Source organism: Onychostoma macrolepis, chromosome 04 (assembly GCF_012432095.1).
Source record: "Onychostoma macrolepis isolate SWU-2019 chromosome 04, ASM1243209v1, whole genome shotgun sequence".
NCBI lineage: Eukaryota > Metazoa > Chordata > Actinopteri > Cypriniformes > Cyprinidae > Onychostoma > Onychostoma macrolepis.
The window spans coordinates 10,327,796-10,449,691 of record NC_081158.1 but is presented as its reverse complement, the minus strand read 5'-3'; the positions used below and the strand labels follow the sequence as shown (position 1 = coordinate 10,449,691).

Sequence of the window (121,896 nt, the reverse complement as noted above, 5' to 3'; positions counted from 1 at the left end):
TAAAAAAAAGTTTGTAAACATTTTGTATGAAAAAAAAAAACATAAAAGATCAAACAGTCATGCATTGCAGTCTTTTTTTTCCCGCCCAGACGTCACTTACCTCACACCCGCCTCGCCTTATTTGTTAAAGAAATTTACATAATTTCAAAACAGTTTTTCATTAATTAAATAAGTAAAAATGTCTGACAGTCATTTTAAAATAAGAAAACTCACAAACGAGGAAATTGAGGAGATTTTTTTTAATTCTGATGAGGATTTTGACAGTGAGGCAGACAGTGACAGCGATGAGGAGGTTCCCTCAAACCTTGAAGCTCTTGACAGGACTGAAGATGAAGAGACTTCCACAACACCCGCCCATGTTTTCGCTGAGGCAGACGGGGTAAACTCATCATCCTGGAAGGTAACAAACCATTTTAATCCTCCAGGCCCAGGGGATTTCGATGACCAACTGTGTGGAGTGCAAAATCCTCCAGAATCCCCCAGTGAGGTCAACTGTTTCAAAATGTTCCTCACAGAAGATGTTGTCGGAGAAATTGTTGAGGAAACAAACCGCTATGCCTCAGAAATACAAGAAGGAGAGATGAAAGGAAAAATGGTTAAATGGGCTCCTACAAGCATCCCTGAAATGTACACATTTCTGGCATCAGTTCTCCTAATGGGGATGGTCAAAAAAACGTCACTCCGTGATTATTGGAGCACAGACCCCATGTTCTTGACACCATTCTTCCGGTCTTTATTTTCGCAGGGCCGCTTTCTCATGCTCCTCCGCTGCCTTCACTTTACAAATAACACAACAGAAATTTTAAATGACCCTCTGAAAAAAATCTGAAATGTATTCAGTGCTCTCACCTCCTTCCGTCGCATCTTTGTGCCATACAGAGATCTCTGCGTGGATGAGCCCCTGATGAAGTGGAAAGGCAGGCTGGCATTTCGTCAGTTCATTCCATCTAAAAGACACCGATTTGGGGTTACATTTTTTGTTTTGTGTGATGTGCTCACTGGCTACGTGCAGGACATGATCATCTACTCCGGATCTACCACTGACATCCAACACTACCAAGGGCTTGGAATGTCTGGATCTGTTGTAATGACCTTACCTCAGAAAGGGTCATGTCCTTTATGTGGACAACTGGTACAGCAGTCCCACACTTTTCCAACACCTCCTGTCTCTTGGCACTGGAGCCTGTGGGACTGTGCGTGCAAACAGGAAAGCGATGCCATGTCCTTACCACAGTCCACCCAACTGGAATGGCAGCCACAAGGAAGCTCGATCACGTCACTGGGCATCCAAAGATGAAGCCAGTGTGTGTGCTAGAATACAACAAAAAAATGGGGGCTGTTGACAAAGCTGACATGATGACTGGTTTTCTTGAGTGCGCCAGAAAGTCCACTAAGTGGTACTGCTGGAGGAGTACAGCACATCCCGATGTCCATCCAAAGGGGGCCGTCCTGCTTTGGACACTCCTCTGCGCCTTACAGCCAGACATTTTCCATCTGAGGTACCTCAGACCACTTCCCAGGGCAGCCGGACCAGGCGACACTGCAAGGTCTGCCTCACGCAAGAGCAAGCAGAGGCGCCTCACCAAATACATGTGTGTGCAGTGCAACACTCCTTTGTGTGCTGCCCCATGTTTTGAGGAGTACCACACACTGAATCATTATTAAACCTGTAGAAAAAAAAAAAGAAAAGAAAAGTTTGTGAAGTTTTTTTTTAAAATTTTTAATCTTTGTACATATTTCCATTATTCATAGTAATTAACTTTGTACATTTTTGAAAATTTTGTAAATGTTAAACAAAATACATTGACTGTACTTTACAAACAACAAGAATTCTAGACTTAAAGAAATCTCTTAAAAGGAAATCTAGATTGAAAGAAATGTAATAAAACATCTGATTTCTTTTTAACAATGTCATAGGCCTGTGTTCAATGGTATGAATAATGCCAAACTTATACTTCACATATTTATACTACACTTTCTTAGTAACAAAGCAGAGAACAGCTACATTTACATTTCCCTAAATATCAACAACATTTGAGCAAGCTAATGGTGAGGTAGGCTTTATAATGCAGAATGAGAGAGCAACATAATTTGCAATGTGCTAAACAGCGTTGACAACAGAACAGCAGATATGTGAACATCCTATAGCATATTCATTGCATGCTTGTAAATAATGAAGTGCTTCAAAATCAAGAAAAAAACTCACCAATTGTAAGGCGGCTGTTGTGCAAAGTGGCACGTGCCAGAAAATTCAAAGCCGTGGGAAAAATAACTAAAACTCTTCAACCAACAGTTTATTATAGTTTGAAAAAGCTAACAAGTAATTTGAGAGGATTTTAACTTAAAATCAAGCAAAACGTGTCCTTGATTACTAACCTGCACGCAATCATCCATCCGGGGCGCCTATGTAACTGCGAGGTATCACGTGGCCAGGCTGATGCGTTGCCATGGAAATTAGAACGTGATTCAGGAATAATAACGGTCTTATTAAAGAACTCCCGCCAGAGGATTCGGAATTTACGTGCGAAAGGGTTAAATATTCAAATAAGCTATTTTTAATTTCCATCAAAGTGTTTCAGTCGTTTGGCTGCCAAACTAGCAGAGTCTCACCACTGTATTTGATCCGAAATACAAAAACAGCAATACTCTGAAATATTAAGTTAATTTATTAAGTAATTTATTTCTGTGATGGCAAAGCTGAATGTTCATCATCATTACTCCAGTCTTCAGTGTCACATGATCCTTCAGAAATCATTCTAATATGCTGATTTTTTCTTTCTGATTATCAATGTTAAAAACTTTTTTTTCAAGATACTCTTTCATTGATAGTTATTTTCAGCACTTAAGTGGACAACATGCATATTTAAGCGCTTTTTTAATTTATTTTTTCCTGCGTGCACATTTAATGGACTTAAACTTCGCGCTGTACAGGACCTTTATTTTGATATGATGACGTGACGTCATAAGTCTGCGCCGCGCTCCTGCGTTTGTTGTGATTCTGCTGAAGAAAGGTTTGTGTTTTCGGCAATAAGTTCATCACTGCTTAATGTAAGATTGCTTCATTTAACATTAATGAATGATATTTTGTGTGAGTAAAGCGCATCCACACATAAGTAACAGAGAAGGTGTATGTCATTTCGCTCAGTATATCGTGAGTCAGTTTATCTTTCACGAATTCAATCTCTGGCAACTAGTTAACTGGAGAAACGGAGCTTTATGAAACTCCGAGTCAACTGAATCAAATGATTCACAAAATGATTCAGTGATTCGAAGCTTTCGAATCGCCGCTCGCTGACAAAACAACGAGAACAACAAACACAAACAAGTGCAGGAGCGTTTCTTCTTCTTCTTCTTCTTCTTCTAGACTGAACACCGGTGTATTGCTGCCCTCCTCAGGTCACCTGGATACTCCACTTAACACTTAGATCCTTGTGTAAAGTCCAGTCATATGCAGAAAATTGATAACGACTTATAGTCCTTTATTCTTAGAATAGATTTTATTGAAGCATTCGTGACTCCACATTCATATAACTCTGAAAACATGCGACGTCTTGCTGCATGATGAATGACACACTTATTATATAAATTATTACATAATTAAATTATTATATTGACAGTTTTTTTCTTCTTCTGTGAATTAATAATTATTAATATTATAGCGTACTGCATAATGTTTCGTTGAGGAATGAATCATTCACATAGTTTCATTTGTAAATGAAAACACAACACGCTCATTTATCTTGACGCACTGTCAGGGCCGTAGCTGGGGTTTGTGGGGCAGGTTGTACCAGGGGGCCCTGTTTGAAATTGTTTAATTTGTATGTTCGTTCTATTTATTTGTTTGTAGGTGTCCAGGTACAGAAACCGAATAGTCAAATGTAAAATAGCACTGCATAGTCTTCACTGTAAAAATTAAATATACAGTCAAACCAAAATTTATTCAGACACCTTCAGCATTTCTCACATTATCACAGTTTATTTGCTATAGTTTAGAAAATGGTAATAAAATATGACGAGAACTCAGAGTTAAACTGTGTCAGGACAAATTAATCTTGATAATGTTAGATAACTTTGATAGAAAGGTGTGTAATGGATTGCAATCAACCAAAAATTCAGACAACTGTTAGTATGACAATATTTACACAACTATCCATACTTTGTTGACCAATTACCAAGCAATGCTTAATTTTGTTCAGTCTGTGGTGTAAAAAGTTTGCATTAGCAATTAAAGAAAAAACACTTCAGCAAAACATGGTCAGGTCAAAGTGTCTGATTTTAGTGATTTTACTGGTAGTCCACTGTATGAAGAATTTTTGTGTCACAGTTTACTTTATTTTGCTATACTCACTTACATAAATGACCTATAGTGTCCTGCACCTGCTAGTAAAAAAAATATCAAAAACTAGATCTGGTGTTTGAATAATATTTGGTTTGACTGTGAATTAATTATTGTTAAAACTACAAAGTAATTCAGTCAAGAGCAGTGAACCGACAGTTTTTTCGAGGATACTCTCCAAGACGGGTATTTTGACAAAATTTTGTATTTGTTGGTACAAGAGCAAGAAGAGGCAAATTCGGTGTTCAAGCGCTTTGATACACGTCTCTCTGTGTGCGCCTTGTGTGCACAGAACACCACGCTCTGGTGCTGAATTGGGCTCTTTCACATCTTTTTCTGTTTGCATGTTTAAACTGTGATTTGTATTTGTTTGTTCAGGTGCAGGAGGAGAGGTCGGTTCGGTCTTGCTGTCTGTGAGACGTGGCTCTCTGTGTGCGCACCGAACACGGCATGCAAGTACTCAGTTGAGCTTTTCTGCGTCTTTTGTTTGAATGCTTTAAACTCATTTTAATGTTTAAATTGGCAAGGCTTAAAAACACGTGCAAATGAAGCTTTCGTGACGACGCACAACTGTCCTGAGCGGCTTTTATAATCGTCACCACCTTTCGCCCCACTAGCGACGGCCCTGCGCACTGGCATAAATAGCCTACAATCATAAAGTATTGGCATAATTGATAGGCGTTTACAGTATTTGCAAAATGTATGGTAACAAATATTATACAGAACATTAATTAGGTAAAGCGATACACGAATTGAAAGGGGAAATAATAAAATATTATATTTATATGAAATAAATGTAAAAATATAGCCCTAACAAGTTAATATAACCTAATAATAATAATAATAATAATAATAATAATATACAAATATTAAATAAAATGTTTAATGTTAATAAAAATATTTTATCCATCCCTGATAATCCTGGGTTGCTATGGTCACGTAGGTTTGTTTACACATTAAACTCGTAGCCCTGAGAAAAATATGTCATTTCCTCAACATAGCATCTCGAGGCCACGAATTAATATCTTGTGGCCACGACAAAACTAAGTGAACCGAAGACGGCCCCTCCCGGGCACCGTACCTTACTATTTTTTTGTACTTTTTAGTTTTTTGGGCCACTGTGCCAAGATTGTATTCGCATGCAGTACAAATAGCCTATACGGCAGCATTGTAATGCCACACTGAAAAATTTATATTTTAAGAATAAAGTCAAAATTACAATAATAAAATCATGTTTTATTGCGTTAAGTTAATGTGAAAATTCCACCTCTGCCAAAAACCACCTGTCTGTGGCATCCAACTTGTCATTCTTAACATTTAACATGAAAACAGCAATAAAACGTAGGCTTATTGACTTTTTTTTAAAACTCTGATTGATTTCATAAGACATTTGTTCGAATTAAATTGTTCTGAATTGTTTTCAACATGCATTCAAATATTTATTCATGTTTATTTCGTGCAAATATTAAGAGGAAAATATCATTAATTCACAGGCCGCTTGAACCGAGACGAACATAGTTCTCTCACTACAAATTAAAGAGTGTAAAAATGTATTGTTTGTATTTTATCATAAAATTGATAGAAGGCAACAAGCACAAAGCTTATTGCGGTTATTGGGTGGTGTTACGGAGCCGATGAGACGAGAGGCGAGCAGATCCAAGTGCAAGCTTTTATTAATATACATAGTCAAATCACAGGCAGGGTCAAACAACGGCAAACAGGTATGGCAGAGACAAGACAAAGAGTAGTCCTAGGGCAAGTGTGGGTCTTCGATCGGTGAACAATATCCAATAGGGCAAGGCAGAGAGATAATCCAGGTACACGAGCAGTAGTCCAAGAGAGGTGCAAACAAAGTCAGAAAAGGAAGGCAAAAGGGTAAATCCAGGAAATACGGGCAAGAATCAAAACACTAGAAAACACACAAGGCAAGACTATGACAACAAACTGGGCTCCGTAGAGTAGCTATCACTTCAAATCAAATCAAATCAAATCTCTTTATTGTCACACATCATGTACACAAGTGTACCAATGGTGAAATTCTTAGGTGCAGACTCTGTGCCATGGCAGTACAAGCAACAAGATATACAAAATTTACAATATACATAGACAAGAATATACAACAATATACACACTTTACACAATATACACATTTGCACAGTATACAATAAACAATATACAGTTGTACACAATATACATTATACATACATATTTCTATAATATACATATAGTATATTATATGTACACATAGTAAGTACATGTGTTCTCAAGAGACTTAAAGATGTATGTATACCTTTTATATTTGACTTACAGTGATGTATACTGTTAGTGTTTTGACTATGAAGTGCAGTGCAGTAGTTAGTGCAGAAGAGAAGATGGAGCTGCATCTGTTCCAAGCTGTACAGTGCAAGACACCAGTCACACTGACTCTGACAGCACTGTAGCATGTGTAAATGGAATCCAGTGTGAGGGGTAGGGGTAGGTGGGTGAGTGTCGTTTACTATCTGGAGTTCAGCAGTCTGATGGCCTGCGGGAAGAAGCTGTCTCGCGTTCTGCTGGTTCGGGTCCTGATGCTGCGGTACCGTCTGCCTGATGGTAGCAGCGAGAAGAGTTCATGGCTCGGGTGGCAGGAGTCTCTGATGATCTTCCATGCTTTCCTCACACATCGTTGGGTGTAGATGTCCTGGAGGGAGGGAAGCTCACCTCTGACGATGTGCTGGGCCGTCTGAACTATTCTCTGCAGGGCTTTCCGGTTGAGAGCGGTGCAGTTCCCGTACCAGGTGGTGATGCAGCCAGTCAGGATGCTCTCACGGTGCAACTGTAGAACTGTCTGAGGATTTTTGAGCTCAGACCAAATTTCTTCAGTCGCCTGAAGAAGAAGAGACGCTGGTGGGCCTTCTTCACTACTGATTGTGTATGAGTAGTCCAGGTGAGGTCCTCGGTGATGTTTACGCCCAGGAACTTGAAGCTGCTGACCCGTTCCACTGGAGTCCGTCGATGGTGATGGGGGTGCTCACTGGTCTGCCTCCTGAAATCCACCACCAGCTCCTTGGTCTTACTGATGTTCAGAGAGAGGTTGTTGTTGTGGCACCAGTTAGCCAGGGTGTGCACCTCTTCTCTGTAGGCTGATTCATCGTCGTCTGTGATCAGACCTATCACCGTTGTGTCGTCCGCAAATTTGACGATGACGTTGGAGCTGTGCATGGCAACACAGTCATGCGTGTACAGGAGTACAGGAGAGGGCTGAGAACACAGCCCTGAGGGGCTCCAGTGTTGAGGGTCAGCGTGGAGGAGGTGTTGCTGCCTACTCTGACCACCTGCTGTCTGTCTGTCAGGAAGTCCAGGATCCAGCTGCACAGAGAATTGTTCAGACCTAAATCCCGGAGTTTCACTACAAGCTTAGAGGGCACTATGGTATTAAACGCTGAGCTGTAGTCAACAAACAACATTCTCACATATGTGCTCCTCTTGTCAAGATGGGAAAGGGCAGTGTGCAGGGTGAAGGCAATTGCATCATCAGTGGAGCGGTTATTGCGGTAGGCGAACTGCAGTGGGATGCTGGCAATACAGAGCTGATGTGATCTCTGATAAGCTTCTCAAAGCACTTACTGATGATGGGAGTCAGAGCAACAGGGCGCCAGTCATTCAAGCAAGAAGCTTTGGGTGTCTTTTGTATTGGCACAATGGTGGATGTTTTGAAACATTGTGGAACAACAGATAGAGAGAGGGAGAGGTTAAAAATGTCTGTAAAGACTCCAGCTAGTTGGTGAGCGCATGTTTTAAGGACACGGCCGGGAATGCTGTCTGGACCTGTGGCTTTGCGGATATTCACGCGCCGGAGCGATCGGGTAACATCCGTTACAGACACGGAGAGTGGATGAGCCTCAGCAGTCTCGGCCGCGGGAGCACTCTGTGTGTGGGAGGAGCCGCTGACTTCGAAGCGAGCGTAGAAGGCGTTGAGCTCGTCAGGAAGTGAGGTAGAGGTGTTTGTAGCAGGGTGTTTGCGATCCTTGTAGTCCGTGATGTTGTGGAGTCCTTGCCACATGTCTCTGTAGTTGGAAGTGGTGAACTGTGCTTAAATTTTTTCTTTGTATTGGCGTTTTGCGGTCTTGATGGTTTTGCGGAGGGCATAGCTGGCTTGTTTATAATCATCCGCATTACAAGGCAGAGCTTCGAGAGCCGCGCGAACCTCGCCGTTAATCCACAGTTTCTGATTCGGGTAGGTTCTGATTGTTTTGGTCGGTACAACATCTTCTATGCACTTCCTTATGAAGCACGTGACAGTGTCTGTGTAAACATCGATGTCATCATCGGATGCAGCCCGGATGACTTGGAGAGTGATAAACGCTATACAATACTTGGCAGTGAGGGAGAGAAAGTCCATGGCTTAAGTAAGGCGTGCAAATGGGAATCAGCTGTGTGTGATCAGTGCAATCAGCTGTGTGCATGTCGTCAGTGCAATGGATGATGGGAACTGTAGTCCGGAGGTGACATGCAACAGTTAGTATAGTGCAAGTCAATGTGGTGAGTGAGTGACCTCTGGTAGTGAGTGAATGAAAGTTCATAGACTGGATTCGTGACAGACCGAATCCAGGGGACAGACAGACTGTTCACTAATGTTGTCTTTGACAATGACAGGGTTAATGGGACAGATATGGGGTGCATTTATAGTTTCTGAGTTCATGGCAGACAGTTCAGGTGTAGATTCCTTGACAGAGACAGGCAAGACAGACATTTCACAATCAGCCACCATGGCTGGTTCAGAACGGTACAAATGTTCAAAAGAGGCCTCCGTGGCCGTGACATGAGCAAAGGAAGGTTCATTATTGGCCTCCGTGGCCAGTCCAATGCAAGGCAAGAGTTCACAGAAGGCCTCCATAGCTGTGACAGGGTAAGAAGAGGATTCACTGATGACCTCCATAGCCGTGACAGGGCAGGACAAGGAATCACAGACGGCTTCCATAGCCGTGACAGGGTAAGACGAGGATTCACAGACGGCCTCCATAGCCGTGACAGCAGATGCCGCCACCTCTGGAGGTTCTACAGTGGTAGTATCAGGAAACAGGTAGAGTTCATAAACAGGACAGGTACAGCGCTCATCTACGGTTCCTTCGACCGTGATATGGCGGGCTGGACATGAATTGCTGGGTGCCACCACCACCCAAGGAGCTGAAGCGAGCACCGCCACTTCGGGAGGTTCTGCAGCATGCGCCGCCACCTCTGGAGAAACTACAACGGGCACCATCGCTTCGGGAAGACAGCAGCGTGTGCCACTACCTCCAGAGGTTCTGCAGCCTCAGTCGCCACCTCTAGAGATATCATAGTGGACAATGCCGTCTCTGGGAGTTCTGTGGTGGTGTATGCAGCCCAAACACACCAAAAAGCAAGTCCCATCATGGGAAGCACTTCAGACAGGGGAATCAGTTCAGGAACAGGAGGGCTAGAGTGAGTAGGTTTGGGGACACCAGCTGTGCATCCCTCGCACTGGATACCAGACTGGGAAATCGAAGCACTGACCTTGAATGTCTGGGTGTGACGGACAGGGCGTGATAAGACTCTGTATAATCAGCTGTGACATGGTGTGACTCTGGATGATCAGCTGTGATCTGACGTAACTCTGGATGATCAGCTGTGACACTGTGACTCTGGATGATGAGCTGAGACGTAACGAGACTCTGGCTGATCCGGCGGAGACGTGAAGAGACTCTGGAAGACCGGCAGAGACGTGAAGAGACTCTGGAAGACCGGCAGAGACGTGAAGAGACTCTGGCAGATCAGCGGAGATGTGAAGAGACTTGTGACGATCAACGGTGACTTGACTGGACTCACGATGATCAACTATGACTTGACTGGATTCACGAAGATAAACTATAACTTGACTTAGCTCTTTAAGATCAACTGTGACTTGAATTGACTCATGACTGGCAGCAATGACATGACGGGTGTTGTTGTGGCCGCCATTCTGTGAGTGTGCTCTAGCGCGGCTGCTATCAAATTAGTGAGTGCGGTGTCGCGTTCCTCAGCGACACCCACAGTGAACGCTGAACCAACAGTCAATAAAGCATAGTCCATAAACTGCGCAAGTGATGAGCGTGGACCCTCGCGTCTAAGTTCAGACTGTAAAGGCTTATTTAACCCATCGCAGAAAATCTCAATCAAAATAATGTCCGGTAAATCAGAATAGTTGGCGATGGCTAAAAACTCTCTAATATGGTTCTCCAATGATCGTGGGCCTTGTTTAAGGGCAAACAATATTCTAACTGTGTCCATACCTGACAAATGTCCATTTGAAAAGCTGCTGGATCCTTGGTTGGCCGAGTATTCTGTTACGGAGCCGATGAGACTAGAGGCGAGCAGATCCAAGTGCAAGCTTTTATTAATAAACATAGTCAAATCACAGGCAGGGACAAACAACGGCAAACAGGTATGGCAGAGACAAGACAAAGAGTAGTCCTAGGGCAAGCGTGGGTCTTTGATCGGACGAACAATATCCAATAGGGCAAGGCAGAGAAATAATCCAGGTACACGAGCAGTAGTCCAAGAGAGGTGCAAACAGAGTCCGAAAGGGAAGGCAAAGGTTCAATCCAGGAAACACGGGGCAAGAATCAAAACACTAGAAAGCACACAAGGCAAGACTATGACAACAAACTGGGCTCCGTAGAGTAGCTATCACTTGGAGAGTGATAAATGCTATAAAATACTCTGCAGTGAGGGAGAGAAAGTCCATGGCTTAAGTAAGGCGTGCAAATGGGAATCAGCTGTGTGTGTGATCAGTGCAATCAGCTGTGTGTGTGTGTGTGTGTGTGTGTGTGTGTGTGTGTCGTCAGTGCAATGGATGATGGGAACTGTAGTCCGGAGGTGACGTGCAACAGTTAGTGTAGTGCAAGAGTCAATGTGGTGAATGAGTGACCTCTGGTAGTGAGTGAATGGAAGTTCATAGACCGGATTCGTGACAGGTGGCTTGCGCGCTACAAATAATGAATGGACTTGAAAATGTTAAATATTATTTCCAAGCATTTATACCATAAATAAATCAGCTTGTGAATAGTCACGTAACGTTATTTACTTCAGAAAAATCAACAATAAGTTAAGTTAACTGAGTTGGAGGCGGAGCCCATAACGATTGGGCGGCCCGTACAATTTTCTTTTGCATATGGGCCCGGGGCTGACTTGCTACGCCACTGAACATGTGTAATGACAACTTTTACAAACCAACTACAAATTAATATAAATATTTAGTGTCTGTATAATTTGTGTTCTTTTTATTAAGTTGCAATGCTAGTTTTGAGTGTGTTTGGCTAATCAGGCCGTTTTAAGTTTAACTGCACTGTGCTGACTACTGAACTAGGGAGCAGATTGAGATGCACCCAGAGATTTAGTTTGCATTTACTTTTCTTACTGTTCATTATTCTCATCCTAAACAGAACAATGTGTTCAGTCACACAGAAAAACTCCTGCTGATGCAACTGAGATCCACGTGACACACGATTATAAAGATGGCGTTTATTAAAGTGGAGAGTGAAGACATGAAGATTGAAGAATCATTCAGAGTTAAACATGAAGATACTGAGGAACAAACAAAGATGGTGTTTATTAAAGATGAGAGTGAAGACATGAAGATTGAAGAATCATTCAGAGTCAAACATGAAGATACTGAGGAACAAATAAAGATGGTGTTTATTAAAGAGGAGAGTGAAGACATGAAGATTGAAGAATCATTCAGAGTCGAACATGAAGATACTGAGACACAAACAGGTTGGTTTTCATTCTCAAAGCTGAACTCACTCATTTGATCCTTATTAAAATGTCCAGCTCTACAGAAATTAATGTTTTTATAGAATATCATATGAGTGTCATAATTAAAACGGTTTTATTTGTCATGGAGCCGGTCGTCTCATGTGAACAGATATGTTGAGATCACATGACCGGACAAATATTTATAAAAAAAAAAAAACCCTTAAAAAAGCATTTTTTATTAACACATGACACACATTAAATTAGGAAAAATAATACAGAAGTAGTGTAAAACAATTATTCTGTGTAACATTAAACCCGATATGTACTTCTGAAGGTAAAACAATAAAAAAAAAATGCAACACTAACAACTAAACATAAACACTTATTTCACATAAAACAAGCAAAGAAATGAGAGTGATCATCTTTACATCTGTTTACATCTCATCCTTCAAGGCTCCTGCTATGCTGGTTTCTTGTAAACACCATCTTGTTTCCAGGGAGATGGAAAAATACAATACTGGATATAAGATAAATACAATATAATAAAATTCAGAGGGTCCAGAAACACTCTGTTACAAACAAAACATTCTCATACTAACAGATTAACACACCTGAACCTAAAACTTAAATAATAGTAAATACTGAAGAAGTGATCTGTTGAAGACACCAGGCTATAATAAAACTTTTAAATCGTTAACACAGCATGGTAGAATTACTACATGATGTTTATCTTTGTTCTTCATTTTAAGGGCTTTGGTGAGCAAATAATGGTAACTTTATAACAAATCAAAGTTCAAATCAAAGCACAAATAGTGCACTAAAGTAAAAATCTGTTGTGACTTTAACATCTTTTAACAGCATCAGCAGTAATGAATGAATGTATCATCAGAAGTTGATCTGGGATGAGTGTTTCTTCTCCTGAACTCATGTACCTGCACACGTGTGGGATCGAATCCTAGATGAAGTCCTTCGTGGAAGACTGACATGATGCAGAGACAGCCTTGTTCATCAAAAGACAAAAATAATTATTTTTTTTGTGTAAATCATTCGTAAAGCCATCCTGCCATAAAGTTTGTTGATTTACGAAAGTTTATATATTTTTTTAAATGTTAGTGGGTACGCAAAAAAATTACACATGCTCACACCAACGTGTAATGTCACCAACATTTTCGTTTTCTTTTAGACAAGCTAAAGATACTGCATTTTGGTAAGACTATATTTAATATTATTTCACAAGTTCGTTCGCCCATATTAGTGTTGCGAAGTTTATATCATTTTACTTAAATCTTTGAATCTTATTCATTAAAATGAACAAATGTTTTTCAAGTCATTTAGTTAATTTCAGCAGAATATAATTAAAATGTTACGTTAATAGCCAAATTGCACAACACAGCTACACTGTAAAAAATGACCGTGATTTTAACGGTAAAAAAACTATGAAAATGCTACAGTAAAAACATGTTAAATGGTTAACGGTAAGTTCCTGTAAAATTTACAGGGAAAAACCGTAAACTGACGTTCCCAAAATTCCCTGCATTGCATTTCAAATTTTGTTTGAATTTGCTGTTTTTTCTTTGAAATAACTGTTTCTTCTTAGTATTTTCTTATCAGTTATGTTTATTAGGGTTGTATGTTACATCTAATGTTGTTAAATTAGTATTTATTGCATATTTCAGTTTAATGAGTCTCACCATGATGGTATTTAGTGTTTGTGTGAATGACACTGTGCACCTTCTATATATGTTATTATTTAAAATCTGCTTGTGATGGGCTTTGGTTCATCATGTGACTTTCTCATCACCACCTGCATTTGGTGGTTATCAGTATATTTCAAAGGTACAAAACAGATTTCAGTACTTTAATAGGTTGGTATATTAACATTATATCAGATAATGAAATAACGGTATTTAACTGTAAATTTAAGTTATTCCGGCAACCACAGCTGCCAGTTTTGTACCGTAATTTTTTTTTTTTACAGTGTACTTGCACTTGCAGTGAAGATTCACACCCTTATTTTTAAGATGGCCTGCCTTTTTATAAACAAAAAGCAGAGAAACTGCAATTTTGGTTAAAATGTAATGCTGTAAAGATGTATTTGCGCAGCAGAAGAATTAATTAGGAAGACATATAGATCAAGAATCGTTTTGGAATCGGATCATGAAGTGGCTAAAGATTCCCACCCCTATTCAGGACCACACCTATCAGTATGCCAAATTTGATCATTTTGGAAAGTGTAGTTCTTACATCTTCCATAAACTCCCAATGGGGAGGAACAAGAAGAAAAATAAAACCAATAGATACAAAAGGGATTAAAGCACAGTCTGTGCTTGGCCCCTGATAAACGCAAAATAATAATGATCAACATTAATATTCAGGGAATACAGTCACACTACATTTTATTTAATGGGGTAGTAAGGGGTCTGGATAATGGGAAGGGGGGCTTTCAGAATAACTAAATGTGTTCATGTCTGTTGCTTTGTGCCATTAAACTGGGGTTAAATTTGTATTTATTTATTTTTACCTTAGACCTGATTCTGCTGAAAGAGGAGAGTCAAGAACTGCATGATGTAAAGGAAGACAAACATCTGTATGAGAAACATCATGATTTCAAAACTGCGAACAATATTTTAGTTGCTCGGACTAAAAACGCTTCCTTGCAAAAAAGAGAGCAAACGACTAGATCTAGAAGTTATTTCACCTGCCAACAGTGTGGAAAGAGTTTCGCCAGAAAAGGAGGACTTAAAGTCCACATGAGAATTCACACTGGAGAGAAACCTTTCACCTGCCAACACTGTGGAAAAAGTTTTATTGAAAATGGAAACCTTACAAAACATATGAGCGTTCACACTGGAGAGAAGCCTTACACATGCCTCGAGTGTGGAAAGTGTTTTAAACATCAAGCAACCCTTAATGCCCACATGAGACTTCATACTGGAGAGAAGCCTTACACGTGCCCTCAGTGTGGAAAGTGTTTTAAACATCAAGGAACCCTTAATGGCCACATGAGAACTCACACTGGAGAGAAGCCATTCACATGTGATCAGTGTGGAAAAAGGTTCAGAAGTAAAGTAAACCTTGATTGCCACATGAGGATTCACTCAAGAGAAAACTGTTTTAAATGTCGTCAGTGCAAAAGGAGTTTCACAGACAAGAAACACCTTAAGAATCACGTAATAACTCACATCGGAGAAAAGCCTTTAATCTGCCATCACTGTGGAAAGAGCTGCACAAACAAAGGAAACCTTAAGGTTCACTTGAGAACTCACACTGGAGAGAAACCTTTCTCCTGCCAACAGTGTGGAAAGAGTTTCACAGCTAGAGGAAGCCTAAAGACTCACATGAGGATTCACACTGGAGAGAAACCATTCACATGTGATCAGTGTGAAATTAGTTTCACATATATCACAGAGCTGAAGCGTCATATGCAATCTCATTCTGGGAAGAAATTGCAGTGTTCCTCAGTGTGACGAGGTTTACAAAACTGAGCAATTTCAAATATCACCTGTGCATTAACTCTGGGTGGAGAAAATCTTTTGTCATCATTTAAAAAAAAAAAACACCTGACAAGTCATGCAGATGCGAGACCCTATTTTTGTTCTTTGAAAAGAGTTTTACAGTTTAGCTGGCTCAGCAATTTATAATGGCACCAGAAAATATGTAGCTGTGTGAAATTAATTTTGATTGAATAGAGGCATCACTCATATTTGGTTCAGATTAATACTCATTATATTACACAAAGTTCCATCTTGCTGTGAATGGCACAATGTAAATAAAAATTACAAATTAAAAGACAAACTGAATAAAACAGAACATTGCACTGCATTATTTGATTCATCTTTAGTGAGAGAATGCACAGGTAAACATGTTTTCAATCTGGATATGATCAGGGCTACTGTTGAGACATCTGGAATCTGGTTCAAGCTGTAGCTAAGCACCGTCTATCACTGACTAAATGAACAAATATAAGATTGCAAACATTTGATCTGATGTAAATATTTATATTTTTCACATTTTTATTGAACACAGTAAATAGTCATTTACAGTGCAGGGTGGAGAATGTAAGTGAACCCTTGAATTTAATGGGCTAGTTGCATATCTCCGCCATCTTGGATTTCTGGTCTAGCAAGTGTGTGCATAGATACTTCCGGTTCCACCAGCAGAGAACCGGAGAAATCCAAATATTACCATCTACACTGCTATTATTACTAAACTATAAATGTTAACTGAGCCAGTGCATTTGAAACTTACGCATGTTTGGGTCCGGTGAATGAAATAGACCTACACTAAACCCTACTGTTCACCAAATGAAAGTTGAACTCACGGTGTGTACACACAGCTACACAATGTCTTTTTTATGTAAATGTACAAATTACTTATTTCTTGAAAATGTTTGTAGGCCTACATTGATATATATATATATATATATATATATATATATATATATATATATATATATATATATATATATATATATATATATATATAATATTTGTTTTATCTGATAATTAATGCAAAAGAAATCGTAAAAATATGCATGACATATAGACAGATGATGTTTTACGCAACTTTCACAAAACAGATAAATATTAATAAAAACACACAGGGAAATGCAAACACCGATCGTTTAATTAATGCAAACCTACCATAATTACATCGTTAAATTGTAGCTACACTTACAGTTATAAATTATCAAATAAAGTTAATAAAACACACATGCAGAAATCTCTGAGTGTCTCGTTTAACAGTCGCAAACCTTATGATCTTATAAATAGCATTCAGAACAAAATCAGCTCTCCGAAAATGTACAGTATTGCAGATTTGAGTGGTTTGTGTTTGAATGAAGAGATCCCTGTGGACTGATAAACACTGACGATGAACCGCATAATCAACAGAAGAAAGAATGAAGCATTCTCTGCGTATCTTGATGAATTTCCACACAGAGGTATGCAATAATGTAGGGAGGATGTTTTCTCTTTGTCTTTGATATACCACTATCTGCTTTTTAATTTGAAAAACATTAATTATATACCTATCTAGCCAAGTTTCGTATGCAAGTTTCAAGACCGGAAGTACGCACACACTCGCGTCGCTGAAGCTCACCGGCGCCATCTTGCGCACCGAGCCCATTACATCCCTCCTGACAAATCTGTTTCAGTTTATTAATATTTAGTTTAATTCGTGATTAATTATTCAACATATCATGCAAGTAATTTTATTACAATTTTTTAATTAAACAAGCTATTAAAAGTGCAACTAACCATGAAATATTAAATCACTAACATCCTTACAAAATTCAACCACATTTCAAACCACATTTGAAATGACATTTTAAGTCCCTGAAGATTGAACTATAAAGAAAGCTTACATTCTGACACCTTGCTGGAGCATTTACAGCTTTAGTGTGTCGTCTGCTTCTGCCTGCTGGATTCCAGCACTGGACATCAGCACTGCCTCTGTGAAATCAAACCCTGTATTATGAAACATTAGTATAAAAAAGTACTGGTAGTACTGATTATTTTGGATTCACTGATATATTGTACTTCATTGTTTTGGAGTGGTCTCTTTTTCCGCTTTCCAAACACTGTAGGAGGCCACTGCCCACATACCCCCACCAGATGTTCCTCTAAGAGTTTGGACCTCCAACCAGACTTTAATGGTGTGTCTGCAAGATAGAATACATCTTCAAAACGGTTCCATTTAAGATTTTTTGTTAATTAACATAAATATGTTAATTCAGCGTTTCACGGACAGTTCACCAGTAACACACCACTCTCTTCCTAAATGTGTCTTCTTTTAGCTTTTCTTCATCGATGGTGTCACACACATTAAGGCTCATCTCCACTCGCTGACCCGTTCATCACCCAGGGCATGAGCAAACAGTTCATACAGGGCTGCTATTGAGCTCCTCTCCATACTATTTTTTGAGTGACTAGGCTCAGGAGGTGATCTGGGAGAATCAATATTGATTTGTCAAAATAAAAGTATGTAAAACTAAGACTTTCAAATTAAGTTCTGCATGTGTAACCTCTATGTAATCTGTTCATATTCACCATACCCCTCAGCCTTTTCTTAACTTTGTTTTCCACTGTTCATCTTCTGAACACAAATGAAGATATTTTTAATATCATCACAACTGTTTTTTTTTTTGTTTTTTTTGTCCATTTAATCCTCAGGTTTTATACCAGTCATTTTGACCAGGAGAGGATTTTCTGGACTGGCTCAGTATGATGGACTGATTGAGTGTCCGGAACAGCTGTGATAATGGCCCATCTGTCATCCAGTTTATGATGCTCTATAGCAGTGCTTCTCAAACTTTTTATACCAAGTACCACCTCAGAAAATATTTGGCTTTATAGTACCACCATTATGACCAACATTAAAATGCAGTAGCAATTTTATTCCTAATAAGATTATTTATTATTGTCAGCCTCTTAAAACACTGTAAATACACAGTTTGAACATTAACACTGCACTGTGCTTACTTCCAGGTAAATAAAAAACTTAATTATTAAATTAAAATATATTGTATCGAAAAGTGAAATAAAAACTGTACTGTACTTAAATGTTAAAGGGGTCTTCGGACGCCCATTTTACACAAGTTGATATGATTCTTTAGGGTTGTAATGAAAAGTCTATAACATACTTTGGTTAAAATTTCTCCTTCTTTACCCTGTCAAAATCAGCTCTGTTTTCAGCATGCTGATCTAGTCCATGTTGCTTTAAATGCTAGTGAGCTCTGCTGACTCCACCTCTCTTTTTCCGTGGAGTGACGAGCAGACTATAGATATGTGTAGAAGCCATCTCGCATTCACCATAATAATCAATGAATATTCAAAGATATACAAGCGTATAACTTGCTGTTGTAGACGGACACAGTCAATACGCCCAAAGATTCGCAGACCGTTCCAAAAATGGCGGATGGCTTACGTATCGTGGCCCATAGAAACAGTCGATAATCTAGATATATATACTGTATCTATGGAGCATACTAAACTTCAGCCGCGAAACTGGCTAACTAGCACATTATTAGGAAAGGTGATTTGCAACGATTCATAAAAACTGTTATACTCACTTCTTCTGTAGAAAAATCTGGATCACGAATGATTCGGGCGAACATAGACACAATTATGTAGATCGGGGATTGGTGCATTCACTTAAGTAACATTAATCCTCTGTGTCTTCAGTGGCTCAGATGTCGGGAGTAAATGACGACTGCTATATTCATTATTACATCCAACAACTAAACACTTCAATCGCTTAATTGGAGACATCTTGTCTTCCCCTGCATGGAGCAGACAGCTCTCAGCTCACTCAGGGCGGGTCTAAGGTAAGACGGCCTTGTCAATCAACTATCGTGGGAGGGGCCTGTACAGAACTACGTCATTCTGACGAATCTCTTATATTTACCTCAGAAACGCGCTGAGAGGAAAAAGAGTTGTATTTACCCCCAGAAGACGCGCTAAGAGGAAAAAGCTTTGTTTACCTCACAAACAGAATGCGAGCGCGGCACTTGGGTAAAGTTGATTTGATATTCGCACATTCACAACATTCCCGCGTTCAATAACTTTCTAATTATATGTGCAAAAAATGTTTCTTTTGCAAATTCTAATCAGCGACATCATTGTCAACCTACTACCTTTTTTTCACAATCGAACAAAATGGCCAAGTATTGTTTTAATGGCATATTTACTGTCCGCCGAATGTCCAATGTAGAGCGGTAAGCAAGATAGGGACCGTCTAAAAAGTTATATATTTTTTAATTGTGTGCAAAGAGACAATTACTTGTATCACAAATATCACTCACAGTATGCCTTCTAATGCTCCTTTAGCAATAAAAAAAAAAAAAAAAAAACTGCAATATAATTATGCCGTTTGAAGAGACGTTTAGGAAATGACAAATAATGAACTTGTACATGAAGTGTAATTTTGTAACAATACATACAACTGGGAAATCATGTGTAATCTCCTGAACATAGTTAATGTCTAATTTAAATTTATAATGCTTTTTATTTATTTCTTTGCCTCAAAATGAGCAAGAACTGTGTTGGTGTTAACGATGACATATATGATTTATTTCTATAGGTTTTGAAAGCATGGGTCGACTGCTCCAAAGCAAGTTGGAACATCTTGTCTGAACCCTACAGAACATACTGCAGCCCATGTCTTGCTGTTTTATTCACCTCTGTTTTTTGTTTTTTTTTCCTGGTTTTAAGTGTGCTAAACACTTAACATTGTAACAGTGTTCTCCAAGTGTTGAGTTGAGATGAATTGCTAAAATAACTTTTATGTTTTCCTGTTGTATGAAATCTTTATTTAACATTACACTCTGACAATATCACAATTCATGTGCATTGATTGATGTTTACAGTCCTGCAGAAATATCACTGTCCATGGCACTGAATCCATCAGATTCTTGACAAGAACTGAGAAAGCATGGTATTTTGGGTCAACACTTCATAAAGTAATGGCTAAACTTTCTTTAAGATGTTTTATAAATAAATTGTGCCTCACTCACATATTCTACAATTGTTTTCTTTACATGTGTAATTTCTACCAACATTGTATTCAAAGTTTTTCTTCATTGAGACACCTTCCAGTTGAATAACTTTTGAAAAGAGGCTCACACTTTTCCAAAACACATTTCTAAGTATTTAGTTGAAATTGTACAACATAGCAGAACTCTTTAAAGGACAAGTATTTGCTCTAAATGACACTTTTCCCACATCGCTCTGTTCGATGGGTGCGTACATTGAGACACATTCCAGTTTGATAACTTTGGAAAAGAGGCTCACACTTTTCCAAAACACATTTCTAAATAATTAGCTGAAATTGTACAACATAGCAGAACTCTTTAAAGGACAAAAATCGCTCTAAATGATACTTTTCCCACATCTCTGTTCGATGGGTGCGTACATTGAGACACCTTCACTTTAAAAATACTTGATATATATATATATATATATATATATATATATATATATATGTGTGTGTGTGTGTATGTGTGTGTGTATATATGTGTGTGTGTATATATGTGTGTATGTGTATATGTATGTATGTGTGTATATGTATGTATATGTATGTATGTGTGTATATGTATGTATGTGTGTATATGAATGTGTGTGTGTGTATGTATGTATGTATGTGTGTGTATGTGTTTATGTGTGTGTGTATATGTATGTATGTATGTGTGTATATAAAATAGGCAATCTTGTATTGTCGAACCTTACACAATATTATACTAAGCATAAAACCTGAAACAAACTTGGATGTTGTTTTAATTTTAAAAGAGAAACTAGGCTATACTTGTATTTCATGGCGCTGTCCATGGTCCTGATGCTATCTGCACCTTAAACTTTCAATAATTTTCTTTGCCCAAGTTAACCCAATTCACTTTATTATTAAGCACACTCCAAAGGACACAGTACACCATGGGGACTGGCTTATTTATTGCATTTAGTTGTCTGTGAAAAGCAGCTATATAAAGCTAAAAAAGTCCTATATAGTGGAACAAACAACTCCAAAACATGTTCAAGGTGCACTGTTGCTGAAGTCTACATGCATTGAGCTGTATGTAGTAAGTTTCCCTGGCCACATAAAATACTATCTAAATAGTAAAGACAAATGACATACAAACTGTATATTCTATATACAGACTTATACATCTTTTTACTACACCACAAAATTTGTGTCTGATTGGTACACAAATCAGCTAACCCCCCCAGCTAAAGTCAGAGCTGGGACAAGCATGACATGACAATAAGGTGATATAGATAAGATTAGTTCAAAATGCAGCTCAAATGTGACTGTGGTTTGTCATCCTTTGACTAAAATAAGCAGACCTTGTAATCTTCAAATATCAATTAGCAACAAATAACAGCTCTTAAAATAGACCGCTTAGTACATCCTTGCATATAAAAAATAGCACATTACATTTACAACATCCTGTTCAGACATCACTTTAGCATAGGAAAATATACTTTTTATATGTGAAATGAACAATATAAATAATATCGATGAATAATCCTTGAGTAACTAAGTATATGAATAATGTAAAACAGTAATATGAATACAATGCAAAAAAGAAGTGCATAAAGAAAAAAATTACTTGTAATGATTCTACTGTACTGGCTAAACTAATAAGAAATATGTTGTATTAATGAATATGAAAAAGAACAAAATATAAGCACATTGGAAATTTGCATACACCAATACACGAATATCAAACATAAACTAAACACTACAAAACTAATTCCATAACATCTCAAATAGGCAAGACATATTCTTACTGTTTTAACACACTTTCAGCATAAGCTCCAAACTGCATAGCTTACCAACACAAATCACATATCCATGCTTGTTCTTCTGGTGGCACATTAATGTTGAGGCACCGAACATGAAACCACCTCGGGCATGATTCACAATAGCCGCTTTCGCACCGCTTTAGTTCCAGAACTAAAAGTACGTACTAAAGTACTGGGACGATTTTGCGCGAACTATTTCCCAGTACTAATTAAAGGGTTGCATTCGCAACGACAGTGGGTACTAAGAAGTGACGTAAGCCGGTCGACAGCGACGTCATTTGTGTGCGGCGTTCAACAACGAAAACAAAGAAAAACAACGTTAACAACAGGAGGATGGAGGACGCTGTGATCGGAGCTGTGTTTTTGTTGTGTCTTGCGGGGTTCACAATAATGGACATGGAATGTCGACGTAACTTATACGTCAAGCGACTGAAAGATTGGAAAGGAGTTCAAAATGTTCAAAAGTGCCTGCACTTCAGCGTCCGTCCATCTATCGCTGTTCTCCATTCTTGCGAAATATAAGTTGATGCGATGTTTACACAGTATGTGTTTACACAGCGTTTTAAATCATGGCGGGTGAGGGCGTTTTCGTACGCGTTTAGTCAATCAGCGTACACTTACGTCACGATAGTTCCTATGGAACTGTTTTAGACCCTACTCTGAAGTAGGAGCTAAATAGTTCCTCCAAACGGAGTTCCGGGAACTAAAACAGTTCCTAGATCCCGCGGTGCGAACACGCCAAAAAGTGGGTAGTTCCACAATTAGTTCGGGTACTATGAAAAGGTTCCTGCGGTGCGAAAGGGCCTATTGAATCTGGAAGGGAAATAGGACATGTTGTTAGATATATATATATAGACATAGTAGAAATTGGTAAAATTACTTTTCAAAACATTTGTTTTCACTTTACACAAGTAGTAAACAGCCAGAAATGGCAAAGTGAATACCCAGGTGCTTTGCTCCTCTGTTTGGTCTTTTTCTGATTTTCCACACACACAGCAGTATTCCTGTCTTGACACTGCAATTATTATAATGTAGATAGGATTATCTTTAATCTCTCTGTGTATAACATGGAACTAAACTGTTTGTTCAAAGTGCTTTATACCTGATGCCATCAAAATCTCTTTGGCTACACTTTTCCTGTAGTGGCTCATCATCTCCGTGCTGGGTGTTATATTAATGATGTTAGGAATTTTGGGGAACTCTTCCACCACCTGTTTGGCCATCTAGAAGGATAGTAGTGAGAAGTAACAGACACAGTGTCATATGGCAAAACGTCAGGACAGTGCTTATGTCACTTTCCTCCTCCATTTACCAGCATCACAAAGACACCACAGCTGGAACTATCCTCCTGAAATGGATGTGTGATTGTGCCAGGTGTCCAGTTCTTATTCGCCCAGTCTGTCTCTTTATCTGTATGAGGTCTCATTTTGAAAAAATGTCTGTATTTGGAGAAATGCAGGGTGTGTTTTTATGGTAGTCTTAAGTAACACCAACTATGCTAATTTACCATTATTATTGTTTTTGAGGTAAACATGCTACATTCAGTTATAAACAAACACTGTCATACCGAAACTTGTTGCATATCTCTTTGGCTTTTTCCTTTTCATTTGTACCCATTTGAGAGTCAAGTATGAAAATGGTGTCACATTTAGCATGAAGATACTAAATTGGAGACAAATAAACAAGGAAGTTCTAACTACTAAGTCAATTCTCACAAATATCAGTGAAATATCAAACATTTCTATATGGGCTTATCCATGTTTACATTATATGTGCTAGCTTAACATTTCTATTTGCAGACTTTTTACTTGCCACAAAACTCCAGTGGTTGTTGTTGATATTTACGAAAGTGATGAGCCCATCATATTCCTCAAAGATGACCTGTTTATCACAAATGTCAATGATCATGTCTGAGTACTGTCCATAACAAAATGAAGAAATGTAATTGTCTCTCACTTTTTTCAATTTCGTCTTTAAGATCCACTCCCTTGTTTCATTTAAAATGACACCTGTGGTGAAATAGTCTAGCAGGTACAGATTTGCACCCTTCATTTGAAGCAGAGCTCTGATATACCAGGCAATAATCTAAAAAATATGATACAGCATTTCAATTGGAATCAAATTACTTATCATACTGTAAAATAGAAATATAAATGTAAAATAATGCAATTGCATTTTAGTTTTCATATGTGTACCTCTCCATTTAACCACTCATGTGGCCTCAGTGATTGTAATTCCCTGTGATGTAACAGGGACTCATTCTTCTGCCTAGGAGACCTCAAAACTGCTACAATCAGCTCTGTAGGTGGCTTCTTCCATAGCATGTCGACCTATAATGACATGAAATTCATACAGTAAATAATAGCGTGCCTTAAATTAAGCAAGACATATTTTGGGGTTTTGTACTAATGACTTCATTACCTCTTCATCTACAGGGAGTACCTTTGCAGGAAGCTGACTTGTGTGACAACTTTAACTTTTCTTGCTCTGTGTCACATCCAGCCTTCTTTTTTTGGGAACAGGTATTTTTTGTGGAACAGAATAGAATTTAGATTTGGTGGATGGAAAACGTTCTTGGTTTGTCTTCATCCAAGTTTCTTTCGACTGATCGAGGTTCACAGGTGTCTCAGGTGGCTCAGGTTGAAGTAAAGGCTTTTGAGGAAGGTTTGTCTTCATCCAAGTTTCTTGAGACAGATCGAGGTTCACAGGTGTCTCAGGTGGCTCAGGTTGGAGCAACAGCTTTTGTGGAAGCTTATGCTGAATGATATTCTCTGTATATCTTCCTTGCAGAGACTGATGCATTTTTCTAATGAAGGTTCCTGTTTTTTTCCCCCCCCCTTTCTCCATTATGGAATGTTTCACAATTCCAAACCATTTTTCTACGTGACAATTGGTATCTCTTGTTTTTGGTTGTTTCTTTGTTGTCACCAAGTCCTGTTCATGAGATTCATACCTACTCAGGTCTCCCAACAGCAAGCCACTCCAAAGAGGAAAAATGGCAAGGTAGGTATCAAAGAGGACAGTGATGATGCCTGGACAATAGTATGGGTTGTCCTCTTTTGCCAACCATGTCTCTTCACCTGCCACTTGTTCCTTCACCTCTTGCATGGCCTGCTGAAAATAAGCAGTGAATGGTGATCTGCCAGTGAAAGTCGCTGCATGTCTTCTTGTCTTCACTTTCACACTTTTCCCAGTCTTTAGATTGGGTAGTTTCTTCCAATGTATCCTCTTTAGATCTTGAGATTACACTCTCCAAAACACACAGACTTTCTTTGACAAGCTTTGTATTTTGTGGGGTTGTGAGCAGGGCACATAATGCACGGAACACGATTGTTGATTCAGTCATGTTGCTGGCATTTTGGAGTCTGGCGAAAGCAAACGTGGCAAAGTCTCTCAGTCCTTTGTCATCTGTTTGCCGACAGATCGCTTGTCTGACAGCTTTCAAAATGTGCAGAGCAAATGTGCAGGACAGTGTATGACTTCATTTCCACCCATGATTTTTGCCCTATGCACAATTTATATGCTCTGTTGAGGTAAGAGCTGATGTGCTCTTTGTTGAAAGCCAGCATCACACTTTGTATTAACGCCCAGCTGTAATCAGTTTCGACCTGGTGAATTTGTATTTGTGTGTATTTTGACAAATGCAATGTAAATTGCATGAGCCAAAATGTGAGTGGTGGTATTGTGTGATCATTGGAGAGCATTTCACAAAAAGGAAGAGGTGGTGCATCTCGATCCTTTCCTGGAAGCACGATTGCATAGTACAACACACGCTTCGGCTGGTCTGGTATTCAACTGGTCTGGAGACAACTCCTCCAGTGGCATCAAGATAGAGGGACACAGGAGACCTACTTCGCAAATGATGCACAAGAATGCTGAGGCCACACTCTGTGTACAAATGAACAATGAACAGATTCATACTGAAAAGCTGTATGTAGCCAGGTATTCTGAAGTATTTTGGCCCACATTCCTTGAGTAGTCCCTGCAGTAGGTAGATTTCCATGAAGATGTCAGAGTGAATGGATTGCTTTTTCCTCATTTCTGCACCTATTACTTTCAACACTTTTTTACTGAGACATTCAGTCATGTTCCCAGCAAGGAGTTGCTCTTTTGGTGTGGATTGAAGTGTGCTGTAATAATGCTGACTGGGTCCATGCGTTAGGGCCTTTGCTATTTTTCCTCTTTTTTGGTTGGTTGCTGGCCTAGCCTTTGTCTCTGAAAGTTTGTGTTGTATGTCTCCAGTTTGTTGGACTACAATTTGCACATCTTGGTCCGATGCAACAGGCTTATTTTGCATTGTGAAAGAGTATTCGGCTGGGCAAGAGGGGAATGTGCAGTCTGCTTTCATTGATAAATATGCTGTGTGTTTTTTCCTGCTCCAGGGAGCCTTGAAATGTTGATATTTAAATGAGAGAGTACAAGATGGAATTTTCTCTTTAAAGGTGTTGTATACATGGTCTGTCCAAGGTCCTTTTAATTTGGAGGATCCTTTTTTTGGCCTGATCCTATCCCACAATTTTCTTGCCATAGAGATAAAAAAAGGTTTCTTCACCTGTGGACATTCTCTCAAAACATCTACACCAGGCTCTCCCTCCTGTATTTTCATAGTCTCAGGTGTACTCTGAGTCTGTGTGTGGATCTTGGTAAATAGGTTGAGAGTGGAAGTGTGTCCATCTTTCAGAAATGTCAGGTTGTGGAGTGGGTAGAAAAAGGGGTGTAAAGACAGAGGAAAAAGAGAGGAACAGGTAGAATGAGATGAGCAGAGAGGAGGATGTAAGAAAAGAGGAGATGAGACGGAGAGGGACAAGAGATGAGTACAGAGGAGGCCATTGATATAGTGGAAAGGGCATGACAGCAAACTGTACAAAGGCATGGATATAAAAGAAGTAGACAGAAGAGTGGAAGGAGAGGTAGAAGGTACAGATGAATTTCAAATTAAATTACAGTTACCCTAATAGACTATGTAATAAACCATGGCCTCTCCTTTACAGAAGCTGGTAAACAGCAAGAAAAATAAGGAATTGAAAAAAAACAAAAAAACAATAGACACCATCACAAAATTTGTATTGCTTTTACTGGTTATATTGGGACTTGTATTGGTTTTAGTGGAAACTGTAATGGACCCTGTTGGTCTCTACTGGTAGTTGGTCACCTTCTATTGGTGGCTGGCTTGTTAAAACTAATAAATCCTAATGGAATATGTCCCAAAACACACTACAGAAAACCATTTTTTATTTTGTAAGCACGTTTTAATGGTTAAAAGCTGACGGTTTGTAATTTTTGTAATGGTATTTGTGATTCATCTGTGATGGTATTAGGATTTTCTGTGATGGTTCTATGTTTTTCAGCAGGGTTGCCTCATTGTTTTTATATAATGCATTTTAAGTCATTTTAAAGGCTGTTGTTTGTTGGGTTAGTTAGGTTTGTTTTTATAACCACAAAAGAATATTATCTCTTTGTGTATTATTATTTGAGGTAACAAAACCATGGCTAATTTGCGGTTACCATGGCTACAAGAACCAATTTTTTTTTTGTTGCTTATTTCGAGGCACGGTTTTGGGACATAATAAAATGCTTAATGTGGCTGAACTGCTCCATTGTGAACATACGAGCTGTAACCACTGCAAGCTGTAAAGTAAACAGGAAGAGTTTGTCCGAACTCAAATGGTTTTGCGAGAGAACGCCAAACATTAGAAAAATAACGTTTTTTCAAAGCAGCACCATTTGACACCCCAGCCAACAAGAATTTTCAGACTGCGCAGCACACACAAAATCCTTTACATGTTTTGGTTGGGACACAGGCCAGATTACAAGAACTGAATGTTGTTGACAGTGCAAAATCATTGAGTGACGTGTGATTCCTTAAAGTTTGGCATGTTATTGTGAGGTTTTAAAACGTAGACCAAAAATCACAGGTGGCTAAGCATGTCACATTATAAGATTCAGCATTGTTCCCAACTTTGCAAAATCAGGCCCGATCCTTCCAATTTTGTCGTCTATGGCTATGGCTGAAATGGTGTGGTCTGTTCATTTTGTTTTCGTGGCATTCTACAGTGGAGAGCTAGTTGATGATGAGGAGATATTAGCTAAATAATAAGAAGGGCAATATGTTCATAAAATGCTTGGAATTGCAGACAGAAATTGTAATATTTGTTATGTTTGTGTGTGTGTGTGTGTGTGTGTGTTTGTTTTTGTAAGGTAATATACGTATAAATTACTTTCTATATGGTTTTTACATCTAGGTCAACAGCTTTCTCTCCAGGGCAGCTCTTGTCACAAAATACATGACGAAAGCAGGTTGGTATGACACATTACACTTAAACCATGTACTGTGATGAGTCAGCTCTGATTGCTGTGGACAGAGACTTCTAAGATGCCATTTCCCTGTTCCCTCCTCAGTAAAGTCACTGTTGTGTCTAGTCATGTCTAAATGATTTTTCAATTGCAATGGTATTTTCCTTTTCCTATTGCACATGTGGATTTATTTTTTTTTGCAAAGGGAGAGAGAATATGCTGACTCAACAGGCCATGGGGTGGAACAGAAAAAAGACAGAGAACCTCCACAAAGTCTTGGTCCACAGATATATCAAAGTAAGGGCATTTTGCAATGGTCTTCTTGTCTGACACAATGACAAATAGCAGACTTGGAGCCCGGGCATCCGCAATAAGCTCATTCATCCGTTAATTTATATACATTAATAATTTAATAATAATTTCTTGATCTGATGAAGGTTTTGGCTGAAAGCTTGCATTTTTTTGTGTGTGATTTAAAGATCTCTGAGAGGGCAAAGCTGGAAGCTGCCAGCTTCAGTGAATTCCAGCAAAAGAATAATCTCACTGAACAAACAGTACAGCAGTGGGTATGTGATGTTCAGCAATGGGCAGTCACAGGTAAAATAATACACATCACTTGGTCTTTTCACAAACTGTTAATTACTTTGTTCAAATATGTACTACATAAGGTGATCACTTGACTGTCTTACGTATTTAGCGCTAGTCTCCACACCAGGGAGCACAGAGGACCTCAGAGCTGAGATAGAGAGCATCACGGTTAGCTTGCTCCGCAAGAAGCAAGACCTCTATCGTCAACATGGTTGGTTGACAGATTTTCAAATGCTACATTACCAAAACAAACAAACAAAAACACTGTTTTCATCACTGTTTTCTTGTTTCACTTTGCAGATAGCAACCAGACAAGGCAAAGGAAGAGAAAGAAAATAAGAGATTTAAAGAAAAAACTAAGAGAAAAGATCTTGCAGTACAATTCAACTGAAGAGGATAAGATTGATGAAGAGTTGGCCTGCAGTTTGACGGAAGACTACATCCTGCCTTGGGAGAGACTTGAAGATGGTATGGTAGCCTGCCTATGGTGTAACAATGGAAAGAAATTCAGTGTGTGTGTGTATGTGTTTGGGTTTGTAACATAATTATGAATACAAAATAACTTTTTCATGTTTCCATCACTTTCCTCTACTTAAAGGACACTCCTTCAGGATAAAACGGTCAGTTTTTGACAAAATTATGCTACTTAAACGCCTTGAGGAGGAGCAGAGCATCCTGGTCAAAGAGATGTCCCAGCACATCAAGTCTCTCCAGAAAGAGATAAAAGGAGTGGAGAAGCGCAAAAAGAACATCAGAATGGGCAGTATGTCAAAATTCTGAACATTTATTTCCTCAGTAAAGTATGTTTTCCATGCAACAAACATAAAAAAACAAGACAATTAGTAACATCTTTCTGTTATATGTGGCTCTACATACTATGATTTTGGAATTTAATATTTGTAATTGTTACATTTGGGGAAAAAAATTAACCCTCCTGCTATGTGATGTATAATAATTTCCGTTTTAATACAGATTTTGGTGACATGACGGAGGACGCTGCAGAGGGTTGGAAAAGTGTCCTCATTCGGCGGTCTTCTGCACTGGAACGGCTGTGTCAAGAAGCCGTAAACACATATCGTGCTATAGTTGATGATCTCCAGATACAGGACTCAGAATGCAGGACAGACACTGATGACGACGAATATGACCTCAGTAGTCCGGAGTCAGAGGAAGAAGATTAGGAAGGAGACCCCTCCGTTTTGTTTTGTTTTTAAATTCTCATCATCATCATTGTCCCTGCCGAGAGTTGTACAGACTGCACAGAACATCATAAATCAACAGTTTCCTGCCCTGGATGACATCTTCACCTCCCATTGCCTGCAAAAGACACACAACATCCTCGAGGATCCATCCCATACTGCCCACCAATTGTTCACTGACCCGTCCAACCAAGCATATCACCTCTTCATTCTTCACACATCAGACAAAAGATACAGAAGCATCACTAGCAAAACATTATAATTCAGAGATACCTACCCCCAGGCTATCAGACATGTAAATACAACTGAAACGATGGTATTTCAGTTTATCAACATTAGATGTTGTTACATGTGAAATTATTTTGCTCTGCAACTTAATGTACTAAAATCATGAATGTATACACAATGCCAGTGCAATATCTACTAAACAGATTGGCCCTCTGCACTATGGACTGTTTTTTTTTCTGCATTCTGAACTGTTCCTCTTCAACTCCAGCACTTAGGACAGTACAGGGCTCATGTACTCTGATACTCTGTTACGTATAGGTATGCTCTGTTGCATTTTCTTGTGTTGTATGTTGTTGAATGTGTGGATGTGAGCACACCAAGACAGATTCCTATCAGCTTATGAAACGGCTACAATAAACTTGAACGTAAATTTGCAAATGTTGTAAATTATCTGAGATTTCAATTAAAGTACATAAACTGCACAATTGCCCAGTTGTCTTCATTGGAAATCTACATTTTACAGTATATTGTCACATACAAAAACTGTTCAGGATTCTGAAGTGGAACTGGTGAAAATCTCAACATAAATCAAATCATTGTCCAGGGGACCTGATGTCACTTGGCAGTGATTAACTAGCCTGTGAAAACCAGGCTAGTATTTAACTTCCTATAAACAAAATGTTAAGTGTGCTGATAAGTTCAAAGTTGGAAACAGGATAGCAAGGTCTTAGCCGGTGACTGAAAGTATAATGAAGCTACATGCCAGATGTCTTTTCACAGCCTCATATATCCCTTATCCCTGTGCATTGCTCAGTTTCTATACCAATTGACTAACTCATCTTTGAGTAGGCCTACCTGCCAGACACCATCCTGTTTTCAGAAAATGGACGGTATCTGCAAAAGCTATCAAATCATCAGACACTATGATAAGCTCCAACTCCAAGCTGATTCTGATTTAACTTGATTTGAATACAATCATGGGTACAATCATCAATTCTTTATTCACTTGATGGGCCTGCATTCCATTCCATCCAGTGATGATACAAACCATTGTATCATCACCGATGGATCCCTATCAGTTTGCTCACCAGGCTGTGGAAGATGCCATAAGCCTGGCTGTTCACTTTACTCTGCTACATTTGGAGTCAAGTAACACCTATGCATGCATGTTCAATGACTTTTGCTTAGCTTATACCATGATAGATCATCTCAATGTTCTCCACCCTGCAAGTCATGAACATCAATATAGCTCTGTGTCACTTGATACTGAACTTCTAGAGGAAGAGAAACAACCCTTCAAACCACCTGCAGCTCAACATCACTAAGACTAAAGAGATGGTGGTGGATTTCAGGCGGTCTAGCCCCCCTCTGCTACCAGTCTCCATTGAGGGGGTAAATGTGGAGGTGGGTTCAAACAAAAGGTGATATTTTTTAAGTTGTGTGTCAGATCCAGATGTAAAGCCGGCATGTAAATCTCTTTAAACTGTACAGTTTCTGCACTCGTTTGACTAGTGACGCAAGCATCAGTGTCTTGAACTTGATGCCAGCCGCAACTGGTAGCCAGAGCAGGGAAATAAAGAGAGGTGTGACATGGGCTCTTTTGGACTCGTTGAAGGCCAGTCGTGCCGCTGAATTCTGAATCATTTGTAGAGGTTTGATTGTGTTTGATGGAAGTCTAGCCAGAAGAGCATTGCAGTAGTCCAGCCTAGAAATGACAAGGGCCTGGGCAAGAAGTTGTGCAGCATGCTCTGTCTGATGTTGTTTCACCTGTAAACGAGAATTTGATCATCACATGAGAATTCACACTAAAGAGCCGCCTCACCAGAAAATTGACACAAATTAAAAGACTCACATCTGTTCTGTTTGTAGCAGGATATTTCAACAGGTTTTAAAAGCATGGAAAATTGTGTACTGTGTAGGGACGGATATTGTTAAGGTTTTAAAGGCATTACTGTTCTTACTGTTACTGCTGATCTATTTGGTATTTTTATCTATTTGGTATTTGGTTTTTGTTATTTGGCTCAATTCTCAGGATGTGAATGTTTTCTCTCAAAGCTATAAAACTATGTAATATGTTCAAGCTCTCTGAGTTTCTTGTTCTGTTTACATGTAACACATGACAACAATACTCCTGCATTTATGATGTTTCCCCAATGGACTACTGTGACAGAGTGTACAAAAGTCAAATAAAAAAAATATATATATTTTATTATATTCTTATACTTGATGATATCCTTCATCCATACAGGTGGTTTTGTCCTGACCAGTCCTTGTTTGATTTCATGAGTTGAACAGCTTCAGCCCCCCTATTTGTCGTCTCAGCCCCCCTACAACTATACTCAGCTATATGAACGATCAGGCTAGTGGTGCTTCCTCAAGAAAGTTTAGCATTCTCGCTCATTTATCGATCTCAATGTGGTACTCACACACTGTGATAGATCGTTAATGTGCGCGCACACATTTTAATGAAGCATTGTACAGACAGCACGCCAGCCAGGTCTCATGAAAGTGTGTTTCAATGCCACGATTTTCTGTTTCTATTTGGTGTGCTATTTATACACAGAAACTGACTTTGGTGTGCATATTTTTTCAAAAGTATGTGAAATGGTTAGGTTTAGGAGTGTGGGGAAGGTGCGTATTATAAGTAGGCCAAAGTCAGTTTCTGCGTATAAATAGCACACCAAATAGAAACAGAAAATCGTGGCATTGAAACACACTTTCATGAGATCGGGTCATTCACTTTCACATCTTCTTGAGCAAACGAAGCAAATACACATAATATTATGTCACAATTTCTGTCTTGACGATTATCCAAGAAGTTAAAACTTATGTCTTAAATAAACAAACAGTTATGTAAATATTGGATGTGTGTCAGTATAACGGATCCATGCCTTTCTTATATTAGGTTATTAATATTAATCAAACAACAAAAGAAAACATGAGAATCACTCACTGCTCTTAACCACAGCGGCACATATACTAAAATTGGATCGATACAGAGAAGATTAGCATGGTCCCTGCGCAAAGGATGCAGAACAATCTTCTCTGTGCCCCCTGACCCCACCCACCTACCCAAGTATATGTCTTGTAACCCCACAATTTGGGATGTCAGTCAGTTTTCTTCAGAGGGCAGTGTCATTGTGCATTTAATTATGCCCAAAAAACAGATGGCCTCCTGTAATTTCAAAAAGAGTGCAGGAACAACGCGAGAAGTTCCGACAGAGGCTTTCAAAGGACCTGGACAACACAATTTTGCGAGTCCAGAGGGCAGAGTCTTCAGAAAAAGAGCAAAAAAAACTGAAATTTCGCAAACCTCACTGGCCTCCAGTGATTTCCTCGGTGGAAAGCAAGAGGAGGAGACGGTTCCGGGAAATACTGGAGAAAGTCTTCTCTCCAAGCCTCCCCATCCACTATACAGTCTAGGAAAGGCCTGCAGAGAGAGTCTTCTCCGCAAGCCACCCCATCCACCAGTCAGCAGTGGCCTCCAGTGCTCAAGAATGTCAAAGTATCAGGTGAGATTTTTAAACTATGAAATAATGTAGAAAAAATAAATTCATATAAATGTCTAAAATGTATATTTATGTATTTTTGCCTCATACAGTTCCTACATGCGCATCGCTGGCTGTGCTCCCTCCTCCATCAGCTGTAGCTGATGCAGCCCTTAAACGGGTGCCAAGGGCCACAGCCTGGAGAAGACAGAAGAGTTGTTGATAATAGCAGTAACAACTGGACTTAAGGCTGGAAAAACCTCTTTGAAAATCTGCGAAGGCAGAACATCGGAGTGACAAAATGAGGGCTTCATACTAAGAACAATGTCATATAGCTGTGAAGGTGACACGGGTTGAAAATGAGATAGAGAGCTCCGATGAGAAACCATTTCTAGAGGCAAAGAATTTTGAAATGGTATGTTAGACCTCATACCCTCGACTAAAATGTTTTTACCCTAGTTTTTAAAATGTTTTAAAAACTGTTCGCACAAATCAGTAGAGAATTCTAATGAAGCACTAGGAACAGGATTTAAAAAGGCATTAATTGTATTGAAGAGTATCTTCGGCCTATCTGCATTTTGTGCAATTATATCTGACATGTATTTCCCCTGAGCTTCCTTAGCGGCACTCTGATACCGTTTAAGACAATCTCTGAAAATTTCGTATGATATCTGAAGTTTATTTTTCTTCCAACTGCACTCAGCACGCCTACACTCTTGTCTAATGGCACGAACGGACCCCTGAAGCCATGGCTGTGCTTTTTTCATCAGCTTGGATCTCTGTAACCTTAAGGGAGCAACAGAGTCCAAGGTGGAAGTGCAGGTACTATTAAGAAGTTCAACTAATTCATCAGGATGGACACTAGAGGATAGAACATTCACAGCAGTTGGAATTAGGGTAGATATATACACATCATTGAAGGACTTGGCAGTAGAGGAATTAAAACATCTAAAATAACGAGGAGGATGATAAGATTTAGGCAGAGTAGATGACAATATAGAGTCAAAAATAACTGGACAGTGATCAGAGATAACAGCATCACATAAATCCAAATTATTCACAGGAAAACCACGTGAAAACACTAGGTCCAACGTGTGACCCTTCTGATGTGTAGGTCCAGTAACAGATTGTATAAAATTAAGGGAGTCCATAAGACATGAAAACTCTTTGACCAGAGGTTTTGAGTGACAACAGACATGGATATTAAAATCACCCACAATTAAAAGACTATCAGAACGTGATACTAGAGAAGCCAAAAAGTCGGAAAATTCTTGGATGAAGTCCTTATTATATTTCGGAGGTCTGTAAACCAGGGCACAGAGCAAGGACGAGGGAAAATCAACCTTGAACAACTGCACCTCAAAACTATGGAAAATTTCATCAGGCAAGCGTTTGCACTTAAAACAGTTCCTGAAAATTGTTGCAATTCCACCTCCACGGCCAGCAGTTCTAGGAGAGTTAAAAAATGAATAGTCAGGAGGAGAGAGTTCCATCAGTGCTGTAGTATCACCAAGACTAAGCCATGTTTCTGTCATTAATAAAAAATCCAAGTCATGAGTAGAGCAAAAGTCATTTAAGATGAATGATTTGTTGGACACCGATCTAACATTTATTAGCGCAAATTTAACAGGACGGTCCACACTCCGCGAAAGATCTGAGATGAGTCTAGGTGGAAGGTGTATTGGTGAATATTCCAGAGAGAGAAGGTTGCCAGAGTTAACTCCAGTATCTAACCTTGCACGGGAGAAGTGGACAGGAGACCAAACCACTGGTATTTGATCATCAGCAAAGGTACGAGGACGACTGGCAGTACAAACAAAGCCATTGCACGGCGAGCAGATATAAGGGATATCCCTGCAGATTGTGTGGACAGCCAAAGAGACTGGAGTTTGGACACAGTTTCTTTAGAGGAAAAAGTTTCTGTGCCACCTCAGCTGGAAAAACTGCTTCTCAATGGCTTTCTGAGCAGAAGAGGGTCGCAGCTGCAGACGATGTTAACGATGTGCCTCGGACAACCGCCTGGAGGAGAAAGAAGAGAGAGGAAGGAAGACATTGCACAGGGCCTGCCTCAGAAAAGGCCAAAGAAATGCAAACCGCTAACTTGCTCTCTGTGTCAGCAGCCAAAAACGAAGGATTATGGACACTCACAGTACGGTGGCAAATTCTTTTGCAGCAGTTATGAGGGCAAGACTGTGGAACTTTGGCTGGCAGAGCAGCGGTCTATTGCTGCCCCTAAATAATTACCTCAATCTTTTATTATCTTTGTTAATTTTGTTAGAGTGCCTGTTTGCAAGTAGTCGAGTAGTAGTTTCGTTTCTGCTGTTTTTTGGGGGTTTTTGCTAAAGATTTAAAAAAAAAAAAAAAATTTATTTTTTTTCTTTGAATTTTTTTTTTTTTTTTTGTCTCTATTGTGAACTTTTTAATAAATAAAACTGTTGAAAATATTTGTATTTAGTATTTAGTTGTCATTTATATACTTCTTTATACTTTTAATCTTTGGTCTGTTTTCAAGTAGTTTCTGTTGATAATTTTTTGTTAAACATTTCTTTTAAAAATTCTTAAATATTTCATATTTTGTTGTCATTTATATATTTCTTTATACTTTTTATCTTTTGTCTCTATTGTGCATTATTTAATAAATAAATCTGTTTTAAGTACTTTCTGCAGTTGATAATTTGAATTTAGTATTTTGATTTCATTTATATATTTATTTTTACTTTTTATATTTTGTCTATTGTTAACTATTTAATAAATACAATTTTAAAACAGACTGTGTTTGAACTAAAGATGTTTTAAGGGCAGAACTGCTATTCAAATGAATGAGAATGAGAATGAGCTTTATTGGCCAGGTATATGTTTACACATACGAGGAATTTGTTATAGTGATGGAAGCTCCATTAATTCAACTTTATAATCAAGTTTATAAAGACACGTATATAACAATTTATGCAATTTTTAGGTAGGAACATTACAATGCTAATGAATAAACAGAAAAAATGAGCAATACAATAAAAGAAACAGGTAAGACAATTAACAATCATTTTAAATAAAAAATCCATTACATGACTGCTTACTTGAGGTTTATGAAGGCAAATAAATGTTCTAATATAAAGAACAATCATTTTAAATAACCATTTAATGGCTGTTTACATGAACTTTCTGAAGGCAAATTAACGTTCTAAAATAAAGAACATCATTTTAAATAACAACCATTAACATGACTGTTTACATGAGCTTCATTGAAGGCAAATAAATGTTCTGTAAAAGAAAACAAGTAAAAAATATTTACAAAATATATACAATATAATAATACAATTTCATCATTACATTACATGTAACTACATTTACTGCGAAGGATTTTCCCTCTCTTGCAGCCACTCTTCCACAGTCTTTCCCTCCGCTGTGGCACAGAAGAAGAGGCTGCCCACCCTGGTGTGCCCAAACTCTTTTTTTCTTGGCTGCCCACACCGACTGCATGTGTATTCTTTTCTTGGAGTTCGGGGACACGGCAGCCCTTGCACTTGGGCCAAAACCTCTGCTGCCTTCCTCTTCCTCCACAGAGTTGTTCTGCTCAAGGATGTTCCAGGAGCAACACCCGGAGCTGGGAGGGCAGCTGTCGGAGGAGCAGAGAGCGCGGCTGCTGGAGGAGCAGAGCGAGTGGCTGGTGGTGGAGCAGAGAGAGCAGCTGCTGGTGGTGTTGGTGCAGGGTGAGGACTTCGCTGCCCACGTCGTATGGCCTGACCTGACATGTCAGGGTTTACGACGAAGGGGAAGGGTGGAAGTCCTGTCCCAGGCTCAGCGGGCACAAACGTCTTCTGTTTGGCTACTGGAAGCGGGGTGTGAGACACCATGCTGATCTGAGGTAAGGGCACACTCAGAGTCAGCACATCCACTTCCAGCTTCTTTCTATAGTCATTGTACCTATTTGAAATGACACAATTAATAGGATGACCTGAATCTAAGAATTGCATGACTACATTCTAAAATTATGTTTACAACTGGCTCTCAAAGAAACTACTTACCAGACAGAAAGCGTCCGCTGATTGATCTCGAACAGCTGAATCCTGGTCCTTCCCCTCAGTGCAGGGCAGTTCCCCACCAGCCTCCGTATGGCCTGGTAGTCATGTAGAATGGCAGCCCAGCGGTTCATGGAAACACCCCATTTCACCTTCCCCGCTGGATGAATGGAGCAGAGCTCCAGACATACTGCCTCTACAATCCTGCTGATGTTGGGCCATTGCGCAGGGCCTGATCCCTGCCCTAGCACACACCTGTAATAAAAAAAAAAAAGAGATGATAAATCATAAAAGGCTCACAGTCTTATCACAGCTGTTTAACTAATGTTTACAATAATTAAAATATAACAATTTAAATCATTTTTAAAGTTTTACTATTTTAGAAATGTTTAACTAACCGCTTCAGGCTCTCCTTTCCATGGCAGGTTGAGGTTTTGGAGTGGGTGGCCTTGAACCTGCCTTGCAGAAGCCTGTCCTTGTGCCTCGGCGGATAGGAAACCCCCTGTTTGTCACTGTCCGGCAGCCTATCCCACAGCCGGAAGATGTCAGCTGCTTCCCTATCCGAGACACAAGGCTTTTCTCTGAGCTCGACGAGGTACCTGGCCAGCTCCACCACTCGATCGAACCCTGGAGCCCCGTCTGGTCCTCTGCACACCTGCAAGCAGCAAGAAGATCAGTTAGTATGGATGAAAATGTCCAGCAAGTGATGGCATCCATGGTAAAGGATGCTTGCAAACATACCTCTTCTTGGGGCTCAGATAGCAGGTCCTGGGAGGACCGAGAGGATGATGGAACGTCCCGAGACAAGCGTATCGCGTCCTTGGTGGACATCAGAGAAAGAGGAGAGATGGTGTGGTCCTGCTCCTCTTTCTCATCCACAAATCCCTCATCTTCTGCCTCCACCAAGTTGTCTGGGATTCCGTCTGGGGCGTCAGGGTCCCGACCAAAGTTCTCCCGGAACTCCCAGGACTGCTGCGAGCACAGGTACTCCACCCTGATGAGCTCGCCTGACAAAACAAAATTAAACAGAATACAAGGTTTTAAAATAAAAGTCTGTACAAAAAACAAACAATAAAACAACAACAACAACAATATAGACACATACCCGTGTACTCTCTTGGCTTGGAGTAGTCTTGTACAAGACTGCTGCCAAGAAGACGCTGGCTGAGCTCATTGAGGCTGTGCTGGAGCAAGGCACTGTAGCAGCGCAGCGACAATGGGGGCTCGTTTATGGAGACGCTGTTGCCGAGAGCGCTCTCTCATCAACTTTGCCACATGTATATCACAAGAGAACCTGTTTAAACCACAGGTAAACAAAGTCAAAGATTATTAAAGTTCATTTGAAGTGTTACTCTTTGTTCTCCAGAGCAGAGGGAAAGGTGTGATGTTTGCCAGACCAGGAAACACTCACTGTACAAAAAAGATGTTTGATGCGCGGGATATCACAACACAGATCTTTGATGAAAGAGACATCACACAAGTCTTACAAGGTCAGCCACAGTGTGTCAGAATGTTATTGTTTTGAGTCTAACACCCATCAAAGGTCAAGAAAAGATCAATGTGGGGGGGGGGGGGGGGCTGTTTACACATCCTGAATAGAATCTCAACTGTCAGACAAAGGTGTCTTTTGAAAGAACTGTAAAAATAATTTAAAAATGTTTTTATTTTGTTGTTAACACATTATGTGTGTTTAATTTTTATCAGTATTACAAAAATGTTAGAATTATTATTGGCAGTTATTACTATATTACTACTAAAAGGTGTAAAATTGTAGTACTTAAGAACACATTTTTCATGACTCACCGGTAAGTGAGGATTGTTGGAAACATCCTGCGGTGAGCCGGATCCAGCTGGTCCAGGATTTCGTTTGACCACGCGGCCAGCTTCTTGTTGCAGCGCTGGCACTCCAGGTATTCCGTTGCCAGGAAATACCAGCCGTGCAAATTCAGCACCCGCCTCACTGTCTTGTAGAGCCCACAAGATGTCAAGCGGTGACCGGACCGTCTGCAGTTTGGTGAGCTGCAGATCAGCTTATAAGACCACATCCTGTAGGGCATCCACAAACACAGCGACCAGGTGAAGAACACGTCTGGCGATGCTGGAGGCTGATGATACTGCAGACGTGGCTGGGGAGGGTGCCACCACATCTGCAGGTTATCTGTTAGCACTGCCTTGCCACCCTGGTGTCGGAAGAGAGAGCGACCGATCCACTCGTGTTGTTCCTTTGGAAGTGAGCGCTTCCAGGCCTCGGGAAGAACAACCTGCACACACACACAAATTAATATATCAATATACATGTTTAAATATTTACTGATGAGACACAAAGGCACACTTCCGGAGTGAAGTACCTCAGGAGCTGCTGACACCAGTCTCTGGGCAGTCCTCTGCTCCAAGCGAGTTGAGCGGATCGGTGCTGAAGGCAGTGAAGGTGGTGGAAATACTGTGAATAACACAACACAACTATTACAGACAAAACAGAGCGATGACAAGACAGATACGTTTATGCAACACTACAATGTGATGCTATTTGTGGTCACATATGATCAGCTGAGCACAAGTCAATGCAAAATGTGGATTAATTTTTTCAGCACACAAAATAAAACACACAACACTCACCCTGTGACTCCACCTCCATGGCTGACACCAGCAGATCTTCATCTGTTGGCTCAAAGGGCACAAAATTGTAAATGTCAGTCAAAATTACGTTTGAACATGCATAGAATTATATCAGGAACAGATCTAAACACTCACCACGTGCTGTTGCTGGCTCAGAATGTGAGCTTTGGGTAAATGGAGGAGAGGCCAGACGTGCAGGCTGTTGGGCAGCAGGTTGGGATGCAGAAGATTTATTTTTTCTTTCAGCCCTTATCTTCTGTTGGTCCCTCAGCAGGATGTATTTTTTTAGGGCATCCATCTTACTGCCTGCACTTGTGTCCTTCAGTCTGATGAAGTCCACATAGCTGCATAAGAATCGTACACAATTAAATCAAATGAATAAATAAATAAAACACAAAACAGCGTAAACAACACGTTAACAAGCAAGCAAACAAAGCAAATAAATCACAACAGGCTTAAAAGCGTTTTACCTTTTCCTCTCCCTGTCCGTAGCCTCATAGAGCTTTTTGTAGGAGCTCTTCTTGTGCATCCCAAAGCCCACCAGACAGTCACCCTCACAGCCAGGTAATGTGCCCTCTCTCTGCCTGCGCGCTCTGATGGCCTCTGTGACCTTTTTGAATGTGCAGGCATAATGGAGGAAGGCATCTTTGTTGGCCATGAGGGCACCTCTGTCCAGTCTGCCAGCCTCACGCTCCCGCTGATGTCCAGACAGGACCATGAGGGAGTAGCCAAGGTCGTTTTCTAGCAGCCACTTGAAGGTTCTCCCCCTGTACTGACCAAACTGGATGGCACTTTGACTTGCCAGCAGCAGGTCATCAGTGGGATCCCCTCTACCTTGGACTACCCTGACCTTGGCCTCCTCCAGCACAGCTTCAGGGTCCTTCGGCACAAAGGGCACCCCTTTAGCCACTTGAGAAAGATGGATTTTCTCCACAGTGGCTGCCTTCTGAGATGCCCTGAGCACCAGCTCTCCAGCCTCCACGCGCAAATTAGGCTTGCTGTTCATTCTGCAACGTTAAAGCAATGCACCAAATGTTATGTTGCCACATAAACAAAAGTAAACATTTATATGAAAAAAATTACATTATTAAGTGTAATTGGCAGATTTGAGTGGATTAAAAATAGTTTTTAAACAAACTTCTTTATTAGCATCATTATTTGCAGCAGAAAAATTACATGAACAAAGTAAAGGGTCAAACGAATAGCTCAGTATTACCCCTATCATTACTATTATTATAAATATTATTATTGCACATTATAGCACTTCTGTATGCATTACACACATTTAAAAGAGCAAAACAACAGAAAATAAACAAACAAATACTAAAAAAACATAAAAATGTACTTGTCTGTGAAGATCATGAATGAAACTACATTTTATACAGTAATCTATCTTTTAGAGGGGTCAAACGTAGTCACAACTCAACCAACGGGTCAGTTTTACCCCCTATTTCTCCCGCTTCTGCATACATTAGCCTATACGTATTTAAAAAAAAAAGAGTTTAAATGAGAATTTATCATGAATGAAACAGTACTTTTATACAAAAATCTATATTTTAGTGGGGTCAAATGTAACGTTAGTCATAACTTAACGAACGGGTCAGCATTATCCCCTATTTCTCCCGTCGCTTCCATACACATTAAAAAAAAGATTTAAAACCTTAAATTTATCATGAATGAAACATCATTTTTAACAGTGAATTTACCACGAATTGAACAGTATTCTTTATACAAAAATCTATATGAGGGGTCAAACGTAGCCACAACTTAACGAACGGGTCAGCATTAACATTATTAACATTATTTCTCCCGTCGCTTGCATTACAAACATTAAAAAGGGGAGGGGGGAAACACTATGCCTCTAAAACTTTCAAAATCAAGACAGGTAAAGCATGAGAAAGTGTAAAATAGGTTGACTTACGTTTGCACGGAAAAGGTGATCAATATAAAAAAAAAAAAGCAAAAATGCAGGGAAGCAGAAGGTACGGATGAATTCGACAATCAACAGATTGTTTATTTTTATATATAGCAGTCTTTTTCACCGATCGAGCCCAAAAAGCAGAGTTTTTATTTTAAAAACCACTTTTCCAGAGCTGAATTTGACTTACGAGCCGGCGGCGGCGGCGGCGCCAGCCAATGGGAATGAGAGGCGAGCTGGAGTCTCGGCCAATGGGAGCGCGGTGCGTCTGAAACAATTCGTCGGCAGGCCAATGGGGCGAGGGCGGCCTGGGCGGGACTCGATGAAACAAATCGTCCCGCCGGCCAATCGGAGCGCGGGGCGGGCTGAAACAAATCGCAACATTCACCCGACGATTGGTTTCGCCATAGCGCAAAGATGACACGCAAATCCATGAAACGCTCCATCTTTTAGGGGGTAGTCGTGGCCTAATGGTTAGGGAGTCGGGCTTGTAACCTGAAGGTTGCCGGTTTGATTCTCGTGCCGGCAGGAGTTGAAGGTGGGGATTGTGAATGAACAGCACTCTCTCCACCTTCGATACCATGACTAAGGTGCCCTTGAGCAAGGCACCGAATCCCTGGCTGGAGCAATAGCTGCCCACTGCTCCGTGCGTGCATTTGTTCACTACTCACTGCTGTGTGTGTGCACTTACGTGATAAACTTAAGGTCACGTAAGTGTACTCAACTGTGCTATTTTGGAACGCCATGAATATGAACTAAATTTAAAAATTGTATAAAAAATGTATTTAGTTAGCACTTGAAGTACACTTGAACCATCTTTCGTACACTAGAACACTTAAGTGTACTACAAGTGGTGACTAAATACATTTTTTAAATACAGAGATAGTATGTTAAAAGTGCTTTTTAGGTCATATTCATGGCGTTCCAAAATAGCACAGTTGAGTACACTTAGGACTGAACGATGTAGGTGTAATGATTTAAAGCTCTTATTTGATTAATTTGGGGAATCGAATCGTAGAGATTCGGGTTGATTTGATTAAACTGATTCAAAATTGATAGCATACACTTCAACTATTCGTCCAGTGTCTAGCACTTAGTGTATCTTAGCAATTCTGTTTATTTCGTGGCCACGATAATAATACAGAATTGGTTGGGTTAAATTGGTTGGGGAAACACAGGCTCTGGGCAAAGTGAAAATTACACCACAAGACAAGGATTCTTTATAAAAGAAACAAAAGTTTATTTGCTAACTACTGTACAGTAAACCAAGTTTAAACACACATACACACACAAACAAGTTCGGGCAATGTTATTGCAATTTGAATGAAGTTCCCCAAAGTTCTAAAACTCGTTTTCCAAGAATTCTCTAAATTCAACCTGAGGAAGTCACAAGCAGAGAACTTTACTATCTTTAAAGATTAATTCAACCAACTCAGCAGGATATGGAGATTGTTTGTTTGTTTACTTGCTTTTAAGTTGAGTCGATAGCTGATCTGTTGTTTTCCCGGATGGTGGCTAGAGGGAACCCCACGGCTGCTGATGTGTCCTTGTTGCGTGAGGTCACTCGGGGAACCCCTCTTGTGATTGGCGGTTGCCTGGTTCCTTGAGAGAGACGACACTTGAAGTTCTTCTGAGTTTCACGTGGCTTCAAGCTTTGAAGGTTCTTCAGTAAGAAGTTTGATGGAGGGGTGGGGTTTGGATGTCTCAATCGCATGAGGGTGCAGCATGTGAGCGCAAGTATTTGTGCGATCAAACGAGGGCGAAGAGCAACAAATCCGTTCGGACATTGGGGTTTTGACAGAGCGGAGTTTGTCCAACCCACAGCAATTCATCCAATCAAATTGTCCCTGCCGGGCGGAGCCCCACCAGTATGGTCCCTTGTCCGTGCACACATTAGATGCCAGTAAATTTGTCACATGGAGAAAATATCCTAGCAGATTTCTATAAAGTGTTGTAACCAGGCGTATGATGCTGAAGGTCACATTTCATCCACACCAAATTGTTGCTAATACCACAAGCTTCATACCATACTAAACACTGGTGATCTGGCTTAAAAGGGAAAAGTTATACAGCAAATGTTAAAAATATAATAGATTCCAATAACACAGCAAGCTTATAAAAGACATAAAATACAACATTAGTATATATTGTCTATTGAGTATATTGCTTTAATAGCAGCAGTAATTACTGATTGTCTTTTTAGCAAAGTCCATAACAGTTTGTGTGTTCTTGGTCTGCACTAGAAGAGAAAAGGGCATGTGTCCTCTGGAATTCAGAGGGAGGGAAACGAGGAGATATCTTGAGGTCAGAAAGTGGAGATCTGTTGAGCGTCTGCTTCAATGTATATCTGTCTTTTTGTTGATTAAATCCTAAATTTATGCGTTACTCGCTCACGGGATCCCGGGGAGTGTCTATCGCTGGAACATTTCCAGATACACCGTTCTTTGTACTGTTGTTTAGTCAACTTTATTTATGGCAAGTCAGTCAGGAACAACACTGAAGTTCTGTTCCTAAATACGCTCAGATGTAGAAGGGTCCTTCTCTTCTCCAGTCTATCATTGTTTTTATGGGTCTCATGAGAAGATAGCAGGGCAGGACAGGAAGCCAGTAAGACAATTGGGCGTTGTGTTGATCATTTATTAATTTTATGACCGCACATGGCTGAGAGAAGACTTCCTAACTCTTTCTCAGGAATGTGCTGCGCTGTTACTTTGTTTGTTCAAAGGAGATCCTACATAGGGCTTTTAAAATGAAGATTGTGATATCTTCAATACTTCTTGAGTTAAAGACATGCAAACTTTAGAAAAATAATATTTATGGCACTCAGACAAGTATGTTCAATGCAGTTGTTTTGACAGAAGTAAACAAGATACATCTCTAGTTTCAACATTGTTTGTTCTTCAGACAATCCTCTTTAAAAGAAGTATCATATTTTTGCAAATTGACTCGCATTAAGTTTTAGACCACTGAAAATGTGTACATTTGAACAGTTTACTCCTGGAGCCATATTTAAATTCCAATATCTCTGGAAACAAACCATATAGGGCCTTAAAATGAAGATACCAAAAGGAAAGTTTGTTAAGACCCAATATCTAAAAGGGCATTAAGATATCTTTAATACTTCTTGAGTTACAGGCAGAGAACTTTACTATCTTTAAAGATTAATTCAACCAACTCAGCAGGATATGGAGATTGTTTGTTTGTTTACTTGCTTTTAAGTTGAGTCGATAGCTGATCTGTTGTTTTCCCGGATGGTGGCTAGAGGGAACCCCACGGCTGCTGATGTGTCCTTGTTGCGTGAGGTCACTCGGGGAACCCCTCTTGTGATTGGCGGTTGCCTGGTTCCTTGAGAGAGACGACACTTGAAGTTCTTCTGAGTTTCACGTGGCTTCAAGCTTTGAAGGTTCTTCAGTAAGAAGTTTGATGGAGGGGTGGGGTTTGGATGTCTCAATCGCATGAGGGTGCAGCATGTGAGCGCAAGTATTTGTGCGATCAAACGAGGGCGAAAGAGCAACAAATCCGTTCGGACATTGGGGTTTTGACAGAGCGGAGTTTGTCCAACCCACAGCAATTCATCCAATCAAATTGTCCCTGCCGGGCGGAGCCCCGACCAGTATGGTCCCTTGTCCGTGCACACATTAGATGCCAGTAAATTTGTCACATGGAGAAAATATCCTAGCAGATTTCTATAAAGTGTTGTAACCAGGCGTATGATGCTGAAGGTCACATTTCATCCACACCAAATTGTTGCTAATACCACAAGCTTCATACCATACTAAACACTGGTGATCTGGCTTAAAAGGGAAAAGTTATACAGCAAATGTTAAAAATATAATAGATTCCAATAACACAGCAAGCTTATAAAAGACATAAAATACAACATTAGTATATATTGTCTATTGAGTATATTGCTTTAATAGCAGCAGTAATTACTGATTGTCTTTTTAGCAAAGTCCATAACAGTTTGTGTGTTCTTGGTCTGCACTAGAATAGAAAAGGGCATGTGTCCTCTGGAATTCAGAGGGAGGGAAACGAGGAGATATACATGTATGTTTTTCTTCAGAAAAACATATTAGCAAAATAAAAAATTTGATTTGACATGGAATGACCCTCAAGTATTTTACACCTCTGCATTTATGTCACTATCGAAAATGTGCTGTCACTACCGGAACATGGGATGTTTTATCAAAAATAAAGTATATTGAATTATCAACTGAGATGTTATGATAGTTTTTGATTCAATGTATATTCAAACTAATGAATCCTTAATTTTGAAATCAGTATGATCACCTTTTACAAAGAAAAATTGGATTCAAAACACAACAAATCTCATAAATTACATTTGAAATATTGTTAAAAACTTAATTGTTATTGATTTACCTCTGAATTATTTTTTGATAAAATAGCAAAAATATATATTCACAATGTAGATGTAAGCAAAATCTTAATAGGCCAGTATAACCCTTCTTGAATTATTACTGTTTCAGTAGTGACAAATTTGGGGCGAGGACAAATTTTCCAAAACTTTCTGAAAATAATATATGATAATTAACTGCACAATTACTAAAAATGTATGGAAGGATTTTCCGGACTATTTTCAAAAGCAATTGCAAATTGTATTTTCAATTGCGTTTTCCACATGTGGGCGCATAAACTGTGACATAATCCAAATGCAATTGCAAATCTTGCATTACCGTTTGCATTTTGCTAACAGCGGGAGCAACAACGGTACGCACAATAGGTCAATATTCACTATTAACAAAACGCTTTACACCTGTCTCAATATCTCTCACTCCAATTGACGCAAATGAGTAAACAGACAGTGCAATTCTACACTAATTACAGTACATTTTATTCCTTTCTACACCTGCCTCAATATTCTGAAAAAAAAAAAAAATGTGCCAATCTATATTTATTTACCCATTTTCCACCTATATTTATATATATATATATTATTTCATATTTTAAGTTTTATGTTCTGTGATCGTTGGTGTGCAGACTCATCTAGGGCAGGCAGAGCAGGAGTAGCAGCATTTTCTGTTTTGTTACGTGCATCAATTGGAGTGTAAACAGACTGAGAGATCTTGAGGCAGGTGCTCTATTATAAGATAGGAATAAGATATAGGTGGCAAATAGGTAAATACGTGCAGATTTGCACTGTCTGTTTATGTGCCTCAATCGGAGTGCAAACAGTAAAAGATCTTGAGGTAGGTGATGCGCTCTCCATTACTATGGAAGTTCTAAGCGGCCATGCATGTTTTCCCCCTTCTTGTTTTCTCGTGATCTCGACGTAACAAAACTTGTTTTCTAGTTATCACGACTTATTTTTCTCATGAACTCAACATAACAAAACTTGTTCTCTAAGTTACACAACTGCGCCAGCAGGTGACAGTATAGAACTACTGATGGGGAGTTGATACTGTACTGTAGGCGTTTGGGACAGAGGACCTTCGTGATCACTATAATTTATAATTTTGAAATTGTATATGTTTTTGTTACGTTATTACTGCTGCACGACTCATCACAGTTTCTCATTTGTGACCCTGGACCACAAAACCAGTCATAAGGGTCTTTTTTTTTTTTTAATTGAGATTTATACATCATTGATGTATGGTTTGTTTAGGATAGGACAATATTTGGCAGAGATACAAAGTTGTGATATATTTACAGTAGGAAAAAAAAAAATTATTTTGACCCATACAATGTATTTTTGGCTATTGCAATAAATATACCCCAGCGATTTAAGACTGGTTTTGTGATCCAGGGTCACATTTACATCGACGTATTTGTAATGTGCATCTTTCTTATTTTTAATCTTTATTGTTAATAAATATATATCAATAAGAAATGTGATTTGCATATGGGTATAATTTAGTTCAGTGATGTTGTAGCCTAATCCTTTGTATTTTCTACATTTGTAGGAAAACATAAGTCTAGAATTGCACTCTGTTTACTCATTTGTGTCAATCAGAGTGAGAGAAGTTGAGACAGGTGTAAAGCGTTTCGTTAATAGTGAGTATTGACCTATTGTTGCTCCCGCTGTTAACGGGGGATAATTGCTGCATTTGGGGTAAAAAAATACAGAATTAATAATTGTGCCAAGAAGTTTGTCTGTTCGTTCACACAGGCACAACCTGATTGACAGCTGCCTTTAGCGGAGCCTTTACCGATTACCTCCATTAATCAAAGCGTTCAGCACGGTCGTCTGTGAGTGACGTCACTTCCCAATACAAACACCCCCCTAGTATAGTCCCGCCCCCTCACAATGATTGACAGCTTTCTGTGTAGACATCAGAAATTCAAATGCAAAAGGAATTGTGATTTCATTTGAGTTTTGGCAGGTTACATGCGCGATGCAGAGAATGTGAAAAACCAAATGTGGTAATTAATATTGCTATTTAAATATGACTCGTAAGACATGGGAAATACAATTGCAAATGGACTTTGCCTTTTCATTTGAAATGTGGCAGTCACTGTGCGTTCGCAAAAGCGAAAATGCAAACAGTAATGCAAGATTTGCAATTGCATTTGGATTATGTCACAGTTTATGCGCCCACATGTGGAAAACGCAATTGAAAATACAATTTGCAATTGCTTTTGAAAATAGTCCGGAAAATCCTTTCATAGAAATGTGTACCTTGGATATTATACAATATGCATACATACAATTTTTTTTCCAAGACATTTCCAACTCAATTCTGTAGAATGGCCCATAAATAATTTATTTTAGTCCAGACCTCCGCTGGGAAGAGACCGGACCTCCTGGAACTTTAATTGAATACCCCTGACTTGTATCATAAAGAAAGACTTTATTTGTATGGTTTTGTAATATATGGATTTAATTATAATTGGTTTACAGAATAACTGTTTTGTACATTGTAATGGATTAAAACCTAAGTAACAGGCTGGATGTACATTAACCTCACAAAAGCATATCATATCATAGAAGATCATGTTTTGTCTAGAGCTTCGTAATTAGGATGAGTTCAATTCATGAGGATTATTAATTAGATTTTTTTGAGCAATCCATTAAATCACTCAAGACTTGACTCTGACTCCAGCGATGAAGACTTGTGAACATCGCTGTGTGGTTACTCCACCGAGTGGATCTTTATGTGTAGCTTCAGGTGACTTTTAAAAGCGCAACTCTTTCCAATCACACGTGTGCGGCTTCTCTCTGCTGTGGATCTTCTCATGAGTTTTCAGACTTCCTGACCGAGTGAATGTCTTGTCACAGTGTGAACACTTGTAAGGTTTCTCTCCAGTGTGAATTCTCTGATGCAGTTTTAAAGAGCAAACTGAAATAAAAGTCTTCTCACACTCAAAGCACATGTACTCTCTCACACCAGTGTGAATTTTCTGATGTACACGTAAACTCCGCAGCACTGAAAAACTCTTTCCACATTCAGAACAGGAATGTGGCTTCTCCTTCATATGAACTGCCAGGTGTTCCTTCAGAGCTGATGACCTACAAAACGTTTTGAAGCACTGACCACACTTGAATGGCTTCTCTCCAGTGTGGATCCTCGTGTGTCCTCGAAGATGTTCTGATCGCGCGAAGCTCTTTCCACACTGATCACACGTGAACGGCTTCTCTCCGGTGTGAACTCTCATGTGACGCTCAAGAATTTGTTTGAGTGTGAAACCCTTCCCGCACTGATCACATGTAAATGGCTTTTCTCCAGTGTGGATTTTCATGTGTTTGTTAAGCTGTCCTTTTTCTTTGAACCGATTTCCGCACTGATCACACGTGAACGGCTTCTCGCCGGTGTGAACTCTCAGGTGACACTCAAGAACTGATTTGCGTGGAAAACTCTTTCCACACTGAGTGCAGGTGATAGATTTTTCGGCTTTTCTTTTCTTTAAAAATGTATTGTTAGTCTTTGAGCGACTCGAAGGTTTTTCTCCAGGTTTGACGTGATGTTTCTCCTCCACTTCACTCAGTTCTTCACTCTCCTCGCTCTCTTCCATCAGCTCTGAAATGAGAAAAATAAAATAAACAAAACAATAATCAAAGCGTGAAAGTGATTCCCGATGTATAAACACGACAGCTGCTGTAAAACATTATAATCATTCTGGTGTTTTTATGAATTAATTGCATGAATGAGGTACATTGACATTTCATTTATTGTTTTCAAAAACATTTTAGGAAAAAATTAAATTTTTTTCTATCAGTCATCTAATGTTAAGTTAAAGGGACCAAACAGATCTCGCCCACTTTTACTTTCAAAGTAGGAAAAATAAATACTACGGTAGTCAATGGAGGTCAATATCTGTTTGGTTACTGACATTCTTCCAAATATCTTCCTTTGAGTTCAGCAGAACAACAAGAAATATACAGGTTTGGAACAACCTGAGGGCGAGTAAATGACAGAATTTTCATTTTTGGGTGAACTATCCCTTTAAGTTATTCTTACAACCCTGTCAGACAGTCTGGAAAGCCCATTTACTTCATACAATTTGCTGTTTATGGCTTAAAAAACAACAAAAAAACAACAAAAACACAATGTTGCATCCAACATACTGAATATCTACTGAAAACTAACCATTTCATAATTTAACTCTTTATCTAAATCTGATGAAGTGCTTGAATCTTTCTAACATGAATGTTCTTCAGCATCGTGAATGAAGATTAAACACCAACCTGTTTGTTGTTCAGTATCTTCAGTGTGTTTGATTCTGCAGGGCTCTGGATCTCTCATCTTCTCCCTGTCCTCTTTAATAAACTCAGTCTTTGATCAGATGTCAGCTCTTCCTGGTGCTCTGATGCTCGTCTGCACTTCTGAACTGATGGGAATCTTCCAGCATTTATTGCAGAACTGCAGTGGGAGGAGCTTCACTGATGATGAATTTCAGAGTGGGAGGAGCTTCACTGATGAATTTCAGTGTGGGAGGAGCTCATCTGCCAAAATCAAAAATATCACTTACACAAATTTTATTGTCTGCAACAATTGAAATGGACCAAAGTGATATATATTCGTAGAAAACCCATTAAGTGCAAATTTGTGTATAGTTATTCTTTAGTCATAAGTTATATTAGTTAGTTAAAGTTATTCTGACCTGTACTTAATAAAATACTGTATATAAAAAAAATAAGAGATCATAATTTTATTAGGCTGTTTTAAATGATTACAAAGTTATTGCTGACAAATGGGTAAAAGCTAATGTTTTGAAGGATAGCATCAAAGTATAGAGATTTAAATGTACAATTAATGAGTATTTGATCCTGTTTGAAAATGTCATCAAATGATTCTTGCTCTAAATATGCCTGAAAAGTTATTTATTTTTTGCTATATAAACCCATTTTTGTCTTTGACTCGTATACTAATTAACCAACATAAGTATTTATATCTGTGTATCATAAAGCAACTGATGCTAATTCACAATTTTTATTCCTAATTCTAACATTTTTCCGTTTCGTCTTTAAAATAATGGTAGATATCTAAAAAAGTAGTAAAGAAATGTGAGGAAAGCATTGGGAAACAAAGACAGAAATAAATGTACATATTTGTAAGTCTATTGACACCAATGAAATGAGCTTTAAGTGGAAATTTACAGGAGATCTGAAGACATCAGCATAATAAATGAGGTGGAAACAGGAACTATTGACATAAAGAGTCTTTTCAGCAGCTGTTAATATTCATTCATTCATTAAATCATTCAAAAAGCTGTTCAGGATCATCAGCAGATCATCTCACTTTATTCTGAGTGTTTGCTGATAGAAACTGATTATTTGAGTGAGGATAGATGCTAAAAGACTATAAGTGTTCTACTGAAAGATAATACGGTTATAAGTAACAATATGACAAACAATACAAAAATAAACACTAATGTAACTCATCTTCATTAACCACTACAGCTAAATAACTACAGCAGCATGTCCATATGAATCTAGCCTAAATGTAGTTTGCTTTTCTAAGTACGCTAACTGCAATAAAGTAATTATATTAGTGCTGTCAATCGATTAAAAATTTGGTTTCACTTTATTTTGATGGTCCCTTTAACACATTCTGTTGACTATAAGTGACATTGCACTTACATTTCTACTAACTCTCATTAGAGTGTTAGTAATGTATTAGTAGACTGGTAGTGTTAGGTTAGAATAAGTTGACATGCACTTGGAAAGTTACTTATAGTCAGTAGAGTGTCTGTCGCCTCTGGCTTGCTCAGTTGGGGACACTTAATTTCTAGCGATTATCGCCGATTTGATTGCACAGATACTATTTAAACTAAACTGAGCTAGACAATGACATCTCTGAATTCAATAATGAAATGCCTTTAACTGAAAATTGAGTGTTTAATCTTATTATTATACATTACTGACACTCTATCCTCCAATTTGATACTGTTAAGTGCTTTGACACAATCTGTATTGTAAAAGCGCTATATAAATAAAGATGACATGACTTGAGAGTTTATTGACATGTAGTTGCAACATTACTTAGTGTCAACAGAATGTTCAAAAGGGACCATCAAAATAAAGTGTTAACAAAAATTTTAATTGCGTTAATCACAGTCATGGACTGTGATTAATCATGATTAATCGCAAATTTAAAATACAAGGATTTACCTGTAAATGTGTTGAAAAAGAAATGCATGACTAAGGAAACAGAACCTTTCACACTTCCGCCAGGTATGAGACATAATCCTTATTATTCTTTAATCATTACTCTTTTGTTTTTATTCAGCCATTATCAGCCTTTAAACTGGCAATAAAACGTTTACCAAGTCACATCGCTTCAATCCCAGTATACATTTACCCAACTATTATCAAAAGTATTTCTAAATAAATACAACAAAACATTTCTTGCAACCTTACGTGAAGTATTATGACAGAATGCATTATGAAGAAGAATTGGATCTGTTCTGCAGCTGCATTAGAGCTAATATTAGCATCATGCTACATAAGACAATTTAAGTTCAAACCACCGAGTGTTTGTAATAACTTCCTTTTGCGATCACATGTGGAATTTGGTCGTTTACTGTTAAAATATGCTATTTATAGCCTTTTATATCGCTGCACAAATTAGCATTTCAGATGTACACATTCACTCAAGAAGATCACATACAGACCATATCTATCGTAATCGTGCGTTTATTATCTTATATAATCTATAGTGGCTGTTGTCATGTTTATTTCTGCTGCTCTGCTGAAACTCACGCTGTTTGATGTTACAACCGCCTCTCCGTTCTTAAGTTGTCAGGGATACATTTAAAATATAATACACATTAGTAAAAGGATCTATTTAAATTTTTATTTGTCTATATACACTTTGGGCGGCCGCGGTACATTATAAAAGTAGCCCAAAAAACCGCAACGGCTCTGTAATTTTTACCACGACTGCATTTTCAAAATAAACCACTTGTGCCGTTACCCTGGCAACACTGGTGCTGTTCCTCATCACACAATGATGGATAACCTTCCACGCTGCGATGACGGGAAGAAGTTGGAGTCAAACCTTATCAAACGATTAATCTGCGTTAAAAAAATATTAACGCGTTAATTTTTGATTAATCGCATGCGTTAACGTTGACACCCCTAAATTATAACTTAAATGTTAGTTCTGTGAGGGATCCAAAGATGTCAGAAGAGTAGGAATAAACTGGCAGCTCAACACTTGAGATGGACTCCAATCAGTTCCTCTCACAGATCTCAAACTCTTGTCCTCACATCCTCGATGCTGCTGCAAGTATACTTCACTTTCTATGTTCTGCTGTGTCTCGCGTGCGAGCCTCTCAAAGTATATCCCTGTGCTGTGAGCATGGAAAGTGTGCACACTATCTAGTGGACTTTTGTTTTCAAGCTCTCAATTCACTCGTGAATATTAGTAGTCTGCGTGGTCACAAAACCTGGGTGTGTGCAGCAGGGATGCAATTTCAGGCCGGGAAATCTCACACTCATCCAGGCCACAAAGAAAAAAGGGGCCAAAATTGTACCTTTTGGGGTACAACTGGAGCAATACCCTTAAAAGGACATCTTTGTACCTTTTTTTTTTTTAACCCTAATGGGTACAGTAGTAATTCTTACCCTTAAGGCACTAATATGTAGGCCTACCTATAGAGGTAAAAAAGGAACAAAAGGGTACTTTTCCAGTGACAAGCTGTTGTACCCCAAAAAGGTGCAATTTTGGACCCTTATTTCCTGTATATAGCCTATACATCCACAACAATTTCTGAAACCAGACAACCCTATTATTTGTATGGCCATCACATAAAAAGGTCTAAATCCTTAGTCTCGAGCCGTGGAAAATTAAAGATTCTCTCTTGCACTGCACCTTTACTTCCCTTTTCTTCATTGTCCTTTTTTTTTTTTCTTACCTGTCACCTGCAGATCCACTGTTATGAACAGAACCATGTCCACCTTCTATTTGTTAGCACAGAATGTTATTTATCTTAAAATGACTTATGTTAAATGGTAGATTTAACAAACCTGTTGTGACGAGTAGTGGTTGCAGAGGTTTGCACACGACGAAGGCGTTGACAAAAAGGAGTTTTTATTGAGTTTCAACACACTTTTCATTAATCAACATTAAACAAAGACAAGGGGAGAACTGAGGACTTATAAAGGAACGGAAACAAAGGAGCAAACAAGATGATTGAAAAACACAGGTGATTTAAATGAACGAAGATTAACAAAACGAGACCAGGAAATACCAAATAAGGAAAAACAGGAAACTAAGCAGACACGTAACACCTATATTTCATACAAATATACCTGTCAAAAGTTTTTGAACAGCAAGTTTTCTTTTTTTTTTTTTAAGTATTTTAAATAAGTCTCTTCTGTTTATCTGGGGTTTACAAAACAAAGACATTTATAATGTTACAAAAGACTTGTATTCTTTGAGCAGCAAATCAGCATATTAGAATGATTTCTGAAGGATCATGTGACACTGAAGACTGGAGTAATGATGCTGAAAATACAGCTTTGATCACAGAAATAAATTATATTTTAAAATATATTCAAATAGAAATCAGTTATTTTAAATAATAAAAATATTTCATAATATTACTGTTTTTGCTGTATTTTGGATCAAATAAAGGCAGGCTTGGTGAGCACACAAAATAGATTTGTTGCAGTTTCCATTCATCACTATAGAAGTTTACACAACTATGATGACTTTCACTACTGAGATCCCTGGAAATGTGACAAGGGTCTATACAGAGACAAGGTCACATTATCAGTTGCATGAATTTAGTTTCTGGATAGTTTCTGCCAGAATACTCTTACCCTTCTTGACACAATTCCATACCAGTCAGGGAGATGAAAAGTTAAAACACTGTCAACAATATTTTTACACACAGGTTGTAGATCTGCTGACCAACACTGAAGCCACTGATCATCTGAGAAGATCGAGTCACTGCAAGCATCGCTTAAAATGATACTTTTTAATTATACTTTAGTATTTTCAGAGAAACTCAACTGACTCAGTCCAGAATTGTACCAAGGTATTTAAAGTTTTCCACAGTTTCAACATGTTGATCATCAAGTGAAATTGGCTGAATTATCAGATCTTGTTTGAGAAATAATGATTTCTTTTATTTTGGCAACATTCATTTCTAGCTGAGTGATTCAAGGGCCTTCGTGTGAGCCAGATAGACAGCTTCGCTTAAAGGGTCTGTTTTCTGTAGGAAATGTTAGCCTACTTAAACCATCTAAAGTGTTTCTCCTTGATCAGAAACTCACTGGTGAAAACTGAAAAGAGCACAGTGGAGAGAAACAGTCTTGTGAACAGTCTGTACTCACAGTGAGCTCATCTCCTCTGACACAGACCCTCAATGGACATCAGGAAAGAAAGTTTCCAAACTAACCCCGTATTTACATTGAGATTAATTAACCCTTTCAGGAGAATGTGTGTCTTTACTGAAGCTGAAATCCATAGATAAAACCTTGGCATATCCTTTAAGATGCAAAATGTGTTTGTGTATTAAGCAGGGTCTGCGCCTCCGTCTCTATTATATGTGAACTGGAGTGGATCTAGCATAGTCAGTGTTACCAGATTGGAAATGTCCAAGTATCATACCAGAAGCTCAAAATTATCATATTTGGAAAAAAATTATCATGCAGGAATCAAACGTTCAGAATACAGCTATACTGCCGTGCAAAGGCAAAAGACCGTAACTTCGACTTTTGTCGAAAATTAGTTAGCCTATTGATATTTTTGGGACATTCAAGACATCCTTTATCATGTACATCAGTATCTTGAGTCAATTTCGTTGTTTTTCCAAGAAAATAATGGGTGGTCTCAACCATAACTTCAAAAAGCCCCGGAGAAACCAAGGCAGAACACCGTAGGCTATAACACCAGTTACGGCTCTTTCGCTTTGTTTGTAACGCTCAAAATGAGTAATGGCATTTTGATTGACTGTGCGTCAAAATGAAGTTACGGTTATGGCTTGGAGTTATACAGTGTTCTGCCTTTTTTTTTTTTTTTACTGTCCATTAAAGTCTGCAGCATTTTAATTACAGTGTAGACAAACAAATTCGATTGCGATCAACCAAACAGCTCCATATAACAAAGCACTGTAAAGACTAGACGCCTTGGCAGCAATACATAGGCCTAATCGTGATAACGTGATAATCAAGTCAGATTTTTTTTCCCCTTTTGGTAATGCAGATTATTCACCAGGCTGTCACTTCTAGTTGGACATGTGTATACTCGAATGCCATAGGATGCAGCATGATCAATCATGAAATCAGTAGCCTAACATTTTGCAATTAAATCCATATCCTACCTTTTCTTGTAACCCGATAAAATCAATCCATGGAGATGAACGTCGTCGTCGATGTTTGATCCACACGCATTTCTGAGCATTATTCCTGCTTGCGGGCGTTCTCATAAATCCACAAGTCGTTCTTTTAGGTTAGGCTATTTTATTCAAGTCAGTAAGCAATTATGTTATATCTAGCATTCTTTTACGTTACTGAGCATAGCAAATAAATTGGTTGCAAAACGGTATCCACTCACATGTTTAACTTTTAGTCTGCTTGTTAAAAAAATAATAATTTACACGTATTGACCCAGAATATAAGACAATGTTTTTTTTCTTGGAAATACATCTGAAAAAACGCAGTCGCTTTATATTCAGGGTCTAGACTTTGACATGTCAACAATACACCCACAACAATAGGTGGCGCCAAACATGCATAAAACGAGTGTGCCAAGAAATATGTAATGTGTGCTGTAAAGATCGCAAGTGAAAACAAAAGAAAAATAAAAGCTTACAGCGGCACGAGTCGTGACTGTCATGTTAGCCTGATGGGAACAAACTTCCTCTGTAAGTGATTTTAACATGACAGTACGCAGATTTGAAGACTACAATAAGATTTCACTTCTACTGATAATAAAATTTTGTAGGTGACTATAATCATGGTCGTCTTGTATTCGGGTCAATGTGGTAATATAGTCACATTACTGTAGTCAAGTCAAGTCAAGTCACCTTTATTTATATAGCACTTTTAACAATACAGATTGTGTCAAAGCACTTACCCAGCGGGTATCATTCCTAGGAACAGTTCTCGACTGCTCAGATGCACCACTCGCCCTATCAAAGCGTTTCAGAGGATCGCCAGTGCTACAGCTGGGCCTGCTTCGTATGCGGCCCCTTCAACGCTAGTTGAAATCAAGGGTTCCACCCCATGCATGGCGTCACGGACGCCTACATATCAGAGTGAGTCAGGCCTGTGTAACAGCCTTGGCCCCCTAGAAGAACCCTCACTGGATAGAGAAGGGCGTGGCCATGGGAATGGTTTGCAGCAGAAAGGTTGTCACGACAGATGCCTCTGTATGTTCAGCTGGAAGTACTGGAAGTTCAACATGGCACCTCATGGCAAAGAACTCTCTGAGAATCTGAAAAAAAGAATTGTTGCTCTACATAAAGATGGCGTAGGCTATAAGAAGACTGCCAAGACCCTGAAACTGAGCTGCAGCACGGTGGCCAAGAACATACAGCAGTTTAACAGGACAGGTTCCACTCAGAACAAGCCTCGCCATGGTCGACCAAAGAAGTTGAGTGCACGTGCTCAGCGTCATATCCAAGCATGGTGTGACCTTTTCAGCATAACTACGTATTACATGACGTCATGAACGCACATCATAGAGCAAGGCGAGCATGTGTTTATAAAGCATATCAATTTATATTATATTTTTTAAATGACCGATTGTTTCGTAATACCCTTATTCATCGTCTGGTATCGTTTATAGCCCTTTGAATCTGCACTGAAACTGTAATTTTGACCTTCAACCGTTTGGAGTCCATTGAACTTCACTATATTCCTGGAATGTTTTCATCAAAAACCTTAATTACATTTCGACTGAAGAAAGAAATACATAAACATCTTGGATGACATGGGGGTGAGTAAATTATCAGAAAATTTTCATTTGAAAGTGAACTAATCCTTTAAAAACATACTTTTTCGAACTCCTCCTAGACCTTTAGATCGATTTTCACCAAAATCGAATCATATCATCATCATCAGACCATGCTGACAAAAAGTTATGGATTTTGACTTGATAGACAAAACCGTTTTCGCATACCACAGCAACGAATTTGAGGCATGATGCCAAAATGATACTTGAGGCTGTATCTCTGCAATGCTTTGGCATATTGACACCAAACTTTGTGTATGCCATTATCAACTCACACAGAACACACCACATCAATTTGATAACAGCACCATCTATTGTTCAAATGTGATAAACCAATAAATCATATTACTAGAGATTGTATTTAAGATTTTTCAGCCGTTTTGACTAAAATAATCCTAAAATGGCTTCAATTACTCATTTCTGCAGTTGGTCTGATGCTTGCTTCTGTAACGCTTGGCCCCGTAATTGCTGCTTGCAGCTATATTTATAATTATTATTATTATTATTAAAACCACAGTGAAATCGTGCAAGCGATTAAAAACACATCCTATGTGCTGTTGTCACGCCCCTGGACTGTCTTGTGTGTGTTTTGCTCCCCATGTGTGCCCTGTGACCCAGTTTCTGTCTCCCTTTGATTGTTTAATTTGATTCCAGGTGTGTCTCCTTAGTCCCTTGATTGTCTTGTCTTTAATAGCCCCAGTCCTTTCAGTTAGTGTTTGTCGGTCTTTATGTGTCTACCCTGCCTGTGATTCTGTGTTCCTATTTTGAATAATAAACCCCCGTGTTGTGAATTCCTCGTCTCCTCGTTCCTGGTTCCCATGCTCCACGTGAGCTGTGACAGAAAGACCGACCAAGAACAGTAACCTCCGTATTTTTCCCTCCGTTTTGTTTCCTCGTTTTACCCAGTGTTTTTTCTTTCCGTTGTGCCCTATGGATCCCCTCGTCCGGCCCGAATTCCTCCTCCTCCTGCTGGAGCAGGGGGACAAATCTCTCGAGGACCACACCAGACTGTTCCTGATGATAGCTAATGCCACCAGCTACCCGGACGGCACGCTCTGCTCATTCTACAACGCAAGTCTGAACACCGCGTGCAGAGCACTGTCGTCCGAGGATGGTCCTCGAGAGGATTTCGCCGCCTTCGTGGAGTGGATTCTGGTGAGAAATGGATCGCCCCTCACCGTCTCTCCCGAGGATGATCTCGCCAGATCCACTCCAGACCCAGAGCCCAGCCCACCAACTCCCAGCGGTACGGAGCATCAGCGAGCCAGCGCGAAGCCAAGCGACTGAGTGGAAGATCGTCCCGGAAGTTGAGCCCAACCCGTCAGATCAGGTGCGAGAGCCGCCGACAGTGCCCATCGCGAGGGAGCCAGCCGTTGACGGTGTGAGCGCGGAGTGGAGCTCCGCCCCCTGCACCGTGGCTGAGGATGAGCTGATCATCCATCTGGGGCTGTTGGACATGGAGGAGGATTTAATTGACTGGGAGACGGATCTGGAGGTCGACGTTTCCCCTCTCCTCTCTCTCTCACCCTGGCTGGTCCCGTCCAGCTCTCCTGTGCCTCTGCTGGTCCCGTCCAGCTCTCCTGTGCCTCCGCTGGTTCCGTCCAAGCCCGCGCTTCAAGAGCGGCCCCCAGAGCCTGCGCCTCCAAAGCGCCCTCCAGTGCCCGCTCCTCAAAATGCCTTCCAGTGTCGGCTCCTTGAAAATGCCCTCCAGTGCCCGCTCCTCGAAAATGCCTTCCACTGCCCGCTCCTCGAAAATGCCTTCCACTGCCCGCTCCTCGAAAATGCCTTCCACTGCCCGCTCCTCGAAAATGCCTTCCACTGCCCGCTCCTCGAAAATGCCTTCCACTGCCCGCTCCTCGAAAATGCCTTCCACTGCCCGCTCCTCGAAAATGCCTTCCACTGCCCGCTCCTCGAAAATGCCTTCCACTGCCCGCTCCTCGAAAATGCCTTCCACTGCCCGCTCCTCGAAAATGCCTTCCAGTGTCGGCTCCTTGAAAATGCCCTCCAGTGCCCGCTCCTCGAAAATGCCTTCCACTGCCCGCTCCTCGAAAATGCCTTCCAGTGTCGGCTCCTTGAAAATGCCCTCCAGTGCCCGCTCCTCGAAAATGCCTTCCAGTGTCGGCTCCTTGAAAATGCCCTCCAGTGCCCGCTCCTCGAAAATGCCTTCCACTGCCCGCTCCTCGAAAATGCCTTCCAGTGTCGGCTCCTTGAAAATGCCCTCCAGTGCCCGCTCCTCGAAAATGCCTTCCACTGCCCGCTCCTCGAAAATGCCTTCCAGTGTCGGCTCCTTGAAAATGCCCTCCAGTGCCCGCTCCTCGAAAATGCCTTCCACTGCCCGCATATCAATTTATATTATATTTTTAAATGACCGATTGTTTCGTAATACCCTTATTCATCGTCTGGTATCGTTTATAGCCCTTTGAATCTGCACTGAAACTGTAATTTTGACCTTCAACCGTTTGGAGTCCATTGAACTTCACTATATTCCTGGAATGTTTTCATCAAAAACCTTAATTACATTTCGACTGAAGAAAGAAATACATAAACATCTTGGATGACATGGGGTGAGTAAATTATCAGAAAATTTTCATTTGAAAGTGAACTAATCCTTTAAAACATACTTTTTCGAACTCCTCCTAGACCTTTAGATCGATTTTCACCAAAATCGAATCATATCATCATCATCAGACCATGCTGACAAAAAGTTATGGATTTTGACTTGATAGACAAAACCGTTTTCGCATACCACAGCAACGAATTTGAGGCATGATGCCAAAATGATACTTGAGGCTGTATCTCTGCAATGCTTTGGCATATTGACACCAAACTTTGTGTATGCCATTATCAACTCACACAGAACACACCACATCAATTTGATAACAGCACCATCTATTGTTCAAATGTGATAAACCAATAAATCATATTACTAGAGATTGTATTTAAGATTTTTCAGCCGTTTTGACTAAAATAATCCTAAAATGGCTTCAATTACTCATTTCTGCAGTTGGTCTGATGCTTGCTTCTGTAACGCTTGGCCCCGTAATTGCTGCTTGCAGCTATATTTATAATTATTATTATTATTATTAAAACCACAGTGAAATCGTGCAAGCGATTAAAACACATCCTATGTGCTGTTGTCACGCCCCTGGACTGTCTTGTGTGTGTTTTGCTCCCCATGTGTGCCCTGTGACCCAGTTTCTGTCTCCCTTTGATTGTTTAATTTGATTCCAGGTGTGTCTCCTTAGTCCCTTGATTGTCTTGTCTTTATAAGCCCCAGTCCTTTCAGTTAGTGTTTGTCGGTCTTTAAGTGTCTACCCTGCCTGTGATTCTGTGTTCCTATTTTGAATAATAAACCCCGTGTTGTGAATTCCTCGTCTCCTCGTTCCTGGTTCCCATGCTCCACGTGAGCTGTGACAGAAAGACCGACCAAGAACAGTAACCTCCGTATTTTCCCTCCGTTTTGTTTCCTCGTTTTACCCAGTGTTTTTCTTTCCGTTGTGCCCTATGGATCCCTCGTCCGGCCCGAATTCCTCCTCCTCCTGCTGGAGCAGGGGACAAATCTCGAGGACCACACCAGACTGTTCCTGATGATAGCTAATGCCACCAGCTACCCGGACGGCACGCTCTGCTCATTCTACAACGCAAGTCTGAACACGCGTGCAGAGCACTGTCGTCCGAGGATGGTCCTCGAGAGGATTTCGCCGCCTTCGTGGAGTGGATTCTGGTGAGAAATGGATCGCCCTCACCGTCTCTCCGAGGATGATCTCGCCAGATCCACTCCAGACCCAGAGCCCAGCCCACCAACTCCCAGCGGTGCGGAGCATCAGCGAGCCAGCGCGAAATAGCGACTGAGTGGAAGATCGTCCCGGAAGTTGAGCCCAACCCGTCAGATCAGGTGCGAGAGCCGCCGACAGTGCCCATCGCGAGGGAGCCAGCCGTTGACGGTGTGAGCGCGGAGTGGAGCTCCGCCCCCTGCACCGTGGCTGAGGATGAGCTGATCATCCATCTGGGGCTGTTGGACATGGAGGAGGATTTAATTGACTGGGAGACGGATCTGGAGGTCGACGTTTCCCCTCTCCTCTCTCTCTCACCCTGGCTGGTCCCGTCCAGCTCTCCTGTGCCTCTGCTGGTCCCGTCCAGCTCTCCTGTGCCTCCGCTGGTTCCGTCCAAGCCCGCGCTTCAAGAGCGGCCCCCAGAGCCTGCGCCTCCAAAGCGCCCTCCAGTGCCCGCTCCTCAAAAATGCCTTCCAGTGTCGGCTCCTTGAAAATGCCCTCCAGTGCCCGCTCCTCGAAAATGCCTTCCACTGCCCGCTCCTCGAAAATGCCTTCCACTGCCCGCTCCTCGAAAATGCCCACCCTCCCACCCGCTCCTGCCTCCTCCACCGCTGTCGTCTGGCAGCCCCTCTGCTCGCCCTCAGCCCACCATCAATGCGGTGCGAGCCCCACGAGACTGCCATCCTCCAGCGTCGCCGGGGCTGGAGTATCCCTCACCTCCGCCTCCAACCTCCTCGGCCCGGACTCTGCCTCGGCCCGTTGACCCAGCGGCTCCACCTCGGCTCCTAGCTCCCTCACCTCCACCGTCACCCGTCGATCCTCCAGCTCCACCAGGCTCCCTCGTCCCTCCGGCTCCGCCTTGGTCGGGCGTCGACCCGCCATCGCCTCAGGACTCCGCTCCTCCGGCTGCACCTCGTCGCTCCGTCCCACCGGCTCAGTTGGGCTCCTTCCTCCCGCCAGCTCCACCTTGGTCCTCAGTCGCTCCGGCTCCGGCGCGGATCTCCGGAGCTCCGCCTTCGCCTCGGTCGCCAGAGCACTCGGCTCCACCTTGGCCCCCCGGATCCTCGGCATCCCCCTGGCTCGTCGGCTCTCCGTCTCCACCTCGGGCTCCTCCACCACCTGCTCCGCCGCCGTTGGTCGGCCCCCTGGAGTCGGCGGCCATGCCTCCTCCATGGCTCCTCCCTCCGTCGGCTCCACCGTGGGCCATCATCATGGCTGTGGCCTGGGTCCTGCCAGGCTCCTCCTGCTCCGGGTCCCTCCTGTCTCTTCCCTGGCTCCTCCCTCCTTCGTCACCTCCCTGGTCTGTCAGCCGGCCCCCTCCCGGTGGTCCATCCTCCTCCTGAGCCTCCGCCTTTGTTCCCACCCGTTTCCCCCCCTCTGTTGTTCCACGGTGCGAGGCGCACCTTCCGGGAGGGGGTAATGTCACGCCCTGGACTGTCTTGTGTGTGTTTTGCTCCCCATGTGTGCCCTGTGACCCAGTTTCTGTCTCCCTTTGATTGTTTAATTTGATTCCAGGTGTGTCTCCTTAGTCCCTTGATTGTCTTGTCTTTAATAGCCCCAGTCCTTTCAGTTAGTGTTTGTCGGTCTTTATGTGTCTACCCTGCCTGTGATTCTGTGTTCCTATTTTGAATAATAAACCCCCGTGTTGTGAATTCGTCGTCTCCTCGTTCCTGGTTCCCATGCTCCACGTGAGCTGTGACAGCTGTTGGCCTGTAAAAACCATTTATTCATAAATATATATATTTTTTAAACCGACTGCCCCACTTTTTAAAAAAATGGTCCAGCCCCCCTGGCATTTGCCAGAAGTGCCCGATGGCCAATCCGCTCCTGGGTTATAGATAGATTAATAGATAGTAAGAAAAATAGGTCACACTTTATATTAGGTGGCCTTAACGACTTACATCAAAAATAAGTACAATGTACTTAATGTGTTCATACTGTATTGGAAAACACTATTGCTGCTATTGAGGTGGGATACGGGTAAGGTTAGGGACAGGTTTGGTGGTATGGGTAGGTTTAAGGGTGGGTTAAGGTGTAAGGGATGGGTCAACAGTGTAAGTATAAATGTAATTACGGAAATTAATTACAGATATAATTACATATAGGTATTTTTAAAAATATAAGTACAATGTAAAAACATGTATGTACACAATAAGCGCATTGTACAAAATTATTAATTTAAATTTAAGTACATAGTAGTTAAGGCCACCTAATATAAAGTGGGACCGAAAAATAACTGTATTTGCAGCATTGCTTTTTTCTGCTGTTTAGTGTCAGTAATCTATATATTTTTTTGCTGCTCACAGTGTTTCTGTTGTTGTTAAAATAACTGCGTCATCCGCAGCTCTTAAACTTGGCACCAGCGAGCATCCGGAGAGAGAGAGAAAGCTGAAAGGGCTTGAATAAAGCATGTTTGGCTTTAGATAACAATAGCAGAGAATATAGCCCTGAAAGATATTCACGATAAACAACCCTGAGCGCTTGTTATGTGATCCGCTCTGCTGTTTTGATGCGCTGCTCACTTAAAATAGTGATGCTGTTATAGCTAGCGGTCCGGATGGATGCCAGGGTGCAGATGCAGTCCACCTTTTGAATATCAGTTATATAAGTATTTAAGGATAAAAGTCTTGAATTGCTTTTAAATATTCACGAGTCCTTTTCCTCGAGTCAAGTCTGGAGGCATTTCAGGTCGAGTCTGAAGTCTATAAAGATGCGACTCGAGTTTGACTCGAGTCCTTGTTACTAACTAAACCAGGCAGATAGAAAAGAAAAACCTCCCACAACATTACGTGATGTAACAGCTGAGAATTAACGGATTTCTGTGACGTGAGGCGGCTAGCAGCCAGTCTGTCTGCTTCCTGACCCCAGGCCACAAACTCTAAGACTGTGTGAATATGTGCCATATTTCTGGAGAGAAGAGCAGCACCCTGGAGGGATGAAGAACATCTCTTTTCAACAGGTCAGGTCTGCCCCAAAAACTCTTCCAATTGTCAATGAAACCTATGTTATTCTGCAGGCACCACTTAGACATCCAGCCATTGAGTGACGACAGTCTGCTATGAATCTCATCACCCCGGTAAGCAGGGAGCGGACCAGAGCATATTACAGTGTCTGACATAGTACTTGCAAGTTCACAAACATCTTTAACATTAGTTTTAGTGATCTCCAACTGGCGAAGTCAAACAACATTAGCGCCGACAAGAATATCAATCTTACTGAATTTGCGTTTAGCGTTAGCCAGCACTTCTAAATTGGACATTGGACTATGGTGGCTGGTGTCTCTATTTTTACGTTCCGTACAATAGAATCGCCAATAACTAGAGCACTTTCATCAGGTTTCTCAGTGGGTGCTACACTGAGTGGGGAGAACCTGTTTAATGTTTTGATCAGAACAGAAGAGCAGTGTTTTGTCCCACGACTATGCCACCTCACAGTCATCCAGTTGCCCTGCTGCGGGGGCTCTGCAACTGAAACTGAATAATGTACAGGATTTGTTGAACTAGTCGCATCCAAAGCTGTTATCTACAGCCCTCACATTCTTACTATCCTCAATTAAAGTTTGGATGCGTATCTCTAGTTCTGAAATCTTCTCTGTCAGCCTATTTCCCTGCATTTATCACATTAATAAAAAAATTATAATAATCAGAATATTATAATGATTTCTGAAGAATCATGTGACTGGACTAATGATGCTAAAAATTCAGTTTTGAAACCACAGGAATAAATTACATTTTAAAAGATTCAAATAGAAAATTAATTTTAAATAGTAAAAATATTTCAGAATTTTACTGTTTTTGCTGTACTTTGGATCAAATAAATGCAGGCTTGGTGAGCAGAAGACAATTCTTTAAAAAACAAAAATCATACTGTTCAAAAACTTTTGACTGGTAGTGTATATTTTAAAATGAATATAAATGTATAAAAGTGCTTCTGATGAAAAACATCGTCATTTAGATTTGCCCAGGGTTTGATACTCGGACAATTTGATATGATTTAAGAGGAGGTAGTTTTTTGTAGTTCTGCTACGCTAACAAAATTTGCTCACAAGTTAAAGATGCAGTAGGAGATCATGGAAAATGCTAACTTTAGCCTGATAGCAATGAAAGTGAACGTCCCACCCTTCCTGCAAATTGTTGTCCAAAGCCATATTTATCGCATTCCTGGGATCATGGACCAGTTTGAGTACATTAAAATACTTAAAGAGGTTATGTTGCCTTATGCCAAAGAGGAAATGCCCTTGAAATGGGTGTTTCAACAAGACAACGACCCCAAACACACCAGTAAGCAATCGAGCAGCATCTTGGTTCCAGACCAACAAGATTAACTTTATGGAGTGGCCAGCCCAATCTCCAGACCTTAGTCCAATAGAAAACTTGTGGGGTGACATCAAAAATGCTGTTTCTGAGGCAAAACCAAGAAATGCAGAGGAATTGTTATCGGGTTCATGTGCGCGTTTATATGTCACAAGCTTCAAATCGGAATTTATTTTTTTACATGCACACACTGCACAAATATAGATTTTCTCACTGTATGCACGTCATAATCACTCTCCTACACTGTTTCTTCATTTGTTTTTAACAGCAGAATATTTATCCATTTCTGAATAAATATACATATAAACTGCTGTGCCGTGTTGCTCATATTTATCAAGCAGTAAAAATACCCCTCCCCGCACTCAAAACCAGTCATCTGTGGATGAGAATCCGAAACAAGGACTGGTGGGAGGTTGTCCTGCTCCACTTCACAGTTGCCGAGTGAAAGGAGAGTTTTATAAAGTCAGGACACGCATTAATACAACACTTTATTCAAAATGAAGACCCGCTCGTTCCTCACGTCATAACGCTATTTGTGCGTCATTGCACATGAGCAGTCCTTTCAGTTTCACGGTTCAATCCGATCGAGTGTTTACATTCACACTCAATCATATTAGAAAAGGAATAAACCACCCCCTTCAATCCGATCGAGCAATCTGAATTTTATGAAGTGTTGGGGAATTACAGTTAAGACCCAAGGGCCAGGTATGATGAACAAAGACCAGGGAGTCAGAGATGTGATAAATGAAAGAAACATTTACTGAAGAACATAGTTTGCAGTTTCATCAGTAGAAGTCAGCTTCAGCACTCGTGATGGAGTTCGTAGGCCGCTCTGCGTACATGTTCTAGACACCAATAGACACTCTAACAGAGGTCACTAATTACGTCAATACATAGGTAAGCAAGGTTCTGGTTGGTAGATAAACTTAGAAAATCTCCACACATGGATGTAAAACTCGAAGCATATCTTCTAGTGATTATTTGGTGACAATTGATCAGAGGTCAGACGCAATAGGTCTCTCCAGAGATGTATATCTGTTACCCTGGACATCAGGGTGACGGCAAATGATTATTTCCTCCTAGAGCTCTCTCTACATCTAGCTACAAAAATAAACATTCACACACATACGCACAGAATACTTATCTGTACTTCAAGGTTGCCAGGCTCTGCCCTGAATCTTATCAAATATGGTTAACTACACACACACAACGAGATCAGCTTCTTAGAGAGTAACAAGGCAGACTAAAGCCATATTCAACTTATTTTCTAACATGCATAAATGTAACTTTGATAATTATAATTAACGTTATTATGAGGGCCATTGTAGATCTGCAATCCACTCCTTCAGAAGCGACAACAACACTTTTTGTATGCAAAGAGAACAAAAATAATGACTTTATTCGACTTGCCTGAGGTAAATGAAATGCTACGTGACATTTTGTCTACAAGCCGTTTTAATCGCATCTTTCTTTTGCGAATGAAACACTGATTGTGCGATTACATGAGGCATGAGATGTTAATCCATGTTTATTTGGCGTACCTCATGAAAGAGTGCCAAAACGGCATTTATTGTCTGAATTTCCTGAAAAATGTTAATTTGTTTGGTACACGTGCGTACTGAAGCAAAAGACAGGTACCAAAAACGATACGTATACAGTTACACCACTATAAGATAATCAGTAGTTATGTGTGTGTTTATGCTTAATTGATGCATAATTGTGAACAAGTAAATCATTAATTACTAGTTTCTTTATGCTCAATTAATGCTTTAATAGTGCTTAACTAATGCATTATTCTGGACCCTTAAAATAAAGTGTTACCTTTTCAAGTTAAGAAGTTCATTACACAACTTTTGTTAAATGTAATGCAACCTGCTTTAGCAAAATTGTAGTTACTACAGTCATGGTTATCACAGTTTTACTATAGTAGAAGCATGGTTGATTTACATAAGTTATATGACAAGCACTGAGCATGTCCACCTCTGGCTCAAAACCAGCCAAACATGAAAGCATATCTGAATTTAGCAGTTAATCACATGACAAACTGAACAATAATCACTCCGGTGTGATTGTAGACGTTAAAGAGAAACTTTACTTTCGAAACTCATGTAAGTGGCTTCTCTCCAGTGTGACTCTTCATGTGTTTGTTAAGGTTTCCTTTTTGAGTGAAACTCTTTCCACATTGTTGGCAGGTGAAAGGTTTCTCTCCAGTGTGAGTCCTCATGTGGTCATCGAGGTGTTGTTTATATGTAAAACTTTTTCCACATTGAGAACATGCGCAAGGCTTCTCTCCAGTGTGAACTCTCATGTGGTTTTTAAGGTTTGAACTACTAATGAAGCTCTTTCCACACAGTTTGCAAGTGTAAGGCTTTACTCCAGTGTGAATCCTCATGTGGTCTTTAAGGTTCCCTTTTTGAGTGAAGCTCTTTCCACATTGTTGGCAGGTGAAAGGTTTCTCTCCAGTGTGAACTCTCGTGTGCTCATCAAGGTGTTGTTTATGTTTAAAGCTTTTTCCACATTGAGAACATGTGTAAGGTTTCTCTCCGGTATGAATTTTCATGTGTTTTTTAAGGCTTGGTTTTTTAATGAAGCTCTTTCCACACAGTTGGCAGATGAAAGGCTTCTCTCCAGTGTGACCTCTCATGTGGACATCGAGGTGTTGTTTATCTTTAAAACCTTTTCCACATTGAGAGCATGTGTAAGGTTTCTCTCCGGTATGAATTCTTGTGTGGTTTTTAAGGTTTGGTTTACTAATAAAGCTCTTTCCACACAGTTGGCAGGTGAAAGGCATTTCTCCAGTGTGAACTCTCATGTGGACTTCAAGATTGACTTTTCTGGTGAAACTTTTCCCGCACTGTTGGCAGGTGTAAGGTTTCTCTCCAGTATGAATTCTCTTGTGGACAAAGAGGTGTTGTTTATGTTTAAAACTTGTTCCACATTGAGAGCATGTGTAAGGTTTCTCTCCGGTATGAATTCTTGTGTGGTTTTTAAGGTTTGGTTTATTAATGAAACTCTTTCCACACAGTTGGCAGGTGAAAGGCATTTCTCCAGTGTGAACTCTCATGTGGACTTCAAGATTTCCTTTTCTGGTGAAACTTTTCCCGCACTGTTGGCAGGTGAAACAACTTCTGTTTGCTGTCTTTTGAGCTCTTTTTTGTGAAGTCTTTTCAGTATGTGAGCAACTAACTGATTTTTCTCCAGTCATGAATCCACATTTCTCATGCTGAACATCATCTTCCTTTTCAATAAGTTCTTGACTCTCCTCTTTCAGTGTCATCAGGTCTAATGCAAAAAAGACAAATCCAGATTAACACCATTTATAATGGCACAAAAAACAAACATCAAACCCAACAACATATAGATCTTATACACACTACGCTATTAAAGGTGTTGTTAAAGGTGGTATAGAATGCATTGAAACAGTATTTTAAATTGTTCTCTGATATCTACATAGAAGTTATGTGGCTTAGGTAAGGGCAAAAAATCTCCAGAAACGATGTTACATGTGCATTTACAACCCTAGGAAAAAATGGTTTGTTATTGGCTTATTTGGAAGGGTCATGAATAATAATGAGCTCTGCTCTGATTGGCTGTTTCACAGTGCAGCTCATTTCCGTAGCTCACAGCAGGAGGGAAACAGAGGAAAATATAAATTTGAATACTTTCTCTCGCAGTTATATCGTCGGGTAATTATACTGTATTTAAATGCGGGCATCAGGGAGCTGCTATTAATACACGGGGCACTGAAACTGCTTTTGAACGATCGGTCGATCACGTTATAGTTTCACTTTCGAGATTCGCGATCGCAAGTACTCCGTTTATGTTTATACTATGGAGCGGCAGTACTTACTAGTGCTGGGCGGTATACCGGTTCATACCGAATACCGGTGTTTATTTTTCTTATGATATGAATTTTTAAAATACCGCAATACCGGTGTTATTTAAATAACGTTCGGAACGCGACACACTGTTTGAGAGGGGTCTCTTTTCACTATTGCATTGTGGCAAGAACACAGCTGTATGTGTTACTAAGCGTGTTCTGAAGCTGTAGAACGTGATGACACAGAAGAACTCATCCACAATATCCACCGCGCGCCGCCACCAGCTCCCGCGTCTCACACACACGAGCGTGACTTTAGCACTATATTTAGCAACTTTCAGACCCTTTTAGCGGCTTTTATTCCATAGAATATACAAACTGACAAACCTAGCGAATGTTTTGGATAAATCTTAGCTATGGTTCAGTTGGAAGATGTCGCCAGTGCTGCCCCATGAGCGAGATCTGACTCGGCGCAGTGTCGCGTCTCTCTGCGTCTGTTCTGTGCAGCGGCGGCAGAGAAGCACCGCATTCATTTGGCCGTGCAGCGACTGTTTGGAATTATAAATATGAGCATAGTTCGTCTGTTAATATTATGCACTTTTTTTAAGTTTACTCAGATGCAGGCAGTGCGCTGCATGAGACAAAAAATATAGCCAAAACCACCGCATATAGCCGCTCTTTATTATAACGTTAGATGCATGTTGATTTTATCAGACGATGTCGCGATTATAAATGAGAATGACTCCTGGTTAACATGTATTAATGGGTCGTGTTTAGTCACTATTTAGTGTGGAATTTTTCTACAATATTCGCTCATCATGACAGTAAAATAGGGCATTCTAAGTCAATCTACTGCAGTTTTTCCTCTCTCAATCAGTAGAAAATGTGGTTAACACCCGATCATGCATGAAAAAAATAAATACCGTCATATACCGTGAAACCGGTATAATTTTGAAAAATACCGTGATATACATTTTTGGTCATACCGCCCAGCACTAGTACTTACCACACATTTTACAAGATCAGATGCTTGTCAGTGGTGCTCAAGATCTGTAAATATTTCGCCATCGTCATCTCTCCTTACTCTGTTTATGTGGTAAGTGAAATCTCATGTACTGTAATGTAACAGACTACTGCTAACAAGCTAACTTTAGTGGCGCGTTATTTTATTAGAACGCATTATTTGCTTTCCGTGCTTTTCTGAAGGACAGACATGGGTCATGTGATTAGGGCTGAAACGATTAGTCAACATTATCAATAACGTCAACAATAAAAAAAATTGTCGACAAATATTTCTGTTGTCGAATAGTCGTTTAATCTCATATGAGCTAATATAAGAGCCTGCAATAATGCGGTTGGACCAGTGTGGCGCTGTAGCGCCAGACTAATTCTGATGCAGTTCAAGAGAAGAGAGACAGCGCTTTAGAGCAAACGCAGCCCAACCTGAAGCTGGTGAGCGGCGTTTGGATGAATGTGTAAATACATGCTGTGTTTCTTCTCAATAATGAAATAAACAAAACAACAGTTTAAACAACAAAAACTGACAGCGGTGAGAAAGTGATGTTTGCATGAGCTCTTCAGTTCGGTACTTCAGTAAAGCAGTCACATCACGTTTATTTATATAGTACTTTATGCAATAGATAGCAGTTTAATCAAGCAGTTTAGTTAGAGTCACTTTCAGTTAGAATTACAACTTGATTTTCTGTCATAAAGCAGCTCTCCAGTGTGGAGATAGCTAATGATAAAATCTTTTTATTAGTTGGGGAAGTAAATTAATTAAAGTGATAGTTTGGTTTGCAAAGATCAAAGCTTGATCTAGCTCAGGACTGTTTTGATTATCATAACCCTATAAGGCAGGCCTATTCAAATGGCGGCCCACGAATTCTGTTTAAAAGCAGCATTGGTAGCCTATACGAGACACTCTGAAGCCCCAACACTGGGAGACACGTCGCAGATTCACCTTTCTACCACAGCGTTTGCCTTTTTAAAATGGAATTCAATATTAATCCAGGGCTCTCGAGTTATAGCGAAAGTTTGGAGTGAGATTAGGGGAGGGGCCACACAAAGGGGGGAGTCACTCAAAGGGGAGGAGCAACTCAAATATTTGCAGCACCCAAATTTTTGCTAGCAGTTCAATTTTACCTATTGTTCATAATTGACCAGCACAAATAGAAGTTATAACATTTGGTAAATCTGATGAAAGACAAATTTATTCTAATAAAATAAAAATATTTATGCATTTAAAAATACAAAATGTATCAAAAATAAAAAGTTTTGCCTCAAACTAGCCAACTGAACAGCAGTACTCAATGTACATACTGTACACATATACATTACAGTACTTACCCTGAGCATGTATGTCAAACTGTGTGTGTGTGTGTGTGAGTGAGAGAGAGAGAACACATTTCAGCTTATGTTTCTTTTTTTCTGTTGTAAATGTTTGTTGCATATTTTGATGCCCGATGACAGGGGTAGAGGACTCCCACAAAAAGCACTGTCATGATAATAGCGTTCCATCCAGAGCCAAACTGTTTCTAGTTTTGGTTTTGTTCAAACCCACCATGGAAAACACACTGCATCTGAATTTGAATTTGGGGAAGCCTCAGTGCTTTATATGGGAGCCCCCTACCCCTGTCATCAAGATGTGCAACAAACACAACAGAAAAAAATAAAATCATAAGCTGAAATGTGTTCTCGCTCTCTCTCTCCTTCTCTCTCACACACAGAGAGAGAGAGAGAGCTTGACATACATGTTCAGGACAAGTTCTGTAATCCTACTGTGTGTGTACAGTATACATTGAGCACTGCTGTTCAGTTGGCATGTTTGGAGCCAAATTTCTTTGTATTTTTGATCCTTTTTTAAATATGTAAAACAATTTATTTTATTTGGATGAATTTGTCTGTCTTTTATCAGATTCACAAACTGTTATAACATCTCTAGTACTTTCCTTTCAGGAAGCCAAAGCTAAGTTAAAGCTTCTGGTTGCAAAGCAGTTGGAGAGTTTTTTTTTTGTTTTTTTTGACTGCATCAATAATACTTTAGCGCGAATTTGGCTATATTCCCCAACATCAGCTCTCACTATCTTTTCACAGGCAAATGATTTCATAGAGGAATCTTAAAATCGAAAAAAATAAATTAAGGGGTTACCTACAGCATTCATCGGATCTTTCTCTTCCAACTTACACTCCATGTGCGCGCGCATCCATGTTGCTTAGTAACGAACCCACTTGCTGCAGAATCGCGTAATTTAAACGGAAACAACAACATCCTAATTTCTGATTGGCTGGTAGGTGGCATTTAACTCTATAACTCGAGAGTCGGAACTATGAACTCGGCAGAAAACTTACCTCAGTATTCCCTCATCTATTAATGGTATATTAATTGTAGCAGGGCAAGTTATCCCTTCTCAGCGTGAGAAATACAAGGTGTGGCGTGAGAGCGCGTGAACTGGTTGAAATACGTGAGTCTCACTCCGATTGCGTGAGACTTGAGAGCCCTGTTAATCTTTGCAGGAATGCCCAATCTTTTTTTTTTTTTTGGCCAAATTTGATTTTCCGCTTCACTTTTTGAAAGCCACTGAAAATGTATAGCATGCGGAAGGCTCATAAGCAGTGGTGTAGTGCAGGGTATAAAGGTAAAATAATAATTATTATTGATTACTAATTTGAATCAGTACACTATAACGAAAACAATACCTTAAAATTGAAAAGAAGGTTTTACGATCAGAAACGTCTTAAACCGGTAAACCTCATCACACACATAACAGGATTTATAACCAGAGAAAGCATAATTATTAGCGCATGGACCGCACGCACACTTTTACTGTGTAATAGCGATGAAGTAAACAGAATGCTTTATATTTACACATTTAGATTAAAATGCAAGTGCACTCTCATGAATCAAGTTAAGCATAGAAAATGCATTAGGCCATAATTATCTTAATATGTAACAATTTTATTTTAAATAAATGAGAAAGTATTCTAAAAATGACAAAGTATTCTAAATTTTAGAATGTTATCTGAAGGTATAATTAAACATCTGTCAGAAAAGCACCCTGCCTGCATTTATAAAATATTTAGATTGCAGCTGCATCTGTATCTGGGGGGAAAATAAAATAATACAATTAAAAAATTTAAATAGTAAAATAAAAAATAAAAAATCAGCAGTGATTGATTTAATGTAACTGTTATTTTAAAAGCTTATTTCGTTGTAACCTTGAAACTCTTGAACCGGAACGAAAAAATGTGGTATACCGGAATTAAAACGCAACTAAACGAACTGAATTGAAAAACAGTTTGTTGCAATACATTATGCTCTTTTTTTTTATTAATAATAATTTTTATTTCATTTTATTTTGAATTGTTGCTAATGCAAATAAAATTTAAAAACTGAAAAATAAAAAGTCTGATTGGTCTGCAGCTAATTCCTCTGCCATTCACGTGCGCCACGGTTTTACAGCGGCGATGGCGGGCTTTTAGATAGCTATAAGACAGAAATAGATAAAGTTGATACCTAATATAAATATGTCATTATCAACCCTTAAAAAGAGAAAGCTTGACACGAAAACCGTCAGTTCAACAATAACTGGACAGAAAAATGTGTGTTTATTGAGACTGCAGAGGGGAAGCCAATGTGTTTGCTTTGCACTGAATGCATTTCGGTGTCAAAAGAATACAACCTGCGTAGGCACTTCAATACAGAGCATTCAAACGTTAATATAAACTGTCCGCTGGGTTTCGATATCCGACAACGCAAAATCCAAATGCTAACATCAACCTATGAACGTAGCCGAGCTGTCATAAGTCAATCTTGCTCTGCCCAAGAGAAGGCCACAACAGCATCTCTCCGTGTGGCATGGATCCTCGCTAAAAAGAAGAGGCCGTTCACTGACACACAGCTCAGCTAAGTTTATTTGTGCGTTTTTTCGATGGGGACATCTTCAGAGAAGACATCTTGGGCCTAATACCACTGGAAGGACGTACAACAGGTGAAATCATTTTACAAGGAATTGTTGATTTTTTTGAAAGTCAGTGGACTAAATCTGGAGCGTGTGAATATGTTAGTTACCGACGGAGCACCATCTATGGCAGGGAGAGTTAACGGTCTGTCTGCGCGACTATCGGCTGTTGCACCGCGGATGAAATCGCTCCACTGCCTCATCCATCAGAGCGTTCTGTGCGCTAGACTTTTTGGTGAGTTGAAAAATACCATAGATTCAGTCATGGCAATCATTAACTTCATCAAGTCAAAATCGAGTCTCCAACATCGATTATTTCGACATGTCAGCTGAGCACTGTGACTTACTTCTACATAATAATATTCGTTGGCTTAGCAAAGGAAATGCCCTCCAGAGGGTCTGTGACCTCAGGGAGGAAATTGTGACTTTTCTCCGTGATTGCAAGCACAAACAAGCAGACGCGTTTCTGTCTCAAATGCTGGACGATGGATTCGTATCACAGATGTGCTTTTTAAGCAACATCTTTCATCATTTGAATGTGCTTAATCTGATACTACAAGAGAGGGATAAAACGGTGGTCGATCTCAGCGGAAAACTAACTGCGTTTGTGAATAAACTGACTCTTTTCTCCTCCGATTTGACTGACAGGATGCTCCACTTCACCACACTCCGTGACTATATTAAGTCATCCTCAAATGCCAAAGTCACCCCGACAATGTCTGAATTTTTGAATAAATTGAGGGATAACTTTGCAACAAGATTCAATGAATTCGACATGCCCACAGTGGTGCTGCATTTTGTGCAAGACCCATTTTCCAAAGACACATCCGATATTTCCGCAAAAGCGCATTAATTTTTCACATTGCTTGACGAAGGTTCTGGAAATCATTGACATGCAAGTATCATCTGTACTGAAGCATGCATAAGAGAATGAGAACTTGACGAAATTCTGGATTGACTGCATTGACTGAATTTCCAAATGCAAAAAGACTGGCAGTGTTTGTGCTAACTATGTTCGGTTCAACGTATACCTGCGAATCCAGCTTCTCTCACATGAATGCCATAAAAACGAGTGGTCGTGCTTCCTTGACAAACGAGCGTCTGCATCACTGTTTGCGGATTGCCCTCACTTCATATGAACCATCCTTCTCCACCCTGGCCCAATCAAAGAAATGCCATCTCTCACATTAGTAGCTTTTTATCTGCGTTTGTGATTTGTGAGAGAGAGAGAGACAAAGAAAACTGAATACTGAACATTGTATTTGTGATCCAGGTTAATTGATGACCCCTGTCAATATATAAAATAGTTGATTGAAGATGGACATGTAAATAGAACACAGAAAGATTTATAAACTTTATTCGAAATGTTGAGATGTTATTAGTGTGAATACGTGTTTGTGTGCATTATGTGCACAGAATACATTTGTTTCAAATATAGATGTTTACTTTTAAGACTGTTTCACAGTTTATGCTGCAACTAAAATAATTACTTAAAAAGTTTCTGTAGATTTCCATAGTAAAATTATCCAAAAAATTAAGCATATCACTTACCTTTATTTTGCTTCTTATCCATATAACTTACAAAAGGAAATGTGTCATTCAGTTATTTTTTCATATAGCCAATGGTGATTAAGAGTTTCTCTGTCATCTCATTATATATTTAAATTAATTGGTAACACTTTTACATTAAGGTGTTATAATGTATTGTTCATTCATGTTAGGTAATACATTTATTACAATATTAATCTTTGTTAATGTTATTTAATAAATTAAATAATTTTGTTATAAATTGTTATTTCATATTAATTCACAGTGCATTAACTAATGTAAACAAACACAACTTGTGATTGTAATAGTGCATTAGTAAATGCTGAAATTAACATTAAGATTAATAAATGCTGTAGAAGTATTGTTCATTATTAGATCATGTTAACTAATGTAGTCAACTAATGTTAACTAATGAAACTATTTTAAAGTGTTACCAATTTATTGTGTAATAATTGTAATTAAAGGGATACTCCACCCCAAAATGAAAATTGTGTCATTAATCACTTACCCCCATGTCATTACAAACCTGTAAAAGCTTCGTTCGTCTTTGGAACATAATTTAAGATATTTTAGATGAAAACCAGGAGGCCGGTGACAGTCTCATTGACTGTCAAATAAATAACACTGTCAAGATCCAGAAAAGTATGAAAATCATCGTCAAAAAAGAGGAGACAAATTCTTGAATAAAGTCATTGTTTTTGTTTTCTTTGCGCAGAAAAAGTATTATCGTCGCTTCATAATGTTACGATTGAACCACTGATGGCAGATGGACTATTTTGACGATGTCTTTCATACTTTTCTGGGCCTTGACAGTGTTAATTACTTGGCAGTCAATGGGACAGTCACAATCTTAAACTGTGTTGCGAAGATGAACGAAGCTTTTACCGGTTTGGAATGACATGAGGGTAAGTGATTAATGACTAAATTTGCATTTTGGGGTGGAGTAACCCTTTAATTTCATATGTGACCCTGGAGCACAAAAGCAGTCATAAGTAGCACAGGTATATTTCTAGCAATAGGCAAAAATACATTGAATGGATCAAAATTATCAATATTTCTTTAAGCCAAAAATCATTAGGATATTAAGTAAAGATCATGTTCCATCGAAGCTTAATTTTTGATTAGTAATATGCATTGCTAAGAACTTCATTTGGACAACTTTAAAAGGCAATTTCCTTAATATTTAGATTTTTTTTGCACCCTCAGATTCAATATTTTAAAATAGTTGTATCTTGCCTAAATATTGTCCTATCCTAACAAACCATACATCAATGGAAAGGTTATTTATTAAAAAACCCTTATGACTGGTTTTGTGGTCCAGGGTCACATACTGTATGATTTTCAAAAGCTGAAGTGATTACCTTTATTTATTTGTTAGAATGTGTGTAACTCAATATTTTAACTTAATTGCAAAAGCTGAATAATCAAAGCCTACTGATTAATCAGTGAAATAATCGATGATTGTCTTGATCGATTAATCGTTCTAATAACGGTTAGATTGGTTTTTTTTTTACAAAAAAAATCGTACAAACATTTTAATTTTAGGCCTACTGTCAAATGGACAAATACATATTTACTTAAACTTTAGCTTCAAGCTTACTAAAACTTGAGATTTTATTTTTTACTGTGAGATTGTGCAGCAGCTCCATTACAATAGCAATGTACAGTGAGACATTTAAGATTATTTACAAGGCATTACTTTTACAAAAAAATGGAATGGAATTTAAAAATTATGTTGATGTGAAAATTTTTTTAGTTATCTTATTAGCCTGAATTTAGATTGCGTGCATCTATTTTGACATGCCGTATTTTTGTCCCGTGCTAGTATCACTATGTCTATTGCAGCTTCAGAGTGAATCACGCATTTATGTCCCTTCCAAAACTCTGCAGCGTGTAACTGGCTATCGGTCCTCTTAGCAGCATGAAAAACAATACTTTTATTAAATGGATTATAGCTAGACTACATAGCCTTGAAAGTGTGAAATTGACTTTCTTATGTTTTTTTACTGATGTTTTAATTTTTGTAATGGACCCCCTGCAGTGCTGCTGCGGACCCCCGGTTAAAGACTCTTGTGGTAAATGGTAAATATGGCCCAAATAGTGCAAACCAAATGTGGGCCACCTTTGGCAAAAATGTGGCACAATCGACAATGGGTAATCAGGCTGTAAACCAAATGTGGCCCAGGTATATTAAAATGTGGCTGTGAGCCTAAAGTGACCTTTATATGATGCCGGCCATATAAATAAATTTTAATAAGGATTAAATGAGTGAGTTCAGCTTTGAGAATGAAACCAACCTGTTTGTGTCTCAGTATCTTCATGTTTGACTCTGAATGTTTCTTCATTCTTCATGTCTTCACTCTCCTCTTTAATAACCGCCATCTTTGTTTGTTCCTCAGTATCTTCTTGTTTGACTCTGAATGTTTCTTCAATCCTTATGTTTTCACTCTCCTCTTTAATAAACTCCATCTTTGTTTGTTCCTCGGTATCTTCACGTTTGACTCTGAATGTTTCTTCAATCTTCACGTCTTTACTCTCCACTTTAATAAATGCCATCTTTATAATAGTGTCACATAGATCTGTAAGAGATCACAGATTCCTTAAGTTATCAACACCACAGATATTATATAAGCAAGAGTGAAGTGCTCTCAATTCCCTATCAACTACAGAGCATTTGCAGGGATTAAAGTTCTCCGTCGCTACGACGGATTTCCGTTAATTGCAGAGAGTCTATGACGGATTTCCGTCAATTGCAGGCTTCCCGCCTGTCTTTAATATCTTAAATTCACTTTTCATAATTTTAAGTTTGTAAATAGGCTTACATTTCTCAAACAGTGCAATAAATGTCTTAATTTTAGCTTGAATAGGTCTTAAAGGAAAACACCACTGTTCTTCCATATTCTAATATGTTCTTCCCGCAACTTAGAGGAGTTGATGCATACCTCTCCCGTCTCACTGCGTGCACTTAATCGCTCTAGCGCACGGTGCAACTATGCTAGTGTTTAGCTTAGCACCATTCATTCCTTAGGATTCAAACAGGGATGAATTTAGAAGCCACCAAACACTTCCATGTTTTCCCTATTTAAAGATGGTTACATGAGTAGTTACACAAGTAATTAAGTGCACGCAGTGAGACGGGAGAGGTACGCATCAACTCGTTGAGGGAAGAACATATTAGAATATGGAAAACCGGTGGCGTTTTCCTTTAAATTAGGGAAAGACGAGGTGTATTCAGCCTGCTGAGGGGGATGTGATCGAGCCTGGATTGAAGTGAAATCACGTTCCTCTCTCTGCTCAAGCATTCTGGATCCACTCCGGGTTTTCTGTTCCCGCTCCGTGTTCACTCCATTAGTTATTAAGGGATAACGGGGAAAATGAGGGGAAAAGAAACATGTAGCGCATTGTTGTTGTTGTTCTGCTGCCGGCACACCAAAAATCATCCCGCCGTGGTTGCAGCTTCTCACTGACAACACAGTAACGCCGCTCGCATCATTCCCAGCCAGGTTATTAGCAGATATTAGCAATAATCATTCTACAGATTCCCGCAGGTTCCGACGGAATGCATCACATTTGCACCTGCTTTTAAGTCTTGATAAATCACTCGTGCGCTCTCATTTTCTGTGCACAGATCGCGAATAAGGAGAGTGACAGCTTTTAATAATTATTAAGGGAGTTTGCAAATGTGATATTGATTTAATACAACAGATCAATAAACAAGTACTGCGTGATTTTGCTCTATATCATCAACGAAAATAGTTCCAAATAAAGTAACAGCTGAGCCGCTGCGCATCTCTAAAAGCAAACAGGGCAGTGTTTCATTCATGAATGCAAGTGCGTTTCTGATTCATGATTAACCATTCATAAAGACAGTGCCTGCGTCCCAATCTGCATACTATCCATCCTAAATTCTGTGTGGTAGTAGTAATTTTCAATTCTATTTAGGGCAGATAGGGTGGATAGTATGCATATTGGGATGCAGGGAGTCACTTGCTTCATTCCTGAATGAATCATCCGTTCGAACGAATCAACTGAATGAATGATTCAGTGAAGAAATCGTTAACTTGCCATCACCTGCTGGCTGTTTCAGTTTCACTTTTAGCGTATCATTTCAGTTATTTAAATCATTTAATATTTCTATATTCAAAATTTAAAATATTAATCTCCACATGAATCTATGGATTTAATTGCACTAATGCCACCTCTGAGCCTCATTAAACGTCTGAAAATGTACAAACCACTTTTGTGTTCTTCTGTGCCACCTCTGTAGTACAAATACATTTTGTATTAATACTAATTTCATATGATTGGTAACTTATTTGTCTTATTCTACTACTTGTTTTAAATAGCAATTTTAAAAAGCTTATAAACATGAATTTGACAGATGAAAATGATGCCATTGCAAAGGTAAAAAGAAAACACCCCTGTAAGTCACTGTAAGGAGTCAAATGTCACCTCGTATTAGGCTAATTTTTGATTATTGATAAGAAGGTGCTCCTAATTTTTTTAAATTAGGAGGACAAGAGCTCCTAAAAAGAAGAGCAAGCATAGAGCCATGTGTAACACATTAGATCTGTGCATGAAGTCTTAAAGAGACAGCAGCCTAAATAAACCTGCTGCTGTCTTTCATTATACAGTGAAGACTATCCAGTGTTATTTTACAGTTGAATAGATTTTAGTTAGACCTAACTGAAAAATATTAAGTACTGATAATTTAATTTGTATCTTGTTATTGTTTTTGTTTGTACTATTGATTGTCATTAATTTATTTGTTCTTATTTTATTATTTACTATTTACTTAATAAATTTGATTCTGAGTGCAGGTGATTGTTGGGTGGGGAGGGGGAGGGGGAGGGGGCGTGGTCTATGGGAAATAGTCCTGCCACCACAGCTGGAATAAATCCTAGAGGAAACACTGCATACATTTAATAAAATTAGAAAAAATGCATTTACAAAGGTAAAAAGAAAATGCCCCTGTAAGTCACTGTAAGGAGTCAAATGTCACCTCGTATTAAAAAGGCAAATTTTTGATGCAAATTTTTTATTATTGATTAGAAGGTGCTCCTAATTTTTTTTTTTTTTAAATTAGGAGGACAAGCGCTCCAAATTACAAGAAGAAAAACACGGCTCTTAAACTGGGTGTGTGACAGGTACGGCTGTGGAATGGGGTTTGGCCGAGGAAAAATTTTTTTTTTGCTGTAACCCCTGCATTTGTGATATTGCCAGTTAATAATTAAGTATCTTTATACATAGCCACGGGAGCAGGGGCAGCGCAGAACTCCCGACGCGTCAGGAAAAGCATCCAGCTATTGCTGTAACTGAATGAAAGAAGACAGAAACGCTTTGTATGATGAGACTCAAAAAGAAGATTAAGATAATAAACACTGTACTGTGACAATGTTTATCAGATTAGCCTCATTTAAACCAATTTTTACACCACTGACCTACAGTCCTGTGAAACTCCTCTTTGACGGATTTGTGCCCAGGAAATAATTCTCGGAATGAGTGTGAGAGGGATGCACACTTTGCTTAAAATCTGCATACAGCGGACTTATAATATGCTCTGCATCTCCAATGTTTTAAAGTGTATTTCTCTTATTTTGCAAATTATCTTCCAATGGGGTAAGAAATTTAAAATATTCTCGTTTTAGTTTGCATTAAGATTATTTTTCTTACCCTATGTCAGACAATTTTACTTGTTTTACGTAAAATGCACTTAAAAGGAAAATGCCCCAGGAAACAAGACTAAATATCTCATCTATAAAATGCACATTATAAGAATGTTTAGATATTTGTACTTCAAATAAGACAAAAATACTCACGGGGGAGGAGACCTAAAGAAACTCTGGGTTTAGCGAAGAAAACCCTGCTCCCGACCAGGTTAGGTTCACAGAGTAAGTTATCACGGTAACTGACTCCCGAGTATAATTTACCTCTCTTTCAGAAACGGGCTTGACTTACCCTGCTTTCCACGATTTGACAAACTTCCCATTTTGAAACAGAAAACCCAGAGTTTCCCTCATTTCAGGGTTAACATACTCAGAGTTTTCACTTAACCTTCTTTCTGAAATGGGCCCAAGGTTTTTATAATATTATATATATTCCCACAAAAATATTAATTGTATTTAAATGCTCATCAGTTATCTTATTTGCACACAATCTTGTGCATTCAGCTAATATATTACACAGCTAATGGCTCTATGAAAACAGAACGAATAATGAATAAATATTTTTTGAGAAAATGCAACTTCGCTACCTCAACATGCTTCCTCAGATTTGATGGTGAACTTTTGAAGCCAGACATTTACCTGATGAAAGTCATAACTGAAGTAGAAATGTGTGTGCTTGATGCGTGAAAACTTCTGAGCTTCCGTTTACCATATTTAATGTGCATAAGATCAAATAAAAATGTAATGTACTTTTTTTAAGATTAAATAAAATTGTAAGGAGTAAAAAGTAGGCCTGCTTTTTCTTCAGAAATGTAATCAAGTAAAAGTAGTCAGTTTAAATTGTACTTGAATAAAGTACAAATCCCCAAAAATAATACTTAAGTACAGTAATCAAGTAAAATTACTAAAGTATTTTACACCTCTGTTTGAGACACATACTAATAATTCTATTTTCGAATACAATTTAGGACGGATAGAATGCGAATTGGACGCAGCAAAAGTAACCAGCGTTGTTTACCTTCAGCACGCGCGCGCTTTCTATTGAACGTAAACGAGTTGTATTGATTTAAACACTTCAAACATTTGAATAAAAGCGCTCACCTTTCTTCAGCCGAATCCAAAGTCTCTTTAGTCTTCGGCCGAATCACAGACGCGGGAGCGCGGCGCAGCCTTATGACGTCACATCGCCACACCAAAATAAAAGTCTTTTTTTTCCCCCTCTTTATTAAACTTTCGAATAACAAACAGGCATTGTCATTTTTCCATTGTTAAACACATTAACAATAAATCCAAACAGCATATAACAAACAATAGAATACAAAAAGAAAAAAAAAAAAGTATGTAAACACTAAAATAATACTGAAAGCAAATTATAACACAAATGAAATTACAATCCATGTATGTTGACAGAAGTTTAAAGAATTGTAAGGCACGCTTTGCTTTTAAATGTTTTATGGATTGAAATAAAATTCTAAAATAATTTTTAAATGCCGTAAAACAAGGAGAAACTTTAACAAATCTTCATTTGTGAATATAAAACTTTGCTACAATCAACATATTGCACAAAAATTCAATCTCTTTGTTTTGCATAAAGACACCAAATTTAGTAATGTCCCAGATAGCACACGTACGCTCGGGGACGTCTGTGTGATGTGTGCGTTTGCATCTGGGAGACATCTGCTTTACATAGCATAGATGTCGTTCTTAATTAGACGTTTTAGACGTTCGTTCATATTTACTGCTATTGATAACAGCTGCAGCTACACTGATTATACTTGCGTCTACACATATTTGATAAGTATGATAACTAAACCCGAGTATTTCCACTCAGAATGAAAGAACACAACAGCTGTTGAATGAATTGTATTATTTTATTAACAGTGAATGAAAATAAGCAGAAATTTGTTATATTATTATTTTAATCCTGAAACAAAGAAACAAACAACAAAAAAGCAAGTTGATTAAGATGGCGTTCTCCCTGGGGCCAAGCGGAGATAATCCATCATATGTTTTTCCGCCTCTGCTTCAGTTGGCGAGGGAAGCGCGGGATTCTTCATAGCTGCTCCTGTGTGTTAAAAAGGTAAAACTAGAATAAGTTTAACAAAGACAACTTTTTTCACTTATTGGTTACTTAAATCCGCAAAATAGGTTTGTTTAACTGGGTTCTTATGAATTTGGACAATGATATACATAAGCAAAGCATAAAAAAATGTTTGCAACATCCTTCCTTTATTAAAGCCATAATGTCTCTGTGTCAGTATCAATTAACCCCTTCAGACCTGGCGTCCATTGGAATGGACATTACATATTTCTGGGTCTAAACCAATAAAAAATCTCTGATTTCATTGTTTGGATAATGCCTATTACTGATTGGTTCCTGATTATCCAATCACAATGGAGAAATTACTTTTGACTTGATCTGAGAGAGCTTCAGACATCAGACAAGACAAGCATGGCTCTGAAGCTCAAGAGAGGGAGGAGTAAGTGCCTATTTTTCATAAAAAATGTTAATTTATGTTCATGCTAGCCTAATATATTTTCTCTCAGCATAATTTTAACAATTTCAAGTGTTAATATTTCAAGTTATTTTGAAAATATTTCATTTCATTAAGTTATAGGATTTTTTCAAAGTTTAATGTCCATCCCAATGGACATCAGGAGTCAAGAGATATTAGCCAGCACTCAGTTAGTTCATGCAAAGAAACAAAATACCTATAAGCATTTCATAGCTAAGCTATGACTTCACAATTGATTTATTTTATAGTCAAGAAAGTGGACCCTGAGAATGATTACACATCCTTTTGAGCTAGCTGTGGTCAACAGTTGGTTAGAGTACAGGCTGGGTGCCAAGAGGGCCAATCTCCAGACAAAAGACACCATGGATCTCCTCCATTTCAAGATGAATGTGGCCCAGTGTCTGGTGAGTGTCCATAAACCAGTGGCAGCAAAACGTGGAAGACCCAGTATGTCTCCAGAACCACAACCGCATGCCCACAGACCACGAGTTCAGGATGCAAGGCCTCTACCTGAAGTGCAGTATGATACGGTTGACCACGTGCCGAATTATGATGAGAAGACAGAGGCCACCAGATGCAAGAGGCCATGCTGCACAGGGAAAACACATGTATTCTGTGACAAATGCAACATCCACCTTTGCTTTGTGCCACACAGAAACTGCTTCAAGGCTGCTCATCGCAAATGAGAGAATATATGGGAATATCCAGCAGATGTATTTTTGTTATTTTCCATTTGTTATGAATGAAGCATTTATATAGCGCTTTATTGTGTATTGCTATACACCCAAAGCGCTTTACAATCATGTGGGGGGTCTCTTCTCAACCACCACCAATGTGCAGCATCCACTTGGATGATGCGACGGCAGCCACAGGACAACGGCGCCAGTGCGCTCACCACACACCAGCTACAGGTGGAGAGGAGAGAGAGATAGAGATAGAGCCAATTCAGTGGATAGGGATTATTAGGAGGCCATGATAGACAGGGGCCAGTGGAGGCAATTGGCCAGGACACCGGGGTTACACCCCTACTCTTTACGATGAGTGTCATGGGATTTTTAATGACCACAGAGAGTCAGGACCTCGGTTTAACATCTCATCCGAAAGACGGTGTTTTTTACAGTACAGTGTCCCCGTCACTACACTGGGGCGTTAGGACCCACACAGACCACAGGGTGAGCACCCCCTGCTGGCCTCACTAACACCTCTACCAACAGCAACCTAGTTTTCCCAGGAGGTCTCCCATCCAGGTACTGACCAGGCTCAGCCCTGCTTAGCTTCGTGGGCAACCGGTCTTGGGCTGCAGGGTGATATGGCTGTGGCCATTTGTTAGTAATTGGGTGATCTCTTATTAGCTTACAATGTTAAAAGTTAGCAATGCGTTTGGAAGTTCCGTGATAACTGAATGCAAAACTGATTTCTTGGGGTTACATTGCCCACAATCATCCAACCCATTCAATCCACCAACCCCCTATGTTAAAACATGGCCTTTTTTAATCTAAGATTTCATGGCATTTTATGTTCATTTAGTCGTGGCATCCATTGTAATGGACATGAAAAAATACCAATAAAAACATGAGTTATCAAAAATGTTTTTTTTCCCCCTTTATTTCTATGCTGGATTTTTTTGCTCAGCAGAAAAAAATCAGGTCTGAAGGGGTTAAATGATCTCGAATTAGTCATATTTTTCGTGCTTGTATAGATAAAGTGTACGCCGACCCAAATAAATCCATGCATTAACTGCGCAAAATGATGTAAAATAGGACATTTATTTAATCTCATACGTCTATTTAATTGTTCATATGATCCCGAGGGCCGAGTTACTACCTGAGAATGATCAGCCTATGTTAATAAAATCTAATTAATATAGAGAATTGATGTGCAGTTAATGCTTGTCAACTGTTTTTAATGTCAGTCAGCGTTTTGGGATGTAATATAACATACTTCATATATGTGCTTTCTAATTGATCGGTCGCTGTTCATTTCCAATAGTGCTGAAATTCTGCTTCAGTCATAAAAACTTTGCTATGCTATTGTCTTTCATGTAACTAATCGGTTTCAGGTTCTTTTAGTGTGACCCCCAAATTAGTGCAGACACAGCCAGAGTCGAATATTAATAATTTTATATGAAGTCTACTTCGAAAACAGCGCTGGTCAGATTCAAGGAATCGAGTCTTTTGGAGTCGACTCCTCATCACTACTGCGCACGTGCTTCCAAAGATCATCACATCGCACGTGGAAGACCTCGCTGCGGGAAAACTGAGGTACGTAGCCCGATTCATTGTCATTAATATGCGTGGTGGTCAGCCAAATATATATTTGATTTTATATAAAGTAAATCGAACAGATAAAGTATTACCTTAATTTTGACAAATTTCTGTTTCTGTGGTTTAATCAAGTCGCGGTAACAGCAGATTTTGTGGTTCATCAACAGTTCTCGGTCACTTAGCCTAATTGTGTTAATGTTGAAACAAAAGTTTCCATTTCTGAAATGCTCTTGTGTGTATGAAACAACATTTTACACTGTTTAAATCATGCATGTATCCGCTGGTAGGCACATGCATCTTAATATATAAAGATATTATGTAGGCCTAAGTCTGTATGAAAAGCTCACGAGGAGTAATCACGCTTTATGAAGCTGTATCAACAGTTCCATCTTTAAAATTATTGCATGCACTGGTAACACTTTACAACATGGTATCATTTGTTAACATTTGTTAATGCATTAACTAGCATTAGTGAACAATGAACAACACATTTGTTACACTATCACTATTTATTAATCTTAGTTATTGTTTGTTAATAAAAATACAGGTGTTCATTGTTTGTTCATGTTAATTCACAGTGCATTATCTAATGTTAACGAACAACTTATGATTTTAATGCATTAATAAATGCTGAAATAAGATTAATAAATGTTATAAAAGTATTGTTAATTCTTAGTTCATGTTAACTAATGTTAACTAATGAACCTTAATGTAAAGTGTTACCTGTACACTGTACATTGGGAAACATTTTGGACGTACCTATTAGGAGTGCTCCTATGTTTTGTTTTCCTGATCCTCGCTTTTCTCCCCTTCCACACCAGTTCAGTTGTTTGGCTACAGGACCAAAAACCTTGGAGCATATTCTCCATATGGTTTTCTTCATTGTGTGTCCTCCGCTGATGGATAACCTGTTCACCTTAAAAATAAAAGGTAATTTCAAAACATTACAGACAAGCACAAATATTCTGGCCCTGTTTCACAGAGCTGGGTAGTTAGCAATGAAATCCATTACATTACACATTTTAAATAATGTAATCAGACTACTTTTAGATTACTTTAGACCTAACTCATCCATCACATTGATTTAAATAAGATAATAAAACTACCATATGGACATAAAAATATAAAAAGTAAATATATTTTAGTTATTGTTATTAACAGCATGAAGTGCATTAAACATTATCAAGTTTTCCCAAACTGGTGTTTGTGAAGGAACTGCAGGGGGCTTTTGAGTTGAATGAAAAGCTAATAATGATTTAAATCACAATTTTAAAAAATATATAATAAAATGTTAAAAATAAAACATTTTAAAATCAATTAAAAAAAAATATTACTAAAATTAGTTTTTTAAAAATCAATATTTTATTTGTTTACCTGCATTCCACGTGACCATAACCAATGTCAGAGAACCAATGAACATGCAAAAGTGATACTTAATTATTAAAATATTTATTTTAAAATCTCAGGAGTACTTCAAGTAAATATATTAGGTGAAAGAGGATCAAATGACAAAAAAGTTTGTGAATTTGTGCATTTTAATGTGTTTGAAAGACGCAATGTTCTTAAACCTGAAATTATTTTTGTAAATCCAGCGGTTGCCACCTGATCTCTGCGTGAATGTCCACAAAACCTGAAGCCTTTCTGAATGTATATTAGCAGCAGGCTATTTTAGAAAGGGAAAAGATGAAAAAGAGGAATTGGGGGAAAAAATTTAATTCTGAATAATCTATTGCTATTATGTAAATAATATTTAATCATATAATCCATAAAAAAGTAACTGTAGTCTGATTACGAGTGTTATAAAATGTAATTTAATCTAATTACAAGTACTTAATTTTTGGAATCTGATTACGTAATCCAGATTACATGTAATCAATTACTACCGAGCTCTGGACAGGGATTAGTTTAAATCAAGACTATAGGTCTTAGTTTTGCTTTTATAAAAATGCTGTGTGCATCTTGAGACAAAACAATGGCACTGACATATTGAAAGGTATGTCACTGCAAGTTATTTTCAGTTGAGACAGCTCACACTTGCATTTTAGTCTGGGACTAGCCTTAAGCCTTGTCAGTGAAACCGGGTGTATAATACATTTACATTTACATTTACATTTAGTCATTTTGCAGACGCTTTTATCCAAAGCGACTTACAATTTGGGGAACACATGAAGCGATTCATCTTGAAGAGGCAATTCGACAAAGGAAGTGCTTGTAACACCAAGTCTCAGGCATTGTTTAAATAAGTACAAGCTAGCAAGGGAAGGAATAAGTAAGGAGAAAGATTTTTTTTTTTTTTTTTTATGTGTAGGTTGAAGTCAAGTAGTGTCAAAAGAGATGAGTTTTCAGCTGTTGCTTGAAGATTGACAGGGATCCAGTACTCGAATATGGGTGGGAAGATCATTCCACCAGCCAGGAATGGTGAACGAGAATGTTCTGGAGAGTGATTTTGAGCCTCTTTGTGATGGTACCACGAGGCGTCGCTCACTAGCAGATCTCAGATTTCTGGAGGATGTAGATTCTTAATAGTGAGTGCATGTAGGCGGGTGCTGAGCCTGTGGTTGTTCTATGAGCAAGCATCAGTGTCTTGAACTTGATGCGAGCTGCGATTGGTAGCCAATGCAATGAGATAAAGAGAGGTGTAACATGGGCTCTTTTGGGTTCCTTGAAGACCAGTCGTGCCGCCGCATTCTGAATCATTTGTAGAGGTTTGACTGTGTTTGATGGAAGTCCAGCCAGAAGAGCATTGCAGTAGTCCAGCCTAGAAATGACAAGGGCCTGGACAAGAAGTTGTGCAGCATGCTCCGTCAGAAAGGGCCTGATCTTTCTGATGTTGTGTAGTGCAAACCTGCAAGATCGAGCAGTCTTTGCAATGTGGTCTTTGAAGGTCAGCTGGTCATCAAAGATTACACCAAGATTTCTGACCGAAGTTGATGGGGTAATTGTTGATGAACCTAACTGGATCGTGATGTCATGCTGTAGAGTTGGAGCGGCAGGAAAGACAAGAAGCTCAGTCTTTGCCAGGTTGAGCTGGAGGTGATGTTCTTTCATCCATGCCGAGATGTCTGCCAGGCAACCTGAGATCCTTGCAGCTACCGTTGGATCATCTGGTTGAAAAGAGAGATAGAGCTGTGTGTCATCAGCATAGCAGTGGTAGGAGAATCCATGTGCCTGTATGATGGGACCCAGTGATGTAGTGTATGTGGAGAAGAGGAGGGTCCAAGAACCGATCCCTGAGGAACCCCAGTGACCAGTGTATGTGCTTTGGATACCTCCTCCCAGGCCACCCTGAAAGACCTACCAGTGAGATAGGATTCAAACCAGCGAAGTGGAATTCCAGCGATGCCCAGTGATGAGAGAGTGGAGAGGAGTATCTGATGATTGACAGTGTCAAACGCGGCAGATAGATCCAGCAGAATGAGGACTGATGATTTGGAATGGGCTTTTGCAATTCGCAGGGCTTCAGTGACCGAGAGAAGTGCAGTCTCAGTTGAATGGCCACTCCTGAAACCTGACTGTTTAGCGTCCAGTTTGTCGTTCTGTGAAAGAAACAATGAGACCTGGTTGAAGACAACACGTTCAAGTGTTTTCGCTATGAATGGAAGGAGAGAGACAGGTCTATAGTTTTCTATAAGAGAAGTGTTTAATGTAGGTTTTTTGAGCAGTGGGGTTACCCGAGCCTGCTTGAACGCAGTGGGGAAGATGCCTGCGAGGAGGGATGTGTTGATGATGTGTGTGAGTGTCGGTAAGAGCGTGGGAGAGATTGCTTGCAGAAGGTGCGAGGGGATTGGGTCAAGAGGACATGTTGTAGGATGGTTGGAGAGGAGAAGTTTGGATACTTCAGCCTCCGTCAGGGGACAGAAGGAGAAAATTGGAGGTTTAGCAGTGGAAGTGGTTGGTTGGGGGTCCTGTGTGCGTGGAGGTGAGAACTGATCACTGATCGATCTAGTTTTGTCTGTAAAAAGTAGCAAAGTCATCAGCTGTAATAGAAGTGGTGGGAGGTGGTGGAGGGGACAGAGGAGGGAATTAAATGTTCTGAAGAGATTACGCATGTCTGGAGCGCTGTTGATCTTGTTGTGGAAATGTGAGGATTTGGCAGTGTGGACATCAGCAGAGAAAGATGAGAGCAGAGACTGATACCTACTCAGGTCCGACGGGTTGTTTGATTTGTGCCATTTTCTCTCTGCCGCTCTGAGTTTAGTCCGATGTTCACGAAGAACATCAGATAACCAGGGGTTAGAAGGGCAGTCCGTGCTGACCTAGAGGAGAGAGGACAAATGTCGTCTAGACAAGAAGTTAAGGTAGAGCATAAAGTTTCAGTAGCTGCGTTTACATCCAGAGATGAGAAATGGGTAGGTGAGGGAAGAGAGGAGGATACCACAGAGGAAAGATGGGAAGGAGAAAGGGAGCGAGGTTTCGTCTAAAAGTAACCGGTAGCGGGGTTGGTGGCACACGGGTAGCAAAATGTAGTGTAAATGTAATGAAGAAATGGTCCGAGATATGTAGCGGTTGTACCAGAATGTTATCTGCAGTACAATTGCGTGTGTAAATTAAATCAAGTTGGTTGCCTGATTTGTGCGTGCTAGTAGTGGTAAGGCGATTGAGATCAAATGAAGCTAGTAGCGAGTGGAAGTCTGTAGCATAAGGCTTGTCTAGGTGAATGTTGAAATCACCAAAGACTAAGAGTGGAATGCCATCCTCCACAAAGAGGACAACAACCCGTCCAGCTCCTCTAGGAAGGTGGCTAGAATTTGTCCAGGGGGACGGTAGATTACCACAATCTGGAGTTTTATCGGAGCTGATACAGTAATGGCATGACATTCAAATGAGTTGTAATTGCAAAGGGTAGAGCGGGTTGAGTATTTCCAATTGTGTGAAACGAGCAGGCCAGTACCCCACCCGACCAACTTGACGCGAAGTATGAGAGAAGGAGAAATTAGTAGAGAGAGCAGCTGGGGTTGCTGAGTCTTCTGGACGAATCCACGTCTCAGTCAAGCCCAAGATGCTGAGAGTGGATTTTAAAGAAAAGGCAGAAATGAAGTCAGCTTTGTTGACGGCTGACTGACAATTCCAGAGACCCACAGAGAAAGCCAGAGGTGTAGTGGAAGATGTAGAGATAGGGCGTAGATTAGCAGTATTACGTTGCCGTCTGCGGTGATGTTAGAGCGTGGCTGAGAGAGAACCGGAATGTTTTGGAGACACATGATAGAGGTAGAAGGAAAGAGGATAGGAGAGCAGAGTGAGGAAGGAAAAGTAGAAATGTTCTGCGTGTTTAAGATTGAGCACAGCATTGTGTAAGTGGTTCAAATAGAATCCAACTGTATGAACCATGTGTGTGTACCATACGGTACCAAAACTGGGTTTTGTTAAATTAAAAGTTTTGAATGAAGTGTTTCATTTAGCAAAAGATCTGAGATGTTCTGCTACTTTTGTGTGTAGATGTGTGAACTGTGATAAGTGTTTTGACAAAATGAGCCTTGTTTTTAAAAATCATGCCTAAGCAATCATAAAAAACTGTATCTCAGGGCCAATGGAGGGCAGAGATGCGTGGCTACTACCTCTTCTAGAGGTGGGAGCTTGCCGTAACGTCTTTCTTCAGCGCCGTCATCCTAGGTGAGAGCGGCAGCAGTAAAGAATAGAGCACCACATCCTTGTGAGTCTGTAGTGAAGAACGGGGCCGCTCTGGTGGGAGGATCGCTGACGGCGTTCTGACTACAGGTACCACTTATCTAAGCAGCTACGGGTGGGCTCTTCTCAATGGCAAGCTTCTTTCTTTGGCTTCTTCATGATCTTCGTGCTGAAGGAGAAAGATTCTTACAAAATGGCTCCACCTCTTTTGGCGGACTGAAGCGCCATTTGTGAATGAATTAATAAATGAATGAATGATGCATTTATATAGCGCTTTTATTGTGTATTGCCATACACCCAAAGTGCTTTACAGTCATGTGGATGGGAGGGTGGGGTGTCTCTCCTCAACCACCACCAGTGTGCAGCATCCACCTGGATCAGGGGTCTGCAACCTTCAACATCAAATGAGCCATTTTGGTCCTTTTCCCACCGAATAAAATTTACGTGGAGCCACAAAATATTTGATCCCCAAATAAAGATAACACGGTATATAGCTAAAGTTTTATATTCAGTTATGTTACAGGGCAGGGCACTGGCAATCATTTCAGAAGTGAGGGGGACAGAAATGTCAAATGTAATAATAATAATAATAATAATAATATTTATGTATGTATAATTGACAAAAAAAAAACACTTTTCTTATCTCTTACTTTTAATTAGCTAAGAAATAATACTGCTGGACAATAACAAATAATTTGTCTTATATAATTTTTTAATATATATTTACTAATGACAATTTTATGGTTATGATTGTATAATCAGTATATATAGGCCTACTACAAACACTTTTTCCATTTTTAATCACAGAATAAGGCAGAAAATCTATTTGATAGCTTCTGTGCTGTAATTAATGCGGTCAATTACCACTGTATCATTCATATTTACTAACCTGGAGAAGACTTGAAAACACACATAAACCATATACTCTTCACGTTTCATCAGTTAGTCCGTTTTGGAGATTCTGCATGAGAGCGCCCTCTGGCTTCGAGTATGAATGAAACATACAGCGCATGAGAGTGTTCAACACTCCGTGATGTTCACATCATTTTGGATATTAATAAAACGTATCCAAAACGACGTGACTATCTTGTCTCTTTTCATTTAAATCTAGATTTATTCACATTGGCCCTTGAAAATCTCTGCGTGAACACGCTTGGCCAAGAAAAAGTGCAGGGTTACAATTTAGTTTTTATGAAAGAGGGATGAAAGAGCCGCAGGTTGCCGACCCCTCAGGTCGAATGATGCGACAGCAGCCACAGGACAATGGCGCCAGTGCGCTCATCACACACAAGTTACAGGTGGAGAGGAGAGAGATGGAGCCAATCCAGTGGATGGGGATTATTAGGAGGCCATGATTGATAAGGGCCAGAGGAGGGAATTTGGCCAGGACACTGGAGTTACACCCCTACTCTTTTTTGGGGTACGTCAGGCAGCCTTATCTGGCGCACGAGATGCGATGAAGATGTAGGTAGGTATCATTGCATTTTAATTATTTTTAGCCTATCCAGTTGAACCCACTGGATATGTTGTTCATTTAAAATACTGTGGAAAAAGAGAACATAAATGCGGAGATTATGTTGTTTATGTCAAAACTGGAACCAAGCCGTTCACACAGAAAGCATATTTATAGCACTTTCTAGAGGGACATCTATCACCGCTGCACTCGCGTCTCGCAAAAGAGAGTCGGATATTTAGAAAGCCATTTAAAATTATTGTAAGTTCAACTTTGAAAAAGCATGTCTCAAAACTTTATGGCGGGACGGGTCTCTCCCCTTTCCACTGCATCTCATGTTTTTAAATGAAAAAAAGTAACGTTACTCTTTGTGATGGGTTTTCTGTGCTTTGTATTAAACTTGTATACATGATGCCGTTTTGTTTCTAATTGTTTAAGCAACTTAATTATATAAGGTTAAACATTATTTTAAACATTTTTCAAAGATAGTTGTGTTATTTTATGCTTTGAAGAACCGTGGATTAGTAATATTTTGCTTGATGCGCCCAAAGGAGAGAAACCAAAAGCTTTTTTCCCCCTAACTGAAATTATGCCTTTTAAATTCGAATATAATTTGAATTTTGATAATATTTAAGTACAAAATTCGAATTTAAGTTTTTCAGACATTTTGACAGCCCTTAATTAACAGTAATTGCATTTAGTTAACAAAACAACACACATTTTAATGTTAGTGAAATAAAAGGAAATAATCAACTTTACAAACCTGGAATCCACCCACAGGCCTCCGCTCTGCCATGCTGACTTTCAAACCTGTTACGATCTACGTCTCCAGCTAATGACGTGGCTTCGCAGGGGGGCGTGCCCAGGCACGCTGAACACGCCCCGGTTTGTTGACTACACCCCCACGTCAAAACAGTGCCATGAAGTGAAACACACAGAAAAGTAAAGCACAAAGGGAAAACGGTATCGTGAACTCACGCTCGACTGAAAAGCAAAATAAATGAAGCGTTGTAAATGAATTAATAGGTGTGACCATGGAAAATACGTGTTGCAGAGATAAAATAGAATCAGAGTTCATAAGCTTCTTTTACAACTGTCATTGATTTTTGCAATGAATTCTATCTTCATTTTTGCAATTCTTTATTTCTGTTTGCAAAACGAAATTTTTTCTCTAAATACCTTATTTTTCTTTTGGCAATACTTTATTTTTCTTTTGCAAAACTTTATATTCTTTTATATATGTAGCATTAAATTGACAATTTCTCCCGTATTATTTCTCTCCTCGCGCCGCTTCACTCCAGTCCAGCGGGTGGCGCTAAAACAAACACGATTGTTTGCCAAACACCATTAAACCTCAGAGGAAGAAGTTCAGTTTCACCGCGCTCTCTGTTGTTTTGTTGTGATGCTGGTTTAATACAAACGGTTAGAAATGTTGTTTCTGTAAGTAGAGAAATACAGTTTTTGAATCAGGTCAGTAAATACATGTAATATTCTCATCCTCACAATCGTGACTAAGTGTTGAAGCAAGCAGGAATATCTGGAGGAGTATCATCTGAGATCTGCTGCTGTGAAGATGGTGTTTGTTAAAGAGGAGAGTGAGGAGAACATGATTGAACCAGAAACCTGGAGAATAAAACACGAGGAACCAGAAACCTGGAGAATAAAACAGGAGGAACAAGGAGGTTGGTGTTTATCTTCATTCATTTTTAATTAAGCTAATAAAGATTTAACAGGGTAGAACTGTTGAACTCAGAGCCTGTGAGACACATCAGATTCACATTGTTTTTACACTAGTGTAATCTCAAACATTTTGTGGGCAAAGGTTTACCTGTTTTCATGCTGTTTTCAGCTTAAAAATTATTTATGTACATTTTTGACACTGTACTTTGTATTATTAACATGGCACAAAAAAAAAAAACAGTAATATGATGTTTGATCTCACTTGTCTGCCTTTTTCTTTCACTGTTGGACCAAATGGTAATAGAAAAATTACAGCTAAGGTCTCATATACAGCTATACATAGTTTACTTCATCTCAGAAATGTGAAAAGGTCCATTGTTCATTCGTATATCTCTCATATCATGCAGTTTTTCAGTTATTTAGTTTTTATTTTTATTTTTTGGGGTAAGGTTTTGAAAACGGTATTCAAGTATTAAATGTGATGTTTTGATACCTTGTAGACAGCTCATCAGATTCAGTGGCAGTAGTTATAAAACCTGTAAAATAATGTAAATTATGTGAATAAATAAACAAATGAGAAAAGTAAATGACTTCAAAATGCATCTGAGGGTAAAAACTGAAATGTTTTTGTATTTTTTGAAAGTTAAACATACAGACGACAACATTGTCAAAACGATCCTGTTCACGCAAATCCATAAATCTTCACTTTGTGAAGAAACAAAACATGCCTATAGACTGAACAATTAATACACATGCACGTGATGTTGCCGCTTTCACAAAATTGTGTTTTTGTAGTTTACAGTCTGTATCATTTTCAATAACATGCACTTTGAAATCCAGATTTCAAAACTTTAAAGGGATACTTCACCCAAAAATGAAAATTCTGTCATTTATTCACCCTGGAGTTGATCCAAACGTGAATACTTTTCTTTGTTCTATTGAACTCGAAGGAAGATATTTTAAAGAATGTTTGTATCCAAACAGTTTTCATGCACTATTGACTTCCAATAGTAGGAAAAAAATACTATGGAAGTGAATGGAGCCTGGAAACCACTTGGATAAAAACATTCTTCAAAATATCTTCTTTTTTGTTCAGCAGAAGCAAGAAATTCATACAGGGTTAGAACAACTTGAGGGTGATTTAATGAAGACCAAATTTTCATTTTTGGGTGAACTATCCCTTTAAGGCCTCCTTAAAATGCTGATGTTGTGTAAATGCACGGCCAAAACGTATACGTTTTCAATAATTTGTTGAAAAGGGTGTTGCATAAATGCCTCATTAAATAAGAACCGCCGTGACACGGGTGTCACAAACAATGGTGATTATCTGGAAAGGTCTTTTTAAAGTATTATCCCTCATTTTCAACTTAGGAAGTCCATAAGTGATATATAATGAACACCCAGGTTCAGTCATGTGACAATGTGTGCATTTTTGTTGCCATGGCAACATTTCCAACATGGTGGCCTGTCTGGTTAGCACATGTTGTATTGTCAGCAGTTTTTAAAAACGCTTCAACCCATGCAACAATTCTAATGGTTTAATTACACATCCTAGATTACACTTAACCTGATTTTAATACATTTCTTAAACAAATAGATATAAAACAAGTTACGAAGATATTGTGGTGTCATATGTGTTACATCGGTGTAATTTTGATGTGACGTATTTGTCACATTAAGAGAAATGGTAATGAGCTGCTCAATTAATTTAGCTGATTCAATTATTTTAGTGTTATGTATTTTCTGCTGCTCATTTCAAAGCACATTTTAACAAATATAATTCGCCCATAGACATAAATAATGTCAAATTAATTACCTTGTTAATGAAATGTATTTTGAAACAATTTTGCATACCTGTAACAAGAAGTTTATATCTCATGCTGGTCCTGCTTTAAGGTTATTTGATCTTTTTTGTAGTGAGATTAACATGAATAGATTCATGAATAGGACACTCTTAGACTTTATTACAGAGTTCCAATGAAATTATCAGTGGCGCAATCCAGTCTGCAGCATATCATTAAAATCAATAATCACATACAATACAATAACAAATGTATTTCTATAAAAAATATAGACATCCGAAAGTCTAATAACCGTATTCACGGACAGCATTAAGAGAAGCTACTGCTCTTGGATAGAAGCTATTTCTCAGTCTGTTTGTATTGTATTGTCCGATACCCTCTCCCAGAATGAAGAAGGTCAAACAGAGGATATCCAGGGTGAGTAACATCTCTGATAATACTCTTCGCTTTCCTCTGTAGCCTGATGGTGTAGACTTCATCCAGACTTGGAAGGTCACATCCAATCACTCGTTGCGCTGTTTTGACTACACGTTGAAGTGCACACTGGTCAGCAACAGTGCCGCTAGCATAACCCACTGATGCAATAGGATATTATAGCTTCTATAGTGCTGTGATAAAAGTTAAAGGGTTAGTTCACCCCAAAATGAAAATTCTGTCATTAATTATTCACCCTCATGTCATTCCAAACCCGCAAGACCTTCGTTCATCTTCGGAAAAAGAATTAACATGTTTTTGATGAAATCGGAGAGCTCTCAGACCCTCCATAGACAGCAATGTTCCCAGGTCCAGAAACGTAGTAAATACATCGGTAAAACAGTCCATGTGACATCAGTGGCTCAACTTCAGTTTTGGGACGCTATGAGAATAATTTTTTTTTGCGCAAAGAAAACAAAAATACTTTACTTTATTTACTCAACCATTCTTCTCCCCCAAGTTACGTCGTCCGCCATTTTAGAGAGTATCACAACGCACACGCACACTTTCCCCTAGGCGCAAACAATGCTTAATACGCAGATTAAGTTCATGCACGCTTCCCCCCCCCGAATGTAAACAATGCTGATTATGTCAAATGCGTTCTTAGGTACTCTCCAAAATGGCAGAAGATGTAACTCGGGTGAGAATAATGGTTGAGTAAATTGTTATTTTAATTTTTAATTGTGCATTAACCCCAGGCAAATTACCATGCTTGGAGACAAAGAAAATTAACTTTCCCTCCAAAAGTTCAAGTCACCATTGGCTCTTTGTCTCCCCAGAGGTGTGACCTCTATAGCAGATAAAGCGCTCACATCAGTGCATCAGCCCAGTCTGCGGATCTTTTAGATTCTGAGAAGATGTGGATGTGAGCTAGCTTCTATACATTTCCCTTTAAGAGGACGTAACAGTACTTCCGTCTAGTTGCAAATTGTAATCCAAGAGATTCTGTGTACTGCTTTTTGGTCCAATAAGTAATATCTCTGTCTTATCTGAATTTAATAGGAGGAAATTATTGGTCATCCAATCTTTTAAATTTTTAACACAATCTATTAGCTTAGATAGTTTAGAAGTTTCATCTGGTCTTGTTGAGCTATATAGTTGAGTATCATCAGCATAATCCCGTATTTTCTAATAATATCACCAAGGGGCAACATGTATATTGAAAATAGCAGAGGACCTAGGACATATCCTTGTGGTACTCCATACTTTACTGGTGATAATTGAGATGACTCCCCATTTAAATAAACAAAGTGGTAGCGATCGGACAGGTAGGATCTAAACCAGTGATTTTCAAACTTGTTCCTGGGGACCCACAGCTGTGCACATTTTTTCTCCCTAATTTACACACCAGATTCAGATCATTGGCTTATTAGGAAAGAGCTTCATGAACTCAAATGAGTGTGTCAGATAAGGGAGACATGCAAAATGTGCAGAGCAGTGGGTCCCGAGGAACAGGATTGAAAATCACTGATCTAAACCATCTTAAAGCCTGCCCTTGAATACCCGTATAGTTTTGTAATCAATCTATGAGTCTATGTCATGGTCTATAGTGTCGAATGCAGCACTAAGATCAAGTAAAACTAGCAATGAGATGCAGCCTTGGTCTGACGCAAGAAGCAAGTCATTTGTAATTTTAACAAGTGCAGTTTCTGTGCTATGGTGGGGCCTGAAACCTGACTGAAATTCTTCATAGAGATAATTTTTTTGCAGGAAGGAGCATAATTGAGCAGACACAACTTTTTCTAAAAATTTAGACATAAACGGCAGATTTGAAATGGGTCTGTAATTTGCCAGTTCACTAGGATCTAGTTGTGGTTTCTTAATAAGAGGCCTAATAACCACCAGCTTGAATGGTTTTGGGACGTGACCTAAAGATAACGATGAATTAATAATATTGAGAAGCAGTTCTTCTGCTACAGGTTACAATTCCTTCAGTAGTTTAGTGGGTACAGGATCTAATAGACATGTTGTTAGTTTAGATGCAGTGATAAGTTTATTTAGCTCTTCCTGTCCTATAGTTGTAGAGCACTGCAGTTTTTCTTTGGGTGCGATGAATGACGCTGAAGTACTAGACGGTAGAGCTGGGAATCGATTCCGAGGCGTTGGGAATCAAGAGTCGATTCCAAAGGTTGGAATCAATTCCATCAAGAGGAATCGACTCCTCATTCAGAGCTTTTTTCAGTTCAACAAAGCTTATCTATGGGTGCCTCTCAAATGGAAGGCTGCATCCTACGAAGGCTGCACACATTTAAATTCACAAAAATAAACTGAAAGAAAACAAGTCTGAATTTGAGGATGCAGCCTTCCGTTTGAGAAGCACCATTCGCATCCCTCATGCTCGATTAAAAGCCGTAATTACAGTTGTGAGTTGTTTTTATATATAAAAGATCTATTTCATTTTTATGTATTACCCTTCGCCTAATGCTCGCTAAAAGTGATTAGAAGTCTGATTCGTTTCCACGAAAAGTTTCTTTCGGATAGTTTTAATGAACCAGTTAAAAAAATAAAGAAATCATGGTGCAGTACATTTTTCTCTAACCTTTTTCAATTTGATGGGGGCAACAGCTTCTAATGTATTAGAGAAGATAGTGCCCATGTTGCTAGTCATTTCGTCTAGTTCATGTGTATTTATGGGTACACAGAGCAGTTGAGATAAATCAGGCAGATTATTTGTGAATCTGTCTTTGGTGGCTGGAGCAATAGTTCTGCCCGGACGATAACGCGGAGCCATATAGTTAATATCAGTAATACGCAGAATGCATGATACAAGGAAATGGTCGGTAACATCATCACTTTGAGGTACGATATCTATATCAGTAAGATCAATGATTAAAACGATGAGTGGGCCAGTTGACGATTTGCTTGACTCCAAAAGAGTTTATTAGGTCAGTAAATGCAAGCCCTAACGCATCATTTGTATTATCAACGTGAATGTTAAAATCTCTGACAATTAGCACTTTATCAACATTAACCAATAGATCTGAGAGGACATCTGCAAATTCTTTTAAGAAATCTGTATATGGGCCTGGTGGTCTATACACAGTAGCCAGAGCAAGAGATAGGAGAGATTTATTTTGCATATCTAACAGTGTAACATTAAGCAGAAGTATTTCGAATGAGTTAAACCTCCTGTATCCTGTTTTCTGAGTAACATTGAGAATATCACTATATATTGTTGCGACACCACCGCCACGACCAATCTGACGGGGCTCATGTTTATAACAGTAGCTTGGTGGAGTAGACTCATTTAGACCAATATAATCATTTGGTTTAAGCCAGGTTTTAGTCAAGCAGTGTACATCAAAACTATTATTTGTGATCATTACATTTACATTAACTGCTTTGGGTGTGAGTGATCTAATGTTTAGGAGCCCAAGCTTTAAAAATTGTTTTTGTTCATTTATTTTGCTGCTTTTTTTTTTTTTTTGGTTTAATCACGATCAGATTTTTTGTAGATCCTGCATTAAATTTATATTTTGACCTCACTATTCGGGGAACAGACACAGTCTGTATAGATTGACTTACAACGCAAGTACTTCTATCATTTAAGTGGGTAGAATAAAAGTCATCATAGCAGTTATTTGAGAATTGGCTTACTAGTCATATGGAGCGTAGCGTCCTGGAGATGTTGTCCGACAGGAGTTCCGCTCTGACTGCCTTTATATGCGTCAAGATCAGCTTTTCAAAACACTTCATAATAATAGGAGTTAAAGCAATTGGTCTGTAGTCCTTTAGGCATTTTGCCGTCGATTTCTTTGGCACCGGGATTATAGTAGTTGATTTAGGTCACAGTTATGTGGTTTTGAAATATATTGTGGCAAAGCAAATAAAATGCAAAAACTGTGTTACTTCTGAAAAAGGTTTTTGTTTTATCTTCCCAGAAAAGTAATAATTTTATATATATATATATATGTGTATATATATATATATATATATATATATATATATATATATATATATATATATATATATGTATGTTGTGGAAAAGCAAATAAACAAAAACAACAACTGTTAAGCGCAAAAAAAAAAAAAAAACCTGACAAAATATATATATTTTTTCAATTGAGAAATAAACACCCAATGTAACATATATGAAACATTATCAAATTAACATTACAGATCTTTCACAAGGAGGGGTTGTATTTCAAAAACAACTGCAGAAACATGTTATAAGTGGTCCATTTGATCTGGTTTATATGCCCCATAATTTTCTAACTCATAATAGTTCTACTAGAGTTAGGTTTAAGGTGTTTACAAGACACTATTTTCAAATAAAAACAAAAAAAACTTTGTATGCATTTTGGATGTTAATTTTTCCAAAGTTTACAAGCTACAGAAATACAAATTTGTGGAAACTGACATCACGCGCATATGTATTACGAGTTCAGTCTACAGGCGCATAGTGTTTCTTTACAAAATGACATCACCCTCTACTGGCCTGTCAGCATAATACAGCATTTTTAGTTTTCATGGATCCGTGTGAACAGGGATAGTTTTGACAACGTTGTCATCTGTACGTGAAACTTAAAAAAAAAAATTGCAAAGAAAAAGTGTTCCGCTTGTCGTGTTGAATGCACCTTAATTTCCTTTTGATTTCCAAATGTCCCGATTCATTTTCATCAATTTAATGTTTACATTTTTAGGCCTGATGAACGTCAAAGAGGAAAGACAAGATCTGAATGAAGTGGAGGAGAAGCATCAGCATCAGAAAGCTCATGATGCCACTGGAGAAAAATCAGCAAGTTGCTCCAAAACTGAAAACAGTTGCTTGCAACGCAACATTCGAAGAAAAGAAGTCAAAAGGCCTTTCAGCTGCTCTCAGTGTGGAAACGGATTCACACGCAAAGAAACCCTTAAGAATCACATGTTAATTCATACTGGGATAAAGTCTTTCAGCTGCTCTCAGTGTGGAAAGACGTTCAGTCACAAAGGAGGCCTTTGGAATCACATGTTAATTCATACTGGAATAAAGCCTTTCAGCTGCTCTCAGTGTGGAAAGAGTTTCACACAGAAAAAACAACTCAATGTGCATATGCTAATTCACACTTCAGAAAAGCAATTAACTTGTCCTCAGTGTGGAAAGACTTTTACGTGTAAAGGAAGCCTGAAGAATCACATGTTAATTCATGCTGGAATAAAGCCTTTCGTCTGCCCCCAGTGCGGGAAGAGTTTTCGATATAAAGGAAGCCTTAAGGATCATTTGCTAACTCACACTTCAGAAAAGCCTTTCACCTGCTCTGAGTGTGGAAAATCTTTGTCATGGAGAGGAAGCCTGAAGAATCACATGTTAATTCATGCTGGAATAAAGCCTTTCGTCTGCTCTCAGTGTGGAAAGGGTTTTACTCAGAAAAAAATACTCAATGAGCATGTGCTTATTCACAGCTCAGAAAAGAATTTCACCTGCTCTGAGTGTGGAAAGACTTTGTCACGTAGAAGAAGCCTGAAGAATCACATGCTAATTCATGCTGGAGTAAAGCTTTTTACCTGCTCTCAGTGTGGAAAGAGTTTCACACAAAAAAAACAACTTAATGAGCATGTGCTTATTCACACCTCAGAAAAGTCTTTAACCTGCTCTCAGTGTGGAAAGAGTTTCACACGTAAAGAAAGCCTGAAGAATCACATGTTAATTCATGCTGGAATAAAGCCTTTCGTCTGCTCTCAGTGTGGAAAGAGGTTTACTCAGAAAAAAATACTCAATAAGCATGTGCTGCTTCACACTTCAGAAAAGGATTTCACCTGCTCTGAGTGTGGAAAGATTTTGTCATATAGAGCAAGCCTGAAGAATCACATGTTAATTCATACTGGAATAAAGCCTTTTACCTGCTCTCGGTGTGGAAAGAGTTTCACACAAAAAAACCGACTGAATGTGCATGTGTGCATTCACACTTCAGAAAAGTCTTTCACCTGTACTTAGTGTGGAAATGCTTTCACATGTAAAGGAAAACTTGAGTCACATGTTAATTCATGCTGGGGAAAAAGCTTTTTACTTGCTCTCAGTGTGGATGGAAAGTGTTTCACCTGTAAACAAGGATTTAAGGGTGTTTTCACATGTAGGTCGTTCTAAAGGAACCAAACCCAGTTCACTTAAAGGGAACCAGCCGAAAGTGACCTCAGTCAAAATGTCCAAATTGATTTACTTCTGGAGAAAACATCTATAAATCTGTTAATGTGAATGATATTAAGGTTTGAACATGAAATGCAGACAGATTTAACTGATGTGACGCATAACGTATTCATTTATGTTGAAATGAAATAAAACCACTTCTCAAAGAAACAAGAACATGATCTTCTTTTCAATTAACGATATATATACATTCTTTATAAAAACATGCCCACAATATTCTTTATTCTTTTAAGTAGACATTGTATAAATTAAATGCTGTAAGAAATTAACTCAACTTTTCAGCTTCTTAGGGAATTGAATCTTACAATTTGGTTCGATCTGATTTGATTGAACTGATTAAAAATTTCTAGCTTACACTTTATCAACTAGTCGTCCAGCGTCGTAGTCGAATTTAGTGTTTTATCAATTCTGTTGGTATTACTCCGTGGCCAAAGATAACTAGGGATGGGTATCGTTTACATTTTATCGATATCGGTTCTTATCGATACTACTACTCTATAATTTGGTGCAAAAAGACATGATGTGAAAAGATGTTGAAAATTTCAAGTTAATTTATTACTGTTGAACTTTACAGCAGTTTACGAATACCTCTAAGCAAACAGAAGTTGGTGTATAAAGCACATTAAAAAAAAGACCATTCAAAGAGATAGAGAGAGAAAAAGCGAGAGACAGTGAGAGATTTTCTTAGCTACCACAGCACAACATATTTTAACAACATGCATAGGAGCACAACAGAATGTGATAGAGTATTCTGGCGTCTCTAGTGATTTTTATTCAAGAAAATCAACATATTGACTTTCTCAGGGAGCAGGCTGTCGAGAACACTCTTTCGCACGGAGTTGAGGAAGCCTGAACTCCGTGGAGGTAGATGGTGGAGAGCTCTGAAAGAGAAGGTAAAGTGTCTTTGTTATCCCACCACCAGAGGACAGGGTCTTCAGATGTGGAGATGGGAGGCAAGGCTCTGTAGACTGACAGTTCGTTCTTCATCTGCTCATGGAGGTTCAGTGTAGTGTTGTTGAATGAGTTGTCTCTTCAGTACTCTGTCCTCTTCTGCAAAAAGTTCCTCTAGTGCAGAGACTCTTTATTTTGGAAGCTGGAATATACAATTTTTATTCCTTTCTTGTTAGAACACAGCATAAGCATCACACAAATATATCTACCTTGCCAAGTCCTCCTCTTCCTCTTCATGCTCTTCTCCATCCTGGGTCTGTTGCTCACTGCACACTCCCATTAACTCATCATCCTTTTTTGACAACTGAGAGGGAGATGACCTCCTTAATGTCATGTACATTACATACATTCAACATTAAAGAAAAAACTTCTCATAGTAAAAACTGCTCATATTCTGAAGAGAAGAAAAAAAAAATGACTACTTACATCCTTGACTGCTACCTCAACTACTCGATCCCAGACTTCACACTCTGTCACCTTTGCCTTGAATCGAGGGTCCATGGCAGTGGCCTCCTCGAGGAACGCCATCACATCATCATCCTGTATGTGTTTTAGTTCATTAATTAATTAATCGCTCACTCATTGACACTCTTATTAAAGGCAACAGCCAACTGTGTATGAATTATGACGAGGGTTCTTTTTTGGCACCTGGTAGCGTTTGGATAGATCACACAACACTTTCTCTTTAATGGCGACCACAAACTGTGAATCTCCTTCCCTAATCCTTCAACTTTTCAAGGATAGGCCAAATTTGGCCACACGTAGCATGCCTGTCACCGGACACGCACAGCGTAGACGTATACAGAATGCACATCACACTGACAAACTCCTCAGCCTTCCTCGAGTCATCCTCTGTAACCTTTTCAAGTCTGAGATTAAATGAATTAAATGTAAATATTTTACATTAACAGTACTTGTTTTTATCGTACATAAACATGAAACAGGCTGCCATAAGCTCTTACAATACAATACAGAATTATAGTTTGTTTACCAAAATCTACAAGATTCAGCGTAGCCAATTCATGAACTTGAATATAACTGAAACAATTACTTAATTTCTTTCTTACCCAAGAGACGCTGTTTCTCCTCAAAGATGTTCTTCACAATGGATGATCTTTTTATCCATACAATGGCATCCCTCATTCTTGCTGACCACTTGGAGATAGCTGGGATGTTGTACACCTTTTATGCAGCAAGATTAAGGGTGTGTGCAAAGCACCCAAGTTTTCTGATCTGTAGCTGTCATATGTCCACTTCCATATTTGCAGCATTGTCTACAGTAACTGCTATTACTTTCTTGGCTTTATATGGAACACAGGAGAAAAGCGCGTGCAGATCAGAGGCGCGCTGTAAAGAAACATACAAACAAACCCAGTGTTTATGGTATGCTTTTCAGACTACGCTTAACCTCGGGTTAATTTCAGCTATAAAATTGGAATTATATTATTGTTATCATGTGATTTTGACTACTTTGATGTTGTTTGAGATAAAAAAAAATACACATTTCAACATTACAATAATCTGAAAAATCTGCAAAGTTTTAATTAGTTTACATGGTTATGACAACTAAAAATAACTTGCAGGGAATGTTCTGGGAATGTTCTCTCTAGGTTATGAAATAAAATCTAAAAATAACCTGCAGGGAACGTTCCGGGAACGTTCTCTCTTGGTTATAAAAATAAAACCTGAAAATAACCTGCAGGGAACGTTCTCTCGAAGTTATAAAACTAAAACTTTAAAATAACCTGCAGGGAACGTTCCGGGAAGGTTCTTTTTAGGTTATAAAATTAAACCTAGAAATAATAATAATAATAATACCTTTTATTTATAGGCACCTTTCAAGACACTCAAGGACACCGTACAGTAAAATACAAAACATAAAACACAAGCATTATAACATTTAACACATTAAACAAGCAAAACATTAAAAGCTATTAAAAAACTTTAAAATGGGAAATTGAGTCCAGCTGGCGAATGTGCAAAGGTAAAGAGTTCCATAACTTCAGCGCTGCACAACTAAAAGCCCTACCACCAAAGGAACTCATCTTGAACTTTGGAACAGACAGTAAGTCTGCAGAAGATGATCTCAAAGAGCGCAAAGGAGTATACAGGTGCATCTCAATAAATTAGAATGTCGTCGAAAAGTTCATTTATTTCAGTAATTCAACTCAAATTGTGAAACTCGTGTGTATTAAATAAATTCAATGCACACAGACTGAAGTAGTTTAAGTCTTTGGTTCTTTTTAATTGTGATGATTTTGGCTCACATTTAACAAAAACCCACCAATTCGCCAATCAGCTAATCAACACAAAACACCTGCAAATGTTTCCTGAGCCTTCAAAATGGTCTCTCAGTTTGGTTCACTAGGCTACACAATCATGGGGAAGACTGCTGATCTGACAGTTGTCCAGAAGACAATCATTGACACCCTTCACAAGGAGGGTAAGCCACAAACATTCATTGCCAAAGAAGCTGGCTGTTCACAGAGTGCTGTATCCAAGCATGTTAACAGAAAGTTGAGTGGAAGGAAAAAGTGTGGAAGAAAAAGATGCACAACCAACCGAGAGAACCGCAGCCTTATGAGGATTGTCAAGCAAAATCGATTCAAGAATTTGGGTGAACTTCACAAGGAATGGACTGAGGCTGGGGTCAAAGAGCCACCACACACAGACGTGTCAAGGAATTTGGCTACAGTTGTCGTATTCCTCTTGTTAAGCCACTCCTGAACCACAGACAACGTCAGAGGCGTCTTACCTGGGCTAAGGAGAAGAAGAACTGGACTGTTGCCCAGTGGTCCAAAGTCCACTTTTCAGATGAGAGCAAGTTTTGTATTTTGTTTGGAAACCAAGGTCCTAGAGTCTGGAGGAAGGGTGGAGAAGCTCATAGCCCAAGTTGCTTGAAGTCCAGAGTTAAGTTTCCACAGTCTGTGATGATTTGGGGTGCAATGTCATCTGCTGGTGTTGGTCCATTGTGTTTTTTGAAAACCAAAGTCACTGCACCCGTTTACCAAGAAATTTTGGAGCACTTCATGCTTCCTTCTGCTGACCAGCTTTTTGAAGATGCTGATTTCATTTTCCAGCAGGATTTGGCACCTGCCCACACTGCCAAAAGCACCAAAAGTTGGTTAAATGACCATGGTGTTGGTGTGCTTGACTGGCCAGCAAACTCACCAGACCTGAACCCCACAGAGAATCTATGGGGTATTGTCAAGAGGAAAATGAGAAACAAGAGACCAAAAAATGCAGATGAGCTGAAGGCCACTGTCAAAGAAACCTGGGCTTCCATACCACCTCAGCAGTGCCACAAACTGATCACCTCCTTGCCACGCCAAATTGAGGCAGTAATTAAAGCAAAAGAAGCCCCTACCAAGTATTGAGTACATATACAGTAAATAAACATACTTTCCAGAAGGCCAACAATTCACTAAAAATGTTTGTTTTTATTGGTCTTATAAAGTATTCTAATTTGTTGAGATAGTGAATTGGTGGGTTTTTGTTAAATGTGAGCCAAAATCATCACAATTAAAAGAACCAAAGACTTAAACTACTTCAGTCTGTGTGTATTGAATTTATTTAATACAAGTTTCACAATTTGAGTTGAATTACTGAAATAAATGAACTTAATTTATTGAGATGCACCTGTACAAATAAAGAAGATCTGAAAGATAATGAGGTGCCAAATTATGAAGAGCTTTGTATGTAAGAAGTAAAATTTTATAATGAACATGATAACGAACAGGAAGCCAATGCAACTGAAAAGGAATTGGAAATACAGGCTCAAAAGTATGTGAATTAGTAACTATCCTAGCTGCTGAATTCTGGATTAACTGTAATCGATGAAATTGCTTTTCAGGAATGCCAACTAAAAGAGAATTACAATAATCAATCCGAGATGTAATCAATGCATGAATAAGCACTTCAGTACTATCTTGAGAAAGTGAAGAACGAAGTCTAGCAATGTTACGTAAGTGAAAAAATGCAGAATGTGAAATATTACTAATATGAGAACCAAACGAAAGCAAACCATCGAATATAACCCCAAGGCTTTTCACCTGGGTAGAAAAATTTACTAGGCAATTATCAATAAACAAGTTAAAGAATTGAGTTTTAGATAAAACAGATCTAGAACCCACAAGAAGGGCTTCTGTTTTGTTAGTATTTAACTTTATATTAACATCCTGCAAACATTTAGTGAGGTCAGGAGGAGGATAAGAAACATTAGGTCTTGTAGAAATATATCCTTGTGTGTCGTCAGCGTAAAAATGAAAATTAATACCATAAGAGCAAAAAATACGACCAAGAGGTAGAATATAAATGATAAATAAAAGCGGACCCAAGACCGACCCCTGCGGAACGCCATGAGTAACTGAAACAGAATCTGATTGTATATTCTTAATCTGCACAAACTGTTTTCTGTCACTTAAATATGATGAGAACCAGAGAAGCGCATTATCAGCTATTCCTATGCAAGCCAGCCGTTCCAATAATACTGAATGACTAATAGTATCAAAGGCCGCACTAATATCTAAGAGAATAAGAATAGACAGAAAACCAGAATCAGCAGCTAGGAGAAAATCATTTATAACCTTAACAAGAGCTGTTTCTGTACTGTGTTTTGGCCGAAAACCTGACTGAAAATGCTTATAAATATCATTACTTTGCAGATGTAATTCAAGTTGAGATGCTACTGTTTTTTCAAGTATTTTTGAAATAAACGGTAGATTACAAATAGGCCTGCAATTATTTAAATCACTAGCATCAACACCAGTCTTTTTGAGAATTGGAGTGATAGAAGCTCTTTTTAAAGATGAAGGAACAGTAGCAGTTAATAATGAAGAACACACTATAGCTGTAATAATAGAGGAAACTGAAAGGTTACAAGACTTAACTAAAACATTAGGTAAAGGATCAAGTGAACAGGTAGAGGTCTTAGACTTCATAATCTGCTTAGTAATGTAGTCAACTGAAGGCAGCTCAAAATTTGACAAAGTACTTGCTGACCAACAAATATGATTATGTCCATTTTCATAATCACTAGACATTAAAACAGAATTAAGCAATTCATGGTGTATACTGTCAATCTTAGAGTTAAAAAAAAATTATAATAAGACACACATTGAATGGGAGAAAGTGAGACAGCATTGTGAGGTTTCAACAGTTTGTCAACAGTACTGAACAAAGTCCTTGTATTAGACTGTCCATTAGAAATAATATTTGCATAAAACAATGATTTTGCTCTTTCTAGTGCAACCTTATAAGAAACCTGATGCTCAGAATACATCTGTTTATGTACTTCAAGACCAGTTCTTTTTCATAGTCTCTCCAATCGACGACCTAAAGCCTTTTGATGACGAAGTTAAGAAGTATACCAAGGAGAAGGGTTAACAAAAGATACAATGTGGGTCTCCATAGGAGCCACAATGTCAAGTATTTGAGACTGTTATTATAAAAATATACAAAATCAGATGTAGAAGTAGAAAAGCAGCACTGGTTTACAGAGTAATCAATCATTCCATCCAAAACATTAAGGTCAATATTTTTGATATATTACGAAATGAGACAGAGCGTTGAGGTTTTACTCTTGCCAAGAAAATATTAAAAAATACAGGCTTGTGATCCGAGGTAGGAGATACAGTTGAAGTCAAATTATAAGGCATGACACCAGAACAGCATACAAGATCTAAAATATGTCCCTAATTATGTGTTGGAAAATTAACAAACTGCACAAGACCAGCATTGTCCAGAACCAATTTAAAATCATTATATTGAGTGCTGGCAATATTATCAAAATGAATGTTAAAATCTCCCATCAACATGATATTTGGAGATAGGGTACACAAATGTGTTAAAGTTGTAGAAAATTCACTAAAAAAAAGCATTCATAGTAGATGCCCTTGGTGGCCTATAAATCATGACAAGAATAGTGGGAGTCGGACCATTAAGTTGCACAGCCAAAATTTCAAAAGTTAATGGCTCTGATAGCGAAATCGGACACACTTTATGTCTGTCACGATAAATAAGTGCAAGGCCACCCCCCTTACCAGAACAACGAGGTTTACATATATATTCATATCCTGATGGAACTGTTTGATTTAAATGAAAATAATCATTAGGCTTCTGCCAAGTCTCAGTCACACACGTAAAATCAATATATTGGTCCTCAATAAGTTCATGAATAAGAGATGTCTTATTGTTGAGTGACCGAACATTAAAAAGTCCAAAGTGGAGTGCAGAAGGCATATAATCCGACCTGGGGAACGGAGTAAGCACTTCGTGATCAACAGACCTCCCAGCGTTCTTAGGCAGTCTTGGGGTAGTAGACCAAAAGGACCGAATTTGTCCACTATAATCAGAATTAGTAGAAGTGATTCGGATATTGCGACGAGACCCACGATTAATGTATTTCGGTCGGTGTATGAGATCCGGATGATTGAACAGTAACGGAGGAGGTTTAGTTACGAATCTTAATTTGTACAGGTCTGTTTTGATTAATAAACTGCGCAGTATGGCTCAACATGGACATGGGACATACACTCCTACTCCAAATGTCATTCGTGGAACTAATTGATGTTATGTTGTCCTTCATAAGGCTGTCGTCATGTGTAAACACTGTTTGGTATAACTGCAGCAGGCATACATTCGTGAAATATTTTCGCCCTGGCATAGTGTAACGTGAATCCAAGTAGGACACGAGTTGCTGGAATCCCTCGTCTTCCACAATAGACAGAGGCTGATGATCAAGGCATATGAATTCCATTATTTTGTCTGATATTTCTTTATGCTTGCAGTAGGGTTGCTGTCTTTGAAACGTCTCTGTTACCGACAGCTGAGTGAGTGGCGCTGGAGTTGCTGAAATCTCCCGCTCTCTCTTAGCGCTAGCCAACTTTGAAAACTGCTCATATTCCTTTACATGACTAACCTTCAGATGTCTGATGAGGTTTGTGGTGTTAAAATGCTTTGGGTGCTTCCTGCCGCGTGGAATTTTCTTGTTAGACAGGTTGCAGATTGCTAATGTGTTGTCTTTTTCACACACCGTGTACACTGTAAAAAATAATTCATGGTCATGGGTATCACGGACCATCTGTGGCTTGAGCGTTCCTAGACAGGGAGCAAGGTTATTTTCGTAAACGAAAACTGAAACTTAAGACTAAAACTATTGGTTAAAAAACATTTTCGTAAACTGAAATAAAATTAAAATTTCTAAATAAATGAAAAACTAAAACTAAACTAAACTAAGAACAGTAACTGAAAAACTAACGAAAATAAAATAATAATTAGCAAAAATAGATGCGCTTCATGCACTTTAATAGACGTGGGCTATTAAATGGGAAATAACTATAAAATATGAAATGGGAAATAATAATAGTGCACACCTCACAGCGCACAAACGTTTAAAAGCGTGCTTGACGTGCGAGAACAACATGAGAGTGAGTTAACAGACACAGAATTAAAAGTTTTGGATGAGCTGACTTTAGTAAAGAGTCATTTTGTCACACTTTGTGATTACTATGGTAACATCAGCCTCGAGTCCATGACACGAGCACCACCTTGACTGTATAAAACACATCCGAAACGGGAGAAAGCTATAGCCGCACTGTGTTTCTGTGTAAAAGGGGCTTTAGAAGAACTAGGATTGAATGCGTTGCCCATCTGAAGCGCGTGCACGCTGGAGCGGCTAGTCATAGTAAAGTGCAAACATCATTTAAATATTTAAATATAAATTTATTTTTGAGTAGTATGAGGTTTCAAAACATTTTAGACTGTTTCTTCTTATTGTGCACATTCATAGAGGGAGACAGGACATACAGTAGTGTGCACCGGCTCATATGTGCAAAAAATCCAACAAATTAATGCATTGAAAACACAGAATATGCCTGCGTCCCAAACTGTCCATGCTAAATTCTATGTGATATTAGTCATTTTTAATATTACTTATTGCAGATAGGATGGATAGTATGCACATTGGGACGCAGGGCATGTTTCCTCAAATCCAGCACTGGAGGGCCATTAATCTGCAGAATTTAGCTCCGACCCTGATACAAACTCAACTGCCTGATGCTGTCTAGTAACTCTGAAAACCTTGATTAGCATGTTGTTTGTAAACTATTGGCATATTAAACAAGATTACGTATTTAATATGAATGAATATGAACATGAATTAATAAATTGTATACATATGTTGCATTTTTTTTTTTTTTTTTTTTTAATTATAAATAATTATTTTATTTTCATTATTAAGAGGTTTGCATAGGAGTTAATTGTAAACTGCAAACATTTAACTTTGCTAAAATTAAATGTCTTGTTTGGTCTAACTCTGTTAAACTATAATTACTAAAACTGAAAGTGAAATATATAAAAACTAAACAGAAATGTGTACACAAAATAAAAACTAAACTAAAACTAACAAAACCATTAATGAAACTAACTAAAACTAAACTTAAATTATAGGCAATTTGAAAAACGATATTAAAATATTAATTTGTTTAATATTAAAATATTAATATTAATTTGGTGTTACAAGCACTTCTTTTGTTGGATTGCCTCTTCAAGATGAATTGCTTTATGTATTCACCAATTGTAAGTCGCTTTGGATAAAAGCGTCTGCAAAATGACTAAATCTAAATGCAAAATAAAAACTAATTTAAAAATCCAAAACTGTAATATCCTTGATCAGAATGATTCAGATTCACAGCATCATCAGGCGAATCTGGGTTCAGACGAGTTCCCACACTCAGCAATAACATGTTATGAAAGTGTAGAGTAGCTGTCAACTATTTCAAGATTGTAAGAAGGACTTGACTCTGGAATAGATGCAAAACATCACTGTAAAACTTCATATGGAACATGATAATTGCATAATTAATATTATCATAATCGTTTGCAGAAATACAGTAAATAAAGTAGCTGTATATATTCACTCATGGAAATGTGGAGACAGCAGTGAGCACTTTGCACAGATTCTCTCCTGAAACTTAAACTTGTGGAATTCCTTGAAGAACACTGGACTGGTTGCGAGAACCTTGTGTATCGTGAGAAGATTTTCATCCTCAAATAGGATGTGCTCATCTTCATCAATAGCCAGTTTGGCAGATTTAGAGTAGCTGCAGCAGAAATAATTCTGTTCATCCACATCTCTAACAAAAAACACTTTCATTTTAGCATGAATTCCCCTACATCTGGCCCTTTCTGTACAGTAGCCCCTCACTGCAGTACACAAGATCCATCCAGGGGGTGGAGATGGTAGGTTTAGGGGTATGTAAGGTGGGAGGAGTTGGATCTGGATCCAATCTCGCCCCCTGGATCTTGTGTTCTGCAGTGAGGACTCTTTCTGTGACAGATCTAGATTTGTCTTCACTCATCTCTCCAAAATGTTTGAGCAATGCTGGATAGATGCAAGATCATATAAGTTTCGAGTTTCAAAGAAACGCAGAAATGAATGTGCTTTAGCTACATTAGGTTCCTCATTCCTGCTCCTGGAGATACATTTTCAAACACATTCAACTCTAATTAAACTCACCAGAATCGACTAATGGAGATCTTTGAGTTTACCTGAAAATCAAAGCCAGGTGTTTGGATGAGGAACCCTGCTTTATGTGAAAACACTGAAATAAAAAATGTAGATAAACTGCACCAATGAAACAGTGAACTTGTAAATGGATTGCAGAAAACATTTAAAGTTAAAGAAAGAAGAGGAATTTGAATGTGTGTTAAACCAGTGTGGTCAAACTAACTGAGTTCTCACAGCCAGCAGTAACACGTTTCTGAAAATACTAGACACAAAGCGACCCGAGATGATTATTAGTGCTGAGAAAAACCCCAAACAACTTACATTGCTGTAAAAATGCAGGTCTATGCACAATTTAATTTACATACTTTGAATTGAAATATTTTGCACTTTCAGATAAACATCTGAATGTCTGTTCATTAGTCTCTATAACTGTGTTTAGTAATTCTGGTGCTTCTTATTTAGCGATTTTACAAAATACATACATTTGATAAACTTTATACATATTACATCTACAATACATGTTTGCACCAATCAAATTTCCAACAATTTCTGTTTTATTACCAAATAATATATAATTTTGTTCTATTTAAATGAACTTAAACTGCAAAGTTTTACTTCCTGTCACATTGACACGCTCTCAAGCGCTCAAGACTGAAGTGTGGAAACTGAGACGGCCAAAAGTTTGCTGTCAACTGCAGAGATAAAATCATTTTGGCATCATGCAAGTTTGCTGATGTGTTAAATGGTTTTGCCAAAAGTCTGACCAATGATTTTGTAGGGTTTCAAAGATTTTTCAAAATGGTGGACAGCGAGTTTGACTGACTATGGTATTATTGGTATTATTATTCTTAGTATGACTCAAGGAATGAAGTCATTGATAGTGAATACCTTTTCAGTAACAAACCAGTTTTATCACTAATATTTTAATTATTTTATTTCTAGAATTTAACATGGGCAGCGGCTATTTCCACTAAGTGAAAATAGCATATTTTATTAGCATAGATGCTCTTTACACTAAGTGCAAATAGCGATGGATGCTATACACTATGTTAAAATAGTAGGATTTCTGCTGTTTATACTACTTATTGCAAATAATTATCTGCACCTCAGTATTGTAAAACATTATAAAGCAGCCCTGCTGAAAAAAACAATAGAACCTTGTCTAAAACACAATAGAAAATGTAATGGATTTAATGGTTATAATGGGAATTGTATTGGTTTTAATGGAAACTATAATGGTGTCTACTGGTATGTGATGGATTCTATTGGTGGGATGTTAAATCCTATTGGAAAAATGCCCAAAACACACTACATAAAGAAATGTAATGGTTTTACTGGAAAAAGCTAATGGTTTATAATGGTATTGTAATGGAAACCATTGGAATTTCTGTGATGGTTTCTATTGGGCTTCTATTGGGTTTTTTTTTAGCAGGGAGTATACAATAATAACTTACTGAGTGTAAATTTTAATTTTAATTCAAATTATTAAATGGATGCCACCTTATTGGGACAAAAGCCCTCCCTACACCTACCCTAACCCTACCCGATACTATATGTTCAACTTTTTGATGATTTCCTTCATTTTTATTAAAAATAAATGCTTTTCTGATGTGATTTTAAATTTGAAAAGGGAGAAAAAAAGTTTGCCAAAAGGTGGAAAAGAAAGAAGTAAAACTAACAGTAATGCAAAGAACAGCCTATAGATTGGGTTCAGAGTGAATGTGGTTTGATCAACAATATGCAGTTCTCACACTGAAGAACAAGTTTCACATCTGCTGTCAAGTCAAATCTTGTGTTTCATGGGTTTAGCGGTTATGGTTATGGTTATGGATAGGCAGTTCATAGGAAATATAGAAGAAACCGAGTTAATCACAACACCAGTAACAGTCCGCACTCGGCTCTCGAGGGAAGATTTAATCGATTGAGACGTTTACAGAATGACTGCAGGTTAAAACTGCCTGAGCTCTTCTCAGTTCTGACTCCATTATGACTGGCGTTGTGTCTCTAAATAGCAGCATGTAAACACTGAGTCGGTCAGATCAGAGGAAGTGAGCAAACACAGGAAGGGTGGACAGTGTTTTAAGAAAGAGTTGTAATGAAGAGTAAGACTGTCAGAAAGAGAAAATGTCTGATAAGTGTCATTTGTGTCTGCTGGGACTGATCTTTCTCTCTTCGCTTCTCACAGGTAAAGAAATCTCTGTTTTCTCTACAAGACATGTGGAATTAGTCTGAGAAAGAGTTCACCTGAACATGATCAACTCTTGTGTTACAAACAGAACATTGATTATTCCTGAATGAACTAAAACTAGACAGTTTAACATCTGATGCTCAATTATCTTCATGTTAAGAGTGTGTTTGTGATTTAAACAGCTCTCTCTCTCTCTAATGATTTTATGATATAAATAATGATCATTTAAATGTTCTTGTGTTTCAGGTTCCAGTGGAGTGATTGAGACTCATGTGTTCATCAGTTCTGGTGAAAATGTCCGTCTGCCCTGTAATAATGCTCTTCCTGACTGCAAATCAACTGTATGGAACTACAACGGCAATTTAACAGCAGTTGAACTGATTGGTTCAGGGATAAAGAAGACAGACATTGAGAGACATGAGAGACTGAGTCTGGGGTCTGACTGCTCTCTGAACATCAATAACGTCACAAAAGAAGATTATGGCATTTACACCTGCAGACAATATGTGAATAACAAACAAGGACCTGATGCTCGAGTTTTTCTGCATGTTCTTCATGGTAATTTTATGATCAATTTAAAAAGGGCAAATTCTTGGTTTAATCTCCCATGATGATTGAAAAGTGTGTGTTATTTTGTGTTTCAGTCTCTTCATCATCATCATCCTCACAGACTGAGATCAGTGCAGGCCGCTCTGTGACTCTCTCCTGTCAGTTGTATTCATTTTCATTTGCTGGAGTCTCTTGTGATGATTTGATCCGTTCTGAGAAAATTGAGCTGTTCTGGGTGAATCAGACTGGTGTTAATCTGACGATATCAGACTCTGGATATCAGATATCAGCTTCAAGACTCTGCATCAGCACTCTGACTACAACACTCCTGAATGAAGATGACCACAGAGAGTGGAGATGTGAAGTTACTCACGGAAATCAAGTGAAGAGCACAGCCGCATATAATGTCAAGAGTTCAGGTGAGTGAGTAACTTTCCTTCCTCACTGAAAAAACTGAAGAGTTGCACATAAACAAGTCATACATTGCTTCATGTAGTCATATAGGCAGCGCTATTTCTGAGCATAAAAGGGTCCTAAGTGTTGCACACACAGAAGAGGCGATGTTGTCTGGTGGCACATATTAGTTTTTATTTTGTCACACTCTGCAAAGTTAATAAACACAACAAGAAATTAGTTCATTTCACAGTAGTGTGTTTTAACGACTGGCAGTGTGACTTCTTCATACATGAATGAAACTCTAGTTCAATAAACTCACTTTGCGCAATCTTCTGATATAACGTTACATAAAGTAAAGCAATAATGAGAACAATACATTCCACCATATAGACTATAACTCACTGAAATTAGCACTACAATAACACTCAATGAACACACTAACTGTGTATACGCACTGTTAAGTACACTTAATACTAAACATTTGTAAACTCCACCAGCATCATAGTAATCATTAAACAATGATAAAATTACAGAATACAAATGCCTTTATAATCGAATATTACTTAACTTCCTTTTACAAACAAGATTGAGTGCATTTTTAATTATAATCTTCTGTCAACATCAATCACTTTCATGACGCAATACTTCGCGCGGCCTCGACGCGGGTGCTCTAACGCGTCAATTCTATCCATTCAAAACATAAGTGCATTAAACAAACACATGAAATCCCCATATAACATACACCTTTCATGAACTTAAGCTGCGATGCCACATCACTTATCTTACCTGCAAAGTTAATAAACACAACAAGAAATTAGTTCATTTCACAGTAGTGTGTTTTAACGACTGGCAGTGTGACTTCTTCATACATGAATGAAACTCCCTGCGGCTCACCATCGCCCCCTAGCGTCACCCGCCAGTATATACAAGTCTAAGTGATGTTATAATAGGCATCATTATACATTGTACACAAATATTGTTGAAGCACCAGTACATTTAGTAAATGACAATTAATAATACTAAAATATATATATATATATATATATATATATATATATATATATATATATATAGCTATCTGAATCTATATGCCTACATAAGCGAAATCTTAAGTGATAATAGATGACAGACTCAGCAGTGGAAATCCCCACAGGCTCCAGCACATATTTATCATTTCTGTGACGTGAAGCTCAAGCATGATGTGATGTTGATGATGATGTGTGGTTTGTATGTTACATGATCACAGATCCAGCACGAACTGAAGTCAGTAGGACTGCTGGATCATTACTCAGAGGTACAGTCCAACAGTGCTGAAATGGTTCATCTGCAGTGCTTTGTCAAGAACTGTTCGTTTTAAACCTTTGATTTCATTCCCAGTTTCACAGATTGAGTCTGTTTTGTTTTTTTCATCTGTCCACATCTTTCCTGCAGTGATTGTGATTATTGTCGAGTTTGCAGTATTTGTTGCCCCTACTGTGATTCTTCTTCAGATCACCTGTGCTGGTGAGTTTTTCAGCCTCACACAATTTGCAACAATATTTAAAAAGCAAAAATTTATAGAGGAATGAATGAATGAATGAATGAATGAGAATTGTTCTTTTTTTTCCTTCTCAGAAAACAAAGAAAAAACTCTGACCACCCTGAGGAAACAGTGATAACATACATTAAAAAAACAAAAACAAATACCAGGCGAGATTTATAGTTTATGGATATTTGCATGCAGTGTTCAAAGTCATTTTCTTGTGTGGTATAATGGACAGATTGTTTGTATAATAATCCTCTCTCTGTTCTGTCTGATGGAGCTGCTTTGGTGAGTCTTGTACATTCTTGCATTTAGAGTTTATTTTTATTTATTTATTTTATTTTGGATGATTTCTACTAATATTTTTAATAAAACCTCTGCTGTTCTGTTTATTATTTCACCTTTGCTGAGATGGGTTTTTTTTTTTTTACAATTCTAGTGATTCCCCTACATGAGCTGATAATGTGAGGATGTGTTAAACTGTGAAGCAAAGCAACAAAGAAAAACAAATAATTAAATGATAAATTAATGTTCATAATAATTCATATACCTCTAAGTGGTTAGTTAAGAAATCCATTTTGTTAAACTAATGATGCACACTTAATCTTTTCTCACAGCTGGGTTACAAGAGCAAATTAATTGGGTTTGGAATTATTTAAATGTAAAAATGAAAAACATAAAAACAAAAGTTTTTTGAGAATAAAGATACTTGCTCAAAGATACTTTTGTGGCCCTACTTCTGGTAGGCTTCAGCAAAGAATCCGAAGGCTGCATCCGAAAACTTAGGCAGCTGATTTGCTGCCTCGCTGCCTCATGAGGCAATGACTTTGCAGGCAGTGTTTTTGCACAAAGGCACCTCACGAATCTGATTTCGGACAGGCTTCTGAGGCAGCGTAACGGTTTAACGATCTAAAACAAAATATAATGAGTTTTGGTGATAACTAAACAAATATTTAATTACTATAATACTAATTTCTCACTAGAAATAACATCAAAAATGGAAAAAGTTAATAAGAAATATACATTTACACACAAACTAACCACCAAACACAACTTTCAGATGCCATCTTTATTTTTTAGCTCAACCGTCACGGAATGGAACGCACAGGATTGTGGGATATCAAAGGCAGCGAAGAATACATCTATGCTGCCTTCACAAATCGATCAGATGAAGGTATCTCATGAGACAGGAAGTGAAGCTAACTTTGGATTCAGACGTGCCTTGATGCCTTCCTACCTTGGAATGTGTCCTCCGAAGGCAGCATTTTTCAGTTTTAGGATGCAGCCAATAACAACAGCAAAGTCCCTCTCGGGTAGATTACGCTTACTAAACATGCAAATGCACCCTCTACCAACAGGAGGCGCTTTTGTAGCAACCAAAATAGAGGTTTCCCCGGTAACAGCTGCACACCAAACAGCGCTCCGCTCACAAATGCTGCTTCATCAGACATTAAAGGCAAGATGAAATGAAAATGACATCGAAATGTTTCTGAAGACAGTCCGTTTCCTTCGGAGATACAGTGATATAGAAACACCTGCGCCGTGTTTTGTTTTTGAAACGTGCAGTGCTCATGTTTATTCAACTAAGTAAAAGCCTTTTGGAAAATCTATTTGTGGCTGTCAGTTTTGATATTGTGGCGGGCCGCCACAAATAAATGTATGGAAAACACATCCCACAGCA

The 121,896-nt window shown here is 38.9% G+C and overlaps 8 protein-coding genes, 1 long non-coding RNA gene and 1 pseudogene across 20 annotated transcripts; 5 read left to right on the top strand and 5 right to left on the bottom strand.

Annotated features, from left to right (window-relative positions):
- Positions 1 to 238: 238 nt before the first annotated feature.
- Positions 239 to 2,731, bottom strand: LOC131538841 (uncharacterized). 3 transcript variants are annotated; one of them, XR_009270692.1, is made up of 3 exons: positions 2,377 to 2,731; positions 1,098 to 1,311; positions 239 to 947 (listed from the first exon to the last, which is right to left on the bottom strand). It is a non-coding gene; the product is annotated as an uncharacterized LOC131538841 (long non-coding RNA). The 3 variants fall into 3 exon arrangements; XR_009270693.1 differs by having other exon boundaries at positions 1,098 to 1,667; positions 2,377 to 2,441; XR_009270691.1 differs by lacking the exon at positions 2,377 to 2,731 and adding an exon at positions 2,207 to 2,325 and having other exon boundaries at positions 1,098 to 1,667.
- Positions 2,732 to 2,930: 199 nt separating this feature from the next.
- LOC131538754 (gastrula zinc finger protein XlCGF57.1-like) lies at positions 2,931 to 16,024 on the top strand. 7 transcript variants are annotated; one of them, XM_058772844.1, is made up of 4 exons: positions 2,931 to 3,011; positions 4,715 to 4,792; positions 11,772 to 12,088; positions 14,597 to 16,024. In XM_058772844.1, exons 3-4 carry the CDS (start codon positions 11,830 to 11,832, stop codon positions 15,535 to 15,537), a joined length of 1,200 nt encoding a protein of 399 aa, XP_058628827.1. In that variant the 5' UTR covers positions 2,931 to 3,011; positions 4,715 to 4,792; positions 11,772 to 11,829; the 3' UTR covers positions 15,538 to 16,024. The 7 variants fall into 7 exon arrangements, with proteins under 7 accessions (XP_058628827.1, XP_058628825.1, XP_058628824.1 ...); XM_058772842.1 differs by having other exon boundaries at positions 11,758 to 12,088; positions 14,597 to 16,023; XM_058772841.1 differs by having other exon boundaries at positions 4,715 to 4,799; positions 11,758 to 12,088; positions 14,597 to 16,023.
- Positions 16,025 to 21,717: 5,693 nt separating this feature from the next.
- On the bottom strand, positions 21,718 to 24,012 carry wu:fc27b11 (uncharacterized). Its single transcript, XM_058772990.1, has 5 exons — positions 23,939 to 24,012; positions 23,684 to 23,810; positions 23,474 to 23,594; positions 23,316 to 23,386; positions 21,718 to 23,184 (listed from the first exon to the last, which is right to left on the bottom strand). Exons 1-5 carry the CDS (start codon positions 23,986 to 23,988, stop codon positions 23,176 to 23,178), a joined length of 378 nt encoding a protein of 125 aa, XP_058628973.1. The 5' UTR covers positions 23,989 to 24,012; the 3' UTR covers positions 21,718 to 23,175.
- Positions 24,013 to 26,997: 2,985 nt separating this feature from the next.
- On the top strand, positions 26,998 to 31,084 carry LOC131538801 (uncharacterized). Its single transcript, XM_058772937.1, has 8 exons — positions 26,998 to 28,392; positions 28,614 to 28,668; positions 28,871 to 28,962; positions 29,145 to 29,262; positions 29,363 to 29,464; positions 29,554 to 29,721; positions 29,852 to 30,016; positions 30,226 to 31,084. Exons 2-8 carry the CDS (start codon positions 28,656 to 28,658, stop codon positions 30,432 to 30,434), a joined length of 867 nt encoding a protein of 288 aa, XP_058628920.1. The 5' UTR covers positions 26,998 to 28,392; positions 28,614 to 28,655; the 3' UTR covers positions 30,435 to 31,084.
- A 2,554-nt stretch (positions 31,085 to 33,638) lies between these two features.
- Positions 33,639 to 33,711, top strand: LOC131539952 (U6 spliceosomal RNA; annotated as a pseudogene).
- A 3,461-nt stretch (positions 33,712 to 37,172) lies between these two features.
- LOC131538758 (uncharacterized) lies at positions 37,173 to 39,259 on the bottom strand. The gene is made up of 4 exons (XM_058772850.1): positions 38,926 to 39,259; positions 38,583 to 38,839; positions 38,191 to 38,439; positions 37,173 to 38,089 (listed from the first exon to the last, which is right to left on the bottom strand). Exons 1-4 carry the CDS (start codon positions 39,013 to 39,015, stop codon positions 37,513 to 37,515), a joined length of 1,173 nt encoding a protein of 390 aa, XP_058628833.1. The 5' UTR covers positions 39,016 to 39,259; the 3' UTR covers positions 37,173 to 37,512.
- On the bottom strand, positions 39,060 to 41,806 carry LOC131538483 (uncharacterized). Its single transcript, XM_058772355.1, has 7 exons — positions 41,271 to 41,806; positions 40,936 to 41,144; positions 40,801 to 40,842; positions 40,533 to 40,624; positions 39,988 to 40,445; positions 39,290 to 39,478; positions 39,060 to 39,191 (listed from the first exon to the last, which is right to left on the bottom strand). The coding sequence occupies exons 1-6, from the start codon at positions 41,804 to 41,806 to the stop codon at positions 39,355 to 39,357; spliced, it is 1,461 nt and encodes a 486-aa protein (XP_058628338.1). The 3' UTR covers positions 39,060 to 39,191; positions 39,290 to 39,354.
- Positions 41,807 to 49,361: 7,555 nt separating this feature from the next.
- Positions 49,362 to 84,364, bottom strand: LOC131538795 (oocyte zinc finger protein XlCOF6-like). Of its 2 annotated transcripts, XM_058772924.1 has the most exons (4): positions 84,265 to 84,364; positions 79,795 to 80,076; positions 69,280 to 70,453; positions 49,362 to 50,552 (listed from the first exon to the last, which is right to left on the bottom strand). In XM_058772924.1, the coding sequence occupies exons 2-4, from the start codon at positions 80,051 to 80,053 to the stop codon at positions 49,853 to 49,855; spliced, it is 2,133 nt and encodes a 710-aa protein (XP_058628907.1). In that variant the 5' UTR covers positions 80,054 to 80,076; positions 84,265 to 84,364; the 3' UTR covers positions 49,362 to 49,852. The 2 variants fall into 2 exon arrangements, with proteins under 2 accessions (XP_058628907.1, XP_058628906.1); XM_058772923.1 differs by lacking the exons at positions 69,280 to 70,453; positions 79,795 to 80,076; positions 84,265 to 84,364 and adding exons at positions 51,363 to 51,620; positions 55,149 to 55,410 and having other exon boundaries at positions 49,496 to 50,694.
- An 11,878-nt stretch (positions 84,365 to 96,242) lies between these two features.
- On the top strand, positions 96,243 to 105,307 carry LOC131538736 (gastrula zinc finger protein XlCGF26.1-like). 3 transcript variants are annotated; one of them, XM_058772808.1, is made up of 3 exons: positions 96,243 to 96,443; positions 96,538 to 96,703; positions 103,621 to 105,307. In XM_058772808.1, exons 2-3 carry the CDS (start codon positions 96,595 to 96,597, stop codon positions 104,889 to 104,891), a joined length of 1,380 nt encoding a protein of 459 aa, XP_058628791.1. In that variant the 5' UTR covers positions 96,243 to 96,443; positions 96,538 to 96,594; the 3' UTR covers positions 104,892 to 105,307. The 3 variants fall into 3 exon arrangements, with proteins under 3 accessions (XP_058628791.1, XP_058628792.1, XP_058628790.1); XM_058772809.1 differs by having other exon boundaries at positions 96,243 to 96,461; XM_058772807.1 differs by having other exon boundaries at positions 96,244 to 96,703; positions 103,621 to 105,306.
- Positions 105,308 to 117,264: 11,957 nt separating this feature from the next.
- On the top strand, positions 117,265 to 120,615 carry LOC131538803 (uncharacterized). The gene is made up of 6 exons (XM_058772939.1): positions 117,265 to 117,745; positions 117,995 to 118,306; positions 118,393 to 118,716; positions 119,940 to 119,987; positions 120,125 to 120,196; positions 120,308 to 120,615. Exons 1-6 carry the CDS (start codon positions 117,685 to 117,687, stop codon positions 120,346 to 120,348), a joined length of 858 nt encoding a protein of 285 aa, XP_058628922.1. The 5' UTR covers positions 117,265 to 117,684; the 3' UTR covers positions 120,349 to 120,615.
- The last annotated feature ends 1,281 nt before the right edge of the window (positions 120,616 to 121,896 follow it).

Bases quoted from the DNA above. Each gene is read 5' to 3' on its own strand.
- LOC131538754 (XM_058772844.1), top strand. From the start codon at position 11,830: ATGGCGTTTATTAAAGTGGAGAGTGAAGACATGAAGATTGAAGAATCA. The intron at 12,089-14,596 runs GTTGGTTTTCAT...TTTTTACCTTAG, and splicing joins AGATACTGAGACACAAACAG to ACCTGATTCTGCTGAAAGAG.
- wu:fc27b11 (XM_058772990.1), bottom strand. From the start codon at position 23,988: ATGGGTACAAATGAAAAGGAAAAAGCCAAAGAGATATGCAACAAGTTT. The intron at 23,595-23,683 runs GTAAATGGAGGA...CTATCCTTCTAG, and splicing joins GTGGTGTCTTTGTGATGCTG to ATGGCCAAACAGGTGGTGGA. The intron at 23,387-23,473 runs GTATAAAGCACT...TAATAATTGCAG, and splicing joins AGAGATTTTGATGGCATCAG to TGTCAAGACAGGAATACTGC.
- LOC131538801 (XM_058772937.1), top strand. The intron at 28,963-29,144 runs GTAAGGGCATTT...TGTGATTTAAAG, and splicing joins TGGTCCACAGATATATCAAA to ATCTCTGAGAGGGCAAAGCT. The intron at 30,017-30,225 runs GTATGTCAAAAT...GTTTTAATACAG, and splicing joins AAAGAACATCAGAATGGGCA to ATTTTGGTGACATGACGGAG.
- LOC131538758 (XM_058772850.1), bottom strand. From the start codon at position 39,015: ATGTCCACCAAGGACGCGATACGCTTGTCTCGGGACGTTCCATCATCC. The intron at 38,840-38,925 runs GTATGTTTGCAA...TGCTGCTTGCAG, and splicing joins TATCTGAGCCCCAAGAAGAG to GTGTGCAGAGGACCAGACGG. The intron at 38,090-38,190 runs GTAAGTAGTTTC...CATTTCAAATAG, and splicing joins CAGCGGACGCTTTCTGTCTG to GTACAATGACTATAGAAAGA.
- LOC131538483 (XM_058772355.1), bottom strand. From the start codon at position 41,806: ATGAACAGCAAGCCTAATTTGCGCGTGGAGGCTGGAGAGCTGGTGCTC. The intron at 41,145-41,270 runs GTAAAACGCTTT...ATTCTTATGCAG, and splicing joins ACGGACAGGGAGAGGAAAAG to CTATGTGGACTTCATCAGAC. The intron at 40,446-40,532 runs GTACTTCACTCC...GTGTGTGTGCAG, and splicing joins TGGTGTCAGCAGCTCCTGAG to GTTGTTCTTCCCGAGGCCTG.
- LOC131538795 (XM_058772924.1), bottom strand. From the start codon at position 80,053: ATGGCATTTATTAAAGTGGAGAGTAAAGACGTGAAGATTGAAGAAACA. The intron at 70,454-79,794 runs GTTGGTTTCATT...TTTTTGCATTAG, and splicing joins AGATACTGAGACACAAACAG to ACCTGATGACACTGAAAGAG. The intron at 50,553-69,279 runs ATGAGTTTCGAA...AAAATCTATCAC, and splicing joins ACTGGAGAGAAGCCACTTAC to CTGCACTCAGTGTGGAAAGA.
- LOC131538736 (XM_058772808.1), top strand. From the start codon at position 96,595: ATGGTGTTTGTTAAAGAGGAGAGTGAGGAGAACATGATTGAACCAGAA. The intron at 96,704-103,620 runs GTTGGTGTTTAT...TTACATTTTTAG, and splicing joins AAAACAGGAGGAACAAGGAG to GCCTGATGAACGTCAAAGAG.
- LOC131538803 (XM_058772939.1), top strand. From the start codon at position 117,685: ATGTCTGATAAGTGTCATTTGTGTCTGCTGGGACTGATCTTTCTCTCT. The intron at 118,307-118,392 runs GTAATTTTATGA...TTTGTGTTTCAG, and splicing joins TTTTCTGCATGTTCTTCATG to TCTCTTCATCATCATCATCC. The intron at 120,197-120,307 runs GTGAGTTTTTCA...TTTCCTTCTCAG, and splicing joins TCTTCAGATCACCTGTGCTG to AAAACAAAGAAAAAACTCTG.